At 37.3% G+C, this 144,179-nt stretch overlaps 1 protein-coding gene across 3 annotated transcripts; it reads left to right on the forward strand.

Annotated features, from left to right (window-relative positions):
- The first annotated feature begins 5,053 nt into the window (after positions 1-5,053).
- LOC149843158 (Phosphoenolpyruvate carboxylase family protein) lies at positions 5,054-68,088 on the forward strand. 3 transcript variants are annotated; one of them, XM_089999627.1, is made up of 8 exons: positions 5,054-5,528; positions 6,475-6,686; positions 7,690-7,971; positions 9,401-9,523; positions 16,779-16,926; positions 17,710-17,951; positions 67,662-67,698; positions 67,804-68,088. In XM_089999627.1, the coding sequence occupies exons 1-8, from the start codon at positions 5,114-5,116 to the stop codon at positions 67,935-67,937; spliced, it is 1,593 nt and encodes a 530-aa protein (XP_089855753.1). In that variant the 5' UTR covers positions 5,054-5,113; the 3' UTR covers positions 67,938-68,088. The 3 variants fall into 3 exon arrangements, with proteins under 3 accessions (XP_089855753.1, XP_089855755.1, XP_089855756.1); XM_089999629.1 differs by having other exon boundaries at positions 17,713-17,951; XM_089999630.1 differs by lacking the exon at positions 9,401-9,523 and having other exon boundaries at positions 5,057-5,528.
- The last annotated feature ends 76,091 nt before the right edge of the window (positions 68,089-144,179 follow it).

The raw sequence follows: 144,179 nt of genomic DNA on the forward strand, positions 1-144,179 counted from the left end.
AATATGATATTTGTACATATTCTCATATTGCTTACATTTTTCTATGTTGTAATTCATGACCTGTATAACCTCATTCTTAGTTCATTCAAATGCAGTTAGTATATACAGATCTACAGATCACGTCAATATTTTTATGCCCAAAGTTACAGGGCGGGTGTTGAAGCATTTCACATCTTGTTCAAACTCATTCTGTCTAAGACCGTCTACAAATAATTCATACTGTTCCATGAAGTGAAACATTGTTAAACATGAATATAGGGTTTTTTTCAGTATGGCATGCATAAATTCAGCTCTTTGTGTACTTATCATACCTGCACAGAAGTATTGTCTTCCATATGCCAATGCCCACTTCTCTTTGTCTGCATATAAAGTTTGTAACCACGTACAAACTTTAAGGTCGTACATTTGAATCATTTGCTCCCAATCAGACAGAAAAGTGACCTCGTCCATGCTTTCAAGTACATACTTTCTAAACTTTTTATCAAACCCTATCTTTTGATTAAAAATGTGTCCTATGTTCTTTACTGCATTTTGAAATATATGCCACAAACATAGGCGGTGATGTGTATATGGCCATACATGAGACACTGCAGACGCAATTGCATGATCACCATCTATAAGTACAACTTCAGGGTGCTTCCCAATCATTGCCTATGTAAATACTCTGAACAACCACTCAAAGGTTTTCTTGGTCTGGTCATAAAAAAAAACGTTGCCTAATATGCAACTCCGTGAGTGATGATTCACTCTGACAAACTGCGTAAATGACCACTATTCCGTATTAATCTTCACTGTCGTATAAAAAATAAACACATCATTGAAGCATTCATAATCTACTCTTGACTTTGAATCTGCCCAAAACATATTCACAACCTGTTCATCTTCATCCAGTTGCATTGCACTAAAGAAACCAAGGTCATTGCTTGAATTCTTCTGTAGGTAATCAACCAAAAAACATATTCCTTCATTTTTTATGTTGTCTGACCTATTCCTTCTCAAATGGTTTCTTAGATCTATAGGTGTGAATGATACATTCTCGTGACCACCATCTATGTGCGTGCATAAATTGTATGTCTTTCTTGGTGTAATACCAACGCTATCAGCTATTTCAATAATTTCAGCATGCACTTCAGTTACTTTACGATGCGACCTTAACATAGGAGTCATAAATGAAGGGGCTAATTCATGGTTATGATCATTGATTAAAGTACAAACTATATATTTCTCATTCAGAACTCTTTTTAACACCATTCTTGCTGGACAACCACATCTTGAATCTGGCATGCTCCTTGTTGGATTTTCACTTGACTTCTTCCAACCTTGCTTATAACAAACATATGCCTTTCTCACCACGACACCCTGTGCATTTTTTACCCAAGAATACCTTCTAACACTGAAGTCAAGTTTTAAGGCATAATCATTGTAAAATTTGTATGCAGCCTCCTCATTATTAAACTACATTCTCTCTACAGGAACATAGTCAAGTGTTCTATCATGTAGACTTGAGGTGCTTGCACCTTTGTCAGGTGCACTGTCATGATTGTCTACCTCATTATCGAATTGCATTTCATTTGCTGGAATATCATTATCGAATTGCATTTCGTCCGCTGGAATATTCAAGTATAGAGTGAATCCAATGCCTAGACCCTTCTTATCATGTGCATCATTAGTGCACATATTTACTTCTTCAGGTGCGTTGATAGTACAGATGTCCGTTGCTCCATGACTTTTCAGTGATTAAGACATATCATCTTCACTGCAACTAGTTGATATGTTCAACACTTTATGAGCAAAATATCAATTTGCGTTAGCCAACGCATACGTTTACTACGATTTATTCAAGATGCATATAATAACAAATACCGATTAGTTAAGCAAGTCAAAGAAACGATTGAATGAATCACTGTATCAAAGCAACAACATCATGACTTACAATTAGATAATAACAAACAAAATCATATCTCACAAATCGACACTAGAAAACACATAATATCTTACAAATCGATATACGACAATTCAACATAATCTATTACAAATCGGTATACGGCAATTCAGCATAATAGTCTACAAATCGATATACGATAATTCAGCATAATATATTACAAATCGATATTAACAACCGTTTACCATATCTCACAAATCGACACTAGAAAACACATAACATCTTACAAATTGATATACGGTAATTCAACATAATACATTACAAATCGATATTAACAAACAAAACAATATCTCATAAATCAATACTGGAAAACACATAACATCTTACAAATCAATATACGAAAATTCAACATAATATATTACAAATCGAGATTACAAATCGATATTAACAAACAAAACAATATCTCACAAATCGACACTAAAAAATACATAATACCTTACAAATTGATATACGGCAATTCAACATAATATATTACAAATTGATATTAACAAACAAAACAATATCTCAAAAATCGATATACGTGTTACTACAACCGCGATTTGCGTTATATTGCATATACTAAGTGAATGAACGATACCGGATGGAGTAGAGGTTCTTGCTCGCATCTGTAACCAAGCATTCTTGTCAACAGGTCCCAACGTCTTACAACTATCTTCAAATTTCCAACCGTCGAAACGATAAAATCTACCTGCAATAACAAAACGTCTTAATGACATTCGCGATAATATGCATTCTTCAACAATAACATGATGACATGGAAATGTACTCACCACGCTTTAATGGCACTTGTTGGGATGTTTGTGCGTCATTACTTTTTTCTGTACTGCCTAACAAAAACGAAGAAGAAGAGATGACGGTAAAAAGAGATGGTCGACAAATCCCTCTATGACGCCCACCAATGATCAAACCAATCGTTCGATTTATAGTTATCTCGACGATGTAGGAACAAACCCGAGAATGTTTTCTATCTAACACAATGCAGGAATGATAAGGCGACCAAGTGTTGTAACACAAGCTAAAAACAAAGGCGAAACGTGCAAATATATATATATATAGGGAGCAGGAAGACATTTTCGTCCAACGCATATCTATCTTATGGAAGGACATTTCCGTCAAAAGCATATCTACCTTTTTTATATGTTATTTTATTATAAAGTCATAGTGGGCAACATTGGCATATGAATTATCGCGAGTCCCAAGATATTCTTTCTTACACATCAAAACACATGAATTTATGTTCCGGGGGGAACACACAACACCCTCTCGAAATTTACATGGTAATACTGGATCTTGTAAAAGAAGATCAAAACAAACTTTTACATGTAAATATTTAGTTTGAATTCGATCTGAATGCGCATTTAGATTGCATTATTGGAATTCATATACTGAGTGGAAGTCCAACCAAACCCGGCCCATCTGCCGTCATTGAATTCTTATAATCCATATTCAGATGGGACCTCCGATTAAGCTTGATCAGTTTGCATGAATTGAATTTTTAGAGTTCATATTTGCATCAGAGATCCAACCATACACAATTCATTTGAACGAGCACCTCCAAGATGCCTAAGGATTCAAACATGAATTTATGGGACTGGAATCCAGTTTCTCACGCTAGCTCCAACCACTGCCTTTTTGGCTCTTCCATAGTCGAACCCTTCTATACGAAATCTTATTGGATCCAGCTCCATATTTAATATGGATCCAATGAAGTTGGCTCATATCGGGATCCACGTTTGTCTGGAAGTGCCCCGCTTCAAGTATTCCTTATTGGCTATGTCACAAACATAGGGGGTTAATATTTGGTGCTATTGAAGGCAAAGAATTATCGAATGTAAATCACCTTTTTTACATCTTTAATTTTTTTTTGATAGATTAGACATTATGGATGCAATCAAAGTTTGTTAAGTAAAAAATATGAGTTTTCAATTATTTAATTGTGACATGTAAGCAAGAATTTTAAAGGTTTTAAATATCAAATGGCTTGCAACACATTAAAATTTCAAAACTTAATATATATATATATATATATATATATTTATATTTATATTGAAATAACACAATCCAAGATTTGATCTTTAACAAAGGGACCATGTTGAACACATTTACGTAGTGGGAATGAGTGAATAAAGCTTGAACCTATGATTTCTTGTTTAATATTTTTACGATAAGAATACAAGTTTAATGCTAGTTTAGAATTTCTTTGCAAAACTAGAACAATGTTGTCAAATCTTATGGCCCATGGAATCAGTAGGCCAATTATTCAAGTAAATCGCTCAATTCTGATTCGGGCCTGAGTTGATCTGAATCAGCTAACTTGTAACCAGTAGTTGCCATTAGGAGTGTCAATGGGTCGGGTTTGGTTCGGACCCAGGTGGTTTCAGACTTGAACCCAGCTTTCTGATATGGTATCGGGTCCAGACTTGAGTCTAATCAAGTCCACCATAAGAAAAACTATACCCGCTGATAAGAACTACATGAACCAGACCCTAATCATACTCGGCAAATCCGTATTTTTTATCATTTTTATATTGAAAATTGCTGGTCTTAATCGGAACTAGGGTCAGGTCCAGGTCTGGTATAAAATTTTACAAACTATACCCGGGTTCATGTATTAATCGGACCTTCACTCAGGGTTTTATTATTTATCATCCTACCCGGACACTATATGGCTTGGTTCGGGTCATCCGGGTAAACCAGGCCTTCCCCTGGTTGTCATGTGTAAAAAAATATTTAAAAAATATTAAAATCTATAAAAGCTATAAAAAATATTTTATAGTATTTTTATAATTTTTAAAAAAAAATCCAAATCAAATCATTTTTATCAATTTTCTGACTATACGATACAATCGGCCGATACTGACATCATTGAATTGGACACGAGGACACGATTTTTTTATTTTGTAATCAATAAAACTATTTTTTGATATTTAACGTTTAAAAACAAATTTTTATTGAATTATTTGTTAATAAGTATTTAGAAATGTTTGAATAATATTAAAATAATATCCCTGTCGGCGTGTCATAGTCTCAATGTTGTCACAGGGACACACACTGCAGTGGATCATGCACAGTAACTTAAACACATTCCTTCTCCCCTCTGCCCTTGTTCTGCCTAAGCTGCCACACTGGAGAGAGAGAGAGAGAGAGAGAGAGAGAGAGAGAGAGAGAGAGATGTCTGTATTTCCCCACACCACCCATGATCCTACAATCATCTCTCACTTCCCCAATTCTTCCTTGAAGCTTCCTGTTCACCCGCTTCGGCCTTCCCCACCACCACCAACTTCGATTCTGAGAAATGGGCACTCTTTGCTTGCCCGGTTCTGCCCTCAGCGGCTGCATTTCACGCCTCCCGTCGAGCCGATAGCTTCTTTCCGGCCATTTCCGGTCAGTGGTCCAGCGGGTAAGTGCTGGATCATCGCCGTGAAGAAGGGAACCGAAGCCTCGACAACCAATGCGAAGGCCTCTCCGGTCGAAGTTCTTCGGAGGCTTCTCAGTTCTCCCGGTGTTCATCAGGGACCCGCTTGCTTCGACGCCCTCAGCGCGAAGCTCGTGGAGGTGGCGGGGTTCGACTTCTGTTTCATGAGTGGTATGGTTTTGATTCTTTTCTGTTCTTTTTTAGTGTTATTTATTGTGGTTTTGATTCATTTTTTGGATTTGAAAATTCTCCGGAGTGGTTTCTCTATTGAATTGAGGATTGCCCGTATTGAATTTCACGTCCCCCTTTTTAGTTTTTGTTTATTCTCTTCCTAAATTGCAATATGGGAGTGTTTATGTGAACTTTCTCTACTCTTGTAATTTGGTATTTTGATTAAGTCGATTCCTCTGGCTTATTTTGTTGTCGAATGTGTGATTGATTCATTGATTGTACTCTTTATCGATCACCTTCATTGTAATAATTTTAATTGAATGGGTGATAGATTGTAATTTAACCCCTTCGCATGAATGTTGCTATTTATTTTTCTGCAATTCAGAAAGTTCAATGGCTAAAAAATATGAAGACTACGAAATTACGCCTGCAAGCTTATCATTGAATAACGGTACTAAACAAGTGTGGACATACGTCACATACCTAAGCACCTTTGGAGCTGGGTGGGTGATAATTTGCTCCTTTTGTAATTGTTCCTCAAGCTTAAATTTGGAGTTATATAACTGAATGCTTGGACCATATGGAATAGATTTGATATTGTAGTTGCAGTTGACCTTCTAATAGAGTTTTAAATTATTTATGTACCAAAATAATATGCCATTCAACTGGCCTTGGTGTATTGGTGAATCATGAGGTAGTATATAACTGATGGAGGTGGTGGCATTGCTAGCCGCTAGCTTGCTAGGGAAAAATGAATTACTTTGTTGCTTGTGGATTTTCTGTTCTCTGGAAACAGAGGTTGTTGTGCTTTATGCTTTTCCTGAGATGATATATTCTTAACTTAAGTGATGTCTCTTGCTGCAAGTCTTTCATAATTTATGTGGTCTGTCTATAATGATATTGGTATGCTAAACTCTTCAACGGAAATTGTATTTCCCCCCTACAGGATTTTCTGTTTCAGCTGCTAGATTGGCATTGCCAGACGTTGGCCTTATCTCGTATGGAGAAATGATCGATCAAGGACGTCAAATTACAAGTGCCATATCAATCCCTGTCATAGGAGATGGGGATAATGGATATGGAAATCATATGAGTGTCAAGAGAACAGTCAAAGAATTCATTAAAGCTGGGTTTGCAGGAATTATTCTTGAAGATCAGGTTCTCTTTGTTGTTTAATTTGTTTGTGTTTTTCTGTTTGATGTAATTTTATGCCTTTCTGTGCAGCAGCATACTTTGGTTGCTCTTCCACGTTTGGACTGGTATTTGCTTCTGTTATGTTGAACTGAAGATCTTTATTTCAGATCCTGCTCTTCTATTGCAATTAACAAGAAAGGTTGTTATTGTTTGCCTTTAGGCAAACAAAAGGTTGATTTCCTTGCTATAAAATGTGGTTGGCAAAATTTCTTTTGTGACTAAAAAAGTGTCATCATAGATACTGCCTTGGTCCAATCTTTTGGTTCCTTGAACTTACAGGCCAAAATCTGGAGCAGCTATGTTGTGTATTTTGAAAATGCTGCTGCTGTGTGGTACTTAGGCCTACATACCATTCAGACCAAAGGCTTTGTAACAGATATGTGTTTGACATCCTTTGCTCAAACCCAAAGTTGTTCCATTCAGAAGACAAGCCATTGGAAAGTAACAAAAATTATAGAAAATACAATTCATTTGGTTCATCTATAGGTGATTCCATGACAAAATTTGTTACTTTTTTTTTCGCTTATTCCATTTCATATAGAGAAACTTCACCATGTAGATGTTGTCAAAACTTGCAAGTGGGAGAATACAACTGCTTGTGTACATCTTACTATGTATTCCTCTTCCGAGAGCTATGTAACAATGCTATGAATGTGCACCGTTATTTCTGTTCAGATGGAAAAAAGATAGTCATCTTTCATGGTATGCAAAGAACTTGCAGTTCTGCATCATCTTTTAACATTTGTTAGTATGTTTGACTGGGAATGCATCTATTTCCTTTTAGAATGCTATTTCTCTACTCAGGTATCATTGTCCATCTAATAAAACAAACAGATCTTTGATTATGTACCTAGCTTGTGGAATATTTTCTGCTTTTTTTGTTAGGTGGATTTTTTTACAAAAATATTAATATTTCCCAGCTTTTTAGTTCTATGACTCTATGGTCTGTTTTTTTATTTCTTGTAAGCTCTCTCCCAAAGCATGTGGTCATACACATGGGAGAAAAGTGGTTTCAAGAGAGGAGGCAGTTATGCGCATAAAAGCAGCTGTTGATGCTCGCAATGAGAGTGGCTTGGATATAGTTATAGTGGCAAGGACTGATTCTCGCCAAGCAATCTCCTTAGAAGAGTCTCTCTGGAGGGCAAAAAACTTTGCTGATGCTGGTGCAGATGTTCTCTTTATTGATGCACTTGCTTCCAAAGAAGAAATGAAAGCTTTCTGTGATGTCTATCCTCTACTTCCAAAAATGGTAGGTGTTCTACCTTTATTAGTTCGCTACTTCTTGGCTCAGTCTTTATCTTGAATAATACAATACATTGTTAATTCAGGTTAGCAAAATGTTTAGGCAATGACATCTCTCTTATAGCATGGGGTATATGCAGATGTCTCTATTGATCTGCACTACTGGTTAGGATGTAAATGGTCCAGATGAGTTGGACCTGTAAATGACCAAAATGCCCACCAATATTAAAGTGGACAAGCACAAAAAGTGGTCTATAAGGGCACACTCACAAAACCCACAAACTGTCACACACAATAAGGCTCATAATATAAAATAATATTTTATTATTAATCACAAGTATGCAAAAAGCATACTTTATCAAAGGGGTTCACCCCTATTTATATACAAGAGAGAGAGAGAGGTGAGTAAGAGACTAAAGAGAGAGACACCCCTTCTAGCCATTGGACTAGATCCTAACTGCTAGTTAAAGTCAACACAATGTTGACAAGAATAAATAAAATAAAACAAAAAAAATGTATTTTACAATAAAGAATAAAATATATATTATATATACATGTATATACGTATATGAACATACATATATACATATAATATAATATATATAGATATATATGTGCAAAATATTATATATTTTATTATAATATAAAATATTCCAGAGCAAAGTGCTGGAATCTGCAATGAGAAAAAGTTAATGGAGAAAATTAGTTTATATTTCCTCAAAATTAGTTCACTAGCAATTCTGGGTATTAGAATTTAAGCTGAGAAGACAGTGGTTGGAAAATTGGACTGGAGCAAACAATGTCATGTTCTGGTATTTGGAAAATCATACTTGACAAAACAATGCTTTGGTACCATGGATGGCAGCTGGTTACTGAATGTGTCGCACCCTGAAACTTTACATGGTCATTTAACTGTTCCAGATCTTCAGCAATGCATATTCATGCATTGCTAACCATCTATCCACAATGATGTAGTGACAAGGTCAGTTTCATTTTCTAATAACTTAGATTTTAATGGAGTAAGCATTTTCTTTAAGAAGTGGAAGAAATATTTTTTAAACAACTATAGAAACTCTTATTCGGAAAGATTATGGGGAGCACATGTATCTATTCTTGCACATGCACTCATGTTTATGATGATTCAACTAGCACCACAACACAAGCATGATCACTTTATCTTTGTATGTAGTTTATAATATCATTTATATTTAGTTATAAACAACCCTGATCATTATTTTTCCTTTAAAATTTATTTAGCAAAGAGAATCTATTGTTTTGAATCATGTAACTATATTAGTCCTCAATCATTTATGCCATCTTAAGTACTTGGAGATATTAAGTGGAAGTGATCAATACATTTACATATTTCAGTCTCAAAAGAAGTATTGATGCTTAGGTTCTTTTTTCCATGCACTGATAATTTGACTACCGTGTAGGCAAATATGCTTGAAGGTGGAGGCAAAACACCAATATTGACCCCATCTGAACTTGATGAGATTGGATTCAAACTTGTTAGCTATCCTCTTTCCTTGATTGGGGTATCAATTCGAGCAATGCAGGTGTGAGTTGAACAAGTCTTTGTGTTACTCTTGTTTTCTGAGGTTCTCTTCTTAATAGATAAAAAGTGAAAACTAAAATGGTTGTTTATAAAATAATGTTACAGATTGATTCTTCATAAATTTTCAATGAATGAACTTGTTTCCATATTTGTGTTTCACCAACCAAGAGTATCAGTGACCATCATAGCAGCTCCAGCTAACAGGTCCTTCTGTCATATGCCTTTAAAGGGCTGAAACATTCTCACTGAATGACCTATTGGTACTAAATGATTATAAGTTACCATAGAGTGGAGAAATACCATTCTAGATCCATACGTAGTGGAAGCACAATATGTTGTATAAGTCACATTGTCACATAGATACAGAAATACAAGACATAAAGTGATCGCTTGGTGGAGCACCTCAAGGACAATTCTCTTTCATGATGCTTTCCTAAAAGAAAGACAAATAAGCTGTCCAGCTGCTTTCTATAATGGGGAATTTTTGAAATTCGAACAACCTGGCTGACCAAGATGGGGGTAGAACCACTTGACATCAAAGTTCAATTTTCTATTCTAACAAGGAATCCCTAGTTAATGGAATCATATGCCTTAATATCGATATTTATGGCGACAAATTAAGCTGAGTATGAAACTTCAGTCCCATGTCACACAGGTTTTCCATCTTTATCCCATAGCATTGTAAAAGTATCTTCAACAAGATACTTTAGTTGATAACGCAATAACCTTGAGAATAAATGTGCGAACATACACACAACAATAACACTTGGAACACTTGTGCACAACAAGCACAACACACGGAATCACAAATGTGCAAATGCACTCATAAGATTCATAAACAACTAAAAGGTTGGGCTATAATCCCAAAACCCTTAAAAAAATACAAGAGGAGCTGCCCATATTTATAGGGCTTTTAGGAGTCCTTGGGAGGGGCTCCACATAGTCGTTGGAGCCCCTCCAACAGTCACAAATGTGACCGTTGGAGGGGTCCAACGACTAGTGGGTTGGGCCCCTCCCAATGCAAGTACAATGCATTAAATGCAAGAAAAAGGAAAAATAAAAAGAAAAAGAAAAAAGGTAAAAGTACAAAACCATATTCACGAAAATGAATATGTGTAAAATACCTAAACTACCCTTACCTAAACTACCCTTAGCAATATATATATTTTATATATATAGGTAGATACATATACATATGTAATATATGTATATGTATCACCTTATATATATAAAATATATATACGAAATTACAACATATTTTAACACCCCCCCTCAAACTTAGGGCAAGATGACCGATAGTTTGCCAAGAAGGAAGTTGAATCGTAGAGCGCACAAGGCTTTAGTAAAGAAGTCTGCCAACTGATATTCAGACGTGACATAAGGAAGATCAATGACTCCTTTGAGATATGCTTCACAAACATAGTGACAGTCCATTTCGATGTGTTTAGTCCGCTCATGAAAGGTGTGATTTTTCGCAATGTAGATTGCACTCTTGCTGTCACGACAAAGCTTAGTGGGCCCTTTTATTGTAATCCCCATGTCTTCTAGCAATTGATGAATCCAAACAATCTCCATGGTAGTAGTTGCCATGGCACGATATTCAGCTTCTGTGGAGGAGAGTGACACCTTTTGTTGCTTCTTGCATTTCCACGATATTAGTGAGTCTCCTAAGAATACACAAAAACTAGTGGTGGTGTGACGGTTATTTGAGTCACCTCCCCAATCTGAGTCAGTATAAGCAATCAATTTTATGTCAGAAGAAGAGGACAAAAAAACTCCCTTATTTAGAGTACCCTTTATGTATCTTACGACTCGTAAGATGACACTCATGTGAACGGATGTAGGCGCATGCTGAAACTGACTTGCAGTATGGACTGCATAGGATATATCTGGTATGGTAATACTCAGATACATCAATGATCCTACAAGCTGTCTGTAGGGTGTAGGATCCAAAAGGGGAACCCCATCATCAATTTTCATCTTTGCTCCTACTACCGCAGGAGTTTCACAAAGCTTCTCATCTGTAATACCTGACCTGTCAATGATCTCAGAAGCAAGCTTAGTTTGAGATAAAAAATATCCTCTAAGAGAGTATGCTACTTCAATTCTCAAAACATAAGTTAGAAAACCCAAGTCAGACATTTCAAATCTATCTTTTAAGATAGATTTTATACTCTTAACCCCGTTAGAGTCACTCCCAGTGATGAGCATGTCATCAACATACAGAAGTAAAATAACAATCTCTGCATTGGATTTTCTAACAAATAGAGCAGTGTCAGTAAAACAATAGGAAAAACCATTCTCAATCATTACAGAGTTAAATCTATCATACCAAGTCTTGGGGGCTTGTTTTAGGCCATAGAGTGCTTTTTGAAGACGAAACACCTTTTCCTTAGGAGTCTCCATTCCAGGAGGAGCATCCATATAAACTTCTTCGCTTAAATCGCCATTTAAAAAGGCATTTTTAACATCCATTTGATAGATGTTCCATTTGTTGATAGAGGCAACGGTTATAAGGCATCAGACAGTGACCATACGAGCTACAAGAGCAAAAGTTTCTTCATAGTCAATACCATATTCTTGACTATATCCTTTTGCAACCAAGCGAGCTTTATACCTTTCAAGGGATCCATCACTTTTAGTTTTTACTTTAAAAACCCATCTGCACCCTATTGTTTTCTTGCCTTTAGGAAGATTTTGAAACTCCCAAGTTTTGGCTCTTCTCAGAGCCTCAAGTTCATTGTCCATTGCATTAATCCATTCAGGGCACTTTCGTGCTTCTTCAAAATTTCTAGGTTCTATATAGGAGTGGATGGCACTAAGGCAAGCTCTATATCTTGGTGAAAAAGAGTCATAGGAAATGAACCAAGAAGGAGGCCTTCTACTTCTCTCAGTTCTACGAGGGATCACTTCATTCTGAGAGGCACTGGGACTGGCATCATTATATCTGTCAAGAGCACTCCTAAAGTTTTGATCTCTATGAGAGTAGGTGATAGGGTCTCTAGGTAATTCTTCATCAATAGGTTGATGTGACGAAGGAGGCAAGGAGATGTTTTCCTCGGTTTCAAATTCATTTGGGTTGCTTTGATCTGACTCATTATCACTAGTATCATCGTCTTTATTCAGTAAATCAAATAAAAAGGAATAATCCATATTTTCATTATGAGGGTCACAACGTTCAAATCCACTAATATTTTCCAAAAAACTCACATTTCTGGAAACATATAATTTATCACTTTTGATATCATAACAACGAAACCCCTTTTGGGTTTCAGAATAGCCAAGAAAGGCACAAGGAATGGCTTTAGGAGAAAGTTTGTCATTCTTATCAGTAAGAACAAAACATTTACACCCAAAGACCCTTAACCTGCTATAATCAGGTTCCTTATCGTACAGTTTTTCAAAGGGAGAAATTTTGTTTAAATTCTTCGATGGGAGTCTGTTTATGAGATAGACAGAAGTAAGGGCTGCCTCAGCCCAGAGATTTTTTGGAATGTTTTGAGAAATGAGTAAAGTCCTAGTTGTTTCAATGATGTGCCTGTGCTTTCGTTCGGCTAACCCATTTTGTTGAGGGGTTTTCGGACAAGATTTTTGGTGAAGATTACCAAAATTTTCAAGATAACTTTTAAATTCATTTGAGAGGTATTCTCCTCCAGAGTCAGACCTAAAGATTTTTAAACATCCATTGAATTGATTTGAAATCATCATGTGAAAACTTTTAAAAGTTGAGAAAACTTCATGTTTATGTTTAAGAAAATAAATCCAATAAAACCTAGTGTAGTCATCCACAAAGATCACATAATATGAAAATCCTCCTTTTGACATTACCGGAGCCGGTCCCCATACATCAGAATGGACAATTTCAAATGGTTTTGTCGTAAACATGGATCTTTGAGGAAAAGGCAAACATTTCATTTTCCCAAGAATGCATTCATTACACAAAAAGTCACTTTTACAAAGATGTTTAACAAAAGGCAAATAAGAGATTTTAACAATATTGGGATGACCCAATCTCTTATGCCATACATGAATATCATTGTTTTGGACGACGTTGCAAAATTGACTCTTGGGAACTTGAAGAAAATCTACGTAGTAGAGGTCTCCTCTTCTATAGCCTTCCCCAATCAATCTCCCGGACTGACGATCCTGTATCCAACATTTATTAGAAGAGAATTTTATATCGCAACCATGGTCCGAGAGTTGGGAGACGGAAAGAAGATTTAAGTTAAGGTTTGGGATAAAACGAATTTTTGGAACAAAGAAGTCTTGTTTTTCAAAATTACCTATTCCTTTAATCTCAAGAGATGTTCCGTCCGCGGTTGAGACAAAGGATAGAAAAAAATTTTTAGAAAAATTTGAAAGAGAGCAAGAGCTGGGGGTCATGTGAAAGGATGCCCCGGAATCTAAAAGCCAAGATGTCTTACCGGGGGAAGAGGATGACATAGCGGCTCCGGAAGTACCTCCCTTGAGAAGAGGTTGTAGTGCTTCTACAATTTGTTGAAGAGAAAGAGACTCACTTGATGAAGAAGGTCGTTCTGCCATAGCCGTTGCAATCAATTTCTTCCATTTAGGACACAAAGGTTTGATATGTCCGGGTTCTTTACAATAGTAGCAAGTTACTTTGCTATAGTCTCTTTTGCCATACCGATCATTTCCTCCTTGACCTTGATTCTTGAAATGAGGAGGTCTATAGGTCTTCATGTTATTTCCCGGTCTTGACACGACATTAGCAATTTCACCATCTTCATGAGTAGAGGAAGTAACAAGAATGCTAGAATTATTTTTGCCAATCCCCATACGGGTTTCTTCACCACTTAGCTTGGTGATAACATCTTCAAGTGAGGGGGATGTGAAAGCGGAGAGAAGAGAGGACCGAACTTAATTCGGGTCTAAGGCCATTTAAAAAATTGAAGAACTGGTCTTCCTCAAGTTGTTTGTGCCTTAATTCGATTGCCTCACCACTCCATTTAGGTTCAAGAATTGCGAGCTCGTCCCAAATAGAGGATAATTCAGCAAAGTACTCCCGAATGGTCATGTCATTTTGTTGGAGGGTCAAAGCCCTCTTTTGGAGAAAGTACTTGTGGGATAGATCTCTTGAGGTGTACATTTTCTCAGATATACCCAAGCTTCGGAAGCCTTTTTAAATTTGATGATGTTGGCGTTTATCTTGGTCTCAACGGATGAGAAAATCCAAGATAAGATCTTGAAGTTCTTCATTTCCCAATCATCATGTTTTTTAGAATACTCTTCAAGGGCCTTTTGTCTTTCATCCCCTTCAAGGATCTTAATATCCCCTCCTTCAATAACGGTAATTTTGGGTTTCGGTATGGATCCATGAACGTAACCCCAAAGTCCCATTCCTTTAATATGGGCTTCCATATTACCGGCCCAAACATGATAGTTTGAGCCATTAAGCTTAAACCCAAGAGAGAAATGAGAGTCTTTTTCGCCCATTAGAGAGGAAAGAAGCCAAGGAATAATACGTACCTCAATTACTTTTCGCGTCTTCCTTGACAAGAGGGGCTCCTAAAATATTGCTCGAAGAAGGTGATTCTCTTTGATTTCAAAAAACTTGAAGGCACACTTTTCGAGGAATGCAAGAGAGGGCGAATCACAATTCTTCTTTTTCAACGAGGCTTTGATACCATGTAAAAGTATCTTCAACAAGATACTTTAGTTGATAACGCAATAACCTTGAGAATAAATGTGCGAACATACACACAACAAGAACACTTGGAACACTTGTGCACAACAAGCACAACACACGGAATCACAAATGTGCAAATGCACTCATAAGATTCATAAACAACTAAAAGGTTGGGCTATAATCCCCAAACCCTTAAAAAAATACAAGAGGAGCTGCCCATATTTATAGAGCTTTTAGGAGGCCTTGGGAGGGGCTCCACATAGTCGTTGGAGCCCCTCCAACGGTCACAAATGTGACCGTTGGAGGGGTCCAATGACTAGTGGGTTGGGCCCCTCCCAATGCAAGTACAATGCATTAAATGCAAGAAAAAAGAAAAATAAAAAGAAAAGAAAAAAGGTAAAAGTACAAAACCATATTCACGAAAATGAATATGTGTAAAATACCTAAACTACCCTTAGCAATATATATATTTTATATATATATATAGGTAGATACATATACATATGTAATATATGTATATGTATCACCTTATATATATAAAATATATATACGAAATTACAACATATTTTAACAAGCATGCCCCCATATATTCTATGCTTAATGGAGAATCCTCAAAAATATCCATCTGAAGTCTCTTGTGGGAGCGTCCATGTGACATAGCTTTGGTTATTTCTTGTTCTTGTTCTTCTCAGAGTATGCTGCTAGCATGAAATGTTGAATTGCATTTCACTTATAAAACATGAGAACAGAGTAAGTATAGAAGGTTATAATCTATCATCATCTCCTAATTCCCCAAGTTGGTGTGAGAAATTAAAAACTATGGAGAGAAGGAATCTTCAAGGTACATAGCTAAAGCTAAAACAGAGTACAAAGTCCCCTAAAACTACATAACTGTGCAAAAAGGAAGGAAAGATTTAAGTATGGAGTTACTGTTTCCAGTCCATAACTCTCTTCAGTGACATAGATGTATGCATATTTTGCTAGGACTCTTCAATAGCACCTGAAGGCCAAAGATTAGCAGTATCACTAGAGAAAACCCTTCTATCTAACTGGTATGAAGTGGATGAATGTCTAGTTTGTGGCAATCTCAAGAAGCAATGTGGTAATATGCCCAGCTTGATCTCAAATTCATCCGTATGTGACCAATATCTCATCATTTAGCATTCATGCAACATATCTTGTTATGTGCAACTCTTTTGAAATTCTAGTTGAGGTCGATATTTTGCTTAGTTGTTATACATGGCTTGAAAGGCAATAGGATCTTCAAAAGGAAGAGCTCAAGCCCCCTCATCATTATAGGCATATGCAATTAGACTTATTCCTTTTGCTCATCCCCTTGGATTGGCCACTCCAGAATATCTTCCTGCCCTTTATTATCTTGATATATTTTGGTGATCTCTCATCACATCTCACTTCAATGAAAATTAATAAGTTTTTTCTTTTTGGTAAAAAAAAGTGTTCTCTATTTGCAGATTACTTGAATACATTGTTTGTCTGCCAATCTGTTTTGCTGTGCTTTCTGTGTAGCAAGTAACTTTTGCATGGGATTTGGATATTTGTATGATGAATTATCAAGATGCTGCCCTTGTCTAATTAGTAGTTTTTGCAGGATGCTCTTAGGGCAATAAAAAGTGGTCGCCTTCCACCCCCTAGTAGTTTGCCAACATTTGAAGAAATCAAGGATGCAATAGGATTTAATACATATTACGAAGAAGAAAGGAAATATTCCACTAGTGAGAGTCAATATTCTCAAAAAGGTAGGATGCAGCTTCTTGCGACATTTTGGTCTTAATCTGTCACATAGGTGTGGCTGCGAATGGTGTAACACTAAAATTTCAAAAAACTTGGGTGTGCATATATATATAGGAAAATGAAAACCTACCCACTAAAAACATGCCAAACCTACCCACCACATGTTTTATTGGATTTTTGGTGTATTTTTCAAAATTCTGACCGTACAGATGTGCTACATATGCTTGTTTTTATAGGAATCAGTTCTTGGAGCATTTGGTTCTGATGCATGGATAGTTTTTTATAAGTTTCAAAAATCAACGACGTACAATTTCCATAAATTTTCGACGCTCTAGATACCATTTTTTCTATCCAAAATCCATGATCCAAGTGTCGATTTATAGTAAATCAATCATGCCGAACACATCTGTACGGTCAGAAGTTTGAAAAAACACCAAAATTTTTCCATTGGGTAGGTTTGGTATGTTTTTTAGTGGGTAGGTTTTCATTCCTCTATATATATGTGTGTGTAGAATGCATTTACAATTATACATTTATAAGTTTCTTTAAGTTTGTTTTTTATACTTGGACAATTTTGGACTTTGTCAAACTTGACCAAGTCCAAATTGTGATGAAAATGGTTGGGTACATAGTTCCACACTCAACACTTGTTGACCTTCACCCAGCCGTATCGGGTGCTGCACCCACACCTGGCCATGTCAACGAGGGTTCTTTAGGAGTGTTGAAGCGGCCATGTTAAATAGTTTTTAATAATAATCTTGTTTAGTTCTTAATCCTGACTGCAACAGTAGGTTTTCAACCAAGAAACAGCAATTTGTCTAATACCGAAGAACCATCCAAAGAACTATATCTTCAGGAAGGAGAAGCCGAAGCATCACAGGAGACTTTTGTTGAAGTGGTGATTCCGGAGGTGTGCAATGACTTCAAAAGTGATGATACCAGGGGAGCTATCTCTGGTATTTGGTCTCGCTCCTTGAGAATCAAGATCATAGGAAGGAATGGTCTTGAGAAGCTTGATGTTAGAATCCCGGTAAGCATAATTTCTTCCTAAACCTAGATAATACTTTATTTGTGCATGTAAAACCACATTTGTATATGCTACTCGTAATATGACGCGTTGAATGTGTTAAAATGTATCATTCAACATTTGTAATATATATATATATATTTTATATATATAAAGCATAATACATATTCATATATGGTATATATGCATATGTATTATCCTAATTATATATATAAAATATATATTTTTCTATTTATAGGCATAGGGGTAGTTTAGACATTTCACTATTTTACGCATATTCTATTGGGAATATGTTTGTAATTTTCCTTTTAAATTTATTTTTTATTTTTTCCTTTTTCGTGGTTTGCGCAACCTTGGGTGGCTCCCCAAAGAGTCGTTGGGGAGCCCCCAACGGTCACAAATGTGATCGTTGGGGGCTCCCAACGACTCCTTTGGGAGCCCCCTAGGTGGCTCCTTTCTTGTGTTATAAATAGGGGTCTCCCCCTTTGTATTTCTTACTACTTGAGGGAGCTTATGCTCCATTTGTAATGGGGTTTTTACCCCTTGTCCATTGTTTCTTCAATGATATGCAACTTATGACTTTATGTCATATTTTTCCCTTTTTATGGGTTTTATGGGTTAGCACATTATGTGCTTGTGTTGTTTCCCTTTAATGGGTATATTTGCACTTCACGTGCATATGTATGGGTTCATTATTGAACCCAATGTATTCCAACTCACTTTCTAACATGGTATCAAAGCAAGGTTGAGATCGAGTTGCTCTTTGGTGCATCGGGAAGCGTGGTGTTCAAGAATTTTAAAGAAAAATGGTGAAGTATTCATTTCTCTCTATTGTTTTTCTTATAGTTATTCGGTATGCATTCTATTTCTTTGAAGTATTGTATGAAGAATTTAATATGTTCTTTGTTTTTTTTATGTGTGCTCTTTGTCATTAAGTCCTTTTATAAAAATTTGAGTTACTTACTACTCCTTTGAATCTTTTTCGTATGTTTTTCTTTGAAAATTTTTAAATGATAACTTGTTTTGCGAAAAATTAGATATATGATTGCTCAAAACTTGATTTAATCGGTCGGTAAAAATTTATGACCATTGGAACTTTGAATCTACTTTTTAAACCTAACCTTGTTTATGAGAATACCTTTATATGAATGTTTAGTCTTTAAAGAAAGGTATGTTAAGATTAAAATGTTTGTGAAATGTAGCTTTTTTGAAAATTGTTTGTCATATATGAAAAATTCCATATTATGTTCTCTTACCCAATGTGTCCGTTTTATATGAGCAACATTTAATTAAGAAAGTTTTTTTTTTATATATAATACCGGTTGAATTAAATTTTAAAATGGTCTTATGGAATATGGTGATTTTCTTTTCATCTTTACACTCTTAAGGATGTTTTCAACAGCTCTCTCTCTTTTCAATAAGAGATATTTATATTTTTATGTTGTGTTGTCTCTTGTGGGTTTGGGTGTTTGCCCTTTTGTTTGTTCATTAGTGAATGTTGTAAGTGCTTAATGCACTCCTTGCTTTTCAGCATATTTCATTATAAAAGTTATGATCTTCCCTAATGTTTATTGCGTACTTATTTCATTAGGAGTAGGTAAGAATCTATTAAGTCATGTTTTTTGATAAAACTAAGAGTTTTTTAATTTTTCCCTCAATAAATGTTTAATTTTTATTTATGCCATAGTACAATCTTATTTTATCATAAGGTTTTGTTAATGAATCTATTTTGTTGGGATTTCTTCCACTTTAATGGAGTTTTCCCCTTCGTTGGGAGTTTTATTTGTGTTTAAGCTCTCCTTAAGGAGCCTTTCGGTCCTTATAATCTTCTTGTGAGTATATACTCTTTTATGGAGATCTCATGATTGTTTATGAGTATCATTTTTAAGTTGCAATAGTAGATTTCATAAGTTTTTTGAACTTCACCATCTTTATGAATGCCTATATTGGCCTAAGTTTGTTATTTTCGAACTTCACCAACTTCACCGCTTAATTGCACCTTATATCTTTCATAATTAAGGCTTGTTTGTTCCAAATCGGTTCGTACGCATGATGTTGCTTAATATTTCATGTTATGTTTGTTGCATAATAAGCCTTTTTGGTGTACAAGACTTCTTTTGAAGATTAAGCATAATTTGTGGTTATGCAAAATTGTTTTGATGGATTATATTGGACCTTTGATTCAATTTGTTAATCGGTCCTCTTTGTAAAAAAAAAATTTTATTTTGAAAATGATTCCTTATGTGTTTATTGCCCTTTTGTGGCATTTATGTTTGTCCATCACATGTTATTTAATGCATCATTGTTTTGGCCTTATTATTGTTTTATTAGAGATGTTTGTTGAGGTGAGTTATGGGCACCTCGTGTTATATCATTTTAGATTGTCCAAATTGCCATATTATAGATGGTGGTTGAGGTGAGTTATGGGCACCTTGGGACTCTAGAATGATTTGGTATATGATCTCTAATTATGAATGTGACACTCGTTGTTATGTCTTTTTAGATTGTCCACCTACCATATTATAGATGGGGGTTGAGGTGAGTTATGGGCACCTTGGGACTCTAGAATGATTTGGTATATGAGTGTGTCACTAGTTTGTTCTTGTGCCATTGATATTATGGATGCTTCTAAGTAAATGTGATGGACATATGGTATTTGAAACCTTAAATGTTTTAAGGTACTTTTAAAATCAAGATGTTTTGGGATTATAGCCCAACCTTTTATTTGTTTATGAATCTTATGAGTGCATTTGCACATTTGTGATTCCGTATGTGGTGCTCGTTGTGCACATGTGTTCTTGTGATTTTGCACAAGTATTCTAAGTGTTCTTGGTGTGTGTATGTTCACACATTTGTTCTCAAGAATTTTATTTTATCGATTATAGTATCTTGTTGAAGATATTTTTTACATGCATGTTATTGTTATGAGAATTCATTTTAAAAGGAGTATTGTTTTATTCGAGGTTTATTTTCATTACAAGTTTATTGCCTCAAAAGTCTTTTTCTTTTATGCCCATTATCTAAGTGTCATCATATGTAGACAAGAATTTTATTACACCTTCGTGTGTTTTTAGCCCTTTGTTGGCTTTTGCTCTCTTGGTCTAGTAGCTGAACACACTTGTCTTGAGTGTTTTTATATGTAGACAAGGCACGTTGATTCACACCATGGTGTGTGATTTTTAGCCTATGTTGGCGTTTGTGTCCTTCTTCTAGTCGCTTTAGATGTATGCCCATGGTTGGCTTATTTCACTCATTTCAAGTGCTATCATATGTAGACAAGAGATGTATTATGTTTTAGCCCATGGTTGGCTTATTACTCTTGTTCTAGTAGCTGAACATACTTGGTTTTAAGTGTATTTTTTACGTAGACAAGGGATACTTTTTAGTCCATGTTGGCATGTATTCTCTTGTTCTTGTCGTAGATGCACTTATTTCAAGTATTATTATATGTAGACAAGAGGTTCTTTTACACACCTTTGTGTGTGTCTTTGGCCTTTAATGGCTTTATATTCTTGATCTAGTAGCTTATACACTTGATTTATGGGTTTTGGAGGACTAATGAGGAAGATGTTTGTAATGGATAAACTATTGTTGAAATTTGCAAAATTTCATTCATGACTTGTGTTTTTCAAGCAAATTATATTTTTGATATGCATATCAAGTTGATTTCTTAGCATTTAATCTATATATTAAGTGCTTATTGTTTTTGCCACCCTTATATGCAAAATGTGTATTAAGTATGTCTTTCATAAATGATTTTAAAACCTTGTGAACTCTTGGGTTTATTTTGCCTAAAGTATGCTTGGAGACTTTGTTTCTCTTGTTTGGCACTTCATTACATGTTTGAAGCATGATCATTAATGAGTTCTTTGAGTATTAATTCATTTCATGATAAGTATATGCATATGCTCTTTATGGCTTTTTTGGGCCCTCATTCAATAATGTTTATGTATATCATGCCTCTTCGTAGGCTTATTGTGGTGTCCCTTAGTGGACCATTTTGTTATTCCCCATTATGGGGTTATATTTGTCCAATGGTGGACCTTATGAATGCATTATGCATTCTTGCAATTTACTTTTACATATTTTTTGCTTCCGCTCATTTTTTTTTTAACATGATGTATGATTTAGAAACTTTTGGTTTTCTAAATTTCTTCGGTTCATGCTAAGGTAACCATCTTATTATGCATAAATTTTTGCACCTTGTTAGGAATGTTCTTTTTTGAGTAAAGTGCAAAGATATTGTTTACTTGTTCTTTTGTTGTTTTTTCTCAGGATCCTGAAGATAAGAGGAAAAGAAGTACCTTGGATAGAAGGTGCTCATCGATAAAGACATTGGAGGAAGACATTTACAATGGCATTCGTACTGAAGGCTCTTGAAGCTTTGAGATTCTCCTTCTTGCCGTCTTCAATCTTTTTGTTCCCCCATGCAAAGCTTGAGGGGGGGTGTTAAAATGTATCATTCAACATTTGTAATATATATGTATTATCCTAATTATATATATAAAATATATATTTTTCTATTTATAGGCATAGGGGTAGTTTAGACATTTCACTATTTTACGCATATTCTATTGGGAATATGTTTGTAATTTTCCTTTTAAATTTATTTTTTATTTTTTCCTTTTTCGTGGTTTGCGCAACCTTGGGTGACTCCCCAAAGAGTCGTTGGGGAGCCCCCAACGGTCACAAATGTGACCGTTGGGGGCTCCCAACGACTCCTTTGGGAGCCCCCTAGGTGGCTCCTTTCTTGTGTTATAAATAGGGGTCTCCCCCTTTGTATTTCTTACTACTTGAGGGAGCTTATGCTCCATTTGTAATGGGGTTTTTACCCCTTGTCCATTGTTTCTTCAATGATATGCAACTTATGACTTTATGTCATATTTTTCCCTTTTTATGGGTTTTATGGGTTAGCACATTATGTGCTTGTGTTGTTTCCCTTTAATGGGTATATTTGCACTTCACGTGCATATGTATGGGTTCATTATTGAACCCAATGTATTCCAACTCACTTTCTAACAGAATGTACATGCCAGCTATAATGCCTGCATCACTAACGATAGGGTACTGCTTTTATTAGGTGGATGTAGGTGCTCCCAGAGCACCCTAGAAATACTAATATATAGGCAATAAATCAGTATACAGGTGATGAATATCCACGTACAGATCCTCTAGGTACGATTTGAAATTTTTTATTCTTGTCCTTTCACCATCGACATGCCTAAGAACATTTGCTTATATTCTACGATATATCTGTATATATATGCTATTTGAAAACCCGTGCAAATGCACAGGAAAAGAGAGAGAGAGAGAGAGAGAGAGAGAGAGAGAGAGAGAGAGAGAGAGAGAGAGAGAGAGAGAGAGAGAGAGAGAGCAACACTTTGGAAACTTTGTCAAAGAAAAATGTACCCGACATTCTTGATATGAATGCATCCCTTCTTTTTAAATTAAAATGGATAGTTTTGTTGCTATGAGCTAGAAGCCAAAAAAACAAATAAATAGAAAAACATCACAGATAAATTTCTTATTGCTAAGTTACACCAATAAACGATTAAAGGAAAGAAAATGGTAGAAAGATCTGAAAAAGAGTAAGTTCTAAGAAGGTGATAACTTTGATTGGGATGCATATCCTAAACTCAACAAAATACCTACAATCAAATGTGACTAGAATCCATTCACCACCATAAACCAAGCGAAGCTCTCTACATCATGTGAAAATATCTCTCCTCGTACAAATTGAAGGCATTATCATGCTTCAACACAAAAGCCCAATTTCTATCTTTACATCTGCAGCACCACCAACAATTAAAAAAGTCAAATGAAACACCAACAGTCTAAATCCAAAACTTTAAGGAAAAAATAAAACCAAGGATCACAAAAAGATGGGGAAGTTTGCCAATAGTGAAAACAAAAGGTGAACCTGCACAAATCAATGCTAATCGGCTGTGAATGACATCCATCCTCCATGCATCTCATGGTTCCTTGCTGCCATTTGTTGAGTAGTGTAATACATGTATTTCACTGTACATAGTGCTACCCTTTATGTATTTGTAAATATCATTGTTTATAAGGGCATTCCTGTACTTTTTCAGTTGTAAAAGTTAATCTCTTTTGTCCTGTAGTGGAATAGGGAGGTCAACTCCTTTATCTAGTGTAGCCTCTTATCTTTCAACTGAATGAAGTTATCTTGTGAATTCTCTGTACTTGCTTTGAATATGGTATCAGATACATATTCAAGCCACAGAGGGTTGAGGTTGAGTGTTGGAGAGAAAGGAGACTCCATTTCGTTCTGGTTGCAAACCTACCTTGGAACTCGTGCTAGGAGTCATGTCAGGAGGTGCCTGGGAAGATTGATTGGGGTATCGATCAATTGAGGTAGGGAGTTGATGGCTCTTCATTTTAGAAGTTCATCGAAACAAGAATTGTGATTTTTGGAGTTGTGTTTGATTTTTTGTGATTTTGTAAGTATTTTCTGCAAAATGGGCATCAATAGCATCAGATTTGTGTGATTTCTGATTTCTGATCTCATAATAGGTTTTTAAAGACTCAGATTGGTTCTACCTGAGTCGTTTTTGTATTTGGATCCTGTTAGATGTGATCTGGATGTTGTGAGAATTTGGTGAAGTTTTAATCATTTGTGAGTCTACCTCTGGCAGTAGACCTAGTTTGAGGCTATATTATATCGACTCGTTTTATTTTGGATAGTGTCATATTCTCAGAATGTTGTGTTATGATTGTGGGTCTATCTAAAATCGACTATTCTGGACTGTGTTCATGTTTGATTGGGAATTTCTAAAAGGGATTTTGCTAAGTTCTTCATACCAGCTGAAAGGGATTTTGTTAAGTTCTTTATATCAGCTGAAGTATTACTGGGTAGTTATCATGAACTGATATAGTGCTGGCCTATATTACTATCGGCTGAGATCAATGTAGCGCTTTGGAATTTTGGGTGTTATATCTTGCTTGTTGGTTTGTTGTGGTCAATGTGGTGTGTTTGTTGCACTGTGCAGCATTCTTGTAAGTTATGGCTTGAACTTGTATTCCAGGCAGTTCTGGTGTTAGCCCTATCAGATTACCATAGTGGCCATGGTACTTTGATATTTGTTGGCTTTGAATGCTAATTGTTAGTAAGTGGTTGTTGTGACTTGGATTGCTTTATTGTGAAGAGTTTTGTGAGTGGTTCTTGCTCATTGTCGGTATTGTTTCAGCATCAGTGAAGAAATAATACTTGGTGTTAGGTTATATTGGTGTTTTGGGGGTTTTCTTGTAATGTTTGTGGCCTAAACTACATATTTTGACTCTTGTCTAGTGCTTGGTTTCTGTAACGACCCCATCTTATACACGTGAAGAAGTGACAATTTTTTTTTAAACAAGTGTGAAAACATTCCTAGAGACGGGGCCTTACAGTTAAACACCACCACCACCACCACCACAAAGGATCTTATACTCATCTTTCATACCAAACCAATCCAAACTTTATTTATTAAAATGCATATAGTTCGAGAGATAAGTAAATAAAAAGTAAATAAAGCAAAATGAAAGAGCCACGCTGTTCTAAGAATCTGCCTTGCAGTCGTGTAGTCCCCTCGTGACTCTTCTCAAAAGCAAGTTCTTCCCACTAGGCATCTGAGGCTGCAAAAAACACAAAAAGTAGGGTGTCAGAATCCAAAGAATTCTGCGTATGAATCCCTCAAATGAAACAAATAAGCATAAAGAACACAGATAAGATTAATGCAATAATTTAGAGGGACGCATTTATGACAAATTCGTAATTCAATTAATAATTTATGCAATAAAGAATAATTGTTAAGCATGAGAGACAATTTAATAATCAATAAGGACCCCAAGTTAAGCAATATGAACATGTAGCATGCAGTAGGAAAAAAACATCATGCATTCATCAATATATCATAATTAAGGGAACAAGTAAATATGCATGATCTAATGTATAACAGGAATATGCATGATTTCACTGCATATGTATGAATACATTATTATCTTTAGTCAAGTTTTCTTTTTCATATGCATGTTCCTATTAAATGCACACAATCTAAGTTTATCTTTTTAATTACCGTTGCCCGCAAATACACCAAACAGGTAAAATTTTTAAGGTCAAGTTAGGTTCACAGGGTAGCTTAGCACACAATTTGTATTTTATTACTGGGTTCCAAACTTAACCCTCGACCGATATCAGGAAACAACACCATCCATTGGAACATTGAAAATCAACATCTAATGTCGGGGACATCATGAAAATCAACATCCATTGACGCTACTTTCTTGGTATACCAAAATAACAGCTGTCTGTAAAACCCCATTTAAAAAAAAAAAAAAAAAATTTGGACCCGGGCTGGGTCCGGACCCGACCCGGGCCCCTTTTTTTTATTAGGGTTTTACCTAACCCGAGCTCACCCGAGCTTTCGGGCGCCGCAACCCACCCCCCTTCTCCCCCTTCGCTCGCGGGAAGATTAGGGAAACCCACAAGGGGTTTCCCCTTCCGTTGCCCCCCTGCTCCTTTAAGAGAGACGTTGGAGGGCGAGGGGAGTCACCCCTCCCTCTCGCAGCCCTCGCCCCCCCTCCGCGCCGGTCTCCTCCCTGCTGCGCACGCCGCCGACGCCGGCCACCACTCCCAGGTACGCCGCTCTCTTCTCCTCTCTCTTCTCTTCTCCTCCCTCTTCTCTTCTTCACCCCCCCTTCTGTCACCTCGCCGGGAGGCCGACAGGCGGCGCACGGCCCCTACCGCGCCCTCCCACGTCCCCTGATGCCTTTCGGAGGGTCGACAGGGAGCCCTCAGGCCCTGTCGCCTTTTTTTTTCCCCTTTCTGCTGGGGCTGTCGGAGGGCCAGCAGGGGTCCAGTCACCCCTGCGGCACCCCTTTTTTGCCTGTCATCTTTGGGATCGCCGTGGCTCGGTCTGGCAGGGGCTGGGGCCCCTGCCATTCGTTGACTCTTCCAGGCAGGGGCCGAGGCCCTGCCACTTCACCACCATCGGCAGGGGCTGGGCCCCTGCCGTCTCGTGTCTGTCGGCAGGGGCTCAGCCCCTGCCGATTCGATGTTTCCGGCAGGGGCTTAGCCCCTGCCACTTGACGTTTCTGGCAGGGGCTCAACCCCTGCCACTCTTCTATTGCCGGCAGGGGCTCAGCCCCTGCCACTTTCATTTTGCCGGCAGGGGCTCAGCCCCTGCCACTTCATTGTTGCTGGCAGGGGCTCAGCCCCTGCCACTTCATTGTTGCTGGCAGGTGCTCAGCCCCTGCCACTTTCATTTTGCCGGCAGGGGCTCAGCCCCTGCCACTTCATCGTTGCTGGCAGGGGCTCAGCCCCTGCCACTTTCATTTTTGCAGGCAGGGGCTCAGCCCCTGCCACCTAATCGTTTCTGAAAGGGGCTCAACCCCTGCCACTTGGTTGTTTCTGGCAGAGGCTCAGCCCCTGCCACATTTATTTTGCCGGCAGGGGCTCAGCCTCTGCCGCTTCTTTGCGTTTGGCAGGGGCTGACTGTTAAAATATATGTAATTCATATATATATATATATATAATACCCGATAGGGGTATTTTTGTCATTTCACAAGTACCCGATAGGGGTACTTGTTTTTCTTATTTTATTTTTTCTCTTTATTTTTTGTAAAATCTATTTTTTTTTTTTGCTCACACAAAAGGGGCCCCACCATGTAGTCGATGGGGCCCCCAACGGTCACATTTGTGACCGTTGGGGGCTCCCAACGACTACATGGGGAGCCCCCTAGGTGGCTCTCCTTTTAAGGCCTCTTGGCCCTCTCCCTCTCCTTCTCTTGTGTATAAATAGGGGTGAACCCCTCTTGTATTCCTCACTCTTGAGAGCTCTCTCTCTTTCAATAAGAGGCATTTATATTTTTATGTTGTGTTGTCTCTTGTGGGTTTGGGTATTAGCCCTTCTTTGTTTGTTCATTAGTAGATGTTGTAAGTGCTTAGTGCACTCTTTGCTTTTCCGCATATTTCATTACATGGTATCAGAGCCTTGTGTATGCTCTTCTTCTTAATATAGCTAGTGGTGTAGATATATTTGTTTTTTTTTTTTTTCTCTCTCTCTCCTTGGTATCCTCTTGTGAGTGGTTATTATGGAAGGAGAACAAAAGATTGATCTCTCCTTCAAGCTCAATGGCTCCAACTACATGATGTGGGCCACCGCCATGGAAAACAACCTCAAAGGGAAAAAGCTTTGGGGATACGTTATGGGCACCATTCCGGAACCACAACTCCAACTAACTAAGATGGAAGGCGATAAAAAAAAAGCTCTTGAAGGAGATGCCCGCATGAAGGCCATTGAAGATCACCAATCTAAAATAGAAGATTGGGAAAGTAAGCATGCCAAGATTCTTGCTTGGTTCATGAACAATGTGGAGCTCAAGATTTGCGCCAACATTGCCAAATTTCGGATGGCAAATGAAGCATGGTTCTTCATGAAAGGTATGTTTACACAAAAAGACCTTGCTCGTCAATTCTTTCTTCAAGAAAAAATCCGGACTATCAAGCAAGGAGAAATGAGTGTTAGGGACTACTTTAGCACTCTTGGCCCTCTATGGGATGAGCTATCCTTACTAGAACCAAAATGGGTTTCTAGTATAGATGTGGAATTAAGGAGAGAACAAATGGAAAAAGAACACTTTTTCCAATTTTTACATGGGCTTAGGCCCGAATATGAACAAGTTAGATCCTCCCTCCTACATAGATCAAAGCCTCTTCCCTTGGAAGATGCCATAGCCGAAATATGCCAAGAAGAAACCCGTCTTGGCATGATTAAAGGAGGAAATGATGTCTTGGCCGTATCAAAACCCGGCAACCATATGAAAACCTACAAACCTCCACATTTTGGAAGGCAAAATAACTATAATAGCAACTATAGAAAAGCCATTTGCCCTCATTGTCAAGAACCGGGTCATATAAGACCTAATTGCCCTAAGTTGAATGAAGCACCAAAAAATAAAGTTGCTTCCGTTGAAGAAGCTACTCAAAAGAAAGAGGAAACAATCAAAGGAACGGACTCTTTTTCTCTTGCTCAACTATCGGAGGCACTACAAACTCTACTAAAGATTCCATCAACTTCGGGTGCCACCGTAGCTTCTTCCTCTCCTCCAGGTATGTCGTCTTGGATCCTTGACTCTGGAGCTTCCTTTCATATGACCCCCCTTGAAAATGAGCTTTCCGATTTATGTAATAATTATAAAAACTCCTATGTTTCAACTGCGATGGTACATCTTTACAAGTAAAAAGTTTTGGAACCTTAAACTTTTCAAAAGACTTCTTTGTGCCAAACGTGAGAGTTGTACCTCAGCTTAATTTAAATCTCCTCTCTGTTGCTCAAATATGCGATCATGGATGTAAAATCTCCTTCTCAACTAAGGATTGCTCTATACAGGATCTCCGGTCCGGGAAGCTGATTGGGCAAGGCCATAGAAGGGGAGATCTCTATTACATGAGCAACTTGAAACTCTCCATTAACTCTTTTTGTAACCATGTCCAAGATAAAAATATTGATATTTGGCATCAAAGACTTGGACATCCAAGTTTCTCAAAAATGTACTCCTTTCCATTTGGAAAGAAATTTTGTAATGAGAAACATTTTGTTTGTAAGAATTGTATTTTTGGCAAAATGAAATCTACTCCTTTTCCAAACTGAACTTTTGTGTCCAAAAGACCTTTTGAGTTAGTCCATTCGGATGTTTGGGGTCCTTCCCCCGTCATGTCTAAAGGAGGGTACTCCTATTATGTCACTTTCATCGATGACTACACTAGGTATGTATGGATCTACTTTCTCAATTTAAAATCCGAAGTCTTTGACTTTTTCAAAAAATTTCATATGATAGTTAAAAATCAATTTTTAAGTAATATCTCTACTCTTAGATCCGATTCGGGTGGAGAATATTTATCAAATGAATTTCAAAACTACTTAGAAGTAAATGGAATTTGTCATCAAAGATCGTGTCTTAGGACTCCCCAACAAAACGGCTTGGCCGAAAGAAAGCATAGACATATCATGGAAACCACTAGGACACTCCTTATTTCCAAAGAAATTCCAAAGAATTTTTGGGCCGAAGCGGCCTTAACCTCAACTTATTTAATAAATAGAATGATATCTTCTTTCTTACAAAATACATCTCCATACGAAAAACTATTTGAAAGAACACCAAACTTCAATAGATTAAGAGTTTTTGGATGTAAATGTTTTGTCCTTACTCATAAACGGGACAAATTATCTCCTAAAGCTATTGAATGCATTTTCTTGGGTTATGGAGAAAATCAAAAGGGTTTTAGATGTTTTGACTTGAAAAATAACAAATTCTATGTATCCAAAGATGTAACATTTTTGGAAAATGAAAATGGTTTTGTGAAAACTAAAGATATTGACGAAAGTGAATATACTTTTTTATTTGATCTTCTATCTCAAGAAGATGAGACTCCTCAAGAAGAGGAAATCTCTAATGAGTCTTTGAATGACCTAGAGGAAATTCCTCTTGATAATGCTATAGATGAGAATAATAGACCAATCCAAACATATGTTAGGCGTGGTCAACAAACTCAGATAAGTGTCTTAGAAAAATACTCTCAAGGATCCGACATTGAAGAAACATCTTTAAGGAGATCCAGTCGGATCTCCAATCCTCCAAATAGGTTTGTTTCCTATGAGTCCCTAACTCCTAGATATAGAGCATGTCTAATTGCGTTGCATTCATTTCATGAACCTTCACACTATAATGAGGCCAAAAATATTCCCCAATGGGTTGAAGCCATGAACTTAGAGCTTAGTGCCCTTGAAAAAGCTAAAACTTGGGAAATAACTTCGTTACCCATTGGAAAGAAATCAATAGGATGTAGATGGGTCTTCAAAATTAAAACCAAGAGTGATGGTTCATTAGAACGTTATAAAGCACGGCTAGTAGCTAAAGGATATGCTCAGGAATATGGTATAGATTATGAAGAAACCTTCGCACCTGTTGCTAGAATGACTAGTGTTAGGACTCTTATTGCTATTGCGTCTGTGAAGAAATGGCCTATCTATCAACTCGATGTTAAGAATGCATTTCTAAATGGCGAATTAAATGAAAAAGTTTACATGGATCCCCCACCAGGAGTATGTATTGGTAAAAATAAAATTCTTAAACTTAAAAAGGCATTATATGGTTTAAAACAAGCTCCAAAGGCTTGGCATGATAGATTTAGTAATGTAATGACAAGTTTAAATTTTCGTTCATGTTATACTGACACTGCTTTGTTTGTGAAAAGTGCAGGGTCTTCAGTAGTTATTTTACTACTTTATGTTGATGATATGATCATCACAGGAAGTGATGAGCAAGGCATTAAGGATATTAAAAAGGTTTTGAAAGAAAATTTTGATATGTCTGACCTTGGTTTCCTAAGATATTTTTTAAGAATTGAAGTGGCGTACTCTGCTCGAGGGTACATTCTCTCTCAGATGAAACTTGCTGCTGACATCTGTTCCAAATCGGGTATCTCCGATGATAAGAAGACAGAAACCCCAGAAGTCATCAATGCAAAATTAAGGTTGAAAGATGGAACACCTCTCGAGGATCCTACTCCCTACCGGCAACTTGTTGGGTCTCTAACCTACCTATCCATCACACGGCCAGACATAGCTCATGCCGTCCACTCTGTCAGTCAGTTTCAACATGCACCTACAACTGTGCACATGAGTGCAGTCTTAAGGATCGTCAGATATATCAAAAATACCATAACTAAGGGAGTTTTTCTTTCTTCTGCCTCGTCACTTGACTTAATTGCTTATACTGATGCAGATTGGGGAGGAAATCCCAATGACCGAGTCTCAACTACCGGTTTTTGTGTTTTCTTAGGTGACTCTATGATTTCGTGGAGATGCAAGAAGCAACACAAAGTATCATTGTCCTCGACGGAAGCAGAATATCGTGCTATGGCCACTACAACCATGGAACTTGTGTGGCTAAGAAGCCTCCTCAGTGATATGGGCATTGTCATCTCTACTCCTTCGAAGATGTGTTGTGACAACAAAAGCGCAATCTATATTGCAAGCAATCACACCTTCCATGAGCGTACTAAACATATTGAGATGGACTGCCATTACGTTTGGGATGAATACCTAAGAGGAACTATAGCACTACCTTACGTCACATCAGAGTACCAGTTGGCAGACTTCTTCACTAAGGCTCTTGCGGCTCATCGGTTTTTGTTTCTCCTTAACAAGCTTTCGGTTATATCCCCGTAAAGCTTGAGGGAGGGTGTTAAAATATATGTAATTCATATATATATATATTTATATATATATATATATATATATATATATATATATATATATATATATATATATATAATACCCGATAGGGGTATTTTTGTCATTTCACAAGTACCCGATAGGGGTACTTGTTTTTCTTATTTTATTTTTTCTCTTTATTTTTTGTAAAATCTATTTTTTATTTTTTGTTTTTTTGCTCACACAAAAGGGGCCCCACCATGTAGTCGATGGGGCCCCCAACGGTCACATTTGTGACCGTTGGGGGCTCCCAACGACTACATGGGGAGCCCCCTAGGTGGCTCTCCTTTTAAGGCCTCTTGGCCCTCTCCCTCTCCTTCTCTTGTGTATAAATAGGGGTGAACCCCTCTTGTATTCCTCACTCTTGAGAGCTCTCTCTCTTTCAATAAGAGGCATTTATATTTTTATGTTGTGTTGTCTCTTGTGGGTTTGGGTATTAGCCCTTCTTTGTTTGTTCATTAGTAGATGTTGTAAGTGCTTAGTGCACTCTTTGCTTTTCCGCATATTTCATTACACTGACCCCCCTGCCGCCTCGGTATTTTTTTTCGACAGAGGGCTCAGCCCCTGTCACCCCGCGGCTGTCTGCAGGCAAGGGCTCGCCCCTTGTCGTTTTTCTGATTTCGGCCAGCAGGGGCACACCCCTGTTGCCTCTCTCTTTTCCATAGGCAGGCTTGTTTTTCTATTTCTCCGCATAATAATTAACGTAGCACTGTTGCAGACCTCACATCGGACCTCCGCTCTGGCTCCGCGGCCCGAGCCTCGTATCATCTACACGCGTAGATGCACGCAGCTGCACGACATCCCGAGGTAGGGGAAAGTCGCACGAATAGTATGTATGAAAAAAATAAAATAAGACTTCTGAGATAAAATAGTTATTTTGCATACTTGCGTATCTGAAGAAGTATTGGTTGGTCAAAGTTTTACTCTTTGTGATTCTTTTGAAATTGCATAATGTAAATTCTTTGGGTAGACTCATTCTAGAAAGAATCAAGTAGTTTACTTGGCATGCCTGTTTACGTGTAGGATTGCTTAACTCATAATTGTCTATTATGCATGCTTATTCCTTTGAAACTGCATACGTAAGACAGACTTTGTGAATAGACTCAAAACCACTGCAATTGCTATTGTAACCGAACCTTAAGGCAGGTACGGTATGAATTTTATGTAAGATCATGGAGTGTATTGAAGTGTGAAATCTACACTGATTTTGAGGTGGTAATATCGGCCTCCACAGGCCAATTGCTCAGAAAAGCAAAACATGTCATGTAGGAACCAAAAGAATCATAAAACATTATGTTGCCCTCTCATCGTAGTTGTACCTCTAGGAAGGTACGATCGTACTTTTGGACAAGTACGTCCCATGTGGGTTACGATGGTGGGATGATGAGGTTGTAGCAACCTCGATGAGTGCAATTAGCACAATGCTGAGATCACATAAATGGTGACCATTCGCCTTCACAGGCAAGATGCTCGAGTGGGTCTAATGGACCAGAGCATGTAGGATGGGGCGGCGGTTAAGAAACCCCCGTCGTACCCATCCGATCTTCACGGTTCATCAAGGGAGAGGATGGATGGTACAAAGACTCCGATGGACAGGTTGTTAACAATCACCCACGGGCAAAAGACTCAGTTTTCCCCAGTCATCGGAGTTAGGGGAATTGGGATTACCATAAATTATCCTAGGTGGTAACTCCCAGGCACTTCTGCAGAAGTTGGATGCATCCATGGGCCACGAATGCCTTTGGGGATTTACTCTCTTGGTCACTGACCGTCCCCTTAGGAGCGGACTCAGTCAGCCATCCGGGTTAATGAAAACACCTGACATAATAAACCCCCGGATCGGTCTCGGCTGTTTCTACGTTTCGCGTCTGTGCGTACCCACAGGCCAGTTAATATCAGAACTTAAAGAATATATTCATGAATAGTTGTAGATGACTGAGACTTATACTGCTTCAACTAACAGCTCTTTGCACTTATTACATTTGTTAGAATAGACTACAATTGCTTAAATATCATGACTGCTTATCTCATGAATGTCCTGTTTTATTTTCATTCTACTTATCTGTTCGTGCACCTACTGGTTTGTTATGAAACTGACCCATTTCATGGGCAGGTGAGGAGTAAGACTTCACTGGCGGTCGATGGCATGGTGCAATATGGATCAAGATTCATCTTCTTTCTGCTGGCGGCTTGGCTCTGGGTCTTTTTGGAGTTTTCTTTAGATTTATTGAACTTTGGAATAAAATGCTCATTTTGTAATAAACTGCAGATTTTAATCTATTGCCTTATTTCTTAAATTCCTTTAAGTGGTTATACATGTGAATGATGGTTTTTCAGCTAACGTACCCAGGATTGTTGACTTGTGTTCCTTTCTAAATGTCTTCCGCTGTAGTTTTTTAAAAGTTAAAACTTTAAATCTTTGAAAGGTTTTTCGATAAGGTTTTCGAAACCACAAGTCGAAATTTTGGGGCGTTACAGTGTCTACACACCACCCCCAGACAAAGTGACAGACTCTCTCTAAAACCGTGGTCAGGATAAGAACCTCAATATCGAGTTCAGGGTAACAATAACGCACACAAAGTTTTTGTATCCTTTTGGTTTCTCCAAAACCGCAACTCCAAGAGTTCCATACTCTCTGTTGAGAAGCAGTCACTGTCGCATATGGGTAGTTTAGTAACTACTCAAGAGGTTAGGGGCATTATTGTAAATAAGGTATTTTAGTCTAATATCTCTATTTAAGTGAGATTAGACCTAATTAACAATATACGATTCTTTCTTTTTTTCTCTCTCTCTTTTCTGATTTGCGTGAAACCCTAGTCGTCTTCAACATGGTATCAGAGCAAAACGTTGCTCTGGGCATCTGACTTGATTGACCCATATGTGGATCAGGTTCAACGTGCGCAGCAAAAATGCAGATCTGAAGCCAGTGTGTACATCGCTGACGTCCTACTCCTCCTCCAGCAGAAACACAGATCGGGTGGTGATCGTTGACAACGTCTGGTGTGCGTGTGGAAGCTGAGATTGTTGTGCGTGGTAGGAGCAGGGAGACACGTGTTTTTCAATCGGACGTCCGACCCAAACTGCAGCCTGGAGCGCGTGATGACCCGACTGTTTTGGATCTGACTTCAGATCGTGTTGATGGTGGTAGTGTGGACATCGAAGAAGCCTGCATCGTCTGTCATAAACCAGTCACATCTCGATCTTGATAGCTTCCAAGGTTGCAAACATGGATTAGATCATATCTAATCTATATAATTCATATATGAAATCGGTTGTGTGGTCGAGGTATGCAACTTGTCGCAGTTCCTTTGTGAGGTGGATGGTTTAGGTAAAGTTCAATTCAAGTTATATATGCAGGTTGTGGATCTGAACGTGTTATAGTCGTTGTGTTACAGTCGTTGGTTGTGTATATCAGATTTATAAGTGTAATTAAAATCTGATATAGTCGGGTTCATAGTTGGTGCGCATCAGATCCGAGTTTCAGCAGGGTGTGTTTGCGTGTGGTTATACCTGCATTTTGGAAAAACATAGAAGTCAAATATGAAGTTCGAAACAGTGGCTGATTATAAAGCCTTTGCAAATCCCTTTTCATATAGATCATCGGTAAAGCTGGATGAGACTAACTATGCTAGGTTGTCTCGTACGTTCATGATGTCTGTCTCAGGGCATCGTAGAAAACATATTTTGTTGGAAAATTAGCCCAAAGACAAAACTGAAAAGTATGCTACATGGGAAGATGACAATGATATTGGAAATGAAATGGGGATCTTCGAAACACGAGCTTAGATTAACAAGGGCAAGTGTCAAGAATGACACTAAAGCATAACCCTTAAAAAGGGTATAACTGGAAACAAAATAAAAATAAAAATGTATTCTTTATTGATATGAAAAACCAATTGCTTAAGAAGCATTGGAGTAAAATACAAGAGGGGCTGCACCGCTTTATATACACAGCTGAAAGAGGACTCAATAGAGCTGTTGGGCACAGTCCAACAACTCTATTAAGAGCTGTTGGAATGTGTCAGTCCAACAGCTCTATTAAGAGTTGTTGGACTGTGTCAGTCCAAGAGCTCTATTGCTAGTCAAGTCTGGACAAGACTTGACTAGCAACAGTCATTCTAGTTCAAACTGAACTAGATGACATAAAGACAAAAAATAAAAATAAAGAAAAAAAATTACAGAAAAAAAAGAAATGAAAAATGTATTTATATATATATATAATAATATAATATTATTATATATACATATATGTACAGTTTTACATTTTAACACTCTCCCTCAAACTTACGGTACAATAAGCGAAAGTTTGTCTAAGAGAAAGTGAAATCGGGGAGCAGCGAGAGGCTTTGTAAAGAAGTCTGCTAACTGATATTTTGAAGTGACATATGGCAGATCAATTATCCCGTGTAGATATTCCTCTCTGACGTAGTGACAATCCATTTCGATGTGTTTGGTGCGTTCGTGGAATGTTCTGTTACTGACAATGTAGATCGCACTTTTGTTGTCACAACACATTTGTGAAGCCTTTGTTGCTTCAGCTCCCATGTCAGCAAGCAGTCGTCGGAGCCAAACTACTGGAGCCAAACTACTTCCATGGTCGTGGTTGCCATGGCTCTGTATTCAGCTTCGGTGGATGAGAGAGATACCTTCTGCTGCTTTTTACACCTCCACGAGATTAATGATTCCCCTAAAAAGACACAAAAGCCAGTGGTTGAGTGTCTGTTATTGGGATCACCTCCCCAATCAGCATCAGTATATGCAATTAAATCAAGAGAAGAGGAGGAAGATAAAAAAAGTCCTCGTGAAAGAGAGGACTTGATGTATCTGATAATACTCATGACTGCTCCCATATGAACAGAAGTAGGGGCATGTTGAAATTGACTTGCTGTATGAACATGTGCTATATCTGGTCTGGTAATGGATAGATAGGAAAGTGCTCCGACAAGCTGTCTGTAAGGAGTAGGGTCTGCAAGAAGTTCTCCATCATCAATCTTCATTTTAACATTAACAACTTCTGGAGTGTCAACTTTCTTATCATCAGTAATACCAGACCTGAAAACAATATCAAAAGCAAATTTAGTCTGAGATAATAAATATCCTCTAGGAGAATAAGCAACTTCAATGCCTAAAAAATATCTCAACAAGCCCAAATCAGTCATTTCAAAATGAGATTTAAGAAGTGTTTTGATTGTTTCAACTCCCTGTTTATCGCTTCCGGTGATGATCATATCATCCACATAGAGAAGAAGCACAATGATCCCTGCATCAGAATTCTTAATAAACAAAGTAGTGTCAGTTAAACAGAATTGAAAACCAATATCAATCATAACACGACTAAACCTATCATACCAAGCTTTTGGTGCTTGTTTAAGTCCATAAAGAGCTTTTTCTAAGCGAAGGACTTTACCCTTAGGAATACTTAGACCAGGAGGGGGTTCCATATATACTTCTTCAACTAGCTTTCCATTTAAAAAAACATTTTTGACATCCATTTGAAAAATAGACCATTTTTTGATAGAAGCTAAGGCAATTAAGGTTCGGACAGTATTCATACGAGCCACCGGAGCAAAGGTTTCTTCATAATCAATCCCATATTCTTGGGCATAACCTTTGGCTACTAAACGGGCTTTATATCTTTCAAGAGTACCATCACTCTTGGTTTTAATTTTATAAACCCATCGACATCCTATAGTTTTCTTCCCTGGAGGAAGATCTTGAATATTCCATGTAGAAGCCTTTTCAAGTGCATCTAATTCAGCTTTCATGGCTTCTATCCATTTGATATCATTTTTTGCTTGAAAATATGTGGATGGTTCTTCATATGAGTGAATTAATGCAATAACTGCCCTATATGTGGGTGAGAAAGACTCGTATGATACAAACTTTCCTGGAGGCCTCGAGATTCAGGATGATTGTCTAGTTGGAATGTTAGAATATTTCTCAAGTGCATATGGAGGATTAGACTCTTGTCGCCTGGAATATTGAATACTAGTATCTCTATGAACTTCTTCATTTTCAACATTAAGATCAATAATTCTTTGATCATCATCAAAGTTACAGTCAAGGTCATATTCATCAGATGTTGATGTTAGATCTAGCAAAAAGGAGTACTCAGTGACGTATTTTAATTTTCTAAAATCAAAGAAGCTCTCCTTTTCAAGAAAGGAAACATTTCTAGACACATATAGTTTATTATTTTTGAAGTCAAAACATCTATAACCTTTCTGGTTTTCAGCATATCCTAAAAAGGCACAGAGAATCGCACGAGGAGAAAGTTTATCATTTTTGTCAGTAAATATGAAACATTTGCACCCAAATATTCTTAGTCTAGAGTAGTCTGGAGAAATGTTCATAAGTTTTTCAATGAGAGTGATAATTTGTAACGAAGAAGATGACATCCTATTAATGAGATAGGTGGCAGTTAAGGCAGCTTCTGCCCAAAAGTCTTTCGGGACTTGATTTGCTATTAATAAAGTCCTAGTGGTTTTTATAATATGGCGATGTTTTCGTTCTGCCAGTCCATTTTGTTGAGGTGTATAAGGACAAGATCTTTGATGTGTGATGCCATGCAATTTAAGATAATTTTGAAAATCTGTGGATAAAAACACTTCCCCTGAATCTGTGCGAAAAATAGTAATATCATTTTGAAACTTGTTTTTAACCATATTATGAAAAGTTTGAAAGTATGAAAGTACTTCAGACTTATGTTTGAGAAAGTACATCCACGTATGTCGGGAGAAATCATCGAAAAAAATAACATAGTAAACAAATCCTCCTTTAGAAATTACTGGTGCAGGACCCCAAACATCCGAGTGTATTAATTCAAGTGGTCTTGAAGAGAAAAAGGTTCTGTTCTGAAATGGTAATCTTTTCATTTTGCCGAGAATACAATCTTTACAATCAAATGATTCAGAGTTACAAAATTTCCCTAGATTTGGAAAATGTTGGATTTTGGCTATATGTGGGTGACCAAGTCTCTTATGCCACAGTTCCAACTCTATTTTTTGAATATTATAACAAAAAGCTTTCTTCGGCATTTCCAAAAAATCCATGTAATAGAGTCCTCCTTCTCTATGGCCTTCCCCAATCAGCTTGCCTGACTGGCGATCCTGTACCCAACAACCATGAGAAGAAAAAGAAATATTACACCCATAATCAGAAATTTGAGATACAGATAAAAGATTTAAATTTAATTTGGGAACATGTCTAATTTCTGGAATAATTTTTTTTTTTTTTTATAAATTTTTTCAAAATTTCCTATTCCTTCTATTTCAAGAGAAGTCCCATCAGCAGTAAAGACCTTTGACACACTTGTTTTATTTTTAACACATTTGGATAGACTTTGATTATTTGGGGTCATATGAAAAGATGCACCAGAGTCAAGAAGCCAAGAAATTTTACCTAGATCAGAAAAAGATGAGGCTGCTGCGCCGGTTGAAGCTTCAGATGAGGAAGAGGCACCTTTGATGAGAGGCTGAAGAATCTCCATTAGTTGGGCCAGGGAAACTGGTGCATCCTGATCTTTAGGCTCCGATCCAGCAATTGCAACTCTTTTTTCTCTCAGCTCCTTAAGTTTGGGACATTGTGGCCTGTAGTGTCCCGGTTCATGACAGTGATGACAAATAACTTTCTTCTTATCATAGTCACCATTTTGTCGGTTAAAGTGAGGAGGCCTATATGATCGAACATGATTCCCTGGTCTAGACACGGCTAAAACGGAATCATCTTCAATTTTTAAAGAACCTTTTCGGAGATGATTTTCTTCCATTGTTAACTCTTCAATAGTTTCAACAATAGAAGAAATTTTTCCCCGGTGAAGTAGTGCCAATTTAGTGGTTTCAAATTCCGGCCTTAATCCAGTGATAAACTGGTAAAAATGTTCAGCATCGAGTTGTTTCTGACGAAGCTCGATGTCTTCGGCACAATGCCACTTTGGTTCTAAAAGGGAAAGTTCTTCCCAAAGTTCGGACAACCCATTGTAATATTCACGAATAGTTTTGTCTCCTTGTGTCATCATTCGAACTTTTTCTTGGAGGTTGCACACGTGTGTAATATCTTTAAGGGAATACATATTCTTAAGGTATTCCCATGCCTTATCGGCATGATCAAATTTGGCAAGACTTGAGCATTTTTTAGTAAGAGATAGCTTAGGTTCCAAATCGGAACCATCCACAATCCCCCATAAGCCTTTTCTCCATATATGGTGCTTCATGATTGAAGCCCATGTTACATAGTTCGTATCGCTTAGTTTCATAGGCATGAGGTGACTTTATCATTGTCATCCATCGATTACAAGGAGAGAAAGAATAGGGATAGAAGAGAAACAAGAAGGAAAATGAAAAAGAAAGAAAAAAAAACAATACAACAAGATGTGAAATCTTCTCCAATGAAGTGATAAAACACTTCTCTTCAAGTGGCGAACACTTTTGCAAACGGGCACGGAAACCGAGGCAGCTTTTCCTCAAGATTTAGTACTTCCGCGACTCTGATACCATGAAATGAAATGGGGATCTTCGAAACACGAGCTTAGATTAACAAGGGCAAGTGTCAAGAATGACACTAAAGCATAACCCTTAAAAAGGGTATAACTGGAAACAAAATAAAAATAAAAATGTATTCTTTATTGATATGAAAAACAAATTGCTTAAGAAGCATTGGAGTAAAATACAAGAGGGGCTGCACCCCTTTATATACACAGCTGAAAGAGGACTCAATAGAGCTGTTGGGCACAAGAGCTGTTGGACTGTGTCAGTCCAACAACTCTATTGCTAGTCAAGTCTGGACAGGACTTGACTAGCAACAGTCATTCTAGTTCAAACTGAACTAGATGACATAAAGACAAAAAATAAAAATAAAGGAAAAAAATTACAGAAAAGAAAGAAATGAAAAATGTATTTATATATATATAATAATATAATATTATTATATATACATATATGTACAATTTTACATTTTAACAATATTGTCATGTCATGGATTATGAATAGTGTGCAACCTCACATAGCCGATGGGCTTATTTATATACCACCGTAAAACAAACGTGGGATAATTTGCAAGACACTTACTCTCAGGAAACTAATGTTAGTCAGATTCTTCAAGTAGAGTAAGAGATTTATAAATTGCAGCAAGGAAAGCAAACTCTAGCCCAGTATTATGCCTCTGTGAAGGCAGCCTTTGAGAGACTAAATGCACATAGACATTGTGCTGTGACAAACAGAAACTACCCATATGCGACGGTGACTGCTTCTCAACATTTGGGTTTGTTCTCCAAGCTGGCTGAGGTCATGTCAGTATTTGGGTTTGTTCGCTCTGATACAAAGTCCCATCTTTAGAAACACTTTGTGACTCAGGATCTGGGACCACTCAGATATTTCTTAGGCATAGAGGTTGCAAGGAGTAAAGAGAGACGAACTCTGTCACAATGGAAATATGTCTTGGACCTGCTGAAGGAGATAGAGATGTTAGGTGCCAAACCTGCAGGGATGCTGCAATGATGATTCTCAAATATCTAAAGTTCTCTCTTGGTAAAGGACTATGGTTTAAACAAAACCCGTCTTTAAATGTTACTGCCTATTTAGATGCAGATTGTGCAGGGTCGGTTGTTGACAGAAAGTCCACAACTGAATTCTGTGTGTTTGTTGGAGGGAATCTGGTTACTTGGAGAAGTAAGAAACAAACTGTTGTTGCCAGGTCGAGCACTGAGTCAGAATATCGGGCTATGGCTCAAACTGTTGCTGAGATGATGTGGGTTAAATCTGTGTTGATTGATCTTCAAGTGAAAGTCTCATTACCTATGGAGATGATATGTGATAATAGACTTGCTACTTATATTGCTAATAACCCAGTATTTCATAAACGAACAAAGCATATTGAGGTGGATTGTCACTATGTACGTGACCTGGTCCAGACTGGGTACATTTTCACCAAACACATATCTTCAGAGAACCAAATTGCTCATGTCTTCACAAAACCCTTAGCGAGTTCAAATTTTTCAAAATGTTGTGACAAGCTGAGCATTATTGATATATATGCTCCAGCTTGAGGGGGAGTGTTGAGAAGCAGTCACCGTCGCATATGGGTAGTTTAGTAACTACTCAAGAGGTCAGGGGCATTATTGTAAATAAGGTGTTTTAGTCTAATCTCTCTATTTAAGTGAGATTAGACCTAATTAGCAATATACGATTGAAAAGAAGTGTATTCTTCAGTTACGGGTCACGGGTCTGGAAATCCAGACCCGTAACGTGTCATTAATGGCACTGTGTAATTTTCCTATTTGAAACAAGGGTACTTTTGTACCCTAGTCTTATATTTGTATGTTATTATAAATGAGATGAGATAGCAGCCGACCCTGAGTGATTAAGGGTTATCGGTTTTTTAATTTCTGCTCTCTCTCTCTCTCCCTCTCTTTCCCTGTCTCTCAGCTCTTACGAGTGAATAAAAAACTAACATGGTATCAGAGCCACATTACAGGTGAAGCTGGAATCGATCCAAAAGGTACGTCTTAAAGATCCCTTTCTCCTCGATATTTTCTCTTTCTCCCAAGTCAAGAAAGTACTTTTGTTTTTCCCCAATCTCGTCTGCTCCTATTTTCTGGTTTACCCAAGTTCAATCAGACCTGAAGATATTCAGAGAAATATCTTTGTCTTTCCCTAATCTTGTCTGCACTTTCTTTCATCTCGTATTTATTTCCATCTCCAAATAATGATCAGATCTGACTTCAGATCTGATCATTTCCTCTCCTTCTTGTCTGAGTTACAAAGTTAGATATCTCTTACGTACATTTTAATATCCCTTCATTCTGTTTTTTTTTCCAGATCCTTCATACACTTTGCTAGTTGATTTTGATCACTGCGTGACCTAATCACGCAATCGGCTTTTGTTTTGACACAGCTGCACTTCATTCTGTCCTTCATACACTTTGCTAGTTGCCCTCATACACCTTGCCAGTTAACTATACTGCTTTTCATTTCACAGTCGTGAATTCATATTCACGACTTTCATAGTCAATATTCAATCACTTTTGAAAGTCAGAAATCTGACAAATATTTAATTTCTGCTTCAAATTCAGCCACTGTCGTCGGCCATTGATCTGAATTAGAATTAGTTTCTGCTCAAAAAAAAAAAAGAGTTACAGAAACGGTAGACAGATTGTGCTAAATTCATCCTTAATACTGTAAACCATTGATTCCTTTTCTAATCAGTCAGTTCTTTCTTCAAGCTTCCTCAGTCAACTCGTGTCTGAAAAATTAAACAATGGTAACTTCTTGACTTGGAAGAGACAAATCATACCTTTTATTAGGAGTCAGGATCTTTCTGGACATCTGGATGGATCTATTCCAGTTCCTCTTGAATTCATATCACATGAAGAAATGGACAATAAAGGGGAACCTACTACAGTATATGTTAGAAATCCTGAATTTGTGGTTTGGATGAAAAGAGACCAAGCGCTTGTTGCTTATATCACATCTACACTGTCACAAGAGGTACTTGTAGCAATTCCAGATGACTGTACTGCCATGCAACTTTGGAACAGACTTGTTCAGACATACTCACAGGTTTCTCAGGCCAGGATTATGTTTCTTAAAAGAGAATTTCAAATGTTAAGAAAGGATTCCATGACCATCATGGAATACTTGAACAAAATGAAGGTTATCACAGATCAACTTGCAGTTGTTGGAAGTACAGTTATTGATAAAGATTTGGTACAACAAACTCTCAGTGGATTGGGACACGACTATCATATGATTGTTACTTCATTGTTATGTTTACCCGAGCTCCCCAAGTTTGAAGATCTGCGTGCAAAATTGTTACAATATGAGATGAACCTAAAGGGGTTTTCTGAAGAATCATCTATGCATACTGGGGCACATGAAGTTCTTGCTACAGGGGTTACTTATGCACGAGGACGAGGAAGCTATGATATCAAGGGAAAAGGAGGACAAGGGAGAAATGGTCAAGGAGGTCGTGGATTATTACCCCCACCCAACACATATACCAACTCACAAAGACAGGCCAATCCCTACATGCTTTTTGTGTAATAAAAGGGGGCATATCAAAGCTAACTGTTGGTTCAATCCTTTAAATAAAGGAAAATCAACCCAAACTGAAGCAAAAAGAAGCACAGACAGTACAAGGATCAATGGAGAAGTAAAGGAATTATTGTTGTCAGCTTTAGCAGAATTGAATCTGAAACAAAATGAGCAAGGTACTTGGTATGTGGACTCTGGCGCGGCGACTCACGTTACTGGTGATGCAGGTAAGCTCCTAAAACTTGTTCCTTACATTGGTAAAAGCAGTATAGTTACTGGAGATGGATCACACCACTTTGTCTCTCATATTGGAAACTCCATTATACCGCTGTCTGAATCTTCTATCAATCTTTCAAAGGTTCTTTATGTTCCTGAAATCAAGAAAAACATCGTTTCAGTTTCTAAACTTGTTGATGATATCAAAGCCTCAGTTGAATTTACTCCCTCTTCTGTTCTTGTCAAGGATCTCTGCACGAAGGAGACGTTCGCTAGAGGAAAACGGCAAGGCAATATGTATGTTTTTCAAGAAGATCCTTCAGCACATATTCGCTCTGCAGACCCAAACTTGAAGCTCCAATCATCGTTGCCCTCTCAAAATTCCACTTGTGTCTTCAGTGTCTCTGAAATCAATAAGCCAAATCTTTGGCATGGTCGTCTAGGTCATTGCAGTAGTAGTTTCATTGAAAAGCTTGTTTCAAATAACCTTATTCCCAAGTCAAGTTTAAGAATAAATGTCGATGACAACAAATGTCCTAGTTGTCTCTTATGTAAGAGTCATGTTTTACCATTTCATTCTATCAATAAAAGAGCTTCAAGACCTTTTGAGACTATTTGTTCTGATGTTTGGGGACCTGCTCCAGTTGCTTCCATATCTGGAACTAGATATTATCTTTTGTTTGTTGACAGTTATTCTCGTTATTCTTGGATATTTTTCATGAAACACAAATCTGAGACCTTCAAGTTGTTCCGAAACTTCTATTCCTTTGTCAAAAACCAAATTTCTGAAAACATCCTTAGTTTCCAATGTGACGGAGGAGGTGAATTTTCATCCATTGACTTTACTAACTTTCTCCAAAGTAACGGGATAAGGAAAAAGGTGTCTTGCCCACACACACCTCAGCAGAATGGGATTGCTGAAAGAAAGCATCGCCATATTGTTGAGAGTGCGATGAGCATGATGCATGACAGCAGTCTCCCGATCACTTTATGGACAGAGGCTTTTCATTCTGCAGTTCATGTTATAAATCGTTTACCCATGACTATTTTGGAAAACAAGTCTCCTTGTGTCTTTTTGGTGTACATCCCAACTATCATGATTTGCATGTGTTTCGTTGTCTATGTTACGTTCATGTTGATAGTTCAATAAGACATAAGTTTCAGGACAAGGCCCTGAAGTGCAGGTTTGTAGGTTATGCCGATGACTATAAAGGGTACAGGTGCTATGATCCGGTGAGCAAGCGCATCAAAATATCGCGAAATGTCATCTTCGATGAATTGAATTTTGATTGTCGATGTACTAGTTCTTCAGAATCACAACCTGAAGTTGAGGCTTATCATCCTTGGTTGAATTATGAATTTCTTTCCGGAACTAGTGAGGTTTGCTCGAACTGTACTCAAAAGAATGAGGAATCTATGTCTGCTGATGAAATGGTTGCTCATGAAAATACAGACCCAACTTCAAATTCACAAAGGTATAAAGGTCTTGTCTATGCTCGCAGAGAAAGAGAGCCGCCCACCATGGTTAATTCAGAAACAGACAGATCCTCTACACCCAACATCGCTGATAATAGAAGATCGACACGTACTCGTCATCCAATTGAAAGATGGGTCAGTTATGAAAATTTCTCATTAGACTTTTAACTCTTTCTAACAGCCTTGAATAAAGAAGATGAACCCACAACGTTCTCTCAAGCATCAAATTCCAGAAGATGGATTGAAGCCATGAATGAGGAGATGGAAGCTCTACATGAATGTGGTACGTGGGATGTCGTATCAAGACCACTTGACAGAAATGTTGTTGGTTCGAAATGGGTGTACAAAATAAAGTATAAACCAGATGGGTCTATAGAGCGCTACAAGGCGAGACTTGTAACCAAAGGATTTACACAAGAGCAAGGACAGGATTATGATGAAACTTTTAGTCCAATGGTGAAGATGGGAACAATCAGGATTATACTTTCTTTAGCTATTGAACATCAATGGACTATTAGCCAACTTGATGTGAAGAATGCCTTTCTTCATGGAAATTTGAGAGAAGAAGTATACATGGAACAACCCACTGGCTACGCAGAAGGCGATCCTACAAAATATGTATGCAGACTAAAAAGGGCGATATATGGATTGAAGCAGGCATCCCGATCTTGGTTCGACAGTTTCTCTGTTGAAATTCAAAAATATGGTTTTAAGAAATCTCTTCTTGACCATTCTTTATTTATTTTTAAGAACCAAGACACAACTACTCTGTTATTGATATATGTAGATGATATCATCATCACTGGCAGTTCCAATGAGCACATTAAAGAAGTGAAACATCTCTTGAATCAAAGGTTCAAAATGAAGGACCTTGGCAAGCTGCGATACTTTCTTGGAGTTGAAGTCGACAGTACTTCTGACGAGATGACTCTCACTCAACATAAGTATACCATTGATGTTCTAAATAAAGCCGGTATGAAAGACTGCAAGCCTTTGGGAACTCCTAGTGTCCTTCATCAAAGGCTTAGTTCTCAAGATGGGGATCCTTTTGATAATCCCACACAGTATCGTAGCATAGTAGGTATGTTACAATATCTCACCTTTACTCGTCCAGATATAGTCTACTCAGTGAATCAAGCTTCTCAATTTATGCATGCACCATGTGAAGGGCATATGAAAGCAGTTAAACGGATACTTCGATACCTCAAGGGAACTGTTGGAGATGGCCTCATATATCAGCGAAAGACAAATGGGCAAAATGCACATGAGATCACTGTTTATTCTAATGCGGACTGGGCAGGAGATCCAGATGAACGCAGATCGGTATCCGGCTATTGCGTGTTTGTGGGGATGAATTTAGTTTCTTGGAGTAGTAAGAAACAAAAGGCTGTTGCCAGATCCAGTACAGAGGCTGAATATAGGTCAATGGCAGCCGCCACTGCTGAAGCTACTTGGATTAGACATTTACTGACAGAAGTAGGGGAATCGATCTCTCGATCACTTCTTTTGTGTGACAACCAGAGTGCCATTAGTATGTCTTTTAATCCAATCAATCACAGTCGTGCCAAACATATTGAAATAGATCAGCATTTTGTGAGACAAAAAGTAGAAGAGAAAGAGAAAGAGATTGAGCCTGAATTTATACGAACCACAGATCAGGTGGCGGATATATTTACAAAAGGATTGACGAAAGACAGATTTTGGATGTTAAAAGGCAAGTTGTTCATGGTCCAAGATCATGCACAACTTGAGGGAGGGTGAAAAGAAGTGTATTCTTCAGTTAGGGGTCACGGGTCTGGAAATCCAGACCCGTAACGTGTCATTAATGGCACTGTGTAATTTTCCTATTTGTAATAAGGGTACTTTTGTACCCTAGTCTTATATTTGTATGTTATTATAAATGAGATGAGATAGCAGCCGACCCTGAGTGATTAAGGGTTATCGTTTTTTTAATTTCTGCTCTCTCTCTCTCTCTCTCTCTCTCCCTCTCTTTCCCTGTCTCTCAGCTCTTACGAGTGAATAAAAAACTAACAACGATTCTTTCTTTCTTTCTCTCTCTTTTCTGATTTGCGTCAAACCCTAGTCGTCTTCAACACTCCCGACGAGATATCTCAGAAAGTACATTACACTGTTCTTTTCTTTATCTTATTATTAATAGTTGCATCAATTTGTAATTCAGCATCCAAATTAATACCACAAATTCACATTTCCAAATGCGAAGCTCATCACGGGACTCCAGCCAGTGTAAAAATGCAGAACAGTGCAATATAGAGAAAAATGTCAGATATGATTTTTGCGATGCATAAAAACAAGTAAAGGAAGGGGAGAAGGAAGGGAAAAGGGAAAGGGAGAAGGAGAAGAGCTTGATGGTTCAGATGGATGGGAGATGCGAGATGCTCGATGTGTCTCCCCCTTCACCTCCGATGGTGATTATAAAGGGAGAGATCGTTACGTTTTTTTCAAAAAGGGTCCCTCACAGTTTCAAAAATTTTCAAAAAGGAGGTTTCAATTACAAGGTTTTTCAAAAAGAGGGTAAAGCTACTTTATGTTAATTTTTTTTCTTTTATGTTTTTGAAAGAAAAACCTAAAAATACGAGGAAGGGGATCCAGATGAAGCTTTTAAGAAGTTTTGTAAAATATTTTGCTTTGAAATTTAGGGATCTTTCGAAAGGAGGTTTTGTGAAATACCCGGATTAAATTTTAAAAATTGAGTTTCAAAATGGATCTGGATTCGAGGTTTTGAGCGAATATCGAGTTTGGATCTCGAATTGAGGAAACATGAGAGGGGTGAATCCAAATGGAGATTGGATCTGGATAAGATACCTGAGCCAATAGAGATAATTGATTTTGGGTTTTTGCAAATAGAAGTGGATTTTGGATATCTGATCTGAATCTAAGATTGTGTCAAACATAGAAAATAAAATTGAATTTTGAATCTTCAACAAGGAAATGAATCCGAGAAATGATTAGAAATTGACCAAATTGATCAGAAGGTGGGTGCTAGGGGCAAAAAGGGAATTTTGAAATTTTAAAAAATTTGGGGTGTTCATGGCAGGTTATTTATCTATCAAAGCTTATAAAGATTTAATTAATCAATCCCACATTCTGTACATGCTTCTATTCTAAACCATGCAATAATCTATGCATAATGATTTCAGAACATTCAATTTCCTGCACATAGGAAAAATCAGAACATGTATACTTTTGTACAGTGGCCTATCCAGTAAAATATGTCACTAATTCATTCTCTCATAATACTTGATCAAGGTAATTTGGAACGAACAAAATTCGAGGATTAAGTGTAGTAACACTCCAGCAGGTTTGGGTCTCTCTCTCTTTCTATATATATATATATAAATAACTTTATGGTTTCCGAAACATCAGTTTGGGTGTTGTGACCGACCTATATTGCAACTCAAAAAAAAAAGAGTAAATCATAAAGTGACCCAGGCGAAAGTGCAACCAATGATAGTGGACAACACAGTGATAGGTAAATAACCTTAACAGAAATAAATAATGATGAAAGTGATAAAGATGGCTTTATACAACACAACACAGACCCATACCCCTGCAAACAGGAGAAAGAAATAGTGAACAAGGAATTTACATCAATCCGAGACAAAGATGAAACAACTTATACTTCTGATGCAGGAAATCTGTGTTAAACGTGAAAATGCAAAACTCCAGTCCGAAATCGTGCTAGGGTATAATTTTTCAAAGTGTACAGGCAACAAATCTTCAATTTCTTTTCTTTAGATATAGATTTGGAAAATGTATAATAGTCCTGCACATCAAAACCTAACGCATCATAACAAAACTACATACTTATTTACAGCACACTGAAATCCCCAAATCTGCCGATTTGGGGTTTACGGCAGCCATTAAAACACTTCTTTGATTTGGGGTTCAAAGCAACCAAAACCCCCAAATCTGTCGATTTGGGGTTTACGGCAGCCATTAAAATGTCACTTTGTGATTTGGGTTCTACAACAACCCACTGTACATTTATACATGAGTGCGTACACCCAAATCGCAGAGGACACCCACCTTACACGCTCGAACACATGGTATCCCCCAAAAAAAAACAGTAAACCCCTACCTGTTCGGTGCCTCTCCTCTGAGACGCCATAGTTGGAGGTGCAACTGACCACTCCTGCTCCTCTGGAAGGTCGTTGGCGACGACAGTGGCAGCGGCGGCGGTCGAACGCAAGGAGCGAGAGGGAGGGAGAGGGAAGGTCGGGCGACGGGGAGAGAGAGAACGAGAAAAAGAGAGCGGGAGGGGACTAAATAGGGAGGGTGGCCCCGAAACAGAAGGAGGTCGGTTACCTCCCTCCCTTCCCCCGACGGCTGCACATTCCCCCTTTCACCATCGGCTTGCGTTAGGGTTCATTCAGAACCGTAACGCCCATTTTATTGGGCCAGCACAGCTTTAGTGCTGTGTTATTTTTTTTTCTTGCTTACCTTAATACGCGGGGCGCGGATTGGTGTAACGCCCCAAAAATCCAGGACTTGTAACTTTTAGAATAGTTTAGAAAGCTTTAAATTATACAATAATCAGAGTTTAAATAGTACTTCAGCGGAAAATGATATTTTTAAAACCACAAGTCAATGGACCTTGAGCGCATTACAGCGTAAACTTTCCTTTGCCGAATTCCGCACAACTATTAAAATCAAATGGTTTTGAAATGCAATTTCAATGATGGAGAATTTGTTTGTTGAAACCGAGAAGAAGTTTACTAAAACAGCTTCAGTAACTCAAGGTTTAATAAAAAGAGAAATTTTGGAATACCCTTTATACCAAATTTACCAACATGTCCTCAGGAGCGAAACGTCAGGGAAAGAGCTTTATCTTGATCTCATCACGCCATCGTGCCATCGCAGACTGTATTACCTATCCAAAACCTGCCCATAAAATGAGTCAGCTTCACTAAAAACTGGTAGGTGCACAGACATGACAATATAAAACATAATTAAGCAAAATAATTTAATATGTCAAGTAGACAGGCAATTAAATAGCAATTTGCTTTCAGCAGAGTCATAGAGCAAACTATCATGAGCACAATGCTAAAATTATTACAAGCATTTTACTGGCACAAGTAGGCTAACTACTACAAGCAAAGAACTGCATAAGAAATTTAACTAGCAAAATACAATATTTCATCAACCACACACACAATTCCATAAATATTGAACCGGTGGTACACATAACTTTCATACGCGTATAACTCAACAAATTGGGTAATCGGATTTAAATTATGTTTCGATATTAACTGGCCAAGTGGGTACGCACAAGACACGACTCTAGAAACAACCTAGATTGATCCGGGGTTTTATTATGCTATGTATTTTATGATAACCCGGATAGCTGACTGAGTCCGCACCTTAAGGGGACGGTCGGTGACCAAGAGAGAAATCCCCAAAGCAGCATAAACAATGGATGCATCCCAAACATGGAAAGCTACCACCTAGGATAATATTGATAGTCCTATTTCCCTAACTCCGATGACTGGGGAAGCCGAGTCTTTTGCTCGTAACTGGCATTAATGGCCTGTCCGTCGAAGTTTTGTACCTTCCTGTCCTCTCTCCTGACAGAAGTCAGCGATTCGAATGAGTACATCAAGGGTAGTTAACTGAAAACCCACTCTACATACTCTGGTCTTTCGACCAACTCGAGTATCTTGCCGGTGAAGGCAAAAACATCACTTATTTAGGTGATCTCAGCATTTTGTTATTTGCACTCATCAAGGTTGCCACAACCTACTCATTCAATCATCGCAACGTAAGAAAACATACTTGTCAAAAAGTACGGACGTACTTGTCAAAAGTACGACTACGATAAAAAGGATATGGTTTCACCAAAGAAACCCCAATAGATATTATCTGCATAAGAAGTAACACAACACAATTTGACAAGATAAGTCTTGAATTCATTTCAATAATATTTTGCATATTTCATGATACAAGGTCGTCTCGAATCTCTCGTTCGATCAACAAAGTACTTAACATGTTGTGCATGTCTAAAAGTACGCTATACTGAACCAGGGAGGTGTGTGGGCTTCTAAAAAGGAACACCCAACACACAACTTCATAACGATCCAAAGAATATAGGAGTGCTCATTTGGCACGATTCATCCTCAAAAGCCATAATGCCACATTAAGTCATTCAAGTAAGGCACAACACTATCAATCTTACATCCAAAATTTATCTTAGTATCGACATGTGACACTAGATTGATAAATAAAGAATGGGTCCTTCAACAGAACCCCACTCATTCATATGCCCATGCCCCTGATCGGGGTTATTCGAATTGGGTCGCAACTCGAATCGGGGTTATAAAATATTTCTCCCAAGTGTGTGGACCTGGGAGGGCCTATATGTGACTTCGAAATCCGACAGGACTTAAAACTTAACTTTGCAAAAGTTGTGCACTTTGAAGAGCCCTGAGTTTGCAGAAGGAAATCCTCTTTAAAAGAACTATAGCGCACAAGTGCAACTTCTAGTGTTTTGAAAACAAGTGATAACAGGATAGGCACAAAACTACATTTATGTAAGTACAAATTTATCATGAGTGTGAGCATATGCAGGTTATAACATGTCAACAAATAACTTTCGACTTGCGATGCCGCACATCGAGGGAAAAACGCATAAGTAACACACGAGGTGCCAAACCATACCTTGACCACTTAGATAGGCAGACACATAAGGTCATAAGTAATACATGAGACACAAAGTCGTACCTCACTCAAAGGAAATATGCAGACAGAAATGTATACATGCAAACAAGGGCATATATATTTCAAAATGTACGAAACCACACCTCAAATTCATAAACAACTACGCAAAATAATAATCGAAGAATGAAATTGTACATCAACCCATAGGAACGTACATGCAAGTATATATGCAAGCAATTAAGGGCATAAGTATTACGAAAAGTGCGAAACCACCTTCAACACATAAGCAAATACGCAAATTAATACTCTAAGAGTAAAATCGTACCACGACTCGTAAACATGCAGACAAGAATAAAACGCCACGCAAAAGCAATATAAATCTAAGTACAACTAGCATGAACATCTTAATTATTTCAACTTAATTAGATCTATTGCCCCTTGTGCGACTTTACCCTACCTTGGGATGTCGTGCAGCTGCGTACGCCTACGCGTGAGAATTGTAACGCCCCAAAATTTCGACTTGTGATTTCGAAAACCTTATCGAAAAACCTTTCAAAGATTTAAAGTGTTAACCTTTAAAAACGACAGCGGAAGATATTTAGAAAGGAGCACAAGTCAACAATCCTGGGTACGTTAGCTGGAAATCATCATTCACATGTACAACAACTTAAATGAATTTAAGAAATAAGGCAATACATTAAAAATCTGCAGTTTATTACAAAATGAGCAGTTTGTTCCAAAGTTCAATAAATCTAAAGAAAACTCCAAAAAGACCCAGAGCCATGCCGCCAGCAGAAAGAAGATAAATCTTGATCCATGTTGCACCACGCCATCGGCCGCCAGTGAAGTCCTACTCCTCACCTGCCCATGAAATGGGTCAGTTTCATAACAAACCAGTAGGTGCACGAACATATAAGTAGAATGAAAATAAAACAGGGCATTCATGAGATGCACAATTATGATATTGAAACAATCAATACAATTGTAATCTATTCTAAAAAGTGTAATATGCGCAAAGAGTTGTTAGTTGAAGCATTTTCAGCAGGGCAAGTCTTAATCATCTACAACTATTCATGAAGATATTCTTTAAGTTCTGATATTAACTGGCCTGTGGGTACGCACAGACGCGAAACGTAGAAACAACCGAGACCGATCCGGGGGTTTATTATGTCAGGTATTTTCATTAACCTGGATGGCTGACTGAGTCCACTCCTAAGGGGATGATTAATGCCAAGAGAGTAAATCCCCAAAGGCATTCGTGGCCCATGGATGCATCTAACTTCTGCAGAAGTACCTGGGAGTTACCACTTAGGATAATTTATGGTAATCCCAATTCCCCTAACTCCGATGACTGGTGAAACCGAGTTTTTTGCCCGTGGGGTGGTTGTTAAGAACCTGTCCATCGGAGTCTTTGTACCATCCATCCTCTCCCTTGATGAACCGTGAAGATCAGATGGGTACGACGGGGGTTTCTTAACCGCCGCCCCATCCTACATGCTCTGGTCTATTAGACCCACTCGAGCATCTTGCCTGTGAAGGCGAATGATCACCATTTATGTGATCTCAGCATTGTGCTAATTGCACGCATCGAGGTTGCTACAACCTCATCCTCCAACCATCGTAACCCACATGGGACGTACTTGTCCAAAAGTACGGTTGTACCTCCCTAGAGGTACGACTACGATGAGAGGGCAACATATAATGTTTTATGATTCTTTTGGTTCATAAATGACATGTATTGTTCTTTTGAGAAATTTGGCCTGTGGAGGCCAACATTAACTCATCTATATAAAGTGTTGAGTTCCTACTTCAAGGTTCTCCATGACCTCTCGTCAAATTTATACCATACCTGCCTTAAGGTTTGGTTATAATAGTAATTGCAGTGGTTTTCTCTCCAGAAATGAGTCTATTCACAAAGTCTACCTTAAGTATGCAGTTTCAAAAGAATAAGCATGCCGAACAAACAATCACGAGTTAAGTAATTCTACAGGTAAACATGTATGCCACTTAAACTACTTGATTCTTTCTAGAATGAGTCTACCCAAAGAATTTACATTAAGCATGCAATTTCAAAAGAATCAAAATGAGTAAACTCTGACCAGCCAATACTTATTCAGATCTTCAGATAAGCAGGTATGTAAAATAACTATTCTATCTCAGAAGTCTTATTTTATTTTGTTCATACAAACTCTCCGTGCGACTTTCCCTTACCTCGGGATGTCGTGCAGTTGTGTGCGTCTACGAGTGTAGATGATATGAGGCTCAGGTCGCGGAGCTAGAGCGGGGTTCGATGCGAAGTCTGCAAAAGTGTGAGTATTCAATTATGATAATTTAATTTAATGGTGTGACAGGAGCAAGGGTAGGATTAGGTGACCGGGGATTTCGTTCCCTTCCAGACCGAACAACAAAAGGCAGGGCCCTAGTTCCCTGCCTGACGAAATAGTGAATGGCAGGGGCCTCGGCCCCTGCCAGACAAAATAGTGAATGGCAGGGGCCTCGGCCCCTGCCAGACAATAATAGCGAATGGCAGGGGCGTCGGCCTCTGCCTGACAAAAAGCGAAGGGCAGGGGCCTCTGCCCCTGCCAAACAAGGTCACGCATGGTAGGGGCCTCGGCCCCTACTTGATGAACAGGGAATGACAGGGTCTCGGCCTCTGCCTGGCACAAAAAGAATGGCAAGGGCCTTGGCCCCTGCCTGACGAAAATGGGGAATGGCAGGGGCCCCAGCCCCTGCCTGACGAATCAAGGGACGGCAGGGGCCTCGGCCCCTGCCAGAAGCACTTACAAGTGGCAGGGGCCTCGACCCCTGCCTGGCAAATTCACAGAGCCGCAGGGGGGGGGGGTGTCCGCCCCCCTGCATGCCGAGGATCAAGGGTAGCAGGGGGATATTCCCTGCCCTCCTAGAAGCCAAGAGGCGGCAGGGGCGAGCCCCTGCCTGCCGGGAAATAGGAAACGGCAGGGGGCATTGCCCCTGCCTACCGGAGATCGAGAGGCGGCAGGGGGCTAACCCCTGCCAGCGAGAGAGAGCTCGGGATGGGGGTGACAGGGGGCAACCGACCTCCTGTCAGATTCCCTATCACCCACAGAGGTGAGGGAGTGTCGCAGGGGCCATTGGTCCCCTGCCGGCACTCCGGTGCACCCCCAGAGGGAAGAGGGGACGACAGGGGCCTCGCAGGCCACCTGTCGGCCCTCCAATAAGTACAGGAGAGGCAGGAGGGCGCGGCAGGGGCCGTGCGCCGCCTGGCGGCCTCCCGGCGAGGTGACAGAGAGGGGGGTGAGGAAGAGAAGAGGGAGGAGAAGAGGGAAGGTACTAACCTAGGAGGCGGTGGCCGGCGTCGGCGGCGTGCACAGCGAGGGAGGAGACCGGCGTGATGGGGGGGCGAGGGCTGCGAGAGGGAGGCGTGACTCCCGTCGCCCTCCAACGTTCCTCTTAAAGGCACAGGGGGGCAACGAATGGGGAAACCCTTGGTGGGTTTCCCTAATCCGCTCGCAAGCGAAGGGGAGGAGGTGCGGCGCTTAGGAATGCTCGGGAGTCTGGTTACTTAAAACCCTAATGAAAAGGGGTCCCGGTCGGGTCCGGACCCGACCCGGCCCGGTTCCAAAACAAATTTTTTTGTGTGGTTTTTACATCCTACCCCTCTTAAAAGAATTTCGTCCGCGAAATAATTATTGCCTTAAAGAGTCAAAAATATAGGTCAGGATATTTTATCCTGATATCGTTCTCAGGTTCCCAAGTACATTCGTCAATCCCATGATGTTGCCACCGAACTTTTACGAAGGAAATGGTATTTGATCGTAGCACTTGGTCACGACGGTCGACGATCTCTACTGGTCTTTCTTTGAATGTCAAGTCCCCTCTAATGTCCACGTCGTCATAATGAATGATGTGCGATGGATCGTGAACGTATTTCCTCAACATGGATACGTGAAAAACATTATGGATCTGGGCGTACTGAGGAGGTAACGCTACACGATAAGCTGCTTCTCCAATCCGCTCCAGGATTTCGAACGGTCCAACGTATCTAGGACTTAGCTTCCCCTTCTTCCCGAACCGAAATACGCTCTTCGTCGGAGATACCTTAACAAAAACCATCTCGCCAATATCGAAGGTAAGCTCTCGTCGACGTCTATGTGCATAGCTTTTCTGCCGACTCTGAGCGGTACAGAGTCGTTCCCGAATCATTTGCACTTGTTGAGTGTAGTGTTGCAAAACTATAGGTGCCTCCAATCTTCGTTCTCCAACCTCGTCACAGTAAACAGGTGATCGACATGGCCTCCCATACAAAGCTTCGTATGGGGCCATCCCGATGCTCGCATGATAGCTGTTGTTATACGCGAATTCCGCCAGACTGATATGGGAATCCCACTCTCCCTTCCAGTCCATCATACAGGCTCGAAGCATGTCTTCCAAGGTCTGAATCGTACGTTCCGACTGCCCGTCAGTCTGAGGGTGAAATGCAGTGTTGAACTTTAACTTTGTGCCCAACGCCAACTGAAGTTGTCCCCAAAACCTTGAAGTGAATCTGGGATCACGATCAGAGATAATCGAGACTGGAACACCGTGCAATCTCACAATCTCTCGAACATAGAGATCAGCGAGACTATCCAACGATTGGTTAAGACGGATAGGTAGGAAGTGAGCAGACTTGGTGAGTCTATCGACGATCACCCAAATCGCGTCATGCTTCCTCCGCGTCCTCGGTAGACCGACTATGAAGTCCATGGTGACATCTTCCCACTTCTAATGAGGGATCTCTATCTGCTGCATGACCCCACCGGGTCTCTTGTGCTCGATCTTGATTTGCTGACACGTTAAACACTTCGAGACATACTCAGCCACGTCTCGCTTCATACCGCTCCACCAATAACTGCGTTGTAGGTCCTTGAACATCTTCGTGCCGCCAGGGTGAATGGTGTATCTAGACTTGTGGGCTTCCGCAAGAATTTCATCTCGAAGGACTGAGTCATCAGGAACCCAAAGGCGCTCCTTCAACCATATACTTCCATCCTCCAGACGAAAAGGTGTATCTGCTAGTATCGCTTGAGCCTTCAACTTCTCGTAGCGTGCATCTGTTTTCTGTCCATTGATGATCCTCACTAGTAGCTCAGGTTGAGCAACAAGGTGGGATAAACCTATTGAACCTTGAGTGATAGCGAAAGGTTCCCAAGAGGCTAGGTCTTCGACCAACCTCCATCCAGCGAATAAGGCATTAATCGAAACTTCCGGTGCTTTGCGGCTGAGGGCGTCAGCCACGACATTCGCCTTTCCTAGGTGGTAGGAGAGGGTGAAGTCGTAATCCTTGAGGAATTCAAGCCAACGCCGTTGTCTCATGTTCAATTCTTTCTGCGAAAATAGATACTTAAGGCTCTTATGAACGGTGAATGCTTCAAACTGCTCCCCATACAAGTAATGTCGCCAAATCTTCAGTGCGAACACCACCGCAGCTAACTCTAAATCGTGAGTTGGGTAGTTCTTCTCGTGAATTTTAAGTTGTCGAGAGGCGTATGCGATCACTTTCTCATTCTTCACCAGCACAGCCCCTAGGCCTGACCCAGAGGCATCAGTATAAATCACGAATCCGCCTTTACCAGAAGGTAAGGTCAAAATAGGAGCACTGGTAAGTCGCTCCTTCAATAACTGAAAACTCGCCTCGCACTTCTCGTCCCATAAGAATTTAGCCTATTTCTTCAGCAACTTCGTCAGGGGTAACGCAATTTTCAAAAAATCCTGAATGAATCTTCTGTAGTAACCCGCTAGTCCAAGAAAACTTCTGATATCACGTGCGTTCTTTGGTTGCTGCCAACTAAGTACAACCTCAACCTTTGCAGGGTCCACAGACACTCCTTCTTTAGAAATAACGTGTCCCAAAAACATAACTTCTTCAAGCCAGAATTCGCATTTAGAGAACTTGGCATGCAAACGTTCCTTTCGCAGGGTCTCTAACACGGTGATTAGGTGTTCCCGATGTTGTTCTCGACTTTCTGAGTACACCAAGATGTCGTCGATGAATACTATCACGAAGGTATCCAAAAATGGTTTGAACACCCTATTCATCAAGTCCATGAAAGCTGCAGGGGCATTGGTCAGTCCGAACGGCATGACCTTGAATTCGTAATGTCTGTATCTCGTCCGAAAGGCCGTCTTAGGAATATCCTCATTCCTAATTCTGAGTTGATGGTAACTGATACGCGACAAAGGGTACTTGTTTTTTATCGTGGCCTGGTTGAGCATTCGATAGTCGATGCACAAACGCAAGGTCCCGTCCTTCTTCTTCACGAAGAGCACAGGAGCTCCCCAAGGAGAAACGCTGGGGCGAATGAATCCCTGATCCAACAACTCCTGCAACTGCTTCTTCAGCTCCTCAAGCTCAGCCGACGCCATTCTATAGGGTGCTTTGGAGATTGGCGTCGTACCTGGTAGCAATTCAATATTGAATTCTACCTCACGAGACGGTGGAAGTCCCGACAGCTCTTTAGGAAAAACGTCGGGATAATCGCGAACAACATCCAACTCACAGATGGGAATAGGCATTGGATCTGACTGGATAACACTAACCAAAAAGGCAGTGCATCCCTTTCGCAAAAAGTTCTGCGCCTTAAGCGCCGAGATCGTCCGGCTTGCTCGAACAGGTCTGGGAATTCTGAATTCTACTCTCGGAGAGCCTGGAGGTGATAAAACGATCTTGCCATCTCGGCAAAATATCTTGGCATGATACTTGTGCAACCAATCCATGCCTAGGATGACGTCAAATTCTGTCATCTCAAGCAGGATAGCACAAGCAGGCAAGTGCCTCTCTGCGACAACTACGTCCAATTCAGGTATGTAAGTAGTGCAAATTGTGTTCTTCCCAACCAGGTTATACACGTCCAAAGCATTGTAAAGTGGTTTTACAGTTATATGCAATTGCTTTACGAATCTTTCCGAAACAAACGAGTGTGTAGCACCACAATCAAAGAGTGCAAAAGCTGCTTGATCAGCAACAAGAATGGTACCTTGAACGAGATCCCCTTTTGTCAATTGCTCGACCGTGGCTGCATAAACTCGACCCGGCTCCCTGACACTGCTTGGTTGTGCTCGTTGTTGCTGCTGATGAGGTGGTCGAGGAGGCTGAGATATGTTGCCAGTTCGCTTGAGGTCATCAACTGCTTTCTTTTGGCAGTCACGAATGAAGTGGCCCATCTTGCCACAGTAAAGGCATCCGCCGGTGTCCCGCGGACAAGGTTGTCCTTCGTGAGTCCTCTTGCACCTGGGGCAATTATCTCCAGACGGTTGCCTGGGCGGTGGATGGCCCTGCTGTCGTTGGCGCTTCGCCGGAGGGAACTGCTTCTTCTCTCCCTCAGTCTTCACTGGAAATGGTGGTCGTTGCCCTGGGCCGCCGGAATAGGTCTTCTTCTGATCACCACCTGACGCGGGTGGCTTTTTGGCTTGCACACTTTTTGAACGCTCCCAATCCTCGTTCAGTAGGGTGGCTGCTGCTACCGCCGCAGAAAAAGTCGCGGGCATGCTGGTGAGAACTCTATGCCTGAGTCCTTTCTTCAGTCCACGAATGAACTTTCCAGCCCGCTCATGATCATCCTCGAATAGGTGAGGACAGTAGCGCTCCAACCATTGAAATTTGGCGATATATTCATTCAGGCTTAAGCTGCCTTGGCACAGCTCCAGAAATTTCACCTTCTTCTTTTCCCTCGCATGAGGAGGAAAATAGTTTCCGAGAAAAACTCTCCGGAAGGCCTCCCAAGGAATCACCTCCGCGCCTGGAAACTGCACCTCCCGGGTAGTGTCCCACCACTCGCGAGCGTCGTCCTTCAATCGGAAGGACCCAAACATCATCTTCTTATCGTCAGGGACGGACAACACTTGGAACACCCGTTCCACCTCTTTGACCCAACTCTCCGCCAAGTCAGGGTCAACCTTGCCAGAGAAGGTAGGAGGGTCAAGCTTCATAAATTTTTAATACGTGGCAGTTGGTGTATTCCCAACAAGAGAACCCGGATCCTGATGGGGGCGACCCTGGTTACGAATTGCCTCAGCCAAGGAGTTCAGGGTATCCATCATGAATCCCCTCTGCTCATGCAACTCATCGACCATGCTGTGGCTTGAGTTTCCTGCCATCCTTAAAAAGCAACCAAGATTAAGGTCAAAAATACTGAAGACGTACAAGTAGACATAAGTATAGGAGCAAAGGCAAAAACATAAATCTTTATTACGAAAGTCACATATTTAGAATCCAGCTGTGCTGATACACAAGCAAAAGTTCTATTCCATAATTATAAATGAGTTCACAGACTCCAACAAAACTGGGTAAGTGCTACCTCCCCTTAGGGACGGCTAGAGTACTTCCTAAGATATTCTCTTCTATTGTCTGTGCGCCTGAATCTGCGCTTAGGGGTTAAGGGAAGTGGCTCCCCGTAGGAGATCTCCTGTCCGTAGAGAGGCGTCGCCAGAGTATATTCCGGTGAGCCAAGACTATAACCTGAAGAATCCGTCGCAGGTGTGTATGTGGGTGATACACCGTCCACTAGGTCTGTTGGAGGTGACGGTTGCTCGCCTGCAGTCGAAATTGCGATCTTGCCGTCATGCTCGGCCTTGTGGAGGCAAGCATTCATGGTGTGCCCTGTTTCTCCACAGAAACCACACTCCTCTGCTAACTCAGGGGGAACAAAATCTCCCGATGACTCCTGTGGTGTCTGATGGTGCACTCGAACGTGTAAAGGCGCAAAACCACCTTCTCGAGCATGCACCTCAACCCACGTTGCTGCCAAGGTTATCTGGTAGGCGATCGGTAGTGGGAAGCCTTGCTCATCCGTAAAAATAGGTAGAGGAGGGCGGTTAGCCTAGTAACCAGCCCCGAACATCCCATGTCCGTCCCTCTCCCTTACGGAACAGCCACGTACTCTACGCGTGCCCCTACCGCTAGAACCAGTAAACGGATCCATCTATCCGACGGTACTACGAATAAAACAAGAATATAATTTAGTCTAAAACATGTTATGAAATATCCAAGACTTATAGCGCGATGGGATGCTCAATAGTCAAGATTCACCTCTTTATGATCTGACTCTGATACCAAGTTGTAATGCCCCAAAATTTCGACTCGTGATTTCGAAAACCTTATCGAAAAACCTTTCAAAAATTTAAAGTGTTAACTTTTAAAAACGACAGCGGAAGATATTTAGAAAGGAGCACAAGTCAACAATCCTGGGTACGTTAGCTGAAAATCATCATTCACATGTACAACAACTTAAAGGAATTTAAGAAATAAGGCAATAGATTAAAAATCTGCAGTTTATTACAAAATGAGCAGTTTGTTCCAAAGTTCAATAAATCTAAAGAAAACTCCAAAAAGACCCAGAGCCAAGCCGCCAGAAGAAAGAAGATAAATCTTAATCCATGTTGCACCACGCCATCGGCCGCCAGTGAAGTCCTACTCCTCACCTGCCCATGAAATGGGTCAGTTTCATAACAAACCAGTAGGTGCACGAACATATAAGTAGAATGAAAATAAAACAGGGCATTCATGAGATACACAGTTATGATATTGAAACAATCAATACAATTGTAATCTATTCTAAAAAGTGTAATATGCGCAAAGAGTTGTTAGTTGAAGCATTTTCAGCAGGGCAAGTCTTAATCATCTACAACTATTCATGAAGATATTCTTTAAGTTCTGATATTAACTGGCCTGTGGGTACGCACAGACGCGAAACGTAGAAACAACCGAGACCGATCCGGGGGTTTATTATGTCAGGTATTTTCATTAACCTGGATGGCTGACTGAGTCCACTCCTAAGGGGATGATTAATGCCAAGAGAGTAAATCCCCAAAGGCATTCGTGGCCCATGGATGCATCTAACTTCTGCAGAAGTACCTGGGAGTTACCACTTAGGATAATTTATGGTAATCCCAATTCCCCTAACTCCGATGACTGGTGAAACCGAGTTTTTTGCCCGTGGGGTGGTTGTTAAGAACCTGTCCATCGGAGTCTTTGTACCATCCATCCTCTCCCTTGATGAACCGTGAAGATCAGATGGGTACGACGGAGGTTTCTTAACCGCCGCCCCATCCTACATGCTCTGGTCTATTAGACCCACTCGAGCATCTTGCCTGTGAAGGCGAATGATCACCATTTATGTGATCTCAGCATTGTGCTAATTGCACGCATCGAGGTTGCTACAACCTCATCCTCCAACCATCGTAACCCACATGGGACGTACTTGTCCAAAAGTACGGTTGTACCTCCCTAGAGGTACGACTACGATGAGAGGGCAACATATAATGTTTTATGATTCTTTTGGTTCATAAATGACATGTATTGTTCTTTTGAGAAATTTGGCCTGTGGAGGCCAACATTAACTCATCTATATAAAGTGTTGAGTTCCTACTTCAAGGTTCTCCATGACCTCTCGTCAAATTTATACCATACCTGCCTTAAGGTTTGGTTATAATAGTAATTGCAGTGGTTTTCTCTCCAGAAATGAGTCTATTCACAAAGTCTACCTTAAGTATGCAGTTTCAAAAGAATAAGCATGCCGAACAAACAATCACAAGTTAAGTAATTCTACAGGTAAACATGTATGCCACTTAAACTACTTGATTCTTTCTAGAATGAGTCTACCCAAAGAATTTACATTAAGCATGCAATTTCAAAAGAATCAAAATGAGTAAACTCTGACCAGCCAATACTTCTTCAGATCTTCAGATAAGCAGGTATGTAAAATAACTATTCTATCTCAGAAGTCTTATTTTATTTTGTTCATACAAACTCTCCGTGCGACTTTCCCTTACCTCGGGATGTCGTGCAGTTGTGTGCGTCTACGAGTGTAGATACGAGGCTCAGGTCGCGGAGCTAGAGCGGGGTTCGATGCGAAGTCTGCAAAAGTGTGAGTATTCAATTATGATAATTTAATTTAAAGGTGTGACAGGAGCAAGGGTAGGATTAGGTGACCGGGGATTTCGGCCCCTTCCAGACCGAACAACAAAAGGCAGGGCCCGCGGCCCCTGCCTGACGAAATAGTGAATGGCAGGGGCCTCGGCCCCTGCCTGACAAAAAGCGAAGGGCAGGGGCCTCTGCCCCTGCCAAACAAGGTCACGCATGGCAGGGGCCTCTGCCCCTGCCAAACAAGGTCACGCATGGCAGGGGCCTCATTCCCTACCTGATGAACAGGGAATGGCAGGGCCTCGGCCCCTGCCTGGCACAAAAAGAATGGCAAGGGCCTTGGCCCCTGCCTGACGAAAATAGGGAAATGGCAGGGCCCCCAGCCCCTGCCTGACGAAAATGGGGAATGGCAGGGGCCCCAGCCCCTGCCTGACGAATCAAGGGACGGCAGGGGCCTCGGCCCTTGCCAGAAGCACTTACAAATGGCAGGGGCCTCGACCCCTGCCTGGCAAATTCACGGAGCCACAGGGGGGGGGGTGTCCGGCCCCCTGCGTGCCGAGGATCAAGGGCAGCAGGGGGATATTCCTTGCCCTCCCAGAAGCCAAGAGGCGCCAGGGGCGAGCCCCTGCCTGCCGGGAAATAGGAAACGGCAGGGGCATTGCCCCTGCCTACCGGAGATCGAGAGGCGGCAGGGGGCTAACCCCTGCCAGCGAGAGAGAGCTCGGGATGGGGTTGACAGGGGGCAACCGACCTCCTGTCTGATTCCCTATCACCCACAGAGGTGAGGGAGTGTCGCAGGGGCCATTGGTCCCCTGCCGGCACTCCGGTGCACCCCCAGAGGGAAGAGGGGACGACAGGGGCCTCGCAGGCCACCTGTCGGCCCTCCAATAAGTACAGGAGAGGCGGGAGGGCGCGGCAGGGGCCGTGCGCTGCCTGTCGGCCTCCCGACGAGGTGACAGAGAGGGGGGTGAGGAAGAGAAGAGGGAAGGTACTAACCTGGGAGGCGGTGGCCGGCGTCGGCGGCATGCGCAGCGAGGGAGGAGACCGGCGTGATGGGGGGGCGAGGGCTGCGAGAGGGAGGCGTGACTCCCCTCGCCCTCCAACGTTCCTCTTAAAGGCACAGGGGGGCAACGAATGGGGAAACCCTTGGTGGGTTTCCCTAATCCGCCCGCAAGCGAAGGGGAGGAGGTGCGGCGCTCAGGAATGCTCGGGAGTCGGGTTACTTAAAACCCTAATGAAAAGGGTCCTGGGTTGGGTCCGCAACCGACCCGGGTCCAAAACAACAAAAATTTTTTGTGTGGTTTTTACAAGGATAATACGAGGGTCGGGCCGCGGAGCACGAACGGGACCTATTGCGTAAACTGCAAGGGTACGTTATTAGTATGCATTTAAATGAATAGGAAAAACGACAACAAATGACTGGGGTTTCGACTTCTCCGCAAAACAAGGCAGGGATCAACGGTCCCTGCTGACTTGAAACAAAATGGGGTAGGGTCTAATGACCCATGCTGCCAAAAAAAATAGGTGCAGGGGCCATCGGCCCCTGCCAGACGATTAAGAGAGGGGCAGGGGCCATCGGCCCCTGCTGGGTTTCCGAAAAGGGAGGCAGGAGCCGAAGGCTGCTGCTGGCTTTAAAGGAAGGGCAGGGGCCATCGGCCCCTACCAGAAAGAGAAATGGAATGAGCAGAGAGAGGGGAGTGCAGGGGCCAAAGCCCCCCTGCGGCTTTCAAAAAGGAGGCAGGGGCCAATGGCCCCTGTCGTTCATGGAGAAAAAGGGCAGGGGCCATCGGCCCCTACTGGTCTTTAAAAGAGGAGGAGGGCAGGGGCCAAAGGCCCCTGTCGGTCTTGGAAAAAAAATGGCAGGGCCATCGACCCCTGCTGGGTTTTAAAAGAAGAGGGGCAGGGGCCGATGGCCCCTGCCGGAAGGTAAGAGAGAGAGAGAGAGAGAGAGAGAGAGAGAGAGAGAGAGAGAGAGAGAGAGAGATTGGGGCGGCAGGAGCCACCAGCCTCCTGCCGACCCCCTACGCAGGTCAAGGAAGAGGGGAGGGTGACAGGGGGACGACCGACCTCCTGTCGATCGCCCGATCTCCCACGGAGAAGAGAAGGGGGTCCGCAGGGGCCATTGGCCCCTGCCGTCACTCCGACATACCCCCAGAGACGGGGGTCCCGTAGGCCCCCTGTCGGCCTCTGATGGCTACGCAGGGCGCGGCAGGGGCCGTGTGCCACCTGCCGGCCCACCTGTGAATCCCAAAGAAGGGGGAAAAAGAGGGAGGTGAAGAGGGTGGAGACGACGTACCTGGAAGGGGCGGATCGCCGGCGGTGGTCGCAGCGGCGGTGGCGATCGGTCCAGCAGGAGGAGGCGTCGGTAGGTTTGCTGGCGAGGTTGTCGCCTGCAGGGAACGAGAAGGGGGGCGGGGCATCGATCCTCCCCTCCCGCAACGCTCTTAAAGAGCTCAGGGAGGGGCGACAAAAGGGGAAACCCCGATGGGTTTCCCTTATCAGGTCGAAGGCGCGGTGGGGGGGGGGGGTGCGGCGCACAGGAGAAAGGGTTTTCTCAAAACCCTTTCCCTTGTGTCGGGTTTTTAAAAACCCTAACGACGATGGGCCCGGGTCGGGTCCGGACCCGACCCGGCCCGGTTCCGATAAATTTCTTTTTTTTTTAAATGCGGGTTTTACACTTGGGTCTGGATCCGAGATCAGGGATCCAACCGCGTGTTGGATCCGTGTCTCTCAAGCGGTGTGGATCCGCAGGCTGGATCCAAATGGATTCAACTGTGGATCCCCGCGTTAACGTATTATATACATATATTTTATGTTTATTTTATAATAATATTATTATTATTATTTCTTTTTCTAATATATATATATATATATATATGATATTATATATATATGAACCCTAGTTGATATGGATCTTGGATTCCAGACCCAAACTCAGAAAATTACGTATCATGTTTAAAATAAATTCAAATAATTAACAAAAAATTTAAGGTTATTACAGAAACACCTAGCTCTCCTGAAAGCCATCAGTAACTTGAGTCATAGCTCTATATTCTATCTCAGCCGTGGATACCGCAATTCATTGTTGTTTTTTGCTCTTCCAAAAGATTAAAGAGTTCTCAAGAAAGACGCAAAACCCGGTGGTAGAGAGACAATCTCTAATAGATCCTTCAAATTCTGAATCACACAAAGCTCTAATATCTGGAAGAAGATGAAGAAAATAATATCTCAAAGTGCATGGCGTCTCTCACATATTGAATAATCTTAGGTGTAGTCGCAAGATGAACTAAATAGGAGAGCTCATAAACTGACTTATTAACATAAACTACATATGTGAGAGAGGCATTGGGAAGAGGAATGGGTTGCATGTTGAGTAAAAATGTGAAAATGAGAGAGATAGAGAGCATGGGGAAAAGGAAGGGTTGTTTGCAAAGTAAATGGGTCTACTTGGGGCTGGAGAGAGAGAGGGAGGGAGAGATGTGATGCTTACAATGAGAGTTTTATAAAAATTGATGAAACATTAAGTGGGTGATAAAAACCGGGTAGCATGAAATTATTAATTATCTGTTAAAATATATGTTTTTTAGCTTGTGATTGGATAGAGAGAGAAAGGATTAAAAATGTATTTGGTTTTGTGCATGGGGAAGGGTGGGAGTGCATTGGGAAAAGTGGGATGTTATGTGTAGCAAATACCAAGAGAGAGTTATGCAGAGTGAATAAGAAAAAGAGAGGAGAAATTGCAAATGTATTTAAGGTGGTTAAATGGAGAACGAAGAAAGGTATTAAAAAAGAGGAAGGGGGTTACCTGCCAAGTTTTCATTGGTTGATATGAAGGCTCATTAAATATGAGAGAGACATACACATTAAAGAAGATAAAAAGTGGGGGGTTTCGTAGGGCTAGAGAGAGGCAAAAAATAGCAAACTGTAATGTAATTATAATAGAATAAATTAAGGATTAAATGAAAAGGAATAAACAATGTAGTATAAGCAAATATAATAAAATTATTTGATTGTGATTGGTTGAAAAATGGGGCTTCAGACACTTATATATATACATATATATACGAAAGAAAAAGTTAACCTTGCATAACATTCATTGCATGGCATAACTAGCATGAGGAGGAAATTATGCCTTTTTTGCCTGAGGCTCATTTTTTGTCTCATGCAGGCTGGGTTCTTGGATGGAATCACAAATATCATCCCAGGTATTTCTTCTTGGAGCTGCAACAAGTCATAATGACATGTTTTTCACCCTTAATTTGGTATTCAAGGCAATCTCTGTGTTGGATGTGTCTTTTCTCTTCCTGCAGGACTGGGGGGTGCTAATCTTAAGGCTATGCTAGATGAAGCATTTGAGACAACAAATGGTAATGTGGAGAGTGGGATGAAATTGCTTGATTTCAATGATCAAATGGGTGACAGGATCCAGGTTTTCCTTGAATAAATCCCTTTAAGTTTATTTCTGTTATATTCAAGGTACACTTTGGGGATGAAAATTTGAAATGGGCATTCCCTTTTAACTTCATATTCTATGTTTCATCTTAAAGTATTCATTAATGAAATTTTGCTGCCTAAAAATTTAGGCTTGTTTAAGAGCATCACTAGATGGATTACATGTCTTACCTTATCACACTTTGATGGTGTGCACGCGTGCACACACACACACACATGTGTGCGTGCATGTAGGAAGAGAAAGGAGGGGGTGGGGGGCAGGGAAGGGGGTTTGGTGTCCTAAGGTGGTGAGTTTTACCTATAGCCATCAATAAGTGAAAGGAGTTATCGTTACTGGCTAGATGTCATCTAATACGGTAACACCCAGCTCAATCAGGTCTCAAAAGTTGAGCCAATTGAGACTCTGAGTCAAACAGCCTTAGTTTTGTAACTAGAAGAACAAGGGATTGCTTTCCCAGGTTGGTGGAGAGGTATGGAGGATTCATGACTTCTCCAAGTCATTCATGAGCCATTCAGAAATTACAGATCCCAAATTAATCGTGTCCCGACTTTCTGTTTGCTATCTTCTATCTCACATGGACATGCCCAAAAAGACATTGGACACATCTTCTTTGTGCAGTTCCCCTTTTGTAGTAGTTTATAAGGGGGCATGACACAGGCGTAAGTTGAAGTATCCCTGTGACATTGGTTTTCTGATACACTCTGAACGGTGTAGATTTTCAAGTCAAAATGATAGTGCATCATTTGCGGGTGGAGAGTTTTGTCTATTAGAAGGGAACAGTTGGAGCATTCATCTGACACAAACATCACACTTGAAGATAAAAAAGAAAAGAAAAAAACTTGATTCACGTCCAAACAAGTGTTGAACTCCTTGTTTTAGAGCTACAGAAACAATGTTGTTTATGTGCATTGTAAATGCACCCTAAAATTTCTTAAATCTTCTTGGATCGGGGCACATTTACAACAGCTACGTGGATCTTCTTAACTTCCTGTGATTGCAAATCACAACGACAATACTTTCTCATTTTTAGTGAAATATGAGAGTGCAGATTGTGATTGTGATTCTCACTTGAGAATAATTCTCCCTTGAATCCTGCAAAGTTAGTCTTGTGACAAACATTTACTGTTTTTGGGTTCTCAGCTGTTGATTGATCATCCCACTTGTTGTGGCCAAAACTTGCTGTAAATGTTTTCCAGTGATTAGTAAATGTGCTGAATGAACCAAGCTTTGGATGGTTAAATTTTGCTCCAAATTTCGGGCTCAACTGCAGTTTCTAAGCAGCTCAGCACGACTCATGTTTGTTACAGAGATTGTTTGTTGAATCTAGCTTGTTTATGTTTGTTAAATATGAAATTCAACTCCAGATCCATTTTTGGCTCAAGCTCATTCCAGCCCCCTAAAACTTGTGAACTTGTTTCGAGCTTGTGAAGCTTAGAGGCTCGATTATTCATCATTAATGCAAAGGCATGGGTTTTTCATTGTTGATCTGCAAATATATCAATGATCGAGAACTTTTTTTACCATAAAAATTAAGGAAAACTTGTTTTTTAGTTAAATCAAGTTTTTGGTGTAATATGAACCGTTGATCATTTTGTTGAGCTAAAAACACATCTAAACATAAAAAATGTTTAAAGTAATACACGTTTTCTACTCAATAAAGCATAGAGATCACATCTACATGTTTAGATAAAGTAAAAAACACATGCAAACATGTTTTTTAAAGGAGTCTAGTATTACTCTTTGATTAGATAGTCTCTCTCATTTTTCATTCAATAGTAGTCTAATATGAATTCAGGCGCTATTTACAATAAAGCTCTGTTTGGGAGTCTTGAATTGGAGGTGTATTGCTAATTTCCCAACACCCTCTGTTGTCTGGGAGTGTAATGTTGCTGTTTCCTCAGACTCTGTTTGCCAAAATACTCCATTAGCGAAGGAATTGGCAATTCCAATGCGACATTTTAAAATCTGTTTGGCCAGCGGATATTTTAGGCAACTTCATCTGCAACACATTTTATCTACACCTTGTTTTGATGATGCCACATTGAGACAATACTATGCTTTGGCAACACGTGAAAATGGTGTTTTTATAGCAATAGAAGACTTTCAAACAGAGACAGTAAAGTTAGGGTTGACTGCAATTCATCTCTGATCTGACCCGCTGACAGCCCTACTACCTCTTGTTCAAGCTCAGCTCGTTAAACATAATGAGAACTGGCCTATGAGTTCGTTTTATGGGCCAATTTAGCTGAGTCAAGCTGGAGCGAGTCGTATGAATCCATTTTATGAGTCAATTGAACCGCTCGGTTTGTTTCCCAGCCCTAGTTATTGCCAGGGTCTCACCTAATCTGGTGTCTGACCAGACTTTTATTGCTTGATCTGGACCTGGAGCCAGATTTTGCCACAGATAGTCCCATTTGGATCACGAAAGGGGTTGCAAATGGATTTGCTCTAGTCTAACATTCAATTTGAATTTGAAACATTATTTTTGGATTGGAATCTAATATAATTTGGATGTGTTTCTAAATTGGATTCGAACTCTCTATGTTTAGCCTTGGCCTTTTTTGCATTGACTCGTATTTAGATCCAATGTCACAAATCTCATTCTCAGAAATCCTGGTGTAGAAAATCTCGTTGTAGATTTTTCCATTTTGGTGAAAATTTCAATAAGTGTTGATTAACATATAAATTTAAGGAATTTAAATACATATTAGGATAAAAATGTGATATTTTAAAATAACCATTTTTTTTTATGACGAGGAACCCTCGCCGAAGCAAGAAAAACCCCATGTGGGGCCCCACGATCATCCTGCCTTATGTGGCCCACCTCTGAAAGCTACAAACACAGTGTGGCAGTGAGGTTTGGTCTGTTGCCTTTATCTCAGCACCCTCACAACCGCCTTGCTGGTTACACAGGCGACCCCCACAGTTGTAATAAACCCATATTTTGAAAATATTATTTTTTCTTAAATGTATCAGGATACTTTTTAGTAAATGGTGGACCAAGCACAAGATCTCTAAAGTAGGATGAGAGATCAACATCAATACAAAGTCCAAGCCTGTTTGAAAAAATTCTGAAACAACAAACTCCAAAATAAGTGAGGAGCGGTTTCCATATCTTTTTCACACATCAAGCACCGATTTACAAACTGCCAACCCATTTTTGCAAACTGTCCAATGTGTTGAGCCTTCCGGCAAGCAAAGTCCAAGCGAAGAATGTTGCTATAGGGGACGGTCCTGGGGTCCAGAGACAGTGTTTAGGAAGCCATTGAATCCCATCCTTTAGCAATGACTAATAGCATGATGAAATGGAGAATCACCCGCCTTTAGAATGAGACCATTGCAGGTTACCTTGAGGACCCGACTCTGAAAAGAATTGCTTAACATGCACAAGGCTTTTTCACAATACCTTTCCAGATTGGACAAACCTTTTTTCAGGAATTATTAGAATGCCAATTGAAGATCCCCTCATGTAATTTGTACTTAGATTTGAGAAGAGAAGTTGTAGAAGAAGATTCCACCGCTGTGGACCAAGGAAGAGATGATGAATCCCAAGGACCGAAGCAGGTTATATGTCCCCCCCTGAAGACGCACTGTTTGCTAAAGTGTGTGTTTGGGGGTCCGAATGAGTGCCACACATATAAGCTCATGGGGCTCGTATTCCTGTGTGTGTCGGCATCACTTAGCATCAGAGTCCGGTGCGGTTGCAAATACTTAAGTACCCTTTCCCGCCAAGAAACAACGGTTCGAGAAAAGGACAAAAATGTTCTCCATCTAGAAAAGGGAAACAACGGTTCGAGATCCTCCAACTAGAAAAGTGAAAAGCCGGTTCAAGAATGATGTTAACTCTTCAAAGTCCAAACGTTCTGTTTTTGCTCTATGCAGTAAACTTTTGCACCATCTGCTGTAACATGAGCTCCCTTTGACGACGCACCCTTTGTCGTCGTCTGCTGCCCCAGACCCTCCTTTGCCGTTGTCTGCTTCCACCGGAGCACCCTTTATCATCGTCTGCTACCGCTGAAGCACCCTTTGCCATCGTCTGCTGTCGTCGGAGCACCCTTTGCCTTCATCTGCTACCGTCGGAGCACCCTTTGCCATCGTCTGCTGTCGTCGGAATGTCCTTTATCATCGTCTATGTAGTGACAACATCATTGCCACCACCGGTTGTGTCTACCTTCTGGGTGTTTCTCCTTCACTGTCAGATTACCAAAACTCGTATCGTTTCAGTGAGTTTCGTGTAAGGTTTCGTTATGTAAACAAATGAATTCATAAATCTGAATGTTAAATCTCACAACTGGTTTTACTATTCATGCTATACAACACCTATTTTCATACTAAAACAAATCGATTTGTACCTATCCACCTTCTGGGCATAAAAAAACAGTTAGCACGATTTGTTCTTATGAAGCAACAATGATTTATACGTTTGAAGCAATAATGATTTAATGAAATTACCATGATTTGTACTTAAGTTTGATAAATCGTACAACAATGTTTACGTATGAAGCCCAAACGTTACAATGATATGTACTTATGATGGTTGCAATTTCAACAACGATTTTTAAGTTTGAAGCAACAACAATTTATACATTTAAAGCAGTAGCGATATGTATTTATAAAGTTACCTCGATTTGTACTTAAGTTTGCTAAATCTTATAACGATGTTTACTTATGAAGCCAAATGTTGCGACAATTTGTAATGTTGGTGATTGTTTAACGAATGGGATAATTTGTAATATTATATACTTGGGGAGGCGGTTATAACATATAATGATGCAGTTAAATTTATGTGTTGTGCAGGTTAGCAATGTCTAAAGTTCGTCAGACAAGAAATCCTCTGCCATTTGATTTTATGAGACATACTCAAATGATCTGTCAGTTCCATCTATATGAGCGTTATGAAAGGTATCAAAATATAATGAAGATTGAGAATGATAAAGAAAGGGACATAGTGTTGAAATTGTATTATGCAGAGCAATATCCATCAGATATTGAGGTTGAAGATCAAAGGAAACATGAGGAAGAACTAAAGATGAAGAAGAAGAGAAGAAAAAGCAAAGGAAGAAGGAGGAGGAGAATGAAAAGCAAAGGCAAATGAAGAAGGAGGAAGAGAGGGAGAGGGAAAGGCAAATGAAGGAGGAGGAGAGAGAAAGGAAAATGAAGAAGGAGGAGGATGAGAGGGAAAGGCAAAGAAAGAATAAGGAGGAGGAGAAAGAAAAGGAAAGGAAATTGAAGAAGAAGAAAGAGGAGGAAGAGAAGGAAAGGCAAATGATAAAGATGAAAGGGGAAAGGCAAAGGAAGAAGCATCAAGATGAAGAAGAGAAGGAGAAGGAGAAGGAGAATGAGAAAGAGGACGGGGAAGAGAAGGAAAGGCAAATGAAGGAGAAGGAGGACGAGGAAGATAAGGAAAGAGAAAGGAAGAAGCAAAAAGAGAAAGAGAAGGAAAGGGAAAGAAAAAAGCAGGAGGAAGAAGAGAAAGAAAATGAAAGGAAAAAGCAGGAGGGAGAAGAGAAGGAAAGGGAAAGGAAGAAGTAGGAGGATGAAGAGAAGGAAAGGGAAAGGAAAACACAGGAGGATGAAGAGAAGGGAATGAAAAGGAAGGAAGTAATTGAAAAGCAGAGTAGGAAGCCGAAGGAGTGAAGGAAGGAAGAAGAAAGTCAGAGGATGGAGGGAGGGGATGAAGAGGAGAAAAGTGTGATCAAGGTATGTAAATCGATCCTGTTTGTCATGATTTACTGTGAGAGTTATTACTATGTATAGCGATTACTATGAATGATTTACTATGATATCGATTACTATGTATAGCGATTATGTGATAGCGATTACTGTGAACGATTTACTGTTATAGGTATGGTTATATATAGCGATTACTATGAATGATTTACTGTGATAGCGATTACTGTGAATGATTTAGTGTTATAGGTATGATTATGTATAGTGATTATTGTGATAATGATTACAATGTATAGCGAGTGTGCAACAATTATTATTTATAGCGATTACTGTGTACATCGATGTGTAGAAGTACAAGTGGGACTAATTTTGATTTGATGCGAATAATATGCTATTATGTGTTATAGGGAGGTCACAAGAGAAATAGAGAACTAAGTGAAAAGCTCAGAGGGCGGTGCCAGTGGCCTATAGTTTTGTCGTGGTATGGACAACTGAGTGAATATCAGAAGGATCGATTGCGAAATGTGCACTTAAGCGGCCTTCTGGACCAACATTCTTTTGAAATGTGCTAGAGCACCATGACCCACATGGTAAATAAGTGGAATAATAAGACTAACACATTCCAGTTTGATTCTTTTGAGATCACCATGACCCTAGACGATGTGACATAGATTATGGGCCTTAAGTGCCACAGAATTGCTATCCTATTACGGGATTCAAACTATACCACAAGGGATAAGTGCATGACCCTTATAGGAATGTCGATGGAGGAATGGAGGCAATGTATTTCTGGTGAAAGCAATTCCATATCGATGAAAGTTTATTCTTTCCATAATAAATGGGAAGGCTGGTTCACTATATGCGCATATGAAAGAGCTTACCAAGAGTTGTGCGGCTTCCTTCTTTATTTTTTTGGACTTACTTTATTTTCTGATTTGTCTAGTTCGAGAATAAGTTACCTGTGGCTGCAATTCTTGGAAGACTTAGATAAAGTCGACAACTATGCATGGGGTGCTGCTATGCTCGCACACTTATACAGTCAATTTTACTGTGCGAGTAATGGTACCAAAACTATCACAGGGTTTTGGCCATTTGTCCAAGTAATTGTTTATTACATATTTTGTAGTCGTAAACTAAGATAGTTGAAGGTTATAGTCTTACTAATATATATGATTTTGTAGGCCTGGTTGTGGGAGCATATTGTCTCCTTGCGCCCTCAGTGTGGCCCTGCGATTTATGGTTTTCCAAAGATCGGCCGGTGGGCTAGAATAAATGTAAAGCAAGATAATGCTAAGTTTATTTTACATGGTCTGCAATTAAATGAGGTAAATGGTTTAAAATCATTTACAATTGTTTCAACATTTATCATTCATTAGTATAAATCGTTGAAATATTTAGCATTCTTAAGTAATCATCGTTGCAGAATTTTCACTTCGTTAGTACAAATCGTTCTAATGTTTAACATTCTTAAGTAATGATCATTGCAGGATTTTGTATTCCTTAGTACAAATCGTTATCGCTTTAGCATTTAACTTTTGTTAGTGTAAATCGTTGTAATCATTAGCATTCTTAAGTAATGATCGTTGCAGGATTTTGTATTCCTTAGTACAAATCATTATCACTTTAGCATTTAACTTTCATTAGTGTAAATCATTATAATCGTTAGCATTCTTAAGTAATGATCGTTGCAGGGTTTTGTATTCCTTAGTACAAATCGTTATCGCTTTAGCATTTAACTTTCATTAGTGTAAATCGTTGTAATCGTTAGCATTCTTAAGTAATGATCGTTGCATGATTTTGTATTTCTTAGTACAAATCGTTATCTCGTGTAAATCGTTGTAATCGTTAGCTTTCTTAAGTAATGATCGTTACAGGATTATTTTTTTGTTAGTACAAAGCGCTATCTTTTTAGCATTTAGCATTCGTTATTGTAAATCGTTGTAATATGTAGCATTCATTAGTGTAAATCATTTTAATACAAAGCTCTCATTAGTAAGAGTCGTAATATATTTAGCACTCATTATTATAAATCATTTTAATATTTAGCATTCATTAGCATGAATAATTATGTCTATACCTAAACCGTAATCTACAATGCATAGGTTGTGTGAAGACCATATGAAGATGGAGAGGATGAGGACCAAGAGATCGTTGCTCAGGCTGCGAGATTGTCTGCCTGCGATATTTGGCTGTTTAGCAATTATGAAGCCGAGTTGCAGCATGGTAGTCGAGTTCTCCTACAAGCTGGCTTGGGACAGTCTACCCCAAAGCAGTATGTGGAAGTGAGAAAAAAGATGAAAAATGGTGGGGCCAAGAACATGAATTGGCACGATCGCTTCAGGGAATAATTGGATAGCTGAAACAAAGGAGGTGTTCGTGCCATAGCGTATGATTATAAATAATGACAATATGACCCCAACTATTTCAAAAAATACCAGGAACTCATGCGTCAAAATCTGGAGATTGAGAATAAGAAACGTGAAAATGTTGAGAACCCATGCGTCCCTCCTATCCCCCATCATGTCGTCTCCCAGCATAGAAAACACATCCATTGTGTCCCTCTGGCTACAACAATGATTCCCTCAGTTGCAGTACACGATGAGGAGCAAACACAGCTCACAAAAAAAAAAAATAGTCTCTGCCACAAGGTTTGAGATGCTGGAGAGGAAGGATAAGGAGTTACGGAAGTAGGTGAGAAATTTGGGGGGACAAATGCGGTCACTGGTAGAGCTGATTACTAGTGGTTTTAATAAGATCACGGGAACCAAGAGGCCATTGAGGAAAGAGAGTCCACCAAGAAAAAGAAAGAGACGATTTGTATGTCAAAGTCCATCTGAGTCATCAAGTGCCACTGAATAAACATTATATAATTTTTTTATCTCGATATTTATTTATTGTAATTCTATAATTCTTTGTTGTAATTCTATAATTCTTTTTTGTAAAGTGACATTCTATAAATGTATAATTCTTTTTTTAATAAGCGTAACACACAAGTGCCACTGAACAAATCATTGTAATGTTCAACCTTCATAAAAAAAAATCGAAGAAGCGTTTAGCATTGTGTACTGCGCAAATTATGAATTGCTTTTATGAGCGTTCTTCATATCATGATTTATATAAACATTGATAAAAGGATGAAACAATTTATACGTATAAAGACTACGTACTATCACGATTTGCTACATCATGATCTGTACAACCATGCCATCAAAACCCATCAAATAATTGAACCAAATCCATTTGAATATCCTATTGCGATTTGCCTTTACGAGCTTTGTCTAAGCGAACGATACATACCATCGCGATTTACACAAATTGACACGATGTTTGGACTTAGTAAAGAACAAATCGAGTTAACTTCAAAGATACAGACGTCATTGTGTAAATCACTGTGGGATAATATCTCGTATAACGATTCATATACATTATATGTACAACGATTTGTGTTATCGCGATTTACACTGACTGATAAAAGGCAACTAAATACAAATCTACTTAGAACCACAATTCTTTAAGTATCATAATATAATAATATTTTTTCTCTAGCGATTTGCTTTTACGAGCTTTGTCTATGTGAACGATATGTCCATTGCGATTTATACAATGACTGATTCATAAAAGGCAGAAAAGAAAAACAATAAACAAATCAACATGATGTTTAGACTTAATAAACTACAAATCCTGAAAATAGTAGCAAATCGATTTCACTGTAACGATAGTTGCTATAGCGATTTGCTTGATATCGATTATCCTCTCACGAATTAATTTTATGAGCTTTGTATATGTGAACAACATGTCCTACCATGATTTACACAATGACTGATTCATAAAAGGCGAAAAGGAAAAACAATAAACAAATCGACACGATGTTTAAAATTAGTAAACTATAAATCGAGTTAACTTCAACGATACATTACAACCACATTCATTTACAAAACATATGAGTATTTAGTTACAATACATGACCATCATCATCAAAGAAAACATATATCATCAGTAGCATCATCCTCACATCCAAATAGTTATGTGCTTTGAGTGCAATCCAGATGCGCATGAAATCCAACTTGCTTTCAGGCAGAACTGAAGTATATCGAAGGTATGGATTGCAACAAGCAGAGAAGATGCACTTCACACGACTAGCACCTTCAATTTACTTAGTGGCCTTCGCTAGTCACTGGGAATGATAGAAGGCAAATCTATCTACCAATGGAGGTCCTTATCTCTTTGCAATGTTTTTTTACAACACATTTGTACCTCTTGATTATGCATAGACTTGTTCCCATGAGTTCCTCCTAACGTATAAGAGTTGCTTGACTTTTCCCATGCATAGACTAATAACAAGATATGCAACTGGTCTTTGACATCCACTTCTACCAAATATCTTAACATCAAAATCCAAACTACCAGTATACTTGAATACCAAAAATTCTCCAAATTGCAAGGAATGACATGTGACAAATGCTAGCCAACCATTCTTGAGAAACATGGCACCATCTTTAGCGTGCACTTTCACACACCAAGGGCTACCTGTATGGCTGTTTAAGGTGACATTAGCATATTTATCTAACTTGATACGCCTTGCAAAGGCTGGAGGAATGTACTGCAAAAGCAAATGGTCTTTCAGGTCATGCATTTATCACTAGCCAGGAGAGAATTTAACACTCAATCAAATGATTCCAAAAATTCTCAAATTCTCATCCCAGATAGAACCCCACATAGAACAATTGAAATAAATGAGTATTTAGTTACAATACATCATGGAAAGCTACTTATGGGAGGACGTTTTTGTCAAACACATATCTATCTTTTAGAGACTCCCATTTTTACAGAAGAGATCACCAAAACATCCATATCGTTCATCGTCGAGTTCATTTCTTGCTGTAAAATGATTCTATGTGCAGCTATAAATACATCCTCTCCAAGAAAATGAGCTCAAAATAATTTATGTGCAGCTGAGGATACTCCCACTGCACCATTTTGTCATGAAGTATATCGAAGATTAAGCAGATATTTTCCAATTGCGAAGTATAGTTTGCGAACAATGGAGGGACCGACAGTAGGAATAGATCAAATAGATGGACATCAGTATCACCCTCTGTCTATCATGCAGAATATTGGTGCTTGCTTTGGTATGGCGGCAACGATTAAAGCTGATTATGGTCATTATATTTCGCGTAAGCTTTGATATACTTCACAACAAATATGCTACAGTTGTATGTGTCATGAATACATCGATGTATACAAAGAAGATAACAACCATAATCATCATCGAAGATTATACAGATCATTCCTCACGGCGTGAAACAACTACGTTATAAGCATCATGAAAGTGCACTAGGATCTAGGCAACGAGCACTAGAGGGGGGGGGTGAATAGTGCTTTTAAAAAAATTGTTTGCGGAATATTTAATGATTTTGCAAATCTCAAAGCAAACACACAAAGAACACAAGATTTTATCCTGGTTCGGTCTAACCCGACCTACATCCAGTCCCCAAGCAAAACCCGCTTGAGATATCCACTATCAACCTTGTAAACTACAAGATCACACAGACCATAACTGGTCCCACTTTCAGTAACAACCCTACTGAAAGCAAACAACTCCTTTACACCAATGAGTTCTTTTTATAGAAAATAAGTAACAACTTACAAAACAACCTATGAGCCTTCCTTTTGAATGCAAATGAGATGCAATTGGCTTTTGAGGTTGTTGAAATACTCTACTCACGAATTCACTATCTTTCAAAGTGATTTGAGTGAAAAACTGAAGTGAAAATATCACGTGAGTGAGAAAACAAATACTTGAATGAATAGGAGTGAAAAGCAATAAGTAAATGATTCAAATCGATTGAATTCTTGTTGTTTTCGAGTGTACAATGCACTCATATTTATAGTTAAAGTTTTCCATACATTGAGGGTATGAAAGGGTATCAAAACTGTCCATTTCGAATGATCAAAACGTTTGAAAAATGAAAATACACGCCTTTTTGAAGTTTCAGGAAAACGACAAAATTAGTCGACTGAAACATCAGTTAGTCGACTAATAGTTAGTTATTAGTAGACTGACAGTTATCGTCGGTCGACTGATCTGTTAATCAAGCCGTTTGAAAATCTGAACTTTTGAAACTTAGTCGACTTGAGAAAAGTTAGTCAACTGATAATATCATCAGTAGACTGAAAAACCTTTTAGTCGACTGCTGCTAAAATCTTCTAAAAAACAAACATTCTGTTCGGTCGACTGATAAAAAGCATTAGTCGACTGCTGCTTAAATTTTCAGAAAACACATGTTCTATTCAGTCGACTGATAAAACCATTAGTCGACTGCTGCTAATTTTCCAGAAAACAGACATTCTGTCCAGTCGACTGATAAAACCTTCGGTCGACTAATTTGACAAAAAATGACTTTTTAGAAAATATGGCGCGAAAGGATTAGTCGACTGGTAAGTCTATTGGTCGACTAATAAACATGAAAATTTAAGAAAAGAGTTTTCTAAAAAGATTTTCATGAGGGTTCTTTTTAGAAAAGTTTTTCTGACGACTTTTAAGGTGAAATGCAACCTAAATATGCACTCTAAGTAAGGCTCTTACAAGAATCTAAGACTTTTAATGAATTAAACATTTGCACACTAGTCTTCAAAGATTCTTTATCGAATTCTTCAATTTCTTCATAGCCTTAGCTGAAATGCAGTTGAGTCCACTTGCTCATCATCAAAACCTTGTACTTGAAGTATCATGTATAGCTTCATTGTCGTAACAATCTCCCCCTTTTTGATGATGACAAACTTAATCAAAGATGAAGCATTTAGATGCATAGATGGAGATTTTACTCCCCCTATCAATATGCTGCAAAACATTAAAAGTTAGCACATTTAAAGCACATATATCACATATTGATTGGTTTGCATTTCCATTCATCATTTCTTCATGCATTTAGAAATACATTCATTCAAAGCTTTCTTTTTCTCTTAATTTTGCATTTCTCATGCAAGATCTCCTGCAATGTAATTGCTATCATCTTTTTCTCCCCCTTTGTCAGAATAAAAAAGAGTAAGGGCAGAAATAGCATAAGCAAAATAGAGATACAAGTTTAAAATATTACAACCCATAAAGTATGAAAGTTCAGACAACAAAGATCAGAAAAGTGAGTTGAGCAAATCCTTGATTGAAGTAATCTCTTTCTGAATCGAAGATAGTTGTTGAGTCACATCTTCACGAAAAGTATGTTGATGCAGCTCTAAAGCTTCCAGTCTCTGCATAACTTCATCATGGTCTTGACTTGTCAAAAATTTCTTTCTTTTTGCATGAGATGAAGGTGTCGCAGAAGGTGGAGGTTCAGAAATTGATGGTTCATTAGGATCAGATGGTTCAGTTTGATCAACATTTAAAGGAGGCAGATATTTAATTTTCATTCTTTTAAAAATTGTTTGATCAAAGAACTCTTTTTGCTCAATGTATTTTTCATTTGTTAAAGGAACTTTGAAATGTCTAAAAATACGGGTTAAAAGACAACCATAAGGAAGAAATGGTTTTTGTTTCCACAAGTTTGTAAAATACACATTGGCCCAGTTGACAGAAATATTTCCAAATAAAACATAAAGAGCCGTAGATAGATCTGTGGAATAATAATCAAAAGAACCAGTTTTAGGTAGAACATTGTGGGCAAGAGAGGCAAAAGAGAAAGAGGGTTTTCGTTTTTAAGGGTTTCGTTTTTAAGAAAAACGAAAAGATACGAAAACGAAGTGAAACGATGCTTATTTTAAAAAGAACGGGTGTTTTAAAAATCCAAGGGGTATCGGGTCCCTTCATTTAAAAATTTTAAAAAATTTTAGTCGACTAAATCTTTATCGGTCGACTAAGAATGTGCGACTCATTCTAAAAATATCATCAGTCGACTAGAAATATATCGGTCGACTAATATGGTGCGATACATTCCAAAATTTAAAACACCAGTCGACTAGAATTTTATCGGTCGACTAATATAGTGCGATTTTGAGATTTTGTTCAAAAATCAACATTTTTATAAATCCAAAAACGAGCAAATACCTAGTTCTCTCCTAATTCTCATAAAATCTTCATTTTTAAGAGGTTTAGTGAAAATATCGGCATGTTGTTCTTTAGTGGAAATAAAATTTAACGAAATATCTCCTTTTAACACATGATCTCTTAAAAAATGATGTCTAACTTCAATATGCTTAGTTCTTGAGTGCTGAATAGGATTTTTCGAAAGATTTATAGCACTAGTGTTATCACAATAAATAGTTGTTGTGGAGTAATTCAAACCAAAATCTTTTAAGGTCTGTTTCATCCAAAGTACTTGTGAACATGCTAAACTAGCCGCTATATATTCTGCTTCAGTTGTTGAGAGTGATACTGAATTTTGCTTTTTACTAAACCAAGAGACTAAGGAATTTCCTAAGAAATGACAAGTTCCACTAGTATTCTTGCGATCAGATTTACTTTCTGCAAAATCTGCATCACTATATGAAACCAAATCAAAGGAAGATGATTTTGGGTAAAACAATCGGAAATCTGAAGTATCTTTCAAATAACGAAAAATTTGTTTTACTGCAGTTAAATGAGATTCCTTTGTATTAGCTTGAAATCTTGCACACATACAAACACTAAACATAATATCAGGTCGACTAGCAGTTAAGTATAATAGAGATCCGATCATACCTCTGTAGAGTTTAGTATCTACACTTTTACCATTTTCGTCTTTATCAAGAGAAGTAGTTGTACTCATAGGATTCCTTCTTGATTTTGATGAGTCCATCCCAAATCTCTTGAGAAGTTCTTTTATATACTTAGCCTGATTGATGAAGATTCCTTCTTCAGTTTTCTTTATTTGAAGTCCAAGGAAGTAGTTTAATTCGCCCATCAAGCTCATTTCAAACTCTTCCTGCATAGCTTTAGCAAATTCTTTACAAAGAGAATCATTAGTAGAACCAAATATTATGTCATCAACATAAATTTATACAAAAAGAATATCTGAATTAAGATTTTTAATAAATAAAGTGGAGTCTACCCGACCAATGAAAAAACCAGATTGTTCTAGAAAATTTCGTAGTCTTTCATACCACGCTCTTGGTGCTTGTTTGAGTCCATACAAAGCTCTTTTCAATTTGTAGACTTTTTCTGGATATTTCTCATTTTCAAAGCCTGGAGGTTGCTCTACATAAACTTCTTCATTGATGTGTCTATTTAAGAATGCACTCTTAACATCAATTTGATATAACTTGAAGTTCATGTAACTAGCAAAAGCAAGCATCATTCGAATTGACTCTAATCGAGCCACTGGTGCATAGGTTTCATCAAAATCTATGCCTTCTTCTTGATTATAGCCTTGTGCCACTAGCCTTGCTTTGTTACGAATGACTTCACCATTTTCATCCAGCTTATTTCAGAAGACCCATCTTGTTCCAATTACCGGATGATCCTTTGGTCTATCAACTAGATCCCAAACATCATTCCTAGTAAATTGGTTAAGTTCTTCAGACATGGCCAAAAGCCAAAATTCATCAACACAAGCCTCATTGATATTCTTTGGTTCTAATTTAGATATGAAAGCAACATTTGCAATATATTTTTCTAACTGCCTTCTAGTTTGGACACCACTCTTTATTTCACCAATAACTTGTTCATGTGGATGATTAGGAACTTTTTTCCAAACCGGTTGAAGAGGAATATTTTCTTGAGAAGTACTCTCTATCAAGGGTTCTTCTTAAAGTATTACTTCTTCTCCTTCGCTTAGAGGTATAACCTGCTCACAATTCTCATCAAATGCAACATGTAAAGATTCTTCAATACAAGATGTTCTTTTATTGAAAATACGATATGCTTTACTTCTAGAAGAATATCCAAGAAATATTGATTCATCTGATTTTGAATCAAACTTATCAAGATTATCTTTGGTATTTAACAAGAAACATTTACTACCAAAAATTTTGAAATATGAGATCTTTGGTATACGATCATAATACAATTCAAAACATGTTTTATGTAAAATTGGTCGAATAAGAACACGATTTAAGACATAACATGCTGTATTAATTGCTTCAGCCCAAAAGTATTTTGGTAAATTTTTATCTTGAAGCATGGTTCTAGCACATTCTTGCAAAGTTCTATTCTTTCTTTCAACAACTCCATTTTGTGGAGCCGCTCTAGGAAAAACAAAGTTGTGAGATATACCATGTAAATCACAAAACTTTTAGAAAAGATTCATTTTCAAATTCACCACCATGATCACTACGAATTTTAATAATAGATGTAGATTTTTCATTTGTAATTCTTCTACAAAGTTTAGAAAATTCTGAAAAAGCATCATTTTTGCTTTTTAGAAAAATCACCCATGTAAACCGAGAATAATCATCTACTATAACAAAAGCATACTTGCTACCATTCAAACTTTGAATTCTAGATGGTCCAAATAGATCTAAATGTAAAAGTTCAAGAGGACGTTTTGTTGAAACCATATCTTTTGCTTTAAAAGAACTCTTGATTTGTTTACCCCTTTGACAAGCATCACATAAGTGATCCTTTTTATATGGTATTCTAGGTAAGCCTCTTACAAGATCATTCTTGGATAACTTTGAAATAATTTTAAAGTTAACATGTCCAAGTCTCTTGTGCCATAACCATTGAATTTCATTTGAAACAATAAGACATTTTTCATTAAAAAAGGGTAATTCATCTAGATATAGTTCATACACATTGTTTCTTCTTTTACCTTTAAAAATGATCTTTTTAGATTGAAAATCAGAAATTAAGCATAAATAATTTTCAAAAGAAACATGAAAACCTTTATCACATAATTGACTGATAGATATTAAATTATGCATTAAACCATCTACTAAAAAAACATTTTCTATCAAGGGAAATTTTGGATTACCAATATTACCAATACCTATCACTTTTCCCTTGTTATTGTCACCAAAGGTGACAGTTCCTCCATCCTTATTTTGGAGGGTGGAAAATAACTCTGGCCTTCCAGTCATATGTTTGGAACAGGCGCTGTCCAATATCCATTTGCTCCTTATGTTGTGTACCTACAACAAAATCAGAAAACAGAGCATTTGACCCCTTTCTATTTTCGGGTCCATGAGAGTTAGTCTTAGGAACCCATATCCATTTGGATTTTGGTTTCCTTTGATAATAAATATTCTTTCTATAAAAGGATTTAGAATAAACATGTCTAGAATAATCATATCTAGATGCATTTCTATTAGAACTAGAAAGTTTAGTTTTATGAACAAAAGGTTGAGAATAATGTCTTTGATTTTTCACCACATAGTTTGGTCTATTTTGAGTATCAAAGAAGCTATATCCCAATCCGGTTTTATTAACCGAGCATCTTTGAGAACCAAGAAGTTTTTCTAGATTCTCTTGACCATTTGTGAATTTGGTCACTGGTTGATATTTTGAAATGATCTTTTTAAACAATATTTTTCAATGAAATACATGGGAAAATCGTCAACCAAAGATATAAAAACTGACTTTCCACCGAAGTGGCGAGTACGGGTCGAATCCACAGGGAACGGGATATTTCTGAATTAATTCCAAAATAAAACTTTATTAATAAAAACAAAGTTTACAACTATGTCAATGTTTAGAAGTTACATTAAATAACATTCTAAACTAGGAAAATAAAATAAAATCGGAGGCTAAGTCTTCTGCAGGTCTCTAGGGGCATTTTTGTCTTTTCACATCAAGTGCAGTCGCACATCACAATTGAATTGCATCTGTCAACCTGTTCTAACTTAACAACCTACATAATAAAAATAAAAATTCAGTAACTAAATCAAGAATTTATCTAGATTACATCTACATTATTTCTAAACTATTTCTAAATTAAATTAAAGTTAATTTAAACATCTAAAACTAAGATTATACTAACTGAGTAAACTAATTAAGCTAAGCACTCTAATTACTATAAATACTGTTAATTTACTGATTACACAACTAGAAAACAGTAAAACTACCGAAATTAAACAATTACTTAAAAGACTGTTTTGTCCCTAAAGAAGGCAAAAATGGATTCTGACAGCTTTTCGCAAAACGACTGTTTGAGGAATCAAACGAATTCCAAAATTAGTCAAAATTACTTCTATTCTGTAAAAGACAGATTCAAGAATCTGACACACTTTACAGAAGTGAAAAATACGTTCTGAATCTCCAGAACGAAGCGTTTCAAAATCAGGATAATTTGGGAAATCGCTGGACCCGAAATTTCAAAATCAGAAAAAGCTGTTTTCATAATACGCTTAAAAACCAGACCAAATCAACTCGGATCGAGCTGAAATTTGGTCTGCAGACATTTAACACACCAATGTGGGGAATAAAAAAATAATATTCAGAAAATTCACGAAAAATCCACATGAAACAACTAGTGCACGATCGGGTAAAAATTAGGGTTTTGGTTCAGTGCACTATTCATCCCTTTGAATCCATAATTGACATTTGGACATTGAACCACGTACAAAAACAGTCCTAACTGAACCTAACCTACTGTTAAACTACAGCAAACAATAACAATTAAACTAAGTTATAAAATTTAAGAAATAACCTAACCTAAACTCACAAATACTCTAAATAAGATATCTAAATAAATATAAACTCTAATTAAACCTAATTTATAACATCTAATATCACTAACTAAATTAACTATCTGTTCTAATATTAATTCTAACTTACGATTAGTCTAACTAGCTAAAATTACTTACTAACTAAATTAAACACTAACTATCTACTCTAAATCAGAGAGTTAAACAACTAAACTATTTTTAAACTATGTTAAAGCTATCTTATTAAACTATGCAACTATGTTAACAATGTTAAACTAAGTTACTTACTCTATGAAATAAAAGATAAGCTATTCTAAATCAGAAAATCAATAAATACAGGAATCAACACTGCATTCTCTAAGACTCGACTGTTTAATATATCATTGAAGCATGGAATTCAGTGAATCTTTAAGAAAAACAGCAAATGAGCCCTATATTTTTCTAACAATGTTAATTCTACACTAACTAAAACACTTAAAACAAACTAAACTAAACTAAACTAAACACATATATTAATAAAATGATATCTCAGAAATATTCATAATATATCACCGTTCCCCGGCAACGGCGCCAAATTTTGGTTGCACTTTTGGAAATGATCTTTTTAAACAATATTTTTCAATGAAATACATGGGAAAATCGTCAACCAAAGATATAAAAACCGACTTTCTACCGAAGTGGCGAGTACGGGTCGAATCCACAGGGAACGGGATATTTCTGAATTGATTCCAAAATAAAACTTTATTAATAAAAACAAAGTTTACAACTATGTCAATGTTTACAAGTTACATTAAATAACATTCTAAACTAGGAAAATAAAATAAAATCGAAGGCTAAGTCTTCTGCAGGTCTCTAGGGGCATTTTTGTCTTTTCACATCAAGTGCAGTCGCACATCACAATTGAATTGCATCTGTCAACCTGTTCTAACTTAACAACCTACATAATAAAAATAAAAAGTCAGTAACTAAATCAAGAATTTATCTAGATTACATCTACATTATTTCTAAACTATTTCTAAATTAAATTAAAGTTAATTTAAACATCTAAAACTAAGATTATACTAACTGAGTAAACTAATTAAGCTAAGCACTCTAATTACTATAAATACTGTTAATTTACTGATTACACAACTAGAAAACAGTAAAACTACCGAAATTAAACAATTACTTAAAAGACTGTTTTGTCCCTAAAGAAGGCAAAAATGGATTCTGACAGCTTTTCGCAAAATGACTGTTTGAGGGGTCAAACGAATTCCAAAATTAGTCAAATCACTTCTATTCTGTAAAAGACAGATTCAAGAATCTGACACACTTTACATAAGTGAAAAATACGTTCTGGATCTCCAGAACAAAGCGTTTCAAAATCAGGATAATTTGGAAAATCGCTAGACCCGAAATTTCAAAATCAGAAAAAGCTGTTTTCATAATACGCTTAAAAACCAGACCAAATCAACTCGGATCGAGCTGAAATTTGGTCTGCAGACAGTTAACACACCAATGTGGGGAATAAAAAAATAATATTCAGAAAATTCATGAAAAATCCACATGAAACAACTAGTGCACGATCGGGTAAAAATTAGGGTTTTGGTTCAGTGCACTATTCATCCCTTTGAATCCATAATTGACATTTGGACATTGAACCACGTACAAAAACAGTCCTAACTGAACCTAACCTACTGTTAAACTACAACAAACAATAACAATTAAACTAAGTTATAAAATTTAAGAAATAACCTAACCTAAACTCACAAATACTCTAAATAAGATATCTAAATAAATATAAACTCTAATTAAACCTAATTTATAACATCTAATATCACTAACTAAATTAACTATCTATTCTAATATTAATTCTAACTTACGATTAGTCTAACTAGCTAAAATTACTTACTAACTAAATTAAACACTAACTATCTACTCTAAATGACAAATCTAACTAAATCTAACATACTCTAACTAACATGATTACCAATTGAACTCATTAATCTAATGTTAATTCTAACCTAATAAATCAACTATTAATCTACGGTTAAACTAACTAGGGTTAGATTCTAACTAGGATTAGGGGTTTAACTAGGGCTAGGGTTAGTAGGGGTCGGTTAGTTCCTAACTAAGGTTGATTAAGGTTTAACTAGGATCTAATAAGGTCGTTAGGGGTTAACTATGGTTCGGTTAAGGTTAAGAGGGTGATTAGGGTTTAGCTAACTACGGTTATTAACTAACTAGGGTTAGCTATAAGGTTGGTTAATGAGGTCGGTTAACTATGGCTTGCTAAGGGTTAATTAACTAAGATGGCTAGGGTCGGTTAAGATACTAACTAAGATTGACTACGGCTTTAACTAGGGTTTAGCTTGGGTTGTATAGGGTCGGATAGTGTTAGTAGGTGGCGGCTAAGACTAACTAGATTTAACTATGGTAGGGTCGACTAGGGTTATGGCTTGGGGCGGTTTAGGTTAACTAGGTTTTATTATGGTTTAACTAAACTAGGGTTAGTACATGGGTTAATCTAACTAACGAGGGTTAGTCTAGGTGGCGTTTTTGAATAAAGCATTGACTACACACCAACCTAGAGTCATTAACTAATCCAAGGTAGGGTTAATCTACATTAATTACTATATTAAATATACACTACAATTAGAATCTACCTAATTAGACCTACACGAATTTTATAAACCTAATTTAAGTCAATAACTTACTCTAATTAAATACACACGATTTTCTAAAGTCTAATTCTTATGCTACATTACTAATTTAATTAACACCTAATTAATGCTAATTCAAATAACGAAATTAGTAAATAGGGCTTTCAATGATAGACCACGAATTTGGTATGAGTTACCTCCTCTCATTATTGCATTAATTGCACTTAGGAAAGTGTTCAACTTCAAAAACCGTCCAACCCATTGGATTCACACGTTTTTCCAAATAGGCATTAAAAACTATTAAATCCTTTTTGAAAACCTTCCCAAAATCACACTACACGATTTTGAATAGTCTTAAAAGAAGAAGTAGCATTTAAATTCTTGCCAAATTCGAGTATACCATTTTGGAAACCTCCAAGCATTAATCATCTTTTTGAGAACATTCCCCAAAACATTAAATGCTAAATATCCTTTTTGAAAACCTTCTTCAAAACCCTCTACACGTTTTTGGGTTAGCTTTAAATACACATTTAGAATTTCAAATCTTTCCCCAAAAAGCGTGTAGCCATAATTAAAAGGACCTTTGGAATTCCAAAGGTTTTCCAAAACTCGAGTAACCCTCTTTAAAAGGCCCTTTGGAATTCCAAAGGGTTTCCCATTTTGAAATTATAACTCATTTATGATTGGGTTGGAAAAAGTAATCTTCTTAAGTGCTATCCACGAATTGGGAATAGGTGTCTTCATACCAAAATCGAATTCTCAATTTAAAGACCACATTTCCCTTCTATCTACAAAGAATAATTGAATTACTTACTCTAAACTAAAGTTAACCTAACTAAAGTAACTATACAAAAGTAATTCAACGGACATGAATGGGAAATACAACTTGAAAAGATCTATCAACTTAAATCCTACACCAAAATGAACATACTAAATTAATGCTAAATTAACTATAATGAAAATCACGAATTATGCAACCTTGCTGGACCTCTAATGGCCGACACCCTACAATTGGAGAAGATGACTACACTAAACTCGATCTAGCTAAAGCAAATATCACATGAATACAATGGAATTATCTAAATCTATACTACACAACCTCTAAATACTCTTAACCTATATGAATCAAACCTTACAAGCTAGGATATACCGAAATTACATAAACTATGAATTAAACAAAGCATTACATGACTCTACGAAATAAAACTAATACAACTACATCAATTCTATCACTAAGACACGATAATGGCAAATCTAAATTAAACTAAACCAATACACGATCATGACAATCTAATTAAACTAAAAATACATAGACTAAATAACTAACATGCTGGAACTTAAATCAAAACAGAAAACGACTTCTAACAAAACCCTACAAATCGACTAAACTATGAACCAAACCGAAATTCAGGAATTAAACTTCTACACGATTAAAAATCTAATAAAAACCTAACAATGATTGACAAACTAAAATTAAAATAGCAAGCAACAACACATGACAAACTGCTGGACGTCCTACCTAAAAATCAGAAAAACAACAATCGGCTAGACACTTTCACAAAATCTAAAAACACATAAAACAACAAATGATCTAGACACTTTTCCTAAAATACTAAAATCGATTAAGACAACATCTATTCGACTTAGAACAACTGAAAAATGCAGACATACAGAAATCTCATTTCAAATACACGCACACACCCGAAAAGACATAAAAAAACGCCCAACGTTGGATGAAAAAGATAATTTTCACTAACACAAAACCTAAACACACTACGTGCTGGCCTTTGCATGAACAAAAGCTACACTAAGGCTGACGAAAATACAGAAAACACAACACACCTAACTCACACACATGATAGGTTTTAGCTAGAAGAGAAGGTAGAAGAAGACCTACCTCTTGGGCCGATCCGAAGAATGGGGGGATGAAGAGAAGAGCGGACTTTGCTTGACTCCATGCCACGAGGAACCTCATTGATGCTGTCTAACATCTCTTTGCTGTACTTTTGCAGGGATACACAAGTGGTGGTGTTCCGGGAAGAGGAAGAAGAAGAAGAAGTGGTGAAGATGCGTAGAGGGCCGTACGGGGGTAGAGACGACCGGCCATGGAGAAGTAGACTGCACCCCTACCATGGCTAGAACACTCCAATGCTGCAAATACCTGCAAAAGACAACCTCAATGATTAGTTTCAGCAGGGGGAGAAGAAAGACAAGATGTGAAAAGAAAAGAATGAAAGAAGAGGGTGGCGTCTCCATTGAAGATGGTCTCCATGGATGAGGAAGAAGGTGGATGAGAGGGGCGGCTAGGGAGAAGGTGGATGAGTTAGAATCGTGCCCCTAGGGCACGAAAATCAAGACAAAGACCAGCTGGAATGGGCGCCCCCTCTCCTTTTTGACGTTTGGCTACTTTGGGTTTATTTTCAAAAACAGGTTTAAAATAAAAATATTTGCTGGGCGCCTCTTTCTGCAGGGGTTTTTTAGAAAATGTTTTTACAAAACTTAAGTGGGCTGGAGCTGGGTTAAATCCATGTAATTTAGTCCAGATCCAAAGTCCAAATGGGCGTCTGGATCCAAATCTCTCAAATCGGATCCGATATTTGACCTGTTACACTGTAAATGCCATAATTCCTTCAAATTAACTACGATTTTGATGAAATTCGAACCAGAGCTCCCTAACATCATTATGCCCCTAAGTGTATGCTTTAAACCTATAGATGATGCATTTATGCAGTGAAAACATGTTAAGAAAATGTGATATTTATGCATCATCAGTCACTATAGAAAGAAGATCATTTGACTTTTCTTTAAGACTAGATATTTCATTTTGTAAGAGATTGGTTCTAACTCCAATTTCTTTTATTTCAAGTGCTTGGCAAGAATTTTCCTTCTTGAGATCTTTTATTTCTTGAAGTAACACTTTATTTTGAGAGTCAAGAGTTAAATTTTCAGTTTTTAACTCTTTATTTTTAGAACTAAGACTCTTAAATTTAGCATATAAATCATTAAATGCTTCAAATAACTCATCATAGTCAAATTGACTTACCGAATCTTCTTGTGCTACAAAACACATGTTGGCGACTTCTTCATTTGATTCTTCATCGGAAGAGGAGTCACTATCATCCCAACATGCTTGAAATGCCTTTTTCTTCTTGAATTGGTCCTTGGGCTTGATTTTGAGAAGAGGACAATCTTTCTTTCTTTGAAATCTTCCCTTTTTGATGAATCTTCTGAATTGCCTTGTGATGAGGGCAATATCTTCATCTTCATCTTCTTCTGAATTTTCTGAGTCAGAAGTAGCCTTAAAAGCAAGAGATTTCTTCTTAGGCTCTTCTTCTTGTCTGTCTTGAAGTTGGACCTCATATGCCATTAGGTTACCAACTAAGTCTTCAAGAGTGAGAGTATTGAGATCATTTGCTTCTTCAATAGCAGTGGTTTTTCTCTCCCATTCAGGAGTTAAACACCTTAGAATCTTTCTGACTAAATCCACTTGTGAATATTCTTTTCCAAGGGATTTCAAAGTGTTAGTTATATCGGTCATTCTAGTTACCATGTCCGATATAGATTCATTTTGCTTCATTTTGAACAATTCAAATTTATGAACTAAAGAAGCAATTTTAGATTCCTTTACCTTTGACGTACCTTCGTGAGTTACTAGAAGAGTATGCCAAATTTCATTTGCTGTAGAGCATTGAGAGATGCGATTGAATTCTACCTTGTCAACGCCACAATATAATGCATTCATGGCTTTGGCATTCAGTGAAGCAGTCTTCTTTTCATCATCGGTCCATCGGCTGAAATCAGTTGATGGAGTTTGGTACTTTTCTGAAACAACTCTCCAGATATCGAGATCCATGGATTGCAAGAATATTGTCATTCTTACTTTCCAGTATCCATAGTTTGTTCCGTCGAAGAGAGGAGGACGAACAAATGAGCTTCCTTCTTTGTGCTGAGATGTTATAGTTGCCATGCTAGATGATGGTCAAATCAAAGTAATAGCAAACCTGTGCTCTGATACCAAATGAAAGTGCACTAGGATCTAGGCAACGAGCACTAGAGGGGGGGTGAATAGTGCTTTTAAAAAAATTGTTTGCGGAATATTTAATGATTTTGCAAATCTCAAAGCAAACACACAAAGAACACAAGATTTTATCTTGGTTCGGTCTAACCCGACCTACATCCAGTCCCCAAGCAAAACCCGCTTGAGATATCCACTATCAACCTTATAAACTACAAGATCACACAGACAATAACTGGTCCCACTTTCAGTAACAACGCTACTGAAAGCAAACAACTCCTTTACACCAATGAGTCCTTCTTTTTACAGAAAATAAGTAACAACTTACAAAACAACCTATGAGCCTTCCTTTTGAATGCAAATGAGATGCAATTGGCTTTTGAGGTTGTTGAAATACTCTACTCACGAATTCACTATCTCTCAATGTGATTTGAGTGAAAAACTGAAGTGAAAATATCACGTGAGTGAGAAAACAAATACTTGAATGAATATGAGTGAAAAGCAATAAGTAAATGATTCAAATCGATTGAATTCTTGTTGTTTTTGAGTGTACAATGCACTCATATTTATAGTTAAAGTTTTCCATACATTGAGGGTATGAAAGGGTATCAAAACTGTCCATTTCAAACGATCAAAACGTTTGAAAAATGAAAAGACACGCCTTTTTGAAGTTTCAGGAAAACGATAAAATTAGTCGACTGAAACATCAGTTAGTCGACTAATAGTTAGTTATTAGTAGACTGACAGTTATCGTCGGTCGACTGATCTGTTAATCAAGCCGTTTGAAAATCTGAACTTTTGAAACTTAGTTGACTTGAGAAAAGTTAGTCGACTGATAATATCATCAGTAGACTGAAAAACCTTTTAGTCGACTGCTGCTAAAATCTTCTGAAAAACAAACATTCTGTTCGGTCAACTGATAAAAAGCATTAGTCAACTGCTGCTTAAATTTTCAGAAAACACATGTTCTGTTCAGTCGACTGATAAAACCATTAGTCGACTGCTGCTAATTTTCCAAAAAATAGACATTCTGTCCAGTCGACTGATAAAACCTTCGGTCAACTAATTTGACAAAAATGACTTTTTAGAAAATATGGCGCGAAAGGATTAGTCGACTGGTAAGTCTATTGGTCGACTAATAAACATGAAAATTTAAGAAAAGAGTTTTCTAAAAAGATTTTCATGAGGGTTCTTTTTAGAAAAGTTTTTCTAAAGACTTTTAAGGTGAAATGCAACCTAAATATGCACTCTAAGTAAGGCTCTTACAAGAATCTAAGACTTTTAATGAATTAAACATTTGCACACTAGTCTTCAAAGATTCTTCATCGAATTCTTCAATTTCTTCATAGCCTTAGCTGAAATGCAGTTGATTCCACTTGCTCATCATCAAAACCTTGTACTTGAAGTATCATGTATAACTTCATTGTCGTAACACATCAAACCTCATCTATCAAGCACAGGTAGAAGGAACACAGAAGAACAAAGAAGAAAGAAAAACACAAGGAAGAAGAAGAAGAAGAAGAAGAAGAAGAAGAAGAAGAAGAAGAAGAAGAAGAAGGAGAAAAAAGAAGAAGAAAAGAAGTTGCACAGCCGTAGAAAAGAGTAAGAGAGGTTAAATAGATTAGGGTTTTAGACGTGGACAATGGGTCAGGTAGGGTTTTACATAGAATAGGGTTTTACACAGATCTATATTAGGGTTTTATATAGAATAGGTGGCGTGTACATAAATCGACACGATGTTTAGACTTAGTAAAGTATAAATCGATTTACAACTTGATATAAATATTTAAGTAAAAGTTGCAAATCACTATCACTTTTTATAGAAGGTGTTCTATCATGATCTGTACAACAACAGACATAAAGCAGAAATGATTTATCCTATCATGATTTGCGTTTACGAGCTTTGTCTATGTGAACAATGTCCTAACGCGATTTACACAATGCTATATTAGTAAGAACCCGTTATTATAAATCGTCATCTCACGTTTAGCACTCATAAATAAAAATCACAATTTACACAATAATGCTATATTAGTAAGAATCAAGATTAGGGTTTGTTGTCCTATTGCGATTTGCTTTTACGAGCATTTTCTACGTGAATGATGTCATATCGTGATTTACATAATGACTAATTCATAAAAGGCAGAAAGGAAAAACAATAAACAAATCAACACGATGTTTAGACTTAGTAAACTATAAATCGAGGTAACTTCATAAATACAAATTGACGTAACTTCATAAATACAAATTGATATTGTTCACAAAGATAAACAAAGACATATCGTTGTCGCGGTAACTTTATAACTACAAATCAACATGATTTACAACCACATTCATTTACAAAATATATGAGTATTTAGTTACAATACATCATGACCAATGGTTTGACTTAGATACAATACATGACCATCATCATCAAAGAAAACATACATCATCATATGCCCAATCGCGATTAGGGTTTAGGATTTTAGGGGTTTAGGCTTTATGGTTTAGGGTTTGGGGTTTGTAGTTTAGGGTTTAGGGTTTAGGGTTTAGGGTTTAGGGTTTAGAGTTTAGGATTTAGGGTTTAGGGTTTAGGGGTTTAGGGTTTAGGGTTTAGGGTTTAGGGTTTAGGATTTAGGTTTAGGGTTTTAGGGGTTTAGACTTTAGGGTTTAAGGTTTAGGGTTTAGGGTTTAGGGTTTTATGGGTTTTGGGTTTAGGGTTTAGGGTTTAGGGTTTAGGGTTTAGGTTTTAGGGTTTATGTTTTAGGGTTTTATGTTTTAGGAATTGGGGTTTAGGGTTTAGGGTTTAGGTTTTAGGTTTTAGGATTTAGGTTTAGGGTTTTAGGGTTTTAGGGGATTAGGGATTAGGATTTAGGTTTTATGTTTTAGGGATTGGGGTTTAGGGTTTAGGGTTTAGGATTTAGGTTTAGGGTTTTAGGGTTTTAGAGTTTAGGGGTTTAGGGTTTAAGATTTAGGTTTTATATTTTAGGGATTGGGGTTTAGGGTTTAGGGTTTAGGATTTAGGTTTAGGGTTTTAGGGGTTTAGGGTTTAGGATTTAGGTTTTTGGGTTTTATGTTTTAGGGATTGGGGTTTAGGGTTTAGGTTTTAGGATTTTGGTTTAGGGTTTTAGGGTTTTAGGGTTTAGGATTTAGGATTTATGTTTTTGGGTTTTATGTTTTAGGGATTGGGGTTTAGGGTTTAGGGTTTAGGGTTTAGGGTTTAGGGTTGATGAGCTTTGTCTATGTGAATGATATATCCTATCATGATTTACACAATGACTGATTAATAAAAGGCAGAAAACTAAAATAATAAAAAAATTGAGACAATGTTTAGAATAGATAAAGTAAAAATCGAGATTACTTCATAAATACAAATCGATTTACAACTTGATACTGATTTAAGTCACAGTTGCAAATCGATTTTACTACAACAATTTTTCTATCGTGATTTGCTTTGACGAGCTTTGTCTATGTTAATGATTTTCCTATCATGATTTACATAATGACTGCTAAAAGATGAAAAAGAGGAAAAAAAAAAAATCGATACGATGTTTATTGGTAATGTGAACGATTTGTCCTATCACGATTTGTTGTTACGAGCTTTGTCAATGTGAACGATATGTCAAGAAAAACAATAAATAAATCGACATGATGTGTAGACTTAGTAAACTACAAATCAAGACTTAGTTGCAAATCGATTTCACTGTAACGATATGTGCTATCGCGATTTGCTTGATACGTCCTATCACATTGACTAGTTTTGTAAAAAGCAGATGAAATGATATTTTTTAATTTAATTAATACATAATGAAATTTATTTATTCACACATTTTGAAAACTGGCGGTATTTTTTGAAAACTGGCGGTATGTGAAACGACGTTTCCTTTATATATGAATAACATGTCGCACAAGTTTAGGATGGTGTCACTTTGCTTTGCTTCATGAACAAGGAATACTCGAACCAACGTTTTCTTTATAAACGACGTGTTCATGAATTGAACATATAACTTGCTTCATCGCAAAAAAGGTATTGATGTCGAGAAAGGAGACGACAATAGCTACACGACCGGTGATAGTGAATCATGCATATATTGTCTAAACCTCGTGATGCGTTTCTTCAAAATTTGTCTCTTTTATGGCGTATATTCGATTTATGTTGTGTACTATAGAAAGGAATTTCAATATCGTTTCTTGAATATTCTGCTAATGTCAGTGGAACGTCCACAAAAATCGGTGCCCAAAAACTCAACAAAGAGCTCCAAGATAACATCAAACGACTGCAAAATAAATTTGCAGAAGGAAACACTATTAGTAATTTTGTACGTATGAAACCACTATCAGTTACATATTATGTATGCCATGGGTATGTATGTTAACACGTGCACATTTGTTGCAAACAGACTATAATTAAATTCGTCATGTATATTCAAAGCAACGCAACAACCAATACTAGATGCATCATCACCCCTTATTTCATGGTATATCGGTTCTCTTATATTTATTTTCTTTTTTTGATTTACTCTTGTTGCTTCGTGCTTTAACCTTACTATTATCACTGTTTCGTTCAACAGAGTTTCGTCCACCGATTGCCATACTCCATTGGATTTCAAGATGGACTACCATATTGGGGTAACAATGATCACTGTGGAGGCTTTTGGTCAAGTGAAAAGGTAAGTAAAGAAACCTGACGGTATTTTTTTGAAAACTGGTGGTAAGTGAAATGATGCTTCCTTTATATATGAATGACACGTCGCACAAGTTCAGGAGGGTGTTGCTTCACTTTGCTTCATGATTAAGGAACAGATGAACTGACGTTTTCTTAATAAACGATGTGTTCATGAATCAAACATAAAACCTGCTTCATCACAAAGGGGGTATCAATGTCGAGGAAGGAGCCAACGATAGCTACACTACCATCGATGGTGAATCAGGCATATATTGTCTAAACCTCATGACGAATTTCTTCAAAAATTGTCTCTTTTATGGCATATATTCAATTTGTGTTATGTACTGTAGAAAAGAATTTTAATATCGTGCCTTGAATATTATGCTAATGTCAGTGGAACATCCACAAAAAGCCGTGCCCAAAACTCAGCAAAGAGCTCCAAGATAACATCAATCAGCTGTAATACGAATTTGTAGAAGGAAACACTATCAGTAATTTTGTACGTATGAAACCACTATCAGTTATATATTTATATATGCCATGGGTATGTATGTTAACACGTGCATATTTGTTGCAAACAAACTATATTCGATTTTATCATATATATTCAAAGCAACGCAACAACCAATACTAGACGCGCCGTCACCCCTTATTTCATGGTATATCGGTTCTCTTATATGTTTATTTTTTTTATTTACTCTTATTGCTTCGTGTTTTAACCTTACTATTATCATTGTTTCGTTTAACAAAGTTTGTCTGCCGATTGTCATACTCCATTAGATTTCAAGCTGAACTACCATACTGAGGTAACGATGATCACTGCAAAGACTTTTGGTAAAGTTAAAAGGTAAGTGAAAAAACCTCTTATCCAAGGTTTAGGCATAACAGTCCTAACATGATTTGTGCTATCGATTTGTAAGATATTTTATTGATTTGCAGATATTGATTCCTACACCATGGCAAACTGCTCAACATTGTGTCTTATACGTGATGGATTTACGAAAAAAAACAAATATGGTGCTACAACTCATTGGACTTTCACACTGGTGTGCATTGTAACATTTTGCATTTGATAAGTTTCCATCTATAAGGGTATCGTATCATGTACGGTGGCAAGGAATTTACTTGCTTCTGCATTAACCACATGTGGGATTCGTCAAAGACATTTTGGGTGTCGACATTGATGAGTGGAGGTTTTGCTCAGCACATGATGCTCCTTTACAAAATAATGGCATCGATTGTGGCATATTAGTAATGAAGTATATTAAAGCAATATACAATGGACGAGAACCTGATTTCGATGTTGTATGCTCTTTATTATCCTTTATTATTGGGGACTCAATTTATATATTGGTGTCACATTACATTTTTGTTGCAGGATGATATACCTGGATTCCGCACAAAACTATGCAAAAAATTGACGGAGTTTCTAATTGCGGAAGAGAAAAAAACTCAACCGACAAGAATAGCTAGAAGGCAACGAACGATGCGACCCCCCCGGAGTAAAATGATGTACATCGACTTCTAACAGATTTTATAGACTTTACAACCAAATTTTGTAAGACTGTGTATACAAATTATGTAAATCTCTCTGGGTTGAAATAAATAAAATTTTAATTTTACTAAACACGCCAATAAGTTGGACTGTTATTTATAGTAAAGGCAAATCGTTGTTTTGTTTGCCCTTCGTAAATGAAAATCGTAAAAGCGATTAACATTGTGTACAGTGGAAACAAGATGTTTTCTGTAACATGACATTCTATGAGTGTATAAATCTATTTTAATCAGTGTAGCACACAAATGTCACTGAACAAATCATTGTAATGATCTGCCTTCGTAAATTAAAATCGAACAAGCATTTATATAAGGCTAAAATGATTTCCACAAACATTGATAAACGACTGAAACAATTTGCATAAACATTGATTGTGCACTTTTATAGTGATTTATACTCATACACAGTGCAATTTTCATCCAGTTGTGGCCGACATAGACGTCATTGTGTAAATCGTTATACCATCGCGATTTACACAATGGCGTCTATCTTTTAGACAATGAGCTTTGTCTAAGTGAATGACACGTACCATCATGATTTACACAATGACGTATGAAGGTGTGAACACCCCAAAATTTTCAAAATTGCGTAAATTTTCCCTTTTTGCCTCTGGTCTCCATTTTCTGAGTAAATCAAATCATTTTCACTCAAAATTCCAGTTTATTTATCAGATTTACTGGAATCAAATCCATTGTTTTTATGTCTGACTCAATTTGGGATCCAGATCCAGTGTCAAAATCCAATTCTGAGCCTCGTTAGACAAATTTTCAAGACTTAAATTACAAAAATATCAAAATAATTTCTGAAAGCTCAAACAGTCCATCTGATATCCATTTGGATCCACTGCTCTGTATTTCTCGATTCAAGGTTCAAAACTTGAATATTTCCTTAAAATCCGGGTCTGAACCCATTTTCAGAAGAAATCTTCAAAATTTCAAACCCAAATTCTCAAAAAACACTTCTTTTATAAATATTTTTTAAAAAAATCTCGCAAAATTAGTTTAAAACCCTTTAGTTTTCAAAGTTTTTATATCAAAAACACCAAAAAAATAGAAAATGCAAAGAAAAAAAGAAACAAAAAAATATATATACAAGAAAGTAGTTTAGGAAACCCTTTTTGAAAACATCCTCGTAGTTAAAAACCTTTTTTTTTGAGAAAGCTTTTTGAAAAACTCTATTATGAAATTATTGAAGACTAAGGGGACAACTTTTGTAACAACTTACAGAAAGTCGTTCTCTCTCTCACTCTCTCGAATACTCTCGACCCTTCTCGAATCTTCCCCAATAGTCGCTCGATCTCTCTCCCCTGCGAACGGCTTCTCCCTCTTCGCGCTCTTTTCACAAAATCTCTCTCTGTCTATCGATTGATCTCCCCTCCATCGCCCGATCATCCTTGGTCTTCATCTCCACCCTCGATCTCCAATGAACGCCTCCCCCATCTGCTTTCTTCCCCTCTCGTTCACATCGCCAACCGTGAGATCACCCTTCCTCAGCCTCAACCATCCATCGCCATGCTTCCAGACCTTTCCTCCCCTCTCTATAAAAGGAGCGCAAAGGGAGAGGAAGCGATCATCGATCAGTATCATCTATCTTCCATCAAGCAATCCATTTTCGCATCTGATCATCCGCCTTGTCATCTTCTCCAGATCACCCTTTCAGCGAAGAGACCCCCAGTTCCAGCAAGAAAAGCGAAAGAGTTCCCCGCAACTTTGCTTAAAGGAGGCCAGTCTGTGCAGCACTGGCCACGCAGAATCAACTTCATCTACAAAGGTTATAACTACAACAACTAAAGAATCCCTCCCTTCGGTTAATTCACGGTAAGATCCCCTTTCTCCTTTTCTCTGTTAAGTTTTTCTGCGTTTGTTTTTCCCTTGTTCTTACCCCATTAATGCATCCTCTGTAATCTAGATTTGCATATAGCAAATTTGGTTTATAGAAAGGCAATATTAACGGAATCCATCAATTCCAACATCTAATTTTTTCTTTTTTTTTATTAATTTATCTATCTTTTGTATTTTATTTCTCGTTTTAATGACATCGGATTAGTGTTCGTTCATTCTAGTTCATCATATTTCATTCATGCTGTAAATTTCATTACACTAGATCGTTCATTGTATTTTATTTTTATTCTTTTTCTAGCTTCATATACTGTGAATATTTAGTTTGATGTTGTTGGTAATTCTTCATCGCATCTGCATATTTTCATTTTCTAAGCTTCATCATCATTTCTCATTTTTTTCTGACATTTGGTTCCTTTTTCAGCATTTGATCTTGTAACATGGCGTTTGCATTAAAAAAAAAACCCAAACAGTCGAACATCTGCATTCTACAGATATTAACATCTGTCGTGAAAGGTCATGCTCAGTTAATCTGGGCCCTTAGTTGATTAATTGTAAGGAGGGGCCCTATGTTAGTTTATTTTCTCTCCAAACCATGGTCTGGCATCGACTTCTGTTTCACGATATCTCACGCTCTTACATATGTCTACATCCCCATCTAATCTTTGCATCGCAGGTGTTTAGATAGAGAACCTCATTTTCCATGTCCTATTAGCACTTCTCTCCATTCACAATTTGCCACCAGCGCCTTGTCCTTGCTGAGATATCACTATTTCAGCTGTGATCATCACCCTGCATCCAAAAGAGGTTTGATTGAAGGGTCTGAACATTCAAACGATTCTAGAAGTCTTGACTTCAAGAGAATGTTCAGAACACCTTTCTCTAAAAGGGCCAGAGGTATCTGATGATTCCTTTCTCAAATATGTGTTGATAATTGCTTTTCATACGAAGCCTTGGGTGAATGGCAATTTTCAGATTTATATTCAAGAACTGTCGTTAACCATAATTTGTATAGTTTGGCCAATATCCAGACTATCTGTTATTGCAAGAATCCTGAGAGCATTTAGTAACTTTGCAAAAGAAAATGCCGTTTATAGATGTGACGGGGAGTTATTATCCTCTGTAGCTTGCTTTATTAATGACATGTCCAATTTGTTTCAAAGAAATGAGGGAATTTGCATCGAGGAATAGAACTGAAAATCGTTTGGTGACACACATCATTCCCTTAACATCGCATCTTGGGCTGCTGAAATATGATACTTTGAACTAATGCTTTTAATTGTTGACAGAGGAGTTGCTTGCAGTAAATTTTGCTTGTTAACCATGTCTTTCCAGGTTACTGTCAGTTATTAAGAATGCCCTTCAGCTGCTTGTGCCTTCAATTTCTTTATTATCGTGTGGATAACACCTCTGGTTGTCCCCAATGCTGGTACATTCCCTGTGGGTTGTGTAGTTCCCATTGAGAGCATATATGGTTCTCAGCAGGAAACAAAAGACAAAAAAAAGAGGGGGGGGGGGCACCATCAGTCAAGTGTTGGATTGTTGGGTAATTTTGCTAATATTTGCTAGAAAACACATGTTTTTGTTTAGTCATTAAAGATATGTTTGTGCTGATCTTGTCAATGTTTTTTTGTTAGGTTTATGATGATTGATTCTGGTTGTTTCCATGTGTAAACACCCCAGATTTTCACTCACCTCCCCGAAATTTCCACCAAACACCACAATTCATCCCCTGAGATCGCCGGAGGGCAAAATGGTCATTTTCTGAGCCTGGAACTTGCAAAAGTCCAAATTTCATCTGCAACTCTCAAAATTTTTCTATTTTAGCTCAGATTTTCAAAGTTTTATTCCTGACAGGAGACGAGAATCTCCAAATCCTGGTTCAGGATTGCATTTCATAAGACATGTCATTGCATATCATCGCATGAGCATTTCACATCATGTCATTTCGAGGTCCAGAACTCTTGATTTTCAAAATTCTCAATCCAGGTTCAAGTTTTAACTTTTAAAATTGATTTCGAACCCCTGAGTCTTCAAAATTACCAATTCTTCCCATTTTACCTCCAGGACTCTGAACCTCAAAAGATTTTCTCAGCAAAATGATCTGAATAGTTTTTCAATTTTTATCAACTGGATCAGCTCCACCCAGAGATTCGTCACCCCATTCTCTCGCCTTCCACTCTCCACCATGCGCCACTCTCCTCTTTATTCATTGCCACTTGGCAATGTGGAGTCACCCTGAGGTGACGCCACATGCCCTTTTTCTCTCTCTTTTCACTCTCCACCATGCGCCACTCTCTCTCCTCTTCCTTGATTGCCACTTGTCAATGTGGAGCCTCCGCTGGAATGGCGCAACATGTCCTCAGTCTCTTTCCTTATTCCATGCCAAGTGTCACATGTCTACCCTCCTCATTTCTCTCTCCCTTGTCACATGGCACTTTGGGGCCCCCCTGAGTTGCCACGTCTCCAGCTCTCCTTTCTCCAGAAAAAGTATATTTGTCCCCTTTGAGGTGACGCCATCTAAGGTGCTTCCTTCTGCAGCTGACACATGTCAAGCTCTGTTCTCTTCAGAAAAAGCAAATGACACATGTCAAGCTCTGCTCTCTTCACAAAAAAACAAATGACACATGTCAAGCTCTGCTCTTTTCAGAAAAAGCAAATGACACATGTCAAGCTCTGCTCTCTTCAGAAAAAAAGCAAATGACACATGTCAAGCTCTGCTCTCTTCAGAAAAAGCAAATGCCACATGTCTCTCTCTGCTTCCTTCAGAAAAAGCAAGAATTCAAATATTCAAACTCCAGATTGAGGTGGCGCAAATCCAGAATTTTCCTCCTTAATTTTATTTTTTATTTGGCCACATGGGAGATTCCTACAGAGAAAATCAAGCCAACTCCCTTTCAAAAATTTTCAAATTCTGCTGAGGTGTCATATTTACAAAATTGGTATTTTTATTCCAAAAATCCAAAATAGCATCCTCTAAGATGGCGCCACATGGAGGGTCCAGATTCATTCTGTTTGAATTTCAAAATTCTTCAGAAAATCTATAAATACCCTAGCCCACGCCCAGTCAAGGGAGAGCTCTCTTCCTGGATCTTGATTTCAACTCCATTTTGACCCTTCCTCCTCTGAATTCACGCCCCCCTTTGGTTCCATTTTTTTTTTGCATCTGAAGCTCCAGAATACCAGAAGAACACAAGGTGAGTTCCAATCGAATTGATTTTATTACAATCATGCTTTTGTTTCAATTTGCATGTCGAATCACATGGATTTTCATTTTAAAGAAAGGGTTCATCCGAATGATGGATTGAATCATTCTCATAAAATGACATATATTAAAAATAATTATGCTTCCTTGATGATTTTTTAGCATTCATGCATTAGTTAGATTTAGTTCATATTTTATTTCGTTAATTTAGCCTATTGCATGAGTTAATTAGACTTTTTTTAGTATTTATGTCAAGCATGCTCAAAATTCGTATGTCTCTGTTTTTGTCAGTCAGTCCATGCATCATTTTATGTTTTTAATTTTATTAAAAAATGCCAAAAAAATCATATTACATGTGAATAGCTGTCGCTGATAATCTGCAAAAAAATTAGAACCGTTTGAGTTCATTTGCTTTGTTCAAAATTCAAAATGCCAAGTCGGATTTTAATATCCGAAAGCATTAAGAATGTTGAATCTCGATTTGTAAAATCGAGATCTCCCTCATACAAGATCCGATTTTCAATCTAAAAAATGCCGCATACTCGAGATTCTCTCTAGTTTTGTATCAGAGTTTCTCATATTTTTATAAGTTCTTATGGTTCCTGTTAAAAATCTGAGAGTTTGGGACACGCGTTAGAGCCCCATTGGAGCCTCTGAGATTTTGAATCGGCTTGGGTTGATTAGTCCACTCTGAATATAGCTCCAAATCCAGATCTGTAAAAAATGAACTTTATGTTCTAAGTTTCCTATGTTTGATTCTAAAATTTTGTAATTTTTAGGATAGTTTTCATGCCTTTTTAGGTTTTTTTATTTTTGTCTCCTGTTTTGGTATTCGTATTTTTTCTTCTGATTTATGCATGCTCCATCATATTTTTATTTCTATGTCAGTTGCTAAAATGCCAATTCCATACAAATGAAAGTTGTTTATATGCATGTCATCAGTCTTTATTCTAATTTGAGAAAATTTTGGTAGTAAATTAACATTTTTTACCCATTTTCATATCAAATCCTATTGATTTTAATCTCGTCAGAACCAAATCTTTGCTACCGAACTCACCGTAGGTCAAATCCCGAGGCTGTAAAAGCCAAAGATGCTCATTTTCATGTCCTTTATAAACTTGAAAAATATCAGACATTTCTATGGTGGATTTATGCATTATTGAGTTAAATGCTATGTTTGGTTCGTACCCGTAGGCAAAATTTGCTTATTTTAGGGTTTTCTTTAAAAATTTGCATCTAGGCCATGTCATTTCATGCATTTTATCATTTTATGCTGTTTCTAAGGGTATAGGGATGCTCTCTACCAAATTTGGCATGATTTGAGAACCGTTTGATGACCGTTTTAACCGTATCATCAAATCAGGGTTCCCGCGGGACCCTGATCCAAGCGAAAAACAAGCAAAATTCGTTATTTTGGCCAAATTTCAGAAGTTAATTCTGATTTTTATAGTCCCACCATATTTAGTAGCATATCATCATGCATTTAATCATCATTTGATTCCATTTGCATTTTAAAATCCCCAAATTTTGTCAAAACTCCTTTAAAAACCCTAATTTTAAAGCTATAACCTCAATATTAGGGGTATTTTGGTCATTTTAACCATAATTCCGAATTTCAAACTATTTTTTACCTAATTTTCATGCATTTGCATCATTCAAATATCAAGAAAGTATGAAAATCGAGTTTATATCCAAGTAAGTCCAATAATCTCACAATATTATTGGAAAATCTTGGAAAAACCCACATATTTGAGCTAACCCCATTTCAAGTTTGACAAGGATATTCAAAGGAAGGAGCCAAAATCTGCAATTTTCTTTCTTTCATTTTATTTAGTGATGTAATAATGTAAATTTTAGAATAAGAGATTTATTTTTCTACTTAGTTTAGGATGCATATCATATAGTTTGAATTTCTGCAATATCCTGATTATGTGATTCATGCATTTTATTTCAAAATCACTATGGATGTACACGAATGACACGTGCACCAACTCTTAAAGAGTTGATGAACTCGGTGAAGTCCATATTTACGGCCTTAGTCAGAATATGGACGAGACCTAGATTTAGCATCTTTCTACTAGTCACACCGAGCCTACACTCTTAGGCTATCTTCCAAAATTCAATGTATATCTTCAATTTTTACAAAATATTTTAGAATTAACTAAGTAAATTACAAGAATATTCACGGTCATAGTCGGAATATGTGGTAATCTGTTAACACCCCAAATTTTTACCCTCATCTAGTGTTTATATATTTCATGTGTCATTGCATATCATTGCATGCATTTAGCATACCATTTCATTACATTGCATAGCATTGTATGTCATCACATCTCATTTTCGAGATCCAGCACTCATGTTTTCAAAATATTTAATTCAGATTCGAATTTTAAAACTTTTCTTTCAAAATCTATTTTAAAACCTGGGTTTTTAATCAACATTCTGTCATTTGCCACCCCCCAGGACCTTATATTTTGAAATGTTTTTCTCAGAAAACAATCTGGATTCGTTTTAAACTCAATTTTCAAATGATTTCAATTCTCAGATGAGACCTAGTTAGGTGGTGTCGCTTCTGGATTCCTTCACTTATCAAATTTCTCAAAAATTTCAGAGTCCTAGTTGGATCAAGACTCTATCTTTTTATCTTTTTACCTTTCTAAAATATTTTCAAAATTCCATTTTGATTTTAAACCAGTTATGGTCATATCCCTTGTCCATTTCCTCCATTTTGGCCAAAACCTTAGAGTCCTAGTTGGATCAGGACTCTTTTTCCAGAGTCCTAGTCGGATCAGAACTCTACTCTTTACTACATTTTCTACCTATTGTTGGAGAAAACCTTTCAAAATCTTTCGTTTTGGCCAAAATCCCAGAGTCCTAGTTGGATTAGGACTCTTCTTCAATAATCCCAGTCGAATTAGGACTCTTCTTCAGAGTTTCAGTCGGATTAGGACTCTGTCTTTTGTCACTATTTTTACCTATTTTTAACCAAATCTTTCAAAATGAGTAAAAAACTCAGAGTTTCAGTCTAAACAGGACTCTGTTTGAAGAGTCCTAGTTGGATCAAGACTCTGACCCTGATTTCAATTTTGAGAGAATCTTTCAAAAATCCTTTTATTTATCCTTTCAGGAATCAAAATTGTTATATCTTTATCATGGAATTTCAAAATTATGAGGTTTTATCCCAGAGTCCTGATCGAATCAGGACTCTATCCAAAGTTTGTTTTCTCACTTCATTTTCACTGGTTTTCAAAAGCTTTGTTTAAATCTCATCATTTGTTTCTTAGAAAACAAAAAATTTTCAAAGTCCTAGTCGAAGTAGGATTCCTCCTTAGAGTCCTAATCAGATCAGAATTCTGAACCAAACTTCAATTTTATCTTGTTTTCACTTGTTTTTTAAAATCCTTTCATTTGTTTTCTCAGAAAATCTAAAATTATGAGAGTCCTAGTCCAATCAGGACTCTGTCCCCAGAGTCCCAGTTGGATCAAGACTCTGTTTTGATTTCAATATTCGTTATTGTTTTCACAAGTTCTTTTGTTTGTTTTTCAGAAAATACCAAAAAAATCTAGAGTTTTAGTCCGATCAGGATTTTGTCCCAGAGACCTAATCCTATCAGGAGTCTGTTCTGAAGTCTATTTTTACTTTTGTTTTCATTCATTTTCATTTATTTTTCAAAAATTAGGTCATTTTGTAGAGTCCCAGTTGATTCAGGACTCTATCTCAGAGTTTCAGTTGAGTTAGGACTCTAACCCTGACTGTGTTTTCTGACTTATTTTTTTACTAGTTCTGATAAAATCTTTCAAAAACTCCTTCAATTGGCTTTTAAAATCTAAAATTTCAGAGTTCTAAAATTTCAGGACTCTAGTCCAGAGTTCCAGTTCGCTTAGAACTCTATTTTCAAGCCTTCAAATTTTATTTATTGATTTTAACCCCTTTTCAAAGCTATTTTCAGTCTTTATTTCAAAATTTCAAAACTTCGATGTGAGCCCCCCTCAGTTGGCGCCATATCCAGAGGAGTTCTGACTCCGTCAAGACTCTGTACCATTTCAAAACTTTCAATCTCAAAGTCTACTTTTGAATCTCTTTTGAAAAACCTCTCATTTTCAAGTTTTAAAATCATTTTTGAAAAACTCAAGTGGGGTCCACTCGGGGTGGCGCCACATTTGAAGAAGTCAAGGTTAGACTAGGGTTAGTCATTGTCTTAGTTAGGTTAGGGGTTTATAGGAGTCAAAAGCAATTTTAAAAATCCATTTTATTTAAGTTTTGAACCATTGGTTTTTAAAAGTTTTAAATTCAAGTTTTAAAAACCAAATGTGGGTCCATACTAGGTGGTGCCACATTTGGACTTTCTAGGGTTTAATTAGGTGTTAATTAGGGTTTAGTTAGAGTTCATTTAGGGTTAGGAAACCACAAAAAATCTTCCTCCCTTGGTGGTTTTAGATAGAGTTTGAAAAAGTCAAAATTAGGTATTAATTAGTCCTAATTACATGGGTTTTGAAAAACTATAAAAATGGGTCTTTAGAGGGGAAAAAGGAGGCTGTTTTTCTCTCAAATTTTCGTGGTCTACCTCCTATCTCCAGCACCTCTTCTTCCTCCATTGAAGCTGCAACCCCAAGGTGAATTTTATTTTATTATTTTTTATTAGTTTTTTATGATTTTATATTAGATTTCACCATGGAACCCCTTGTGTTCATGGATTTAACCATGGATTCAACCTCAAGAACCTCAAGTTCAATTCAAGAAGATGATCTAACCCTATTCCATGCTGTTTTACATGATTCTAATCCATTAGAATTGTTTATTGCATTGTTTTTAATATTCTTAACCAAGAAAACATGAGATTTATCTGATTAAATGGATTAAATCCATGGTTTCAAGGGTAAAAGCAATTTTAACCATGGATTCCCTGTGTTTTATTTATTTTTTTAGCATATTAATGTTTATTACATGTGTTTCATAACCAAAATCAATTTTGCTTTGTTGTTTAGATAAATTTTTATGGTTTTCATGGATAAATCATATTTTTTTTAGTGTTTCTTAGATTTTTGCATATTTTAATTTCAGATCAGTAGAAAGCATGTTAGTTCATATTGAAATATTCATTAAAAATTCTTTTTTTTTATATGTTGTTCATGAATATGTCAGTAAGCTACTGTAAAAAAAATCACACATTTTTGGATTCGGAAACCCTGTTAATAAAATACAAAGTCAAATCGTGATTTCTGTTGATTAAAATCGTTGTTTAAATTCAAGCATAACTTGCAGATGTGTTATTTCTTTCATCTTATATTCGATTCAAGATCCGTAAAGTGCAGTGGCTTCGAATTGATGTAGGATATTTACTGTAAAATTTTCATAATTTTTTGCCTCTGTTTGTTATTTTTCCTTTGTCAGAAAGTCGGATCCATCTTTTAAAACTCGTTATGATTTATTAAAACCCTAATCCGACTTGTGCTGATCATAGATCTCAAACCGTAGATTGGATTCATGATCTGTAAAAAAAAAGTTCATTATTTTTCTAATTACTGTTTGTTGCTAAATTTTCAGAAATTTTTGATGAAAGCTGCTATTTGTTTCTGTATTTTCAACCGGAAGTACATGTTTTAATCAATTTTAGATTCATTATATTTAAGTCCAGATTGCCGGAAGGGTATCTCTATCATCGAAGATGATTTTTCCGATCTGTAAAAATGAGATTCTTTGATTTTATGTCTAGAAAATTTTCATGGTGAATTGACCCCTGATTCGGGACTAACACTGAAACTGGTTTGTGACCATGGGTAAAAATAGCATATTTTAGGGTTTTAATACAATTTTTGAATTGGAATAATGTCAAAAATATATTTATATGGTTCCAATATGATTTTAGGGTGATAACAAGTGCAGGCATCGATTTTGTATCAATTTTGAAATCCATTTGATGCTTGAATGAATTAAATTGCAAAACAGGGTACCCGCAGGATCCCGAAACATTGCCAAAATCATGATTTTCATGATATTTCTTGATTTTCGTGTATAAGTTCATGTATTTAGGGTTTATTCATGTTTAGAATCATATTAGGATGATTCATGGTCGAATTTGTGTTTATTTTAATCCTAAACCTGAAGTTTTTTCCAAAATTTATTTATGAAAACCCTGATTTCAAGGCCATAGTCTTGCTATCAGGGGCAATTTGGTTATTTGACCTAAATTTTGAAATTTTAAAACCCTAATTTTCATATTTTTAATCATATCATGTCATCTTTGGTTCAATTTATCCTCATTTGAATTTCAAAACTTGCATTTTACAAAATATCTTTCTGAAAACCCTGGTTTCAAGGCCATAGTCTTGCTATCAGGGGTATTTTGGTCATTTTGACCATAATTTCGAATTTTCAAATCTCATTTTCATATTTATTCTATTTTATTTCATATTTAATTATGTTTATCTTAGGGAATCATGGAAAAAGACTTATATCTAGCAAAATCGAGTAATTTCCATATATTACTGGATAAATCTAGAAAAACCAACATATCTGCACTAACAAGTTTTCTAGTTTTGCAGGGATATTGAAGACTTTGTTTTTATGTATTTAAATTCAGTTAGTGATGTAAATTAAATGTAAACTTTGGAATAAGAATTTCAATTTCTGCTTAGATTAGGATTTGCATATCATATAGTTTAATTCTGTAAATTTTAATATCTGATGAATGCATCATTCATGCATATATTTTTACAAATCCACCATGGTCTACACGAATGGCACGTGCACTAGCTCTTATGGAGTTGACAAATTAGGTGGAGTTCATATTTATGACCATAGTTAGAATACGAATGAGACCCAGATTTGTGATCTTCGTATTAGCCACATTCAGCCTACACTCTTAGGCTAACTTCAAAATGCACTGCATTTCTCAAAAATACAAAAGGGTTTTCTCAATTCCTCAAAATCAAGTCTTTCAAATCCATATTCATTCATTTCATTCATTTGCAAATTTCAATTTCAATTCAGAGAAATCGATTTTCTCAAAATTTTCTAAGTCTTATTCAGAAATTGATTTTCTCAAAACTCTGAGCTTTTAAATGGCATTTCAAGTATTTATCAAGTTCAAATCATGATTTTCCAAGTTATATATTCAATTTCAAAGTTTAAATTTAGAAAAATCAGGTTTTCTAAAGTTACTTGAAATTCCTCAGAAACCCATTTTCACAAAACACTTGGATTCTTTAGAAATCAATTTTCATTTTCCCCAAAAATATTCTTTCACCATGATTCAAGATTTTTCAAGTAACATCTTTTCCAAGAATTTTTCAAGTATTTCAAATATTCAAAGCAAACATCATGTTTCAAATATGCATTTTCAGAAAATTCATAGCACATGCCTGATTCTTTGTGCATTTAAGAAATAGAACACAATTTAGACAAGTTGAGCAAAGCTAAGCACACTTTTGATCCTTGGTTCAATTACCCCTGGTAAAGGCGCCAAGAACGGTTGAACCTCGTACCGACAGGCGAGTCCCATTCTTCGGAATTATCCCGCATTTTAAAAATGGAGGCAAGTTATTTTCAAAATCTTTTTCAAAGGTCAGTTTGACTTGCAAAACTAAAATTTTGCGATGATAACATAATCTTACCTTAGTTTAATTTTAAAATTGCATATTTTCTTGAAAAGATGTTTTCATAAAAAGACATTCGTTCATTCAGGATAGTTTACATCATGAAATCATATGCATTTCTAAAAAAACTCCATTTTAGGGCAATCGATTTCTCAAGATGCTCTGAAAATATTTTCAAAAGATTGATTTTTCCAAGCTATGTTTCCCACGATTTTCTCAGAAAGTATTCCTTTCTTAGAATTCATTTTCAATATTTTCAAATGAGGCCTCAAAAAATCAAAATCGTTTTTCAAGTCTTTAATGCTACAACTCTCGACATTTCAATTTCCTAAGATTTGATGTATTTTCTCAAAAGAGTTTTCCTATAAATCTTCAATCATTTTCCAAAGAAAATTTTCAAAGTTGGAGTTTTCCTGACAAGCATTTTCCCTTCAAGTGTTTGCCTTTTCTCAAGAATTCCTTTCTATTTTCTCAAAAATCTCATTCCTTCATGATTTTCTCACATCTTTAGAGGTTTTCTTAAGATTTTCAACTCCTGTTATCAGAGTTTTTCGGAGAAATTGATTTTCATCTTTTGCCTTAGAAACATTTTTCCAACTCAAAAATATTTTGCAAGCATACATCATGTTTTTCAACTTGCATTTTACAAAATTTCATAGCACATGCCTGAATTCTCTGTGCATTTAGGATAGAACACGATTTTGATAATTTAGCTAAGTCAAGCACACATTTGATCCTTGGTTCGATTACCCCTGTTAAAGGCGGCAGGAATGGTCGAACCTCGTACCGACAGGTCGAGTCCCATTCCACGGAATATTTCCCACAATTTCAAAACGGAGGCAAGTATTTTCAAAATAATTTTCAAACTCTGGTCAAGTTTGACTCGCAGGGTCTTTTCCCCTCTCTCTCGCAGAGAAGGAAAAAAATTTGGGAGCATAACAGGTTTGGCGACCGGATGGGACATGTCCTCGTCGGATCCAAGTGTGCTTGACTTACTTCAATTAGCAAAACTGTGTTCTCAAAATGTCGACTCTTTACTTTTTGATATATGTGAACCTAAGAGCCTAGATTCTGAACCTAGCTGACATTGACTGCATATAGCCTAGGCATGGTTTGGTACGACCAGATTGAGGAGATATTTTCATGCTCACATAGACTTAGGTCTAAATACAACTCTCCTCAATTTAGGATTTGAATGCAAACAATGTATGCTTCTTCAAAGATTTTCAAAACTCTATCTCTTTTAGATTTTAGAGCCTTCTATTTCTTGCATGTGATCATTTTTTCAAACCTCCCTTACCTATCTTTACCCGGTCTTCACGTTTCTGGGCTCTCTTCCAGAAGCCTAGTTCGGGACAAAGCCTCACAACTAGGCCACTTATTTGGGTTAACGCCCCCCTATCACGTACTAAGGGCCACAGTCCGAAGTATATCGGTAGCCGCTCAAGGATGTTGGGAAAACTGAAGCCTAGAACCGGAGTTGGAAATTATATGCCACGTACCTCAGATTTTGGTTCAGGTATATCGACATAACTAGATTGGATAAAGATGATCTGAACTTAGAGTTAGGATTAAGATCCTACAACTGTTTTCAAAATGATGCATCTAGAGTCAGTCTTTTAGGGAGTGCTGTATGTGCATGATGTGATTGTATGTACTTTATTTTCTCAATTCCTCATATTTTCCATATTAGGCCATTTTCCAAATATCCTTATTTTTCCATTTTCATGAAACATTCCTCTTATTTTCTACAAACCCTGGATGATTTTTCCAAACCATCTACTTTTTTCTCAAAACTCCAGGTGATTTTCCATTCTTCCGTTCTACTGGACCTCGAATTTCCAGCTTCATTTTATCCTGCCTGCAATTTTCTAAAATCATATGTTTTTCTCTCATTGTTTTCTTGGATTCTCAATCCTTTTGTCTATTTGATGCTTCAACTTATTTTCCTTGGACATACCTTGATTATTGCAAGGGAAATTGTTTATCCACCTTCCCTATTACCATCTCCTTATTCTAAATCCATTTGCGGATTATTTTTCCAAGAGATATCTCTTTCCTTCAAAAAATGGTATTTTCCTCGTGGTTGACGACCTCGCCTAGGTAACAAGGCACATTTTTTGTTGTTTATTTCTCTTGCAAAGAATGACAACACAATTGTCGTGATTTCAGCGGCGACTCCATCCCTAGTAATGAGATATTATTCCAATTGTCTACCATATCGTCAATAATCATTTTCCTTCCAATCAAAAAATTTCCTCAGAGTCTAATCAAGACTTTATTCTGCAGAGAGTCTTCGCAACATTTGATGGTTCAGACAAGGTGAGGGAAGAAAACTGCACCAATTAAGCGTATTATCTACTGCTCAGCTTCAGAAGAAGAGATGGACTCGTCAAGATCAGTCAGGAGTCAGGGTCAGCAAGAAGATGATGGCATAGATCCTCAGATGTATGTCATGTTCCAAAAAATGATGAAGAAGATGATGAGTGAGCAGGCTAGCACCAGCTCAGACAAAAATCCATTCAGTCAGAGAATTAGAGATCGGGTGGCCAAGAAATCAACCAAGTCTTCTAAGAAACATGTTCAATCAGAAGACACTTCAGAAGAATCAACAGATGATACTGTTGAAGATTGCAAGATTGTCCAGAAACTTACTCACAACCCAAAAGTTCAAGCAGTGACAGATCCATTTCAAGCACAGTTCAAAGAAACGGCTAGAGTAGTATAAGATCTACAAGCCTGCGACAAGGGCAAGAAAGTCTTTACCAGTGAGGATTTTTACGACGGTTTAGAAGGGGATGAAAATATGGAGAATCTTTTTCGTAAGTTCATCAAATTCGACGGTTCTGGTGATCCCAAAGCCCACCTCGCCATGTTCTTCGCCGAGTGCTCCAAATTCAAGAAAGACAATAGGGCCCTATTTCTCTGTTTTCCTCGCAGCCTGGAAGGCACAGCCGCCAAGTGGTACGCCGAGCATATCAATCCAATCGAACTACGAGAGTACGATAAGGTGGTCAACCTATTCATTGAGCGATTTTTGTTCAACACTTAAGCGTTACCAACGTTAAATCACCTTTGTAATCTGAAGGAGGGAGATAGTGAAAAAGCCAGAGACTTCATTCGCAGATGGAGAGAGACCTGCAATAAAATGAGGAGCCCGATTTCAAAGGAGCATGCACTCCAAATTATTCTGAACAACTTTTCACAACCTTTAAGGAGTCTTATTTCTACCTCATCGTCCAAGTCTTTTATTGAACTTACTGAACGAGCCGAATGGCTCGAGATGAGAATGGAGAATGGGGTCTATGAGGGCATTACTATTACAAGAAGTCAAGATGCCAAGAAGAAGACTCACTTCACTTTTTCGGCCAATAATAGCAAAGGCAACAAGAATAATCATGGTAGCAGTTTGGAGAGATTCAAAAGGCAAAAATGGAAGGACATCAACAATGATAAACCTCTCCAATCCAGCCCTCAGCATAAGGAGAAAGATCAGGAAAAACCAAAGCGCAAAGACTGGAGTACTGATCGAGAATTCACCGCTCTGGATCAGACACTCGAAAGTATCCTAGAATATATGCTTGCGAAAGACATTGTCCGATTGCCTAAAGTCGCTGATCCCCCAGCAATTATGGGCAGATTCAAAGAACAGTTTTGCAAATTTCATTGAGCAGTAGGACACGATACAGAAAAATGCTTCGTCCTTAAGAACATCGTTCAAGACTGCATTGACAAGAAGCTTCTCATTGAAGATGAAAAGGAGGACCAACCATCCTGACTAAGATTCTTCCATACTCATTCCAGAAGCTGACAATGCCAGCACTTTCCCATTTCTCATCTTGTTTTTATTATTTCGAAAGAATAATGTAATCCCATTTTCTTTCCTTGATTTTAAAACATCAATAAAACCATCAAATTTCCTAATAGCTTGGTGCCATCTTATTTGCTTCTTCTTCCATTTCGTTATGTGTCTCTTGTGAGAAATAATCTTGAGGATGTCTCTTAGTCAAGAAGCCTGCCACTTTATTAATCGATTATCCTTCTTTTATTCAAAATCTTCCTCCCTAGTTACACTGGGGCATTTTTTTGAAAATTTATCTTTACCTCAAAACATCCTGTATGCAGGCAGGATAAACCAATCTCTCATTTTGCATGTATATGCACCCACTTGCATTAATTTTACATCTCATTTGCATCAATTTGCACTCATTCTTATTCATTTGCATTAAATTAACATCAAAATTCCCCTTCAGGTTATGAGATAAACCTGAATCATTTTCCATGATTTCCCCAAAATTCTTTAATTTCTATTCACTCCCCGTTCAGGATAAGGGGATAATCCTGAAATCAGACCACATAAAGCTAACTATGATGGTCCATTTAACCAACAAGTTGAACCAATTTTCTTCCCGGATAATCGTTCTTAATTGAACTGATATTGTTTCCAGTGAACCGATGATCGTTCTTAATTGAACTGATATTGTTCCCAGTGAACCGATGGTCGTTCTTAATCGAACTGATATTGTTCTCAGTGAACTGATGGTCATTCTTAATTGAATTGATATTGTTCCCAGTGAACCAATGGACGTTCTTAATTGAACTGATATTGTTCCCAGCGAATCAATGGTCGTTCTTAATTGAACTGATATGTTCCCAGCAAACCAATGATCGTTCTTAATTGAACTGATATTGTTCCCAGCGAACCGATGGTCGTTCTTAATTGAACTGATATTGTTCCCAGCAAACCGATGGTCGTTCTTAATTGAACTGATATTGTTCCCAACGAACCGATGGTCGTTCTTAATTGAACTGATATTGTTGCCAGCGAACCGATGGTCGTTCTTAATTGAACTGATATTGTTCCCAGCGAACCGATGGTCGTTCTTAATTGAACTGATATTGTTCCCAGCGAACCGATGGTCGTTCTTAATTGAACTGATATTGTTCTTAGCGAACCGATGGTCGTTCTTAATTGAACTGATATTGTTCCCAGTGAACCGATGGTCGTTCTTAATTGAACTGATTACGGGAGTTTTCAAGATTCCTTCCCTTCTTTTTATAATTTGAGAATGCAAGCTCTCGGATTCACACACTTCCCTGTGTCCCCACTGTCCCACCATAGACAGTCCCATTTCGGTTCGAGGTCGAACCCCCAATCATTTTTTAGAAAAAGGAAATTTCAAAAGCTGATTTTAGTCTCAGAAATGAGGCACCCAAGATCAATCCCTTTTCAAGCTTTAGGGACCCCATTTTCCTTCCTTTTGCAAAACCCCTGTCGGATTTATTGTGCAAAATCCGAAGGTTCCATCATGGTTTCTTCTTACGAGGATTCCATTCATTTTCCGCCCGATCAGGTTAAGGGTACAAATCTGAGCCTCCTTTGATAATGTATTTCATTTCCCGCCAGATCAGGTTAAGGGTACAAACCTGAGCCTCATTTGATGAGGTATTCTATTTTCTGCCCAATCAGGTTAAGGGTACAAACCTGAGTCTCATTTCGATGAGATATTCCATTCCCCAATCAGGTCGAAGGTTAAACATGAGCCTCTTCCCATGCGAAGCATTTTCTGTCCCATCCAGGTTAAGGGCAAAAACCTGAACTTCACCGCCACAGAGCGAATCTATTCCTCTTCGTTCTCCATTTCATATCTACCATCTTCACCAGGGTAATATCTCTATACCCAGTCAGATCCTTCTAACTGGGGCATTTTTTTTATATATAACCCAAATTTGGTGTGTTTTTCTTTGCCACTAAGCTCGACCACAAGTCGACTTAGTAGCAAAGAGGGACATCTGAAAACACCCCAAATTTTCACTCACCTCCCCGACATTTCCACCAAACATCACAATTCATTCCCTGAGATCGTCAGAGGGCAAAATGGTCATTTTCTGAGCCTAGAACTTGCAAAAGTCCAAATTTCATCTGCAACTCTCAAAATTTCTCTATTTTAGCTCAGATTTTCAAAGTTTTATTCCTGACAGGAGACAGGAATCTCCAAATCCTGGTTCAGGATTGCATTTCATAAGACATGTCATTGCATATCATCACATGAGCATTTCACATCATGTCATTTTGAGGTCCAGAACTCTTGATTTTCAAAATTCTCAATCCAGGTTCAAGTTTTAACTTTTAAAATTGATTTCGAACCCCTGGGTCTTCAAAATTATCAATTCTTCCCATTTTACCCCCAGGACTCTGAACCTCAAAAGATTTTCTCAGCAAAATGATCTGAATAGTTTTTCAAATTTTACCAATTAGATCAGCTCCACCCAGAGATTCGTCACCCCATTCTCTCTCCTTCCACTCTCTACCACGCGCCACTCTCCTCTTCATTCATTGCCACTTGGCAATGTGGAGTCACCTTGAGGTGACGCCATATGCCCTTTTTCTCTCTCTTTCCACTCTCCACCATGCGCCACTCTCTCTCCTCTTCCTTGATTGCCACTTGTCAATGTGGAGCCTCCGCTGGAATGGCGCCACATGTCTTCAGTCTCTTTCCTTATTCCATGCCAAGTGTCACATGTCTACCCTCCTCATTTCTCTCTCCCTTGCCACATGGCACTCTGGGGCCACCCTGAGTCACCACATGTCCAGCTCTCCTTTCTCCAGAAAAAGTAGATTTGTCCCCCCTGAGGTGGCACCATCTGAGGTGCTTCCTCCTGCAGCTGACACATGTCAAGCTCTGCTCTCTTCAGAAAAAGCAAATGACACATGTCAAGCTCTGCTCTCTTCAAAAAAAGCAAATGACACATGTCAAGCTCTGCTCTTTTCAGAAAAAAGCAAATGACACATGTCAAGCTCTGCTCTCTTCAGAAAAAGCAAATGACACATGTCAAGATCTGCACTCTTCAGAAAAAAGCAAATGACACATGTCAAGCTCTGCTCTCTTCAGAAAAAGAAAATGCCACATGTCTCTCTCTGCTTCCTTCAGAAAAAGCAAAAATTCAAATATTCAAACTCCAGACTGAGGTGGTGCAAATCCAGAATTTACCTCCTTAATTTTATTTTTTATTTGATTTACAAAATAACAACCTTTGAAGTGGCACCACATGGGAGATTCCTGCAGAGAAAATCAAGCCAACTCTCCTTCAAAAATTTTCGAATTCTGCTGAGGTGTCATATTTACAAAATTGGTATTTTTATTCCAAAAATCTAAAATAGCATCCTCTGAGATGGCGCCACATGGAGGGTCTAAATTCATTCTGTTTGAATTTCAAATTTCTTCAAAAATTCTATAAATACCCTAGCCCACGCCCAGTCAAGGGAGAGCTCTCTTCCTAGATCTGGATTTCAACTCCATTTTGACCCTTCCTCCTCTGAATTCACACCCCCCCTTTGGTTCCATTTATTTTTTATTTTTATTTTTATTTTTTTTGCATCTGAAGCTCCAGAATACTAGAAGAACACAAGGTGAGTTCCAATCGAATTGATTTTATTGCAATCATGCTTTTGTTTCAATTCGCATGTCGAATCACATGGATTTTCGTTTTAAAGAAAGGGTTCATCCGAATGATGGATTGAACCATTCTCATAAAATAACATATATTAAAAATAATTATGCTTCCTTGATGATTTTCTAGCATTCATGCATTAGTTTGGTTTAGTTCATATTTTATTTCATTAATTTAGCATATTTCATGAGTTAATTAGACTTTTTTTAGTATTTATGTCAAGCATGCTCAAAATTTGTATGTCTCTGTTTTTGTCAGTCAGTCCATGCATCATTTTATGTTTTTATTTTTATCCAAAAATGCCAAAAAAATCATATTACATGTGAATAGCTGTCCTTGATAATCTGCAAAAAAATCAAAATTGTTTGAGTTCATTTGCTTTGTTCAAAATTCAAAATGCCAAAGGGTTTTAATACCCGGAAAGCATTCAGAATGTTGAATTTAGATTTGTAAAATTGAGATCTCCCTCATAAAAGATCCGATTTTCAATACAAAAAATTCCTTAGACTCGGAATTATGTCTAGTGTTTTGTTTGATTTTATCATATTTTTCTGAATTATTATCATACCTTTTAAAAATCTGAGAGCTTGGGACACGTGTCAGAGCCCCATTGGAGCCTCTGAGATTTTGAATCAGCTTGGGTCGATTAGTCCGCTCTGAATATAGCTCTAAATACAGATCTCTAAAAAATGAACTTTATGTTCTAGGTTTCCTATGTCTGATTCTAAAATTTTGTAATTTTTAGAACAGTGTGCATGCCTTTTTCGGATTTTTTATTTTTGTCTCCTGTTTTGGTATTCGTATTTGCTCTTCTGCTTTATGTATGCTCCATTGTATTTTTATTTCTATGTTAGTTGCGTAAATGCCGATTCCATACAAATGAAAGCTGTTCATATGCATGTCAGCAGTCTCCATTCTAATTTTCGAAAATTTTGGTAGTAAATTAGCATTTTTTACCCATTTTCACATCAAATCCTATTGATTTTAGTCTCGTTAGAACCAAATCTTTGCTACCGAACTCACCGTAGGTCAAATCCAGGGGCTGTAAAAACCAAAGATACTCATTTTCATGTCTTTTATCAACCTGCAAAATATCAAACATTTCTATGGTGGATTTTTGCATTATTGAGTTAAATGCTATGTTTGGTTCGTACCCGTAGGCGAAATTTGCTTATTTTAGGGTTTTCTTTAAAATTTTGCATCTAGGCCATGTCATTTCATGCATTTTATTATCCTATGATGTTTATAAGGGTATAGAGATACTTTCTACCGAATTTGGTATGATTTGAGAACCGTTTGATGACCGGTTTAACCGTATCATTAAATCAGGGTTCTCGCGGGACCCTGATCCAAGCGAAAAACAAGCGGAATTCATTATTTTGGCCAAATTTCAAAAGTTAATTCTGATTCTTACAGTTCCATCATATTTAGTAGCATATCATCATGCATTTCATCATCATTTGATTCCATTTGCATTTTAAAATCGAAATTTTTTGTCAAAACTCCTTAAAAAACCCTGATTTTAAAGGTATAACCTCAATATTAGGGGTATTTTGGTCATTTTAACCATAATTCCGAATTTCAAACTATTTATTACCTAATTTTCATGCATCTGCATCATTCAAATATCAAGGAAGTATGAAAATCAGGTTTATATCCAACTAAGTCCAATAATCTCAGGATATTATTGGAAAATCTTGGAAAAACCCACATATTTGAGCTAACCCCATTTCAAGTTTGACAGAGATATTCAAAGGAAGGAGCCAAAATCTGCAATTTTCTTTCTTTCATATTATTTAGTGATGTAATAATGTAAATTTTGGAATAAGAGATTTATTTTTCTGCTTAGTTTATGATGCATATCATATAGTTTAAATTTCTGCAATATCCTGATTATGTGATTCATGCATTTTTTTCAAAATCACTATGGATGTACACAAATGTGACGTGCACCAACTCTTAGGGAGTTGATGAACTCATTGGAGTCCATATTTATGGCCCTAGTCGGAATATGGACGAGACCCAGATTCAACATCTTTCTAGTAGTCACACCGAGCCTACACTCTTAGGCTATTTTCCAAAATTCACTGTATATCTTTATTTTTTATAAAATATTTTAGAATTAACTAAGTAAATTACAAGCATATTCACGGCCATAGTCGAAATATGTGGTAATCTTACCTTAGTTTAATTTTAAAATTACATATTTTCTTGAAAAGATGTTTTCATAAAAAGACATTCGTTCATTCAGGATAGTTCACATCATGAAATCATATGCATTTCTAAAAAAACTCCATTTCAAGGCAATTGATTTCTCAAGGTGCTTTGAAAATATTTTCAAAAGATTGATTTTTCCAAGCTATGTTTCCCATGATTTTCTCAGAAAGTATTCCTTTCTTAGAATTCATTTTCAATATTTTCAAATGAGGCCTCAAAAAATCAAAATCGTTTTTCTAGTCTTTAAAGCTATAACTCTCGAGATTTCAATTTCCAAAGATTTGATGTATTTTCTCAAAAGAGTTTTCCTATGAATCTTCAATCATTTTCCAAAGGAAATTTTTAAAGTTGGAGTTTTCCAGACAAGCATTTTCCCTTTAAGTGTTTGCCTTTTCTCAAGAATTCCTTTCTATTTTCTCGAAAATCTCATTCCTTCATGATTTCTCACATCTTTAGAGGTTTTCTTAAGATTTTCAACTCCTGTTATCAGAGTTTTCCTGAGAAATTGATTTCCATCTTTTGCCTTAGAAACATTTTTCCAACTCCAAAATATTTTCCAAGCATACATCATGTTTTTCAACTTGTATTTTACAAAATTTTATAGCACATGCCTGAATTGTTTGTGCATTTAAGATAAAACACAATTTTGATAATTTAGCTAAGTCAAGCACACATTTGATCCTTGGTTCGATTACCTTTGTTAAAGGCGGCAGGAACGATCGAACCTCGTACCGACAGGTCGAGTCCCATTCCACAAAATATTTCCCACAATTTCAAAACGGAGGTGAGTATTTTCAAAACAATTTTTAAACTCTGGTCAAGTTTGACTCGCAGGTTCTTTTCCCCTCTCTCTCGCAGGGAAGGAAAATTTTTTGCGATGATAACACCATGTTAGCAGCTTGATAGAGGTATTGTGCGCCGAGCATATTGCGCTTTGAAGGTAATTTTAGCATTTTTTTTTTGGTTCGTTAGATATAGAAATGGAAATTGCTGAAAGTTTAATTTGCTGAATGAAATATGTGCCTTTGAATATTTTGAAACATGAAGTAAGCTCATTGGTTATGAGTCCCAACCATTGCACTTTGGGAGTCAGCATGGTAAGAAATTGTTTGGGATTTTGGAACATATATCATCACCAGTATGAAACCCACGTCCAAAATAGTGATGTGCTTCTAATGTAATCCATGTGCGAGAATGTGCAAAGCTATTTATGGGAGGACATTTTTGTCAAACATATATCTATCTTTCAGAGACTCATTTTTACAGAAGAGATCACCAAAACATCCATATCGTTCATCGTCGAGTTCATTTCTTGCTGCAAAGTGATTCTATGTGCAGCTGAGGATACATCATCTCCAAGAAAATGAGCTCAATAGTAATGACAGCCCACTGCACCATTTTCCTCGGACTGAGGCTGATTCTTAGAGACTCTAGCAATGGTGCACTCTTGAGAATATGCTTCACAAACTTCAGCTCAGGCACTATCCCTTGAAAGGAGCCGATATGCTACATGATAAATCGCTTTTATGTATTTATCCTGAAGTATATCGAAGATTAGGCAACTATTTTTCCAACTGTGAAGTATGGTTTGCGAATAATGGAGGGTCCGACAATAGGAATAGATCAAATAAATGGACATCAACATCACCCCCTGTCTATGATGCAAAATATCTATGCTTGCTTTGGTATGGCGGCAACGATTGAAGATGATTATGGTGTCATGAATATAGCGATGTATACACAGAAGATAACCACCATAATCATCATTGAAGATTATACAAATCTTTTCTCACGGCGTGAAAAAACTACGTTATCAGCATCAAACACCATCTATCAAGCACAGGTAGAAGGAACACAGAAGAACAAAGAAAAAAAAATACAAGGAAGAAGAAGGAGAAGAAGAAGAAGACAAAGGCTGAGGAGAAAAAAGAAGAAGAAGAAACTGCGCTGCCGCAGAAAAGAGGAAGTGAGGTTAAATAGATTAGGGTTTTAGACCTGGACAACAGGTCGGGTAGGGTTTTATATATAGATCTATATTAGGGTTTTACATTTTGCAGGGTTTTACGCACGTGTACACAAATCGATATGATGTTTAGACTTAGTAAAGTACAATTCAATTTAAGTAACATTTGCAAACCATTGTAAGTAAATCACAATATTACATATCGATATCGTTCACATAGACAAACAAAGACATATCACTATCGCAGTTACTTCATAAATACAATTAGACATCCCGATAATTACCTACTGGTGATGATATCTATTTTTTTTTATGATGATGGTAATGTAAAAAAAGACTAAGTTTTTTCATAAATGATTGCGGTTGTAAATCACATCAATTTGTAGTTTTAAAGTTACTCATCTATTTGCAACTGTTACTAAAATATTGTTTTTGTATAAAACGTAAATCAGTATCATGCTGTAAATCACTTCGAATTTACCTTGATTTTTTTCATTGAATTTTACGTCAATTTGTAATTATGGGTTTAGGTGGGGGAGTGATTGGATTGGATTATACAACAATGTATATATTTGAAGGCTAGATGAGACAACGATTTGTCCGTGCACTTTTATCGCGATTTGTACTCATGCACATTGCGATTTTCATCCAGTTGTGATCGACATAGACGTCATTGTGTAGATCGCGATAGGACACTACATGGTATAACATCTTACAAATTGACACTACAAAACACATAATATCTTATAAATAGATATACATATCACAAATTATATTGTAAATCGATACAAAAATTCAGCATAATAGCTTACAAATCGACACTATAAAACACATAATATCTTACAAATTGATATACATATCACAAATTATATTACAAATCGATACAGAAATTCAACATAATAGCTTACAAATCGATACTACAACACACATAATATCTTACAAATCGATATACATATCACAAATTATATTATAAATTGATACAAAAATTTAGCATAATAGCTTACAAATCGACACTACAAAATACATAATATCTTACAAATCGATATACATATCGCAAAATATATTACAAATCGATACAAAAATTTAGCATAATAGCTTACAAATCAATATTAACAAACAAAACAATATCTCGCAAATCGGTAGTATGTTACTACAACCACGATTTGCGATACATTGCATATACTGAGTGAATGGACGATACCAGATGAGGTAGAGGCCCTTCCTCGCATCTGTAAACAAGCATTCTTGTCAACAAGTCCCAGCGTACAAATATCTTTAATTTTCCAACCGTCGAAAAGACAAGATCCACCTGCAATAACAAAACAATGCCTTAATGGCACTCACAATGACATATGTTCTTCAACACTAGCATGATGACATAGAAAGATACTCGTGATGCCTTAATGGCACTTGTTGGAATGTTTGTGCATCATTGATTTTTTCCATACTGCCTAACAAAAAAAAAAAAGAAGAGAAGGTTGTAAAAAAAGATGGCCGACAAATGCCCCTACGATGCCCACCAATGATCAAACTAGTCGATTGATTTATAGTTATCTCCATAAGGTAGGAACGAACTCGAGAATGATTTGTAACACAAGGTAGGAATGAGAAGACGACATTATGTTGTAACATAAGCTGAAAACCAAGATGAGAACTTGGACTCGAGATAACAACAAAGGGTGCTCTAGCGGCAGCAGACGACGATGAAGAGTGTGTCGTCAAAGGGAGCTCCTGTTACAGCAGATGGTGCAAACATAATGTTTGGACTTTGAAGAGTTAACATCATCCTCGACTTTTTGGATGGAGGACATTTTTGTTCTTTTCTCAAACCATCGTTTCCCTTTTTTGGATGGAGGACATTTTTGTCCTTTTCTTGAACCATCGTTTCATGGCGAGAATAGCAAGAAAGGGTATTTAAGTCTTTGCAACTGCATCGAACTTCGATGCTAAGTGATGTCGACACACATGGGGATATGAGCCCCATGTGCTTATATATGTGGTTCTCATTCAGACCCCCGAACATGCAATGTAGCAAACAATGCATCTTCAGGGGAGAACACACAACACCCTCCCCCCAAGGACCCACGATCAATAGGTGCTGATAATGTATTTGTTGGATCTTGGATTTGGATTCAGTGTGGTCATAGGTTTCACTCTAGAATTTAAAGTACCACATAAATATCTAAATATCAGATTGAATGTAATTAAAATCCCCATTAAAGGCTAGGGTAACACCTACCCAAGGAAGGTATTATATATCTCTATGGGTACTACAGGTAGAGAATTGATAAGGAATCTCCTGATTCCTGATGCAGGACGTTAATCACCTCTTCCATTCCTTTCTCCTTTGTCGGGTTGCCCTCACTGGGCACAACCTTCTCTTAGATTTCCTAGAACCTAGTTACCAGGCGGAAGGCTGCCGTACGACAACAATAAAGAAAAAATGAAGAGGGCACCCAAACCTGGTGGCCTTTGGTGTCGGCATCAGGTGTTGTGGATGACACTTTCCACCTATCGGTGGTCCCCTAGCCGCTATCGGGATAGAGGCTGCAATAGTGAAGTGAGGTGGCAAAAAAAAAAAAATCAAAACTCCCCCTGTGGCTGCGACCGACACCTCAAGCACACCCTATAGAGTCTACTAGAGCCGACTAGAACCTGGCCTCAGACGCTCTGCTCATGTGGTTCAAGGGTGAGTTCACAATAGCGAATGTCATTGTTGATGCACTCTGCCACCATCTTTGGTTTATCAACAACCTTGATCGATCGTCAACAGGAGTATGACCAAATCTTAGCCTCTATCCACCAGCACAAATGAATTAGAGAGCGAGGTTTCCTGTAAGGATTAGTAGGAGGAAACGATCAATTTACCATATCTTGATGACATTGATTTTGCTGAGGATCTTTCGGTTGAGCTTCACCTATATGATGGCCACCATCCTTGCTGGAAAAACACATATAGAGATTCAAAACCACACGCGCAGAGAGAGAGAGACCAGATTTGGCCCATAGGGGCCTTCCATGAGAGCAAATTGATGAAAATAGAACAATGGCATCTCATCTTTTATAACAAATGATGTTTTTATGACGTCGAGTTTCAGCTCTCAGGAAAGGGGCATCCACCCTCACCAACGACAAAGAAAGAGGGCGAAGGAGATCCCCTTGTGTCGGTGTCGGGTGGTGATGCAAGAGTCATGTGGTCATCCCGGAGCCACTGCCAACGAAGTTGGTGGTTCTCGAAGGAGGAAGCATTGAGAGGTGGTGCTTCCGTGAGAAGGGCGATCACCATGAGGCTCTTGAATGGCTCTTCCCACAAGAGATCTGCAAGAGTCTCGTCCGGTCTGACATCTATGGCGATGTGTCTAAGGATGGTAATAGGCAACACAGCTCGTCGAGCATCATAGCTCGGCTGATGGGCCTCGACATTTGGGGTTATGGATTTGTACAAGGGCTTTATACCCTCCATCACTTGGCAGGGCCCCTTCTTCGATCAACTTCTTCTCGGTCATCAAAAGCTCCTCCTCAATGAAAACTCCTTCTCCGACGGCTGAAGGCGGGAAGCTAAAACTGCTGTGCAATCATAATATCAGCTCATATGTCCCCCCTGAAGATGCACTGTTTGCTATAGTACATGTTTGGGGGTCCGAATGAGTGCCACATATATAAGCACATGGGGATCGTATCCCCATGTGTGTCGACATCAATTAGTATCAAAGTTCGGTGCGGTTGCAAAGACTTAAGTACCCTTTTCTGCCATTCTTGCCATGAAATAATGATTCAAGAAAAGGACAAAAATGTCCTCCATCTAAAAAAGTTAAACGATGGTTCGAGATCCTTCATCTAGAAAAGTGAAATACTGGTTTGAGAATGATGTTAACTCTTCAAAGTCTAAACGCTCCATTTTTGCCCTAAGCAGTAAACTTTTGCACCATCTGCTATAACAGGAGCTCCCTTTATCGTCATATGCTCCCACCTGACCCTCCTTTGTTGTAGTCTGCTTCTACCAGAGCACCCTTTGCCATCGTTTGCTACCGTCGGAGCACCCTTTACCATCATTTGCTACCGTCGGAACAACCTCTGTCGTCGTCTGCTACCACCAGAGCAACCTTTGCCTATGTCTGCTACTGTCAAAGCAACCTTTGCCATCGTTTGCTGTTGTCGGAGCATCCTTTGCCATCATTTGCGTAGTGGCAGCATCATTGTCACCATCAACTACATCTACTTTCTGAGTGTTTCTCCTCCACTGTCGGATTACCAAAACTCGTATCGTTTCAGTGAGTTTTATGTAAAGTTTCGTTATGCAAACAAATCGTTTTGTAAATCTGAATGCTAAATCTTACAACTGGTTTTTCTATTCATGCTAAATAACACCTATTTTTATACTGAAACAAATTGATTTGTACCTATCCACCTTATGGGCATCGAAAAACAATTAGCACGATTTGTTCTTATGAAGCATCAACGATTTATATGTTTGAAGCAATAACAATTTAATAAAATTACCATAATTTGTACTTAAGTTTGATAAATCATACAACATTGTTTACGTATGAAGCCCAAACGTTACAACGATATGTACTTATGAAGGTTGTGATTTTTACAACAATTTGTAAGTTTGAAGCAGTAACGATTTATACATTTAAAGCAGTAGCAATGTGTATTTATGAAGTTACCTCGATTTGTACTTAAGTTTGCTAAATCTTACAATGATGTTTACTTATGAAGCCAAATATTGTGATAATTTGTAATATTATATACTTGAGAAGGCAATTATAACATATAATGATGTGGTTAAATTTATGTGTTGTGCAGGTTAGCAATGTCCAAAGCTCGTCAGACAAGAAATCCCTTGCCATTCAATTTCATGAGAGTTACTGAAATGATCCGCCAGTCCCATCTATATGAGTGTTAATAAAGGTACCAAAATATAATAAAGATTAAGAATGATAAAGAAAGGGACAAAGCATTGGAATTGTATTATGTAGAGGATTATTCATCAGATATTGAGGCTGAAGAGCAAAGGAAGCATGAGGAAGAACTAAAGATGAAGAAGAAGAAGGAGGAGAGGTAAATGCAAAGGAAGAAGGAGGAGGAGAATGAAAAGCAAAGGCAAATGAAGAAGGAGGAGGAGAGGGAGAGGGAAAGGCAAAGGAAGAAGGAGGAGGAGGAGGAGGAGGAGGAGGAGAGGTGTGATCCTTGCAATTTTTTTTCTTTCCCTCTTTCCTTCTTTTCCTTTCAGCCCTTTTTCCCTTTTTGAAGAGGAAAAAGAAAGAAAGAAGAAAGAGAAAGAAACAAGGGAGGAAACTCTTTTGCAAGGTCTCACTTGACCTTTATTTGAAAAAATGATAGATTTTGAAAATTTACCCAACTCCGTTTTGAAATTTTTGCAGAAAAAATGGAGAGACGAGATTCGCTCGTCGGTACAAGGTTCAATCGTTCCTGGCGCCTTTACCAAAGGTAATTAAACCAAGGATCGAATCAATGCCTTTTGCTTTGCCTAAATTTGTCTAAGTGATTATTTCAAAAATCCTAAATGCACATTGAATGATGCTTGTGCAATGAGCTTTGAAAATAATGATTTAGAATATGATGCATGCTTTGGAAATATTTCAGAAATTTGGATGTTCCAAGTGATTTTGAAACAAGTTTAGAAAATATCCTTGAAGATGTGGTTTAGAAATTGAACTTGATTTGAAAAACTGAAATTTGAATCTAAACTTGGAATTTGAAGTGAATTTGAGATTTTGAAAAGGAAATTTGAAATTTGGAAGTTAAAATGGCAACTGAAATCAAAGGTTTGAAATAGAATTGAGATTTTGAGAGTTTCTGAAATTGAATTGAAAAGGAATATTTGAAATCAAAAATAGATATTGGAAAAGAATGAAAATGGAAAATAAAAGATTAAATTTTGAAATTGGAATTGAAAGATTTGAAACTGAGGTTTGGAATTGAAGTATAACATTGAAATTGGAAATGAATTTTGAAATTAGAATTTGAAACTAAAATAGGAATTTCGAAAATGAAATTAGACATTGGAAATTTAGAATTTTGAAATAAAACTTTAAAATTGGATTTTGAGACTAGGATTTGAATTTGGACTCAAAATTTGAAATCAAAATTTGAAATCAAAATGGAATTTGGAAATTGAATTTGAATTTTGAAATTGGAATTTGGAATTGATTTTGAAATTTGACATGGTCTATGAAATCAGAATAAAATTTGAAAATTGATTTAAAAATTCAAAGTAAATCTCAAAATTTGATTTGGAATCTCAAAATGAATTTCAAAACTTTGATTTAGAGTTGAATTAAAACTCAGGATTTGAAATGGAATTCAAAAATTTGAAATGGAAAAGAATTTGAATGAAATTTGGAATTAAAATGTGAAATTCATAAATGAGAATTGAAATTTGGAAATAAAATTTAAAACTGAATGGATTTGAGAATAAAAGGATAAATCTGAATTTATAAATGGAAGTTTAAAATGATTTTGAATCTTAAAAGTGAAAACTGTGTTTTTTGAAGATTTATTTCAAAAATCACATGGAATTTTGACGATGATTTGAAATAATTTGAAAAAGAATACAATTCTATCCTGAATGATGAATGCTTTGAAATTTATTTAAAAATTGAAATTTAAAAGCAAATTTTATTCTTTAATAGAATTAAAATAAGATTAAATCATAATACATTCATGACTATGGTCACAAATATATTATAATATAATCTTTATTTAAATTCTAATAAAGAATAAAATAAATTTTTGTGCCTTTATAGGATTTAAGATAAAATTAACATTTAATATATCCATGACTATGGGCACAAATATATCTCAAGTTAATTTACATCTTAAGTTCTAATAGAGAAAGAAAAAATATTTAGAAAAAATATGATGGAAATTAAATGTTATTCCATAAAAGATATAAATCCTAAGTATTGTTCACATTTTGACTATGACCATAAAAGTGAATCATTTACTTAGGATTATTTACCTCTTATTAGAAAGGTGCATGTGCCATTCGTGTTTCACCATCGTGAATTTTTGAAATAAAAATACGATGGGGCCAAGGGCAAAAAGGGAATTTTTAAAATTTTAAAAAATTCGAGGTGTTTATAGATGCCCCTCTTTGCTGCTAAGCCGGTTGAAAGCCGAGCCTAGTAGCAAAAAAAACACACCAAATTTTAAAAATGCCCCAGTCAGAAAATCTGAACTAGGTGTGGAAGAATTTGTTTTGTGAAAACAATTTTCAGGTTTAACACCTTATCCTGAATGACTTAAAAAACGATGAAATCTTTGAGAATGAAATAATTGGATAAAGAAAATTGAGGAAATCCCGACCAGTTGTATAAACTGGGTTTTGAAATCCCGACGAGATGTAAAAACTGGATTTTAAAATCCCGACCAGTAAAAACTGGATTTTAAAATCCCGACCAGTGAAAACTGGTTTTTGAAATCCTGACCAGTTATATAAACTGGATTTTAAAATCCTTACCAGTTATATAAACAGGATTTTAAAATCCTGACCAGTTGTATGAACTAGATTTTAAAATCCCGACCAGTTGTATAAACTGGATTTTAAAATCCCGACCAGTAAAACTAGATTTTGAAACCGTGATGGGACTTTGGGTGAATATCCCAAACTTGTGACAAAGAAAGATTTTGAGGAAGTCTCATGGTTGAGACAAAGATAATCTTTTAGAAATATTCAGGTTTAGCCCTTAACCTGGATGGGACCATAATATGTCAGAATGAAGTTTAGGTTTATCCCTTACCTGAGTAAAAAATGAAAACACCTCATCGGAATGAGAAAACATGATGGGACATTTTTGAAAAATACCTCGTGAGACGTAGCTCAGGTACAATTCTTACCTGAACGGATATGACAAACATGGATTCCACGTTAGGATGGGGGAAAACCATGATGAGACTGAAAGAAATACCTCATCAGAATGAGGCAACTGTTTTGAAGATGAGAGCCATGCTAGGTCGCATCAAGATAGACATTGAGTATTTATTTCATTTTTGAATAGCCATAAAATTTTGCTAATGAGATAACATTATAGTTGATTCAAATGCTTGAAAATGTGCACGTGTGTGCAAAAGATATTTCCCTTTTTACCTAGAGTATTTCCTTCAAATGAGGTTAACTCCTTGGATTCAAGAGTCAAATTCAAATTTTGGCGCTGATGATTTTCTTCAAGGAAGCTATCCATTTCCTTGATATGAAAACAAAATATTCTCAATCTCATAAAAGCAAGTAGTGAGAAGATATTGATAAAAGAATTTTGCATGAGAAAAGCTAATTCTCGGCAGTTTTGGCAATTTTGATATCTGAGATATACTTTTTGCACCTTTTGAGACATAGAATGAATTCTTTTGTTGGGGTTTGGCAAGAATTTCATTACATCAACCTTAAACTTGGAGATGCTCTGATTTTTCCTAAAAGAACACTTCATACGCCTTCAACTTGGAGATAATTAGGGTCTTTCTTGTCCCCAAAAATTGATAAAGATGTTTCTTTTGATCAAAATCTTTTGATAGTATGAATCAAATATCTTTTAGGGTTTGTTGGGAGGCTCATCACATCAGCCTTCAACTTGGCAATGGTTTGAACTTTCTCTTGAAGAACATGTCATATACTTCTTCGGCTTGGAGATATTCTGAATCTTCTTTGGCCCGGGGGGGTCTAACTCGCATATCAGTCTTCAACTTGATGATAGTTGAGAGATCCCTTTTGCAGATAATCAATTATACTTGCTTTATTGGGAAATTGAGTGGATTTTTATTGCTCAGAATATTTCCATTGCTTTCTTGCCAGAAGAATCACCTTTTAAAATGCACCATATCTATGATCAATATCAATTCACTTCTGACTTTTCAAAATCATTGAAATTTTCTTCGCTCATCATACTAAGGATATTTCTCTTATCCTTTTGGTTGATCAACAATAAAAAGGTTTGAATTTTGCCCTTTTTTACAAAAGCTTTACCTTTTTGGAAAAAATGCTAAAGGTAATCTGAGGTGATTCTTTTGTGTAGTAAAATATTGGAATCAACAAATATTTTTAGCAAATTGGCAAGATGTTCGAGAATTGTTTGTGAAACAATTACTCAACATCAATTTTGATGGGACCTTGGGCTGAAATTTGAATGAAATAATGTGAAAATTAGATTTTGGAAATCCTGACCAGTTATAGAAACTAGATTTTAATAATCTCGACCAGTGAAAACACTGGATTTTGAAATCCTGACCTATTGTAGAAACTGGATTTTGAAATCCCGACCAGTTGTAGAAACTGATTTTTGAAATCCTGACCAGTTATAAGAAACTGAATTTTGAAATCCCGACCAGTGAAAACACTGGATTTAGAAGTCCCGACTAGTTGTAGAAACTGGATTTTAAAATCTTGACCAGTGAAAACACTGGATTTTGAAATCCTGACCAGTTATATAAACTAGATTTTGAAATCTCGACCAGTTGTAAAAACTGTATTTTAAAATCCTGACTAGTTGTATAAACTGGATTTTGAAATCTCGAGCAGTGAAAACACTGGATTTTGAAATCCTGACCAGTTGTAAAAATTGAATTTTGAAATTCCGATCAGTGAAAACACTGGATTTTGAAATCCCGACCAGTTGTATAAACTGAATTTTAAAATCTCGACCAATTGTAAAAACTGTGAAATCCCGACCAGTTGTATAAACTGGATTTTGAAATCTCGACCATATATAAAAACTGGATTTTGAAATCCCGACCAGTGAAAACACTAGATTTTAAAATCCTTACCAGTTGTATAAACTGAATTTTGAAATCTCGACCAGTGAAAACACTGGATTTTGAAATCTCGACCAGTTATATAAACTGGATTTTGAAATCCCGACTAGTTGTAAAAATTGGATTTTGAAATCCCGACCAGTTGTATAAACTGAATTTTGATATCCCGACTAGTTGTATAAACTGGATTTTGAAATCTTGACCAGATGTAAAAACTAGATTTTGAAATCCCGACCAGTGAAAACACTAGATTTTAAAATCCCGACTAGTTGTATAATCTGGATTTTGAAATCCCGACCAGTGAAAACACTGGATTTTGAAATCTCGACCAGTTATATAAACTGGATTTTGAAATCCCGACCAGTGAAGACACTGGATTTTGAAAGACTGATCAGCGAGAGCTGAAACTTTTGATTTACTGACTAGCAAAAACTAGGACCTTTGATTGAATGACCAGCGAGAGCTGAGGCTTTTGATTGAATGACCAGCGAGAGCTGGGACCTTTGATTTACTGACCAGTGAGAACTGTAAGCTTTGATTTAATGACCAACGACAGCTAGAACCTTTGATTTAATGATCGGCAAAAGAGTTAAGACCTTTGATTTAATGACCAACGAAAGCTGGAACCTTTGATTTACTGACCAGTGAAAACTGACACCTTTGATTTATTGACCAGTGAAAACTAGGACCTTTGATTTAACAACCAACAAAAGTTGTATTTGATTTATAAGCTGAATTTGGAAAAATACTGGTGCTCTGAGAGCTTTTGATGATTGTGATGATAATTTTGTGAAATTCTTGGGCTCAAGAAGATTTACAATTTGAATGAACCATTATAGAAGTCTGCATTGCTTCTATGAATGGTCTCAGAATTACCCCTTATCCTGAATGGGGAATGAATAAAAACTGAGGAGAATTGATGAAAAATGGTAGCAATTGATGAAAGATTGATAAAAATTGAGGAAAATTGATGAAAATGGATAAAAATTGATGAAAGATTGATAAAAGTTGAGGAAGATTGATGAAAATTTTGAATTCAATAGACCATCATAGTTAACTGTATGTGGCCTTCTTTCAGGATTATCCCCTTATCCTGAATGGGGAACTCAGGTCTATCCCTTAACTTGAAGGAAAAAACTCAGGTTTATCCCTTAACCTAAAGGGGAAGCTCAGGTTTATCCCTTAACCTAAAGGGGAAGCAAAAGACCTCGAAGAATGAGGTTCAAGTTTATCCCTTAACCTGAGAGGGAATACCTTGAAGGACAAGGTTCAGGTTGATCCCTTAACCTGAAAGGGAAACTCAGATTTGTCCCTTAACCTGAAGGGGAAGTTGAATAGGAAATTGATGAAAATTGATAGTGCTTGATTGATGACGAGGGATTTGGTTTGAAAAATGGTGAAAAGATTTTTATTGATCCTGCCTGCATACAGGGTTTTTGAAAAACGATTTTTCATAAAATAATAAAAAAAAATACCTGAATATAACAAGGAAGGAAGAATAATATTTGAAGAAGGTTCTTTGAAAAATATAACAATAATAGGAAAAAGTTAGAATTGGTAATAAGTCAAAAAAGGGAATTTTTTGAGAAAAATCACCTATCGCCAAAGATACCTTGCAACACAATTGGAGGAAATTTTGACAAAAGAATGAATCAGATTGACAATTTTGAAAAATGATATCCCATTACTAGGGATTGGGTCATCACAGAAATTGCGACAATTGCATTGTTACTCCGTGGAGAGGAATAAACAACTAGAATATGAAGGGAAATGCTGTTTTGAAAAGGATATTTCTTGACGAAAGAGATTTTTTTTGAATAGAATTAGGAGATATGCTAGAAGACATGAGGAAAGTTGAAAAATAGATGGCAAGATTTGAATATTTGAAAAATTGCAGGCAGGGTCGGAGAAATTGAAGAAATCAAAAGGAGAAAAGAAAATACACCTGAAGTTTTGAAAATCTAAGGAGAGTTTTAAAAAGGAGTTTCCAGGGTTTGGGAAAAAATATTTATGAAGAAATAAGGAAAAAGAGAAAATATATGCCTGGACTTTGAAAAAAAATAGAAGAAGACTTCAAAACAAATATCTAGGGTTTTTAGAAAATAATTCTGAAGAAATATGAAAAGAGAAATATATACCTAGATTTTGAGAAATACAGGAAAATCTTAAAAAGAATATCTAGGGTTTAAAAATTATTCTAAAGAAATAAAGGAAAAGAAATATATACCTAGATTTTGAGAAATATAGGGAAATCTTGAAAAGAATATCTAGGGTTTGGAAATTATTCTGAAGAAATAAAGAAAAGAAAATATGTACCTAAATTTTGAGAAATATAGGGAAATCTTGAAAAATATTCAGGGTTTAAGAAAATTATTCTGAAGAAGAGAAGGAGAAATATACACCTGAATTTTGCAAAATAGAGAGAAATTTTGAAATAAATATCCAGGGTTTTGAAAGGTGAAGTAAATGAGAATTACAAGATAATATTCACAAAAGAAGAGAAACTATACAAGCAATGATGCACAGAACAACACTCCCTAGAAGCTGACTCTAAATACAATATTTGAAAAGGCTTGTAGGACCTAAATCCTAACTCTAAGTTTTGGATCATCTTATTCTAATCAAGATATCTCCGATTCTAAGGTAATGGTTTTCCAGCAACCTTGAGCGCCTACCGATATACTTTGGACTATGGCCCTTAGTACATGGCAAGGGGGTGTTAACCCAAATAAGTGATCCAGTTGTGGGGCTCTTTCCCGAACTATGGTTCAGTGAGATAGCCCGGCAATGTGAAGACCGAGACAATATAGGTGGGGATGTTTTTGAAAACATGATCAACATGAAAGAAATCTGATGGCTCTAATGCAAAGTCCTAAAGAAATAGAGTTTTGAAAATCATAAAGAAGCACAGACTTGCATATATTGTTTGCATTCAACCCCTAGATTGAGGAGTCTTGTATTTCAGACCTAAGTCTAAGTGAGCATGCATAAATTTCCTCAATATGGTCCTACCAAACCATACTTAATCCTATATGCATAATGTCAGCTGGGATAAAGTCTAGGCTCCTAAGGTTTGCATAAAAATGAAGCTGACATTTAAAGAATAATGATTTAGACAATTTTAACCAAGTCAAAGGCATAAATTCGACCGGATGAAGACAAGGTCCCATCACGGTCGCCACTTCTGTGATCGTTGCAAAATTTTTTTCTTTCCTTCTTTTCCTTTCAGCCCTTTTTCCCTTTTTGAAGGGAAAAAAGAAAGAAAGAAAGGAGGAAACTTTTTTGCAAGGTCTCACTTGACATTTTTTTGAAAAAAAAAGATAGATTTTGAAAATTTACTCAACTCCGTTTTGAAATTTTTGCGGGAAAAATAGCGAGACAGGATTCGCTCGTCGGTACGAAGTTCAACCGTTCTTGGCGCCTTTACCAGAGGTAATTGAACCAAGGATCGAATCAATGCCTTTTGCTTTGCCTAAATTTGTCTAAGTGATTATTCCAAAAATCCTAAATGCACATTAAATGATGCTTGTGCAATGAGCTTTGAAAATAATGATTTAGAATATGATGCATGCTTTGGAAATATTTCAGAAATTTGGATGTTCCAAGTGATTTTAAAACAACTTTAGAAAATATCCTTGAAGAAGTGGTTTAGAAATTGAACTTGATTTGAAAAACTGAAATTTGAATCTAAACTTGGAATTTGAAGTGAATTTGAGATTTTGAAAAGGAAATTTGAAATTTGGAAGTTGAAATTGCAATTGAAATCAAAGGTTTGAAATAGAATTGAGATTTTGAGAGTTTCTGAAATTGAAATTTGAATTGAAAAGGAAGATTTGAAATAAAAAATGGAATTTGGAAAATGAAAGATTTGAAATTGAGGTTTGGAATTGAAGTATAACATTGAAATTGGAAATTGGAAATTGGAAATTGGAAATTGGAAATTTGAAATTTGAAATTTGAAATTTGAAATTTGAAATTTGAAATTTGAAATTTGAAATTTGAAATTTGAAATTTGAAATTTGAAATTTGAAATTTGAAATTTGAAATTTGAAATTTGAAATTTGAAATTTGAAATTTGAATTTTGAATTTTGAATTTTGAATTTTGAAATTTGAAATTTGAAATTTGAAATTTGAAATTTGAAATTTGAAATTTGAAATTTGAAATTTGAAATTTGAAATTTGAAATTTGAAATTTGAAATTTGAAATTTGAAATTTGAAATTTGAAATTTGAAATTTGAAATTTGAAATTTCAAATTTGAAATTTGAAACTAAAATAGGAATTTTGAAAATGAATTTGGAAATTGGAAATTTGGAATTTTGAAATCAAACTTTAAAATTGGATTTTGAGATTAGGATTTGAATTTGGACTCAAAATTTGAAATCAGAATGGAATTTTGAAATTGAAATTTGGAGCTGATTTTGAAATTTGACTTGGTATATAAAATCAGAATAAAATTTGAAAATTAATTTAGAAATTCAAAGTAAATTTCAAAATTTGATTTGGAATATCAAAGTGAATTTTAAAACTTTGATTTAGAGTTGAATTAAAACACAAGATTTGAAATAGAATTCAAAAATTTGAAATGGAAAAGGATTTGAATGAAATTTATAATTAAAATGTGAAATTCATAAATGAGAATTGAAAATTAGAAATAAAATTTAAAATTGAATCGATTTGAGAATAAAAGGATAAATCTGAATTTATAAATGGAAGTTTAAAATGATTTTGAATCTTAGAAGTGAAAAATGTGTTTTTTGAAGATTTATCTCAAAAATCACTTGGAATTTTGATGATGATTTGAAATAATTTGAAAAAGAATGCAATTCTAATAAAGAATAAAATAAATTTTTATGCCTTTATAGGATTTAAGATAAAATTAACTTTTAATATATCCATGACTATGGACACAAATATATGTCAAGTTAATTTACATCTTAAATTTTGATAGAGGAAGAAAAGATATTTAGAAAAAATATGATGGAAATCAAATGTTATTCCATAAAAGATAAAAATCCTAAGTATTGTTCACATTTTGACTATATCCATATATGTGAATAATTTACTTAGGGTTATTTACCGCTTATTAGAAAGGTACACATGCAGTTCGTGTAATAAACGAAAAAAACAAATAATTTTAAGCTTGGATTCGGGTCGGATCCCACTACAACAAAGCAGTAGATTAGCGACGACCACATTCCGTCGCTAATCCGTCGCTACGCCTGCTAGCGACGGATTAGCGACAACGAGGCAACGATATGCTTACGTCACGAATATTTCGACGCTAACTGGCGATTGATTTATTCCGTCGCCAGGTCCGTCGCTAATTGCGACAGACTAACGAGCGCTATATTCCGTTGCCAATCCGCCGTTTCTAAACGGCCACCACGGCTTGGCGACGGATTTACTTCCGTCGCTATGCCGTCGCTAGATTTATATGAATAGCGACGGATGGTTCCGTCGCTAATCCGTCGCAAACAAAAAAAAAAAAAAAATTTATTTTAAAATTAAATACCGAGAACGGTACAATTTATATTTCATGTACAATTTATATTTCCTGTAAATAAAAAACAACCACACAAAAAATTCTATATAACAAGAATCTACAACAATTAATCGTTCCACCTTAAAATTAACAAGTTTAATTATTTACAATTCAACAATTACAACTAGGAAACATAAAAAAATAGAACTTCTTCAACACAGTTCTCTAATCATCGCCAAGATTTTGTGCGTCTTCTTGTTCATTGTCTTTATCTGTCCCTTCAGCTCCACTACGCTGATTATTGCTAGTAGCCTACACAAGAAAAGAACAGTCAGTATTGATAAACAAAATATAATGAAATAAATTACACACTATATGTGATTCTATCATGTGCTCATATGTGTTCTAAGGCAATAAAAAAACTTTATATGTGATTCTATCATGCTCATATGTGCTCTAAGGCATGCAAAAAGTTATATATATATGTGATTCTATCATGCTCATATGTGTGCTAAGGCAGTCAAAAAATTGAATATGTGATTATAGCATGTTCATATGTGTTCTAAGGCAGCTAGAAAAACTCTATATGTGATTCTATCATGCTCAGATGTGCTTTAAGGCAGGCAAAAAACTATATATGTGATTCGATCATGCTCGTATGTGTGCTAAGGCAGTCAAAAAATTGAATATGTGATTATAGCATGCTCATATGTGCTCTAAGGCAGGCAAAGCAAAAAAAATTATATGTGATTCTATCATAAATGATATATGTTCTAAGGCAGTAAAAAAACTCTATATGTGATTTGTGCATGCTCATATGTGTTTTAAGGTAGTCAAAAAACTGAATATGTGATTATAACATGCTCATATGTGTTCTTAGGCAGTCAAAAAACTGAATATGTGATTATAACATGCTTATATGTGCTCTAAGGCAGGCAAAAAAACTTTATATGTGATTATAGCATGCTCATATGTGCTCTAAGGCAATAAAAAAACTCTATATGTGATTCTATCATGCTCATATGTGTGCTAAGGCAGTCAAAAAACTGAATATGTGATTATAACATGCTCATATGTGTTCTTAGGCAGTCAAAAAACATAATATGTGATTATAGCATGCTCATATGTGTTCTAAGGCAGTCAAAAAAACTTTATATGTAATTCTATCATGCTCATATGTGTTCTTAGGCAGTCAAAAAACTGAATATGTGATTATAGCATGCTCATATGTGCTCTAAGGCAGGCAAAATTTTTTATATGTGATTATAGCATGCGCATATGTGCTCTAAGGCAATAAAAAAACTCTATATGTTATTATAGTATGCTCATATGTGCTCTAAGGCAGGCAAAAACTGTATATCTGATTCTATCATGCTCATATGTGCTCTAAGGCAGGCAAAAAGTTATATATGTGATTTGATTATGCTCATATGTGTTCTAAGGCAGACAAAAAACTGAATATGTGATTATACCTGAGAGGGACCTGGAATCGAAGATCCCCTGTTCAGAACAAGATTGTTGATCTCATTTCGATGAAAGGGGGCGACAGTGTCATGGAAGTAGTTATTCAGTGATTCCGTAACGATCTGGCGTACATCATCACCGGAAAGAATAGTCTGCTGCTTGGAGCTTATGTCGGCGCAAGAAGTCGGTGAGCCGTAACTGAAAGAAGCAATAACTGGTGAAGTGTTCATATTACTCCCAAACCCGAACACACGACCTTTTTTGGGTTCACTTGCTGTAGTCACCCATGCCGTAGGATCAAATGATGGATGCTGAGTAGCGTCATCGCCATATCGCTCTACCATCTGTTGCTCATATGCCTCATACAAAATAATGTTTAAAGTATTCATTAATAATTAATGATAGCATTATGATAACTTGCATATATATTGCAATGATTATTAATAGAATTAATACATACCGTTGTCGTTCTCTCCTTCTCTGATACGAAGACTCCTATGGTCTTCCGTTTATGTGTTTCAACAAACACATCCTTATATGGTACACTGCCTCCTTTTTCTGCTTCCTGCGAAGTTAAATAACAAAAGATTTAGTACACAAGTTTGCAACAATACTTATAAAATTAATATTATATATTGATGAGTTACCATTTTCTTCAGGTGGATCCCAAATGTCTTAGATCCACCTGTGTGTAGATGGGCTTCGGGCATCTTCGATCGATTTTGTGCAGCCTTCGCAGAGCGATTTCTAAATGCATCTCCTGCCCACTTATCGCATATTTCATCCCAATAATCTCTCCTGATAGTAATAGCACCATGGCCCTTCCACAGTAATGGATCATCTACTACGCCAGATGCTTTTTTTGCTGCAGTCTTCATAGTGTGCAGCATGTCTGCAAATCGATTGGCAGCCACCTTCTGCCACACCTTCCTTGCATCATTTTCTTCCACCGTAGTTGTGAAGCGATTCGAATTCTACAAATATTTTCAGAAAGTTAGTAGACATTACTTAAATAAATTAAACATGAAATACATTAACTATGAGGAACAACTGTATACCATGAATGAGGACCACAATCTGTCTAACACCTCCTTTGGGTACTCTTTCCATTGAGCAACCGGTCCTGGTAGATGTTGAAGAAGTGAATTCCTAATCTCCCGTACTACTTCTTGTGGCTCAAACCTCGTGCTGCACATGAATTGTTACATAGTAAATATCAATATAAAATATTTATAAGATACGCAATAATTGAAAACAAAATACTTACAGTCGATTATCGATATACACTATTCGAATGAGTCTTCTTGTGCCAGCCTGAGAAGACCCTGTTTCCTGTGTTGGCTGTTGACTTGTGTGATCAACTGGTGTAGGTGGGTCGTGTACAGGCGCAACATCATCTGTAAAAAAATACATTAGAAATTCTCAGAATGCGCATTTGAACTAATCAAGCATCCAATTAGTTATATGATATACCTATCATAGGAGCCCGTGAAGATGAAGGCTGAGCCTGACTACTACTGGATAAGCGACCACTATAACCTCCACGAACCAGATTCTAACAAAAAACATATGTCATACAATACATTCAAATAATTCACATCAAGTATTACAATGCATTCAAGTCATTCACATCAAGCATTGCAATGCATTCAAATCATTCGCATCAAGTATTACAATGCATTCAAATAATTCAAATCATTCACATCAAGTATTGCAATAATTCAAATCATTCGTTGCATAAATTATAATACATTCAAATAATTGAAATCATTCACATCAAGTATTGCAATGCATTCGAATCATTCGTATCAAGTATTACAATACATTCAAATAATTCAAATCATTCACATCAAGTATTACAATGCATTCAAATCATTCGTATCAAGTATCACAATACATTTAAATAAATTTTTTAATCATTCACATCAAGTGTTGCAATACAACTCATGCATTTGCATCAAGTATTACAATACATTCAAATAATTCAAATCATTCACATCAAGTATTGCAATGCATTCGAATCATTTGTATCAAGTATTACAATACATTCAATTAAAATTTTTAATCATTCACACCAAGTATTGCAATGCATTCGAATCATTCGTATCAAGTATTATAATACATTTAAATAAAATTTTTAATCATTCACACCAAGTATTGCAATACAACTCACATCAAGTACTGCAATGCATTTAAATAGAGGTTTGTAGTATAAGATTTTGCTCACTGGCTTAAGAATTCTTCCTCGTCATTAGTTTGACTTTCTTCTTCTTCTTCTTCTTCATTGTTTGCCCATCCACTTGGTACAACATTTGGATCACATTCTTCTATGAATGTTTCATCGGCCAATGGAGATATGACATGCATATCATGCGCAACATCGTGACCATAAGCGAAGTCATATACATCATCTGATTGATAGTAATCGCTGTCTTCAGCTAACTCATCTTCCTGTAACTGATCATACTCGGGGTATAGTTTGGACTTCACCTTGCAAACTGCCCACCATTCATTTCTATCTGACTTTTTTATACTCGGATATGAAGTATAATAAACTTGTTGAGCTTGCGAGGCTAATATGAATGGTTCATATGTTCCAAACCTGGATTTATGATTCACCTCCACAATGCCTGAAGCTTTGTCGAGTCTTGTTGCAGTTGGATCAAACCAATGACACTTGAATATCGTAACCCTGTTATTCATGCCTAAGTAAGTCAACTCCATTATTTCCTCTATAACACCGTAGTAATCATGTTCATTTTCACCGTAGCTGCTACCCTTGACACACACACCACTATTTATCGTTGATTTGTTTATACCATAGTCTTTTGTATGGAATCGATAACCATTTACGATATACCCGTTGTAGCATTGCACAACTTTGGTCGGACCATTTTCTAAATCACATATTCCTTGATCTTTAACATCACCATGGCGAACCTACGCACAGACATAAACAATGATTGTGATCACGATCAATTAAGTAACTTAATGTTGTTTAAAAGTACAAAATTTATGTTAGCTTCTTTACCAACTGTTTCAACCACTCCACAAACTTAGTTTCACGTTCTTTTTGTACTTCTGCATCAGCGAGATGTGAAACTTCGCTTTGCAACTCCAGATCAAATCGTCTGCAAACCACAAATACTTATATTACCGAGCCATGTATCCACATATAGAACATAAAAGGATTTATAATTGAGTTGCATATACATATACTTACTCGATGTATGGGTCGATCGCTGAGCAATTAAAAAGAATATAGATGTGTGCTGCATCTTGCTCTCGATCTGTCAATAGCCTTGATCGGCAACTACCAAATGCATGCCCAAGTGGTTGAAATATCGACAGCTTGTCAGCTACAGTTACTTGTTCTCCATCATCGTTACGGGGTGGGCATGTGTAATGTGTTGGAATATGAGGTTCGAAGTACATAGATGAGAAATTTGAAATCTCTTCTAAAGTGTACGCCTCACAAATAGAGCCTTCTACTCTTGCTTTATTACGAACCTTTTTTTTTAGGTCGAACATGCATCTGACAAGAATATACATTTCAAATTTTAAATATCTGTCATTAAAGATACAAATATAAAAAAACATATACCTTTCAAATGGGTACATCCATCGATATTGCACAGGGCCACCAACCCTTAGTTCATATGGCAGATGTATGATCAAATGTTCCACAACATCGAAAAATGCTGGCAGAAATATATTTTCTAGCAGACAAAGAGTGGTGATGACAGAGTCCTCGAGATTCTTTACATCTGATACAACGACCTCCGATGCGCACAATGTTCTGAAAAATCCGCTCAACTCAGACAATACCCCCCATATAGGTTTGTCTAACATATCATGGAATGCTAGGGGTATCAATTGTTGCATAAAGATATGACAATCATGGCTCTTCAACCCATATAACTGTCCATCGTCAATCTTCACAGCCCGAGCAATGTTAGAGACATCCATCTGGAAATCTCAGTTGTCTCAACCATTGACATACATGTTTTATTTGATCAGGTCCGAGCATGTACTTTGCCTTTGGTTTTAGTACTTTGCCATTATACTCTTTGAGTTCCAATTCTGGTATTTTACATATTAATTTTAAATCCATACGGGCCTTCGGATTATCCTTCGTTTTTCCTTTAATATTC

Source organism: Nuphar pumila, chromosome 3 (genome assembly GCF_984573655.1).
Source record: "Nuphar pumila chromosome 3, dmNupPumi1.hap1.1, whole genome shotgun sequence".
Classification (NCBI taxonomy): domain Eukaryota; kingdom Viridiplantae; phylum Streptophyta; class Magnoliopsida; order Nymphaeales; family Nymphaeaceae; genus Nuphar; species Nuphar pumila.

Coding starts and splice junctions, on each gene's coding strand:
- LOC149843158 (XM_089999627.1), top strand. CDS start 5,114: ATGTCTGTATTTCCCCACACCACCCATGATCCTACAATCATCTCTCAC. Junction 9,524..16,778: donor TATCAATTCGAGCAATGCAG/GTGTGAGTTGAA, acceptor TAGTTTTTGCAG/GATGCTCTTAGGGCAATAAA. Junction 67,699..67,803: donor AATCACAAATATCATCCCAG/GTATTTCTTCTT, acceptor CTCTTCCTGCAG/GACTGGGGGGTGCTAATCTT.